This window comes from Pseudopodoces humilis, chromosome 2 (assembly GCF_049639895.1).
Source record: "Pseudopodoces humilis isolate 2021_Gansu_Grassland_sample_001 chromosome 2, ASM4963989v1, whole genome shotgun sequence".
NCBI lineage: Eukaryota > Metazoa > Chordata > Aves > Passeriformes > Paridae > Pseudopodoces > Pseudopodoces humilis.
Window position 1 is genome coordinate 8,054,042 of NC_142201.1, and position 142,763 is coordinate 8,196,804.

General features: G+C 39.5%; 4 protein-coding genes across 5 annotated transcripts; 3 read left to right on the forward strand and 1 right to left on the reverse strand.

The window, feature by feature from the left end:
* Positions 1–221: 221 nt before the first annotated feature.
* OTC (ornithine transcarbamylase) lies at positions 222–28,607 on the reverse strand. The gene is made up of 10 exons (XM_005516723.3): positions 28,531–28,607; positions 24,570–24,708; positions 23,901–23,982; positions 16,315–16,402; positions 10,949–11,102; positions 3,934–4,056; positions 3,192–3,245; positions 2,937–3,086; positions 2,292–2,429; positions 222–345 (listed from the first exon to the last, which is right to left on the reverse strand). The coding sequence occupies exons 1-10, from the start codon at positions 28,605–28,607 to the stop codon at positions 286–288; spliced, it is 1,065 nt and encodes a 354-aa protein (XP_005516780.1). The 3' UTR covers positions 222–285.
* Positions 28,608–31,643: 3,036 nt separating this feature from the next.
* RPGR (retinitis pigmentosa GTPase regulator) lies at positions 31,644–69,237 on the forward strand. The gene is made up of 15 exons (XM_088052050.1): positions 31,644–31,722; positions 33,988–34,113; positions 41,038–41,130; positions 43,676–43,738; positions 45,260–45,418; positions 46,864–47,013; positions 52,128–52,286; positions 59,192–59,347; positions 59,883–60,007; positions 61,120–61,299; positions 62,217–62,382; positions 63,659–63,765; positions 65,490–65,555; positions 66,553–67,515; positions 67,591–69,237. Exons 1-15 carry the CDS (start codon positions 31,683–31,685, stop codon positions 69,010–69,012), a joined length of 3,975 nt encoding a protein of 1,324 aa, XP_087908176.1. The 5' UTR covers positions 31,644–31,682; the 3' UTR covers positions 69,013–69,237.
* Positions 69,238–79,746: 10,509 nt separating this feature from the next.
* Positions 79,747–84,953, forward strand: LOC106628019 (uncharacterized). Its single transcript, XM_088052051.1, has 4 exons — positions 79,747–80,136; positions 80,355–80,394; positions 81,673–81,761; positions 82,734–84,953. Exons 1-4 carry the CDS (start codon positions 79,747–79,749, stop codon positions 82,953–82,955), a joined length of 741 nt encoding a protein of 246 aa, XP_087908177.1. The 3' UTR covers positions 82,956–84,953.
* A 24,367-nt stretch (positions 84,954–109,320) lies between these two features.
* On the forward strand, positions 109,321–130,699 carry SRPX (sushi repeat containing protein X-linked). 2 transcript variants are annotated; one of them, XM_005516722.3, is made up of 10 exons: positions 109,321–109,448; positions 112,665–112,724; positions 118,316–118,507; positions 119,420–119,596; positions 122,580–122,706; positions 124,552–124,673; positions 125,315–125,494; positions 125,920–126,053; positions 127,349–127,470; positions 129,580–130,699. In XM_005516722.3, exons 1-10 carry the CDS (start codon positions 109,379–109,381, stop codon positions 129,758–129,760), a joined length of 1,365 nt encoding a protein of 454 aa, XP_005516779.1. In that variant the 5' UTR covers positions 109,321–109,378; the 3' UTR covers positions 129,761–130,699. The 2 variants fall into 2 exon arrangements, with proteins under 2 accessions (XP_005516779.1, XP_087907500.1); XM_088051374.1 differs by lacking the exon at positions 112,665–112,724 and having other exon boundaries at positions 109,322–109,448.
* Positions 130,700–142,763: the final 12,064 nt, after the last annotated feature.

The window sequence follows — 142,763 nt, forward strand, 5'->3', positions numbered from 1 at the left end:
GCTGGCAGACCCAGCCATTATGGTACAACCTTGGAATGTTTTCCATGATGCTGATCCCTAAAAAGAAGGGCCAGCTTGGAGCATCCAGGTGAAAAGCAGCTTCTGCAATGGTGTTTATAGTCTTGAACATTTTCACGAGTGTAATGCAATATTATACAGATAACTACATGGTTTTATTAAAAAAATCACTCATTGCCTTGGTCCTTTCTGAAGAAGATCTACGTGTTTGCAGACCAGAATATTCTGCTGATGAGGAATATTTTTCTCCTGGCAGGAATCCAAGCATCAAAATGTGGGTTTTTGTAGCTGTGGTGAGTAATCTGTCAGCAGGGAAACCATGACAGCCTAGAGGAGGAAGAGAAGAAAAAGATCCAATCACATTGGAAACAGATACTCCATAAAAATAAATAAAGGGGAAATATTTTCCAGCTCTGAAGCCTTGTGTTGAAAGTTATTATCCTGACAAAAACGGCACACTTAGATTTATTTGCTAGAATTTCTGATGATGAATCAAGCAAGAGCTGAAAATCAGTTAGGATGTTCTGTATTGTAGCTGATAGATTTTCTCAGTGTGGACAAAATATATTAATGGACATCTTAGGAGCAATTCACACAAGCATTTAGATCAAATGCTGAGGCCCTTTTGGCATGTTGTGATGTATTCTCAACTACTTCTAGGAGATGGTGTAGGTACCCAGACATCACATGGGCTGGCTTGTGGATTTCAGCAGTTTCCATTAGCATCAGTGAGAGCCACGCTAGAATATGGGCTCTGAAATTTATCCCAGTTTAGCTAAACTCTCTATAGTGACACATGGGAAAATCCTCACTGAGGTTAAAAGTGTGCCATCCACCCCTCCTGCCCTGCCTTAGGCACAGCTGTGAAATGGGAGAAATGGGACTGTCAGCTAAATAAAATGTGGTGCAGCAGCAGCTCTGCTGTCCCTCCCATGCCTGTGCCCACAACAAACCCCACGCTTGCCTGGCTTTGACAAGGCTTTACCTGGTTCATACTGTGATTTCACAGCAGCAGGGTCTGACTGCACACTGTTATTTTGGCCCAGCACTGGATTTGTGAGGGCTCTCCAGGGGCTGTGATCTTGCTGCCTGTCCTTCCTTTCCCCTCATCACTGCCCAGTGTGACAGGTCACCCCAGGCACACAGAGGTGGCAGAATCACAGCTCTGCAGCCCCTCGGTGCTGCCCTTTCCTGGCTGCACTCAGCCCTGCTTGGATCTACAGCTGAGCAAATAATCTGGTCTTCAGTTTTCTCTCTGTGCTGAAAGTGGTAGAAAATACTATATACACAAGACCCATACATTCATTATTTTTATAGGTTGATAAAATACAAAGATGACATTTTCCTTTCCCCATCAGTCCCCCCCAGAAATGTGCATCTGGAACCCAAAGAAAAGGGCTTCTTTTTAAAAAAAAAATAAAAAGAAAGATAGCAAAATTAAAATAAAAAATCTGAGCATTTTTTTAATTTTAAGGACAAAACTATGAGTAACATAGTATTCAACCCCTTATTTCTTCATTTGGAGCACATCTAGACTTCATCTCAGAACAATGACAATTCCTCTCTCTTTTTCTTTTCAACCCTGAAAGTTTTCACTAGCTTTTGTCAACTTGGTGGAACTAAAGCCAAAAATAAATAATAGGCTACTGAAATCTGGCAGTGATTTTCTGAAATTCTAGGAATGCTGAGAGGGGAGTTATGGTTTATGTTAAATGCCAAGTGTCCTCTCATGGTTCCCATGGATCACACAGTGTTACCCACACCATAACTTTTCAGGATCTTTCAAATCTTTGCTCTTCCAGCATTTTCTCAGGGAAAGTTCCCATTTGTGTCAGCAGCAGCTTTTCCTTAGAGAAAATAACTGGTTTTAAGTGTTTGGTAAACTGTAGTTTCTAAGAACAGATCCTGGGACCCCAGCATTTAACAGGTTTTAATTGAGAAGTTGAATTAATCATTAGAGTAAATCCAGTGATTTAATTACCAAAAAAAAAAAAAAAAGACAGTTTATATTGCAGATTTCACTTAGTGATAAAACCTGGGTCAAGCAACAGCAGATTATCACCAAAATAGATCCCATTTGTGCCCAAAAGCATTTGTGCTAAATGGTGTCTGTGTCAAAATTGTGATGTGCTCTGGGGTAAATTTGAAATATGTGTTTTAACATTCACTATTTATTGTGGAACCAGGTTGAATTCAAGCCTGTTATGTAAGGCAGAACAGAATTGACCCTAACCTCCAAATACTGTTATCTTCTTTGGTTTTTTTTTTCTTACCATAATTGTCCATTTTCTGTTTTCAGCCTCCTGGAAAACCAATGACCGTGGAGAATAAAATACTTCATCATCAACTTCTTCAGGTTTTCTAGGTAAACAATGTAAAAAAGTCCAGTTGGAAGCAGCAGATTTTGCAGTCTGTAGATTAAAAAGCATATAAAATAGAGACGTATGTGAGGACATTAGTAAACTTCTTAAAGTAAAGGGTTAACAAATTTTATATTAACTCCCACTCTTGTTATTTGGATGATGAACTCAGAATTCCACGGACTTTAAAAGATTTCCTCATCTGTTAATAAGATGGGAATATCTCCATGCAAGTCTGTAAGAGTTCAATGTTGACTTCACAGAAGTCAGAAAGTCACTCCAATTTCTCTGACTTTAGAAGGGAAGTGAAGACCTCTCTGCTGTACATGCTCTGGAGCTGGATCTCATTGGGAAGCTCTGAAAGAGGCCGAGTCATGTGGAACGTATGACATAACTCAAACTTTGTTATCTCTGTAAGTGTTTTAAGCTGAGGGAGGTTTGCATGTGGCTTTTCCATGGCCCCACTCAAAAAATCCACAAAATCATGCTGTGTTGATGTTGATCCTTATAAATGCAAACTGTAAAAATGCAAATAAAACCCAAAATCTCAGTTTTTACCTGCATTGTAATCTGATAACCTTGAAAGGCCTTTAGTCTTTCTCTCTTCTCTTCTTCTTGTCCCATGCTTATCCATGTGTCTGTAACTAAGACATTGGCACTGTCTGCAGCTTCCAAAGGGTCTGTTGTGAGAAGTAACTTGGTACCATACTAAAATGAATAAAATAAGGAAGATCACTAAGACAAGGAACTTCATTTATAATGAAAATAAACTCTACTCAAACAATTCTACTAGGCTGTTTCTTAGGCTCCTACCTCTTTGGAGCTCTGTTTGGTTATTTTAGTTATCCTGGGGTCTGGTTCAAAGCCCTGACAAAAGAGATGATAGGTAAGACATCATGGAACATGTATAAGATCTTCACTAATTAATAAGAATGGTTAGAAAAATATTTATTGAACCATTGGCCATGGAAGAAGACTATCTTTCAGAACTGTAAAACTGTAAAACTTGTAAAAACTGTGTTAGTTTTGTTGAAAGTTTATTTTGGAGATAAAGTAGCAGAAAATGTTCTAAAAATATAAGAAAAATGTATTTTGACAGTTACAGAATTAAATGCATATATAACATTTATTTTTTTTGTTCTAAACTGATTTTTAAAAATATTTTTTATTGTATTGAAATGCAACATTCTAAAATGCTGCACCACTAATTTAAACAAAATGAGATGCAACACTTCCACCTATCTGAAACAGGCTTAATATTTTTTGGATGTGGAGAGTGCATTGGATGGCTTGGTAAGGCTTTATCAAATGGAACTGTGATACTCCATGATTTATACTCCTGTCATGTATTCCCATTTGTGATGTTGGACTCGGTAGAATCACTCCTGCTTTGCATCCAAATAACTGGATCAGGATTTTGTACCTTGGCTCTGAAAAGAGGCACTCCAGATAGATGTGGGCACCCCCAGCTGGGGCCCTTGACCAATGCCCGAGTGTTTGAGACAAGCCTGGGTGAAGTTTGCCTTCCTTTCTCCACGGGCTTGTTTCTCCTCACCCTGGGAGTGGCAATCCGCAGGTGCGCTCCCAGCTTTGCGGCGCTCGCCATGAAGGAGTGCAGGACGTTGTTGCCGTCCCCGATCCAGGCGATGGTGAGCCCCTTCAGCCCTCCGTAGTGCTCCTGCCAAAGCAATCACAAGCTCTGGGGTTACATTCCAGAGGAGCTGATGGACAAGAGGGAATGATCAGAAGGGTCTGGCTGCTTTCAAACGCTACCTGCATGGAGCACACCTGGAACTACTGCTCCAACAGGATGGTCACGGAGGGAAAGCCCCCCAAGTCATACAAGAAGGCCACAAGTGCTGCTCCTTCCCCTAGAAAAGGATACATTGGCACATGTGGCACGTGGTGAGGCTCAGGCTGAAAGATTCAGCACCAGACACAAAGTGATTTTAGCATCACTGATGTACAGCTGCTCTTTGGGCTTCATAAATATCAGTGAACGTTAGAAATTATTAATTTATAGACAGTCCTAGTGCCTGGAATAGAACTCCTTCCAGCTTTTCCCCAAACTGTGAAAATATCCCTGTGGAGATTTGCTCTGGCTTGGTTGCCTCTACACGCTGTTCCATGTGGCCATGGCAGTGGCTATGTCCTGGGAGTGCATCTTCACCCCACAGCTGCACAGGACAGCAAAGAGCAACAGTGTGAGAGCAGCTGTGCCACTCATGGCCTGCAGCATTTGTTCTCCATTGTTCAGCCAAAGAGTGCAGGGATTTTTTAAAAAATGTGGATTACCCAAACTTGAAAGAGCATTACAGAATTTACTGTGGTTTTGCCTGATAGCACCCACAGCCCAGCCATGTGCAGTTACTCTGTCCTTCCACCCCAGCAGATAAGGCCTGAGGAGGAACAAGAGTAACAGGAGTTACATATTTCCAGAGCAGGACAATTTGAGGCTCCTTAATGAACCTTGTTTTAAATATGCATGTTTATAGGCACTTAAGCTGATACCAAAACTTTTACAAAGATGTAACCATATTCTCCTATAACCCTGCTCCGTAAAACTCTACCTCTTGAAACAATTTCTGGAGAGCCTTTTATTCTTAGTTCAAATCTGGGCCATGCTACAATTGCATTGTAGTAGCTGGAAGCCAGAGAGTATTTCAACACTTCATGTGACATGATTCAATGCCTGTCAGAGAAGATAAGCATCCACATTGTACTAAGTGGCAACCTTGCAGGCAGTTACAGAAAAGACGCCAAAAGACTGAACAGGAAAAGGGCTGGGACTACCCCCTCCTGTCCTGGCAGCAGCTTCTCCTAAACAAATACTTTGTGAAGCTGTTCCAGAACAAAGTTATTAGCATTTCTTCCAGTGAACACAATTTTGAGTCAAAAATAGTAGTACTTGAAATATTGAATGACATTAAAGTGCTGTAAACAACTAAATCTGATAGAGTCCTAGGCTATTCAGGTTTAAGGGCTAAAACTATGTATTGCAAAAATATCAATTTTTCAGCCAAAATTTGTTAACAGCAGGCCCATTGGCAGAGGTTGGATGCAAGGGCATTTACAGGAGAACAAATCAGAACTTTGTGGACATGGAAGTTATTTCAATATAACCACTCTTCAGGGCTCCAAGAATCTTTCAAAGTCCTTCCACATCTCCTAGCAATGGTGCTCCTAGGAGAAGGCCAAACCAAAGCATTTATTTAAGGTGTTGTTTCCCCTTAGGGATTACTGATAGCTGAGATCAGAACCCACAGCCAGAAACAAGTGAGACAGTCCTGAGTTTTTTTCATCTCACTGTTTAAAAATAGACATCTCAGCCTTAATACTCAAAGCATTGACTAGAGTCATAAATACACTGCTATGTTAAACAACTTCACCTTATTGCCAGCTGCTACTCTGCTTTAAAAGCAGCACAGTGCATACTAAGTGCTGTCCCCTGTTTTCCCAAGCTACAAGCTGTTACAGATAAAATATGGAGAACTGGATGTGTCTGTATAATGATCCCTGATACGCACTGCAAATTGCAAACCACATCTGCAGTGACTACCGTGCAGAGTGGACACAGCTGAACTGATTTTAATGGAGATGTTTTGCTAATGGAAGGAGTCAGAGCAAGGCAGAATCAAGCTGTGTGTGTGCCAGTAGAGCCTGTTTTGTACCCTGAGCTAGGCTTTGTGCTGCCACTGGTGCGCTGCTGCTGCAATTCAAACCTCTTCATCTAAAGCCAGATCACTGTGACTGTGACTGTACTGCTTATAAGCAAACACACACCCTCAGCTTCCAGCAAAGATGAGGTGACTCTGTTGATGAAAACCAGAAAATTTGCAGGTAATACAAAAGCTACAGTCAATGAGACACACTTCCCCTCCTTCCTACTCACTCTTTTATATGTGCTTATGCAATCACTCAGGTGAAATCCTGATAAAAGAGTTTTGCATGATAGTAACACTCTAAATTAATTGAGAGCCTTTACAATACCTGCTGATCACAAGAACCTCTAAAGGTATTTCCCCTTTGCATCCCTCCCCAGTTTTTACAAGTTGTGTTATATTGATGTAGGCTTTACTCCTGCATGGGTGTTCGGCAGTTTCACACTACATTCAGAATATGACTCCTTGTAAAGCCACACACAAAAAAAATAACATATTTGGAAAGTCTAGCACTCTTCTCCCTTATGAAGCCTTTTGGCAAACTAGGAATTGCTGCTGTAGTGCCATAAAACTCGCTGGTTATTCTCATGAAAAATCCCAGCTAAATAAGTAATACCAATTTTACACTCAATTTTTTCACCCTCATGTTGTTTTTACAATGTTTCATTCTGTTCTTATCCATGGCTGTATCAGTGTAGGCAACCCTGGGAAAAAATAAGTATGCTCAGTGATTTGACCCTGCTGTATGTGTGGAGAAGACTGGGTTAACTAATTAGGGACGTTTGTGTCTGCCTCTGCCTGGACTTCCTTCCAGCGAGACTGAAACTCTGACACCATTATAGATTAATTCTGAAATGTTTGACCACAACTGTCATAACAGCCCTCAATTAAAACAAGCTTTTGAATAATGAATCAATAATCTGTCAAATTTTAAAATGGAATGCCAGGGACTAATCAAAGCTTTAGCCCTTTGGGAGACAGTGCAGTCCAGTAAATGAGAAACTGGGCAAACTTGGATCTTCCGGCTTTCAAACTGGGCTTAAGGCAGATGCTGGGCCAGTTATCTTTCTTACTCCCACTCTGCTTTTTTGTCATGGTAGTTGATACAGTATATTTTAGAGGATCAGGACAGATCTTAGTTGGGATTTCTAATTGTTAGAATAATAAAGATGATGACGGTGATGAATATGAAAATTGTGATAATTTCAGGTCTTGGGGTCACACAGCAAGGAGAAGTTGAGAATATACTGCAGCCCTTTTCAAGCTGGGCAACATTATTTGTTATGCTGTTTGAAAAGAAATCACCGATGTATTTCTTATGCCAACCGTTGCTTTCTGAAAAAGAAGATTCCCCCCAGAGCAGTGACATAAAAAGCCAGTGGCATATGGATCCACTCTAATTACCAGTGTGGCCATCCTGCAGTCAGTGACAAGTGAGCTGATTTGGCCAGTGACATTAATATCAATTGAATCAATGTCAATACCCGGGCTGTCTCTGGAATACCAATTGTGTGATGCTGCCCTCCAGCCACGCTGAGCCAAGCAGAAGCTGAGCCACAGCTCCTGCCCAGGACACCCAGAGGCACCGGGTGGATTCAGCACGTGGCTGTTACAGCACAAGCAGGGGAGAAAAGGGGCTCAGTGTGTGCTCACAAACTCTCAGTCTTCAAAATCCCCAAACCCTCAAAGTCAGGTTCTTTACATGTTTGCAACCATTTTGAGTGGGTTATAACTCAAACACACTCCATTCAACACAACCTTTAAGACAGAAGGTAGTGTATATACATGCTAAGAAAAAAGTTTATCTTGGCACAATAGAGGGCATTAACCCTGAGCACAATATTAAAGGACAGAGCCAGCTTAGACTTCAAACATGTGAGGGGATCCAGGTTGCTCAGGAAGAAGGCACTGGGCAGGAGGATTCTGAACCTGAGGAAACTCACCCCAATATTCATAACAGAAGCACACTGCTTTTCCTGAACATTTCCAGGATGAGAATTTGCCCTGAATACAGAATGAGAATTGACAGCCCCGAAAATAAACCAGCTGCATTGTTTGGGGGGATGCAATGGACTATACTAAAATAATGATACTAAAATGCACCTGTGAACAAGGAATCAGAAACTATAAGCAATAAAACATTTTTTCAAAACAAACTGTGCAATTATATAGTTTCAGACTAAAGAGAAAGTACTCCAGGAGGGTTCAAGAAGGCACACAACAAAATTAATAGGATATATAAAATGGAAGAAGAAAAATGTGCTAAGCATGAAGAGGGTCCGAGTGCGTGGATAGCTCCACTGGAAAACAGAGAAGGAAAAAAAAATAAAATAAAAAAAGGTACATTTTGGGTATGTACTGACAGCAGAGAGGAACAGATCCATGCAGGAAAATATTTATGGGTATAGGGAAGAGTCATTTTTTAAAGAGAAATAAGCTGCACAAAATATGTAGTTACATTTAAATATTAGGCTAGCAGTCTGTGCCGCTATTGTAGTTTGCATATATGTATAAATCAAATAAATTGCCTTTGCATTGCTCAGAAAGAGTCTAAATGTTATATATGGACTTTCAACTCACTTAAAGAATCAGTGGTACCATTCCACATCCCTGTATTCATCTTCAAGCAGGCATAAATTTCATGACATCTTGCTGAAAATCCCAGGAGAAGCTTGAATAGGTTAAGTAGCAACTAGGCCCTGTGGCTCACACCTCTTCAAGAGTTAATCTCACTTCTATGGCCTGGCAAAGTCCATTATATGATTAAAACATTGTGTCATTGCATGCCAGTCCAGTCTTCTCCAGCTCACTGTACAGTGTAAAGAGAAAAAAAAGGAGCAGAGGAAGAGGTCAGAAAGGGAGAGTTCAGGCAGTGCCATCACCCACAGGGAGCTGCTGAGAGCTCTCCCCTACCTGCCCCTCTCTCCTGGATAAGAAAGCAGGAATGGAAAGTGAGTCAGCAACCAGCAGTGCAACATGCCCTTGGCATAGCAGGGTGGCCACCCAGCTGCCCTATAAAGATCTCCTGATGAATTTTGGGCTAAGGAACATGCTGTAAAGAGTCAGGGAGAGATGGGCAGATGGAGGAAATAGTGCTCTGCTTATTGGGCTGAGTGTGAAAGTGCTGCAAATTTAAAGAAACTTCCATGTCTGTCTAAAAGCTGAGCTATTCCTTGTGATCTCTGTAAGCGCTCACTTTGTCATGACACCTTTCCACATCAAATACATCTTTTGTTTGAGCACCAGCTGCTATGGACCTGTTTCTTCATCACCAAAGTCATCCTCCCTGGTGCTTGGTGGAGCAAGGACACCCACAGCTGTTGGTGCTGCCCTTGGCATTCAAACCAGGGAAAAGCGCAGCCTGTGGGCTCATATTCACCCGGAGCTTCTACCTACACAGGGATGCAGTGGAGGAGGAGCAGAAGGTGATCAAAGGGGCATGTTCTCATCCTTTGTTTTCCATAGGCTTTGCCCTAAGATCAGAGGAGAAAGAGTTGCATCTCCAGAAGGTGACTGAGAGACTCAGAGGTGACTGAGGTGACTCATTGGTCTCTTCATTAACTGGAGGTGGAGTAGAAGACAACTGTGAGCCTGGCTGCTGGAGCCAGTGGCCGAGACAAAACCACGTTTAGGGGCAGAGATATCCATGGTTGTGTGGGATGTGCGTCACAGATTGTTCCCGAAGAGTGCTGCTCACAAGTGATAAAATGCTAATTAATAAGGTGTTTGCAAGACAGAACACCCCACAAACACAACCAGAAGATTCTCCTGACTTATATTTGCACAGAGTGTTTACAATGAAATGATGACATTCTCATTACAGCTTACTGTTTTATGCAATTTGAACATTGAGCCTAGCTCAATGTGATCTCACAAATCTCCCTTATCCTGAGGTCTGTAAGCATTTCAGTCTCAAGTTCATCGATTTTTGCTGGTCTCTTCACTGTGAATATAAAAAATTTACAAAAAATACTTAAAGTAAGTGATTTTCACCAAACACATGATTCTTTCAGTATTTAAGGTTTAAAGCATGAATAATTTAATATTACTCTCCCTAGATCTCTCCCACACACTGAATGTCCCATAGCAAAGTCCCCAACAGCCAAGAAACATATCTGATTGAATCAGGAAATTATTCTGCCCTACTGTTTTGAAGCAGTGTGGTTTTTATTCATTCAGAAAGTAAACAAGGTCAGAGGAGTTCATCATAGTTGTCAAGCAGCCCTGCATTATAATAATCTTTTTTATAAGCCAGATTCTCAACCAATTGTAAACCCACATAGTCCTTCTGTTCACAGATAAACATCTGGTATTCTGTGTGTAAAATATTATCCTGCTGTCAGATCCACTATTACATTAGATAAAAATAAAAAATATGATCTCTTTTAACTGTTCTGTGATGTGAGCAAAGTTTAAAGTGGTTAAAGTGCCTGAACATTAAGCATTTGTACTGGTAACATTAGCTGGCTTTTCAAAATAAATTTGTTCAACCAATTTCCTAATATATAAATAGTGATTCCTTTTAAGCTGTCCATAGATTAGGGAGGAATCAAGAGCAAACTACTGAGTGTTTTTAAGTTGGTGGAAAAACTTCTGCTGGCTTTGCCTGAGCCAGATTCTCATCTTTGTCTTAATATTTACAGCCCTCTGAACATTCTTTGAATTGCAGACTAATTCCAATGAAGAACTTAATTTTATGCTTCAGTCCCACTACAGCTGATAGGACTACGTAATTGTTTTAAATTAAACAGGTCCTTAATTATATTGCTGGATGAAGATCTTTTTAAACAACAAGTGCCATGTAATTACTACTTTGAAAAACCTGGGGATAAATGGTTTTGAACCTGACTTCCCCAAATACTTCCTAAGAATTAGCAAAAAAAAAAAATAATTGTTTTTTATTTTTACCTGAAGAGTTAGGTAATCAGCTAAAATCTGAAGAGGATGGTATAAATCGGATAATCCATTGATTATTGGGATGGTGGCTTCTTTTGCCATTAGGTCCAGATCATTATGGTTATAAACTCGAGCCAAGATTGCATTTGTCATGCTGGACAGCACCCTAGAGATGGCAGAAAATACTCAAGTCAAACATAATAAATATATGCCTATTGCACTCTTCATAGTGCAATACATAAATATTAATGAGAAATGGTAATGAATCAATATTTTTCAGCTATCTGAATAATTTATCATGCCTGCAGAACAGACTCAAATGTAGTCATTTAACAAGCTGCTAATAAGTAAAAAGTTTCACTTCCTAACACTACTATAGTAAGTAAATGAAAACTGCTGCTCTATTTTATATCCTTTTCTCCTTAGCATTTCATTGTAGATGGAACATCGATACATGTTAAGCTCTCTGAACTAAGATAAGAGATTGTGTGATACTGTAACATTTGAAGAATTTGATAGCCTCAGAAGAGATAAGGTATATGATTTTTTTCAGTCTTGTAGCAAAGAACAAATGTAGCATTGACTGAATATTATAGACTCTGTATGGTAGCCTGACTTCGTGAGGGTCAGCAATACAGATCTGTCTTAGATTACCACAATCGTTTACAGATCTTAATAAACACAGAAACAGAACAGGCTGGGGTTTTTGGCCTGTCTTCTCCTATCTGCACAGCTGTGTATGGACTCACATGGTATCAGCATTCAAGTAATGTCCAAATTACAAACTCAGTACAAGGGAAGGGGTTGCAGGAGCCCCTGTACCACTCGGGCATTAACCTCATTTGCTGAAATGTGAAAGACACAGAGATTAGCATAGTGGATTAGCATAGTATACTCTGAATTTTTTAGATAAATTAAATATGGATTGGAGCTCTTAATTTCTCTGCATTTCTGTGTTTTAATCAAGCCCTGAAGCCTGACTTTGAAGTAGCATTTTGTGTGTTTTCATGTTATCTAAAATAGGACCTTAAAACAAAACAAGGGAGGACTGAATTAGAAATATATGGAAAAAAATCTTTGCTGTATCTGCCTTCCTGATTAGCCATGACAAATTCTTGCATCTCCTCTTGTGGAAATAAGGCTGTTAATACCATCATCAGCAAGGTCTCTGATGAAGTCAGTAACAAGTATTTTCTACTGACTGCAGACATTCCTCACATAAGTAAAGCCCTTATAAAATGTTACAAGATTGCCTATAGAGCTCTCTCTGAAGAAAAGGCTGTCAATAGCAGCTATAGATGAAAAGGAGGAACTGAACAAGGTATTTACTGATTACAAAGAACTGGAACAGTTGCTGTTGCTGCCATTATTTCTTAGCTCACCAATTTCTTTCTCTGGGGGAAACCTGTTCTGTCCTGTGTGCATGGTTCCTTTCGTCAGCCATGTCACTGGTAGACACCCTAAACTAGACACAGCCAGTCCCCATAAGTCAGGGGAAAGGGGCAATCACACTGGGAAATTGTTCATTTTCCTTAGAACTCTTTTTTCATTTAGGATGTCAGGACATCTGATTTCTATTTGACAGAAGCTGATCAAGATATTAAAGAAAATGGTTCCTTCACAGGGTATGCCACTATGGAAAATTCAGTCATAATCACCAGCTAGTGAAAACTGCTGGACTTTCATCTTCAGTCTGTTGAAAATAGATATCAGACTTATTAGACACCTACCAGCAGGACATCAGACAATCCTTCTGCCAGCATTTCTAGATGTCATATTTTAAAGTAGGAAAATCAGCTGTAAACAGGCTTTATTCTTTGTGAAATCAAAATAGAACTAAACAAATAACCCTCACCTGGAGGTCTCTGATTATAGGGCAGTGATTAAGTCTCCAGTAATTGAATCAGTTTAAAGGAAACCATGTAAGGCAGGAATTGCATGGGGAAAAAAAAAGGTCCTGAATAGATGAGTCTTACCAAAGGTGAAGTTTTAGAAGCTGAGGGGATGTAAGTACAAGTTCATCAGGTGACTACATTTAGGGTTCTTATTTTATCAACCACTAAGTCTTTCTCTCTTTTCATTCTTTTGCAAAACCGTGAGACTATGAACTTCAAAATCCCAGAGCCTGGAAATATGTTATATTGGAACACTGAGTACATTGGAACACTGCATATTTTTCTTTTTGAAGTAATTTTTATTTCTACAGAGAAAATCCGATTTTTTTTTTCCCTCAACTGTATCCTCTGAGGAATCCAAAATGAAACACAGAGTATGCCTTTTTGGTATGGCAGACCTCTGAATTTGAAAATGGAGCATTTACATATATTTTGTATAGAATATTGCTATGGAAGGCAGTTTTGCTTTTGTTTTGAAAGCTTATATCCATTCAAAGGCTTTAAATTTTTGATAAAACTACTTCACTTTCACTCATAGTCTCACAGGAACAGGCAGTGGATTTGTTCTCAGCAAAGTAAACCCATTCCCCATAAATGCAGAGATTGATGCTCTAATAATTCCAGTGGACTGGTAAAATCACCCTATGAGTTCTTCAGGGCTGCCACTGAACCTGATGGCCACTGAGCTTTAGTGATGCCCAGTGGAACTGCTCTACAGTGGGAAATACAGACATAGCACTTATATTTAATTTCAGGTAATATATCAGGCATGTTAAACAGCGCTGAAAAGCTTAGAGCTCCTTAATGGGCGGTAACTTTTTGCCACTGTGTCAGCATAAATGTAAATGTCTTGTGAAGCATGGAGGAACTGATTTATGAGCAGGTAATAAGTCACTGAAAATATGTTCACAGCAGCAATGCTTTCAACCCTTACCTGCAGCAGTTCTAATAAAAACTGTGACTTTTATGGATCTGTGCCCCTTTCACTTTAAGTCTCAATCTCAAGTACTTCAAAGGCCTTCAGAGCCCCAGACACATGGCTGTAAATATTTGAAATACCCTCTGGGTCTACTACAGGCATTCTTTTTTTGTTCTTACATTAACTGAATGAGGTTGGGATGTCATCTTTCATTCACAAGAAGCACCAAGGAATTAACACTCCAATTGTTCTTCTGGGTAAACCACTCAGCCTTGATTATGCAGCCAATGGCATTTCTGCTAATGAGAGCAGGTGTGGAGCAGAGCATGTGGGACTCTGTAAGGATTTGGGAAAAGACCTTGGCCACTGTAACTGGTGAGAGCTGTGACTCAGCAGAGGAGCAAAATCCCAGGTAAGAGGGGACTTGTCGTGGAAGAGCAAGCAGTGGCAGAGAAAAGGTGGCTGAAGGTTTGCTTGGGAAGTGGCTATTGTAGGAACTTTACCCACAGAATGGGGATGCCTTCAGAAAGGCTGCAAGATTTTTGCTTGCTTCTATTTATTGCCTTGTTTCTTGTAGTTTATTGTTTGCCTTTTTCCTTTTTTTGCTTGTGCAAACAAAGGCCATTCAGGACGCTGTAAACAAAAGATTTAATGTCCCTTTATTGTCACATTTGGGAAGTAGAAGAAATGAAAACTGGCCTATATTAAGCATGTCTGTGTCAGATTTGCTGTAGGGTTGGTGTCTGAATGGCAGAGAGGCTCCAGGTGACATGGCTGGTGGGACAATGCTTGTAGAGGTTATTGCAGGGAAGTGCTTTGGAAGGGCCCTGGTTTATCCTCCTCCTTCCTGAAGGTTTGGCTGCTGGGGTTTGCAGCCAGCTTTGCAGTAGTGCAGATGAGGGCTGCAAGGTGATCAGAGGGAGGGAGCACCTCGCCTACAAGGAAAGGCTGAGAGAACTGGCATTATTCAGCCTGGAAAAGAAGGCTCCAGACTGACCTAATTGCAGCTTTCCAATACCTGAACAGAGCCTACACAAAAGATGGAGAGGGATGATTTACAGGAGCCTGGAGTGACAGGACAAGGGGGAATGACTTCAAACTGACAGAGAGTAGGTTTGGACTGGATATTAGGAAGATATTTTTTACTGTGAGGGTGGTGAGGTCCTGGCACAGGTTGTCCAGAGAAGCTGTGGATGCCCCATCCCTGGCAGTGTTCAAGGCCAGGCTGTTGGGACTCTGAACAACCTGGGATAGTGAAAAGTATCCCTGTCCATGATGAAGGGGTTGGAACAAGATGATATTTAAAGTCTTTTCCTGCCCAAAACATTCTATGATTCTATAGTTGCAGTTCACTTTGATTCTGGCAGTCATATATCTAGCAGAGTGTGAGAGTTAAGTACTCTCAAACCTCAAGGGACTGAGATTTTTGGATTCTACTATCAACACCCATATGCCTTCCATTTCATCAGTAAAAAAACAAGGAAAGAAAATTTCAAATATTCAAATGTTTGATCTTTTTTTAAAAAAAATTCATTTGATTTCATCACCGAGAACAGCAACACACTTCTCAAACAGTCTCTCCCACTGGCTCAGAGCTGTGGTATTCAGCAGAAGCAATGGAACTCATCTGTCTGATTGCACATTTTGAATTGAGCCTGATGAGCTTGACACTGCATATCTTTCAGCAGAACAAAAAGGACCACTCAGACACTGCTAACCTTCCAACAGCTGGGCCTGACTGCATCGACCTCAGGCTGCAAAAGGGCTGCCTAGAAAGCAAGGTAATGCTAAGAGATGAAGCTTTAATAGTTGGAGTGCTGTGGAAAACTGCAGGAGCACCTGCAAAACATGACCTCATGTTCTGCCAGCTTTCTGCAACATCAGAGGCAGTCCAGTGCAGAAAAGCTCTGAGCTCAGGTCCTCCCTGCCACAGCAGTGGGGACAGGCTGCTAGCCATCCCTGCAGGGGGACTGGGCATGACTGACATCTTCCAGGGGTGTCAGAGAAGGGAGCCACAGCCTCCACAGCAGTCCTGACAGCGGGTACAGCTGGAAAGGAGGGTGCAGGAAATCTGAAACTGGTCCAGTTTTGTGCTACTGAAATAGGGGGATCAGAAAGGCCCTCAGTGCCACCCTGTCACTACTACAGCAGGCTAAGACCAGCAGCTGGCCTAACTAACATAAATTACATCTTTGCTTTTTGATTTTGCTCCAAGGGCAGCAGAACCAGAAGATTTGAGTCTTGCTAGAATATATGTGCTGTCATCTGTGGAATTACATGACTACTGGGGTTCATAAAATTGTTCCATTTGTAAATGTAACCCTAATTAACACTCTATATGCCAAAATAATTCTCAGTGTGGGAAGCGTAGGATAGCTTGAGAGGATGGAATAAAGGTTTACTGAGCTAGAGATTGTGTGAGCTGATCTGTAAATATTTAAGAAATTTGGACTACGTTCTGACATTTTCCAGAAAGAAAATATGAGCTTCCAAAATTCTGCAAGACAGGTGTCAGCTCAATAAATTACCAAATGCAGTGATCAATCAAGTGACATTTTACCAACCTTGCTGTATCTGTGAGACTCTCATTAGTGCCCAGATGTATATCTTGTGTTGTAAGGAAGGAAGGATGTCCTCCAAGGAGAGCAAATCCTACAGTGAGGAAAAATTAAAAAAAAAGAGAAATTTAACATCAGCAACTCATATTTACAGTCAAGATTCAAAATCTTGATACGAAACACATTTACAAAAAGAAAAGCAGAATTCAGCAGGATATGCAAATGTTAAAATGGTTAGCATTTGACACACAACATTTCAAATAAATGTGCTTTGGAATAAACCCACTCAAATGTATGCCTTACTGAAATCCTTAGCCATGAGTTCTGATCTGTGATCACAGGAACAGTCATACAAACTCCAAGGCTACACATTGCCACAAGCATCACTGTTGCTCCCTGTTAAGTGCCAGGTAATCCATTCATCACGCTGCATTTCTGCTTCACGGCACTCTGCGTCCTAGAAGGGCCATCCGAGTCACTGCATCCTTACAGGGATCAACCTTGTCTTTCATGTGAAGTCAGACAGAAAACCCTAGGCTGCCTCATACACTGTAACAAACTTGAATTTGGTCTGAAATGACCAAGTGCCTTAAAAATGATAATGTGAGAGAGAGAAAATTGAAAGCTTTCAGGCCCTCCCAGCATCCCTTTACCCTGCAAGAGTTAGGCATTTCCAAGGTAGTCCAAAGGACTGGATGGATTTGGCATGAAGAATAAAATCCATTCGTGAGCAGGAGAAAGACTTGAGCATCATTGAAGAATATGAAACACTTTGGGGAACTACACAGGTGTCTACAGAGTGTTTTGAATGAAGACATATTACATGTTAAGGGCAATTCTCAGGTTCTCTGCTGCTTTATTTTAATTGTACCACCAATAGAAAGTTATCACAAGCAACCATCCGACAGACAGGCAATAAACATCTTTTCACCAACATCTGAGTCTCTCTGCCTTTGCCTGGTTTAAGTCTGAAGCCTCTTTCTACTGAACCTGAGTGTAAAGTCCCTCATGGCCACACATTGGGAGGATGGGGCCTGATGGGACTGCTTTATGAACAGTCACAGATGGTTTAGCATAAGCCTAGCACGGGACACAGGGTCCCACAGCTGGGGATATACAAAGTGCACGATTTGAACAGGTTTGTATGTGGCCCTGTAAGGCATTTTCTGTGATAAGAACAACTCCCTTTCAGTTCAGAAATGTTCTTCAGGCAGATTCTGCCCTGTCACTCACATTTCTGATGGAGGAAATTTCCAGAGAGTTTTAATATGAAAAAAACAGCCTTGTTGAGACAACACTGTGGGCTGTGAGTCTTTTATTGTGACAAAAATCTAGAAAGAAGCCCATCTTTATATTTATATTGCCAGGAAGAGAAAGGCTGCACATAGCACAGAAAAGTAGAGACCCCCACTTTTTTTGCCAAACTGTGAAGTGTTGGAGATGCTGATGAATTTCATGCTGTTAGAGAAAAAAAAAAAATTAAAAAGAAAGAGGAAAAAAGAGGAAAAAAAAAAGTGGAAAAGGAAATTAAAACTAGAAGAAAAGGTCAAAAGCTGCTCAGGCTGGCTGCATCCATTAGATGGCACTGCTGACAGATTCAGCACTGCAGCTTTAGCACAGTGGTTGTACAGGTCTGTCATACATTACAAACTTTGTCCCACAGCTACTTTTTTAAAGAGGATTAAACCGGGACTGAACACTGAAACCTTTCACAGATAAAACCAACAGGTACAGGCAGCAGGTCTGGGCCCCACAGCTGGGCTCCTTACACAGAGCAACCATTATTAACCACCTTTTCCTGCCAGCAGCAGGGTTGAGGTGGGGTCTTCTGCTTTACATCAGTTCAGACAGCCTCTGGAGTTTAAAATACAATAGATAAAAAACAATACTGGCAAATCATTGTCTTTGGATGCCTCAATTTCCTTAAATGTCAGATTAAAAGTAATGATGCTCCAGGGCCCTGATGAAAGGCAAATTTCTGCTCCCCCAGCCAGTGTCCACTCATTTTATTGAATGGGCTCTTTTTAATTGCTTGTTGTTTTCTTTAAGGATTGCTCCAAATTGCAACAATATTGCAAGTCAGACACTGAAGACTTCTAAGAATGAAGGACCATTTATTCTACTACTGCTTTTTTCACCTCCCCTCTGCAGCTCAGACACAAGCACTGTATTTAGAGGACTGTGTATGCAAACTACACATTACAGCCTGTTTATTAAGTGCAAATTTTTAAGTCAAGACCTCAAGGATGAACTGTTGTTGGCAGTAATTTTTCCTTCCCAAATTCTTATGTATTTTTTTTGAGTCATATATAATTATGTCAGTGATTTACTCCTGCAAGTTCCACACAATACAGCAGCTCTGCATTTTAGGATTCTAAATGCATACATTTTGGTACATGACTCACAATCCAGGCAGGCTCAAATGGACATGTTCTGTTTTCTATAAATGATACCCAGGTAAAAAATGGGAATCTGAACATTTATTCAGAATTGCCAGACGTCAGGCAGCCCAGTCAGAGCTGCCACCTGGAGTCTGTGTACATAGCAGAGCCCTGATGTGTTGGGCTTTCTGCTCATGAACCGGCCATCTGTGCAGGGCTTGGGAACATATTTCCATTGAAAACTTTCCATCTGGAAATACAGGAGCTCTATGCTCTAGCTTTGTATATAGTTGCAGAGACAGAATCGTTTCAGATTCTTTCATCCAGACTACCAGTAGAAAGAAAAAAAATGATGACTTTTGAAGGTATGCAGGCACCAATTCAGCAAATAAACACTGGAGTGCTGTGTTAAACTGGGAGATCTAATCCTCTTTGTTGTCACAACCTGGTCATATCCAAAGCCACATGCTAAATATTTATATGAATCAACAAACTACTAAATTTTCATACTGCAAATCCAGAATAGATTATTGCTTCATGTCCACACTTCTCACTACTGTTAGTTTTCAAAATACATTTTCACACCTCATGCTGTGGCACATTATTGACCCCATTTATTCAGACTCTTTCAGACAGGACATGAGTGAAATCTTCATCCCAGGCTGTCCCTGCTACGTGGGGCAAAGAGGCCAAAAGGAATACTGTAGTTCACAGGTTGGCTACACAGTTCTGGGGCTGTCGCCAGGAGACACACACAGACATCTTCTCAAAAAAAGAAGGATCTTTTTCAGAATTTCAAGACATATGGATTTGCATTTATTAATTTCCTCATTGCCTGCCCAGATGTACAAAATAGAAAGTATTTTTCCATTTAGATTGATAACAAAGAACTCTCCTAGGCAGCAATTACAGAATATTCCTAAAGCAGAAACTAAAAACTGATAAGCAATTTTTAAAAGTTATTTTTAAGGTACCCTTTCAAGTGGAGAGTAAACCAAGAGTGCATTTTGGCCCTCTGTAAAGGGGCCAAGCTAAATAATACTTAGCCACTCCAACAGAAAACAGACCCTGTACCTGTGCCATGTAATACCATCCCCACTACATTAGTTCGTATCCTATGATGCAATTATTTCTGTGACTCTGTGTAGCAGTCTTCAGGCATGGCTATCATGTTCCTCTCACCCCACTGTGTAGGAGGAGTGAGTTGGAAGTAATTCCACTAAAGCCAGTGGCTCTGAACCCCTGTAAGGCTGTTAAGATCTTGTATATTCCAGTGCACAACAAAAGAAGGGAGGCTGAGCTTTCCAGCTGCGCTGCTTTCTCTCCATTTCCAGCCTGTCTGCATTCAGTATTTGTGAAATGGCTGGATTTATTTATGACTCACTCACTAAAACATAACTGCAGCTGTATATTCTAAGAGCAACAGTGACAATCAGAATATTTTACACCAAAGCTATAACAAAAACAGAGCATTCACCTTTGTGCCATGCCTGAGGATGTTCATTTTACAAGTAATGTATGACCATGTGAATAGTTCTGTTTTCAAAAAGTACACAAGATTTTATGCAGAATGGGTATGGGATTCTGACTGTGAAGAGGTGACATTTTCCAGTGTAATAGCAGATATGTCACATTTTCCAATTAAATAGCCAGTGATAGAAATAAATCTACTAGGCTCACAGACTGGATTTACTTTGCCACTACTCTGTGGAAGTTACTTCTAGTTCTGCATTAAACTTACAACATCACTACTCATCTTAGAAATGGTAAAATTATATGGATTTCAGAAATACGCATTAGAACAAGATTAAAGAGGCAATGAGTTATACCTCAAGGAACCATACATTATTCAGTACAGTTGCAATGTCATTAGAATAAAACAGGATGTTGGAAAACCTTAAATATCAACTGATCTATTACAATGAGTCATAAACTAATGTTTTGATAATCTTCAATTGATCTGGACAACTGGGAGAAATGCAAAAATGTCACCCCTAAGTTAAATAAGGGCAAGAAGGAGGACCCAGAGAATACAGACTAAGCTGCCTCACCTTGATCCATGGGAAAGTGATGAAGCAGTTAATCCTGGAAACCATTTCTAGGCACATTAAGGTCAAGAAAATCATCAGGACTAGTTGGCATGGCTTCACCCACAGGAAGTCATGCTTGAGCACCTTGATCAGCCTCTATGATTCTATAACTGGCCTGGTAGATGAGGGGAGGGCGGTGGGTTTTGTCTGCCTGGACTTCATTGTGTCCACTGACAGTGTCTCTCCCATGAGATCCTCCTAGCCAAGCCCTGGATGCCTGGGCTGGATGAGCAGAGTGTGGGATGGGTTCAGAGCTGTCCACATGGCCAGGCCTGAGAGTGGTGACCACGAAGTCCAGTTGGAGACCAGTGACCTGTGGTACCTTAGGGGTCCTTTTTGTCCAGTCCCGTTTAACACCTGTGTTAAGGGCCTCGATGACTGAGTGTGGTTTCAACAAGTCTGCTGAAGACACAAAACTGGGAGGAATGGCTGGTACATCACAGGGTCATGCTGCTGTCCAGAGGGATCCTGGCAGGCTGGAAAAATGGTCTGACAGCAGCCCCATGAAGTTCAGCAAGGAGAGATGTGAAGTCCTGCACCTGAGGAAGAACAGCCCCATGCACAGGGACATGATGGGAGCCTCTCAGCTGGGAAGCAGCTTGGCAGAGAAGGACTTGGGAGTCCTGGTGGACAGCAAATTTAACATGATCCAGCAGTGTGTGTACCTTTCCAGCAAGGGTGGTGAATGGTGTCCTGGACTGCACCAGACAAATGCTGCCAAGAGGTGGAGGGAGGTGAACCTTCCTCTTCATACAGCACTGGTGAGACCAAACCTCAAAGAGTCTGAATTTGGGATCCTCAGTAAGAGAAACATGGACACAGCTGGTATGTCAATGTTAAGAAAGGGTCACAAAGATGGCTGAAGGACTGAAGCATATTTCTGTGAGAAGAAAAGCTGAGAGGGCTGGGACAGCACAGCCTAGAGAACAGAAGGCTCAGGGGGATATTGCTAGTGTATATAAACACCTGAAGGGATGAGGCAAAGACAGAACTAGGTGTTTTTCAGCAGTGCAATGAGAACAAACTGGGAAGATCCCTCTGAATAGGAAATTCTATTTACTGAAAAGCTGAGTGAACAATGGCATAGGTTGCCACAGAAGATTGTGGAATCTTCATCCTTGGAGATATTCAAAAGGCTTCTGGACATGGTCCTGGACAACTGGATCTAGAAGACCCTGCTTGAGCAGGGGATTGGAGAAGATGACCTTCGGAGATTACTTCCAACTTCAACCATTCTGCTTATTTCTTTTTCAATAATGTTGTTCTTTATAGGCACAGGGACAGTAGGAATTCTGAAAAGACTCCCATGGTGTTAATATGTCCCAACAAACTCCTAGACACTGCACAGAGAAGATTTTGTAATCAGTGCTTTCCAAGTCTCTACTCTGTAATGAAATCCACTGATTTAGCTGTTTCTGAGAGTTGCAAAGTTTGCTTAGATTAATCTCATCCCCAGGACCTTGCCCTACAAGTGACCGCTCTCAAGTTATTGAAGGGTCAGCTCTTGGGAATAGCTCTTGCTATTTGAGATGTCTCAGGAACTTTATAAATAAACACTTCAGTGAGTCCACTGCAATTGTCCACTTTCACTACACATTAGAAAATTTGTATTAAATTATCTTGTTTAGCTAAAAGGAACATATGTGGCCCCACATTTGTTTTGAGTTAGAAATTCTGGGAGGGAGTTATTCATATTAAAAAAGCAGCTGAAATGTATAGAATTTTTGTGGACAGAAAGAACTTCAGTCTGCCTTTGAAGCAAAGTCTTAGGCTTAACAGACTTAAGACCAATTAACTGAAGGTGTGAAGTTAATGCAAAGAAGCTAAATTGCATTAAACTCCCTTGTGGAAGCTCTCACTCAGAAATAAATTTGTTTTATTTCACTGAAGCTTAATTCTTTCTTGGATGAATTTATGTGCATTAACTCCCTTCCTTAACTTAATTCATTTGAACTTTCTTGAGCTTCCCCCTTCCGTAAGCCTTCAAAAGCCAAGGACTAAGCAATGTTTCCCTCAGAATACAGAAGAATGAAGGATAAACAGATCCAGAGAATTCATTACCTGGCCATATACCAGGATGGCAGGCAACAAGAAACTGGACTAAAAACTCAGGAATTAAAAGGTGGGTGGTCTTCACAGAGAGGGAATGCACAGTAGTAAGTTCTCATTATCTGAAGAAAACAGAAAGCAGCAAGTCTGATTAAAGAGCAGGATCAGCAGGGAAATGGCTGTGCCAGACAATACCAAGGCAAATTCAGAAATGCTTGAAGTTTACGTATCTGCTTTTTCCTTCCATTATTTTTACCTTCTCTCTTACAGCTTGTAAAGAAATGTAAATACTCAACAGGTTTCCTGTTCCTTCACTAGGGGAAAGTGAGGGATGCTGGGTCAATTTAAATGAGAGAAGAACTTCCTTGATGCATCACCATTTCAGAGTTATTTCTTGCTATGAATGCTGTGAATGTTATGAATGATGAATGATTTATTTCAGCAGTGCCACTGAATTCAGAACAACTACCATGTAAAGAAAGATACCATATGTACATGTTTCAGTGTTGGCAGGACTGTAACCTAAAAGAAAAATGTTCCAGTGCCTGATATTATTAGGCTAATACCCTTGAGTTTTCATCAAGTTATCTTCCCCTGTAGGTAATCATATTAATTTTTTGCCTGAATTTATATAAAGGCATTACTGTGATTTCCAGTCTAAACACATACTTTGAAATGTAACAATGGAAATGCATATTACATTAGGAAAATATTTATTAGAGCTAGCACAAAATTAAATTTGTGATGCTTACTGAAGTAGATGTTAGGAAATGTATATCTTGCCAGTACAACTAGGAGCTTAGACCAGAAATGCTTACTTCTGCCTGTTACTTTATTTCTGATCTACTGTGTTTTGCAAGATTTTGACAAAATTTCAGTGATCAAAGCCATGTGCTTGTGGAATCAATAATGCAAGGTGAAACACAAGTAGCCACCATTCTTTTCTAATTTTTGATTTCAAAGTTTAGGTTTCTCCTGAGTAGCAATTGCTAAATGCACAATTATGCAGTGTTTCTTAGTAGATACTCAATGTATACAATTTCACATGAAGCCTTACTGGGCTCAGACCTACCTGTTTCTGCAGATAATCTTGTTCTTGTGCTTCTCTTCTCAAAAATCATGGCCAAAGATTTGCCTTGCATCAAAGGCAAATACTGAAACATGAAAAATTAAGGCATTTCAATTTTATAATCATTATACAGTTTAAAGTATGAAATACTTGTTGCACATTTTAATTCACCATTAAAAAAGTTGCAAAAGTGGATTTTTTTATCTGTGGTTTTATTCTCCTGCCCTTCAAGAAATTTATTAGCTGTGGAAATGTTAAAGGCAAAGAAGGAATCCTAGGCCCAAAAGCAACTGCATTTTGGCACTCAATTTGAGCCAGCATTAAGGAAAACTCAGATACTAATTTAATCCCATGAAGGGAAGTGTCTTCTGTTTCCTACATTTAGTGCTGCATGTATGCTGTGTGTGGATGGATGAGGTTAGCAGACAACAGGGAGTTAGCTGCACAAACCTGTTTAACCTTTCCACTCACAAAGTCCTCTGAAGTGTTTAAAGAATATCTCTGCAAACTTCACAGGAAGGCTCTTTGATTTGTAGCACATGATTTACAGTACTTAAGAGCTCCTGAGATTTTGTTTAGGACAAGACAGCTGAAAGGCTTTCTCACAATACTCTTCAGAACAGTATTTATTTCAACATCTGAGGGACCTAAATAACAGATAAACCATTTTACCTCTCCTCTGTGCTTTATCCTTTGTTTCAAATCTGATGCCATCCACAGCAAATACTTCAGTTCATCAGCTGTGTAGTTCTGCAGAGTAAGGAGGTCCCGACCTTTCAGATGAGCATTCATTTGCGCTCGTGTCCCATACCTTTGGCAAAAGAGCAAAAAATGTGTGTATTTTGCCATTCAATGCTAAATTGTACATGTGCTAAAGCCAGTGAGCAAGCACCTGAAATCTCTCCCACTCCCCTCACATGACCCAGCTGGATCATCCTGATAGACTGTGTTAATTAGTTTAACTAACTCTTTCTGTCAGACAGACACAGCAAGCCACTGTGCGCTCTATCAATGGCCACTGTAATAATGTTTCAAACTGTATTATAAAATGTAATTAGATATATTTTCTTCTGCCTTCTGAGACGCATACAACTGCATGCTGCCTGTCAAATAAAACCATTCAGAACCTGGTAAAATGACTTCTTGTAGACCCTAAAGCTGCTCTTTCAGGGGACAGAATAACAGAAATGGATATCCGTGCTGTTTCTTCCTCCTCGATGCTTTGTGCATGAGTCGGTGCCACATTCCAGCCCCACTCCCACAAAATGTGGTATTTCTATAATTGTGTATGAAATCTCTTCATTACACTGGGGAACAGGGTATAAAAACCCAACAAAACAGCCTGTACCACACAAAAGACATTCTGGACATGTGGTGTTTATACAGTGTATTCTGTCCTCCATCCAGATTTAGGACTTCAGAATTACATGAAACTGGATGTTGATAATCACCCTCAGAAGTTACATGATGAAATTTCCTCTAGTTTAGATGAGGCATCTTAATAAAAGTCTTGTCCAAGCCAATGTTTCACAGGCAAAAGATTAACAGGGAGTGTGGCAGCTCTGTACTTACTTTTCTCTGGCTCTGTACTTACAGCCTGTCTTAGCACTACACAGCCCACACTGTACTCTTGCTAAGGTTTTGATGGGTATGAGCAAATCATGTATTTTTATTTAAAATCAACCTTTTTAGACTGATCTAATGACATAGAGATCGAAACAGTGTAAAGAAGTGAACTGAGTGCAGCTAATACTTTTCTATTTCCAATTGTATTAGTGTTTTATAGTTCCCTTTAGCTCACCATTGAGACTAGGCTCAGATGCAGCACCTGCTAATTGCCAAGCCCTGAAATCCACAGCCAGGGAAATTTTCCCAGATATCCCCCCATGAGGTTTTGGACACGGTCCCACATGACAGCCTGAGCCCCACACCGCAAAGCCCTGGCTGAACAGGGCACAAACCACTGGCCAGATGGACACCAGGGACTGGTGGCAGAGGTTCCTGCAGCTGCAGGCCAGGGAAGAGGGCTGTCCCTCAGGGCTCTTGTTCCACTTGGATTTAAGCCATTTCAGAACTATCCAAATTCTTTGTTTCTGTCCCATTCCTTTTCAGTAGATTCCACTTTGGTTTTCAGAGTGCCACCTTCTCAGTTCAGTGCTCTTTGTGTCCTCCTTTCTCTTCTGCCTTTCTTTACCTGCTCTGTTTCTTTCCTAGTGTCCATCTGTACCCATGGCAGCTCCAGCCAAAGAGCCTCACCACATCATTTTGCCAAGTTCACATGCTAAATCAGCCCTTGATGAAGTTATGAAGGCTGGTCGTGAGATGTCATTGTAAGATCTTGCTCTGCTTGGGTTTCAGCCCTTTCAGAGCTTCGCTTTAGAGGGCAGAAACATCTTTTCCATGCTGGAAACTGGAATTCCAGACCACTGTAGTGTGTGCCATGGACCACAGAGGGGAATTCTGCCGTGCCTCACAAGGGACCTGTGCAGGTGACAAGGTCCCAAAGCCATGTGGACTCCCAGAGCAGACAGCAAATGTTTGTCTGCTGGACGTTTTCAAGCACATTCCCAGCTCGAAGCAGAGAGAAGAAGAAAACAGAAGCAAGTGTATAGGCATGATCAGGTAGTTTCACACCATGAAAAACAGCCCACGAAGATAAGCTACTGAAATCCACTCTTGAATACTAAGACACTTAGTTTATAATCACGGGATTGGCTTTAATTTTCACTGGTATATTCTGAAGGAAAATAGTTTTATAACTGTGACTTCTTTAATTACTTTAAGTTTTCAGAACAGGGATTTGCTTTTTTAACTTGTTTGTGGGGAAAAAACTAACCTTGTCCTGCTTTAAAATCTATGCAATTGCTTGCTGCTCCCTACTGTCCTTTGCCTCCTTGTTTCCAGAACAGCTTTGGGGCTGCTCCTTGTTTTTCTCATTTCAGCCTGTAATTCCTTCCAGGGATTTAGAGATTATCTAATCTCAATTTGCCAAATAACAGCTTCTGTTCATAGGTCTTGTTTCACCATCTGGCATGACTGAGAATTGGACTGAGAAATATTCACCACTGATTTCTGCACTGGCAGATATTGAAGCACTTACATTGGCTACCTGAAGAGGATTTGGAATTGCTATCCTTAAGTATTTTCAAGACACGGTTAAGCAAAGGCATAGCTGCTCTCATATGATGTTTGAGAAGCTGCAAGAAGAAAGTTGGACTAGAGATCTGCTCCTGGCCCCTTGAAGATTCTGTTTTATTGCTATGACCTCCAAGAAATTTGTTCCCTTCCCTGTTATCCATATCTGAAAGAGGGGCAGAAACGGAAAAAAATTCATTCCAGAGAAGGAGCATGAGACAACATACCAAAGTTAAAATGTAATGGGCAGAAGTGCAAGGTCAAGCAGTTTGGGCTTCTTCCTTTCTGAGCAGGGACAGCATAACTTTGGACTATTAGCACAGACTCACAGACACTAGGATATCCTGAAGTATCAAACACAGTGTGCTTAGCTGGTTATACTCACAGACAGTGGTGATAGCTCATGCCAACATTATGCTATAATGTTAAAAAAACCACCAAAAGTAACAATGCTGTGTGTGGAACTTAACAAATCAGATTTCTTCCTCAGAAAACCAGCTTTACTACAGTTGTTTTCCAAACCTGCTTTTCCATCACCTCTGTTAACTGCAGAAATTTCACGATTGGCTGCAGTAAAAATCCAAAATTTCTAAAAAAGAATTAACATCCAGCCTTTAGGACTCTAAAACTGTAACAAATAAATCATAGAACTTGGAAAACATTTGGTTTTCATATGATGTAATGTAGAAATTATAAACAAAAATTACTGCATATTAGGATTCCTGTGAATGTAAAATTTATGCATATTGTTTTATAGAACTAATCACTTGTTATATAACAAGTGTTAATTCTATTCTTGTTGAAGCTGACCTAAAACCATGAGAAAATATGGAATTAAGTTTCACCTCTAAAATTTCAACCTGATTTTGGAGAAGTGACAAACCTGAGAGGCAGCTTAGTGAAATGCTGTCATATGGGTACTTTCCTGAAATCAGGTGGGACAGGCACAGTTGTGTGGGTGCAGAAAGAACCCAAAGCCAGGTCACAGAGGCAGGTCTGCCTGCTTCACTTTGAATCTCCCATCACATCATGCTTTTCCTGCGTGCCTCCAGGGTATATAGAGACACAAAATAATGAGGCACAGGTTCACCTTGCAGCTTCAAGGAGAGTATTCCCCACCCAAATATATTCCCCAAATATGGCCAGGATATATGTCTAAATGCAGAAAGGTTACCTATACTTTATTCAGATATCTAATGGTTCCAGTACCTGCAGCACACAATGACCTCATGAATAACTATTCCTTCCTGACTTTGCAGCTAAATCTCACAGAACAAATTAATGGTATTCCACAAACACTAGAAATAGATAATACCGCAGTCTCCTGAAGTCCCAGAACTTGCTTCCTGGTGAGGTAAAAGGACACTGAAATTGCAGGGAAACCCCTCACCCAGAGCCTTTCTCTAGAACACTCACTCCTTCACAGGATTCCGCTGCTTTTGACTCCAGCTTTCTGACCAAACACCACACACCAGATAAAATTAAAGGATATGCTCACCAAAAGTGTTGCAGCAGCTGCTTGCTGGTCCCTGCTAGTTTTGAAATGCTGGTGAAATTCCTCCCATTCAACAGCATCTTCTGTTTGCATTAAGACTTCTTTTAACCCACAAATAAAGTTATGAGGAAGGAAGGTGTAGGAAGCAGAGAGTGAGCTGTGCTGCTGTGCAAATGAGGGAAAACCAAGAACCAAGGTATTTGTTTTGGTTGTTCCAGACAGAGCTGGGCCAGCCTGGGGCTGACCCTGAACCTTTTCTTTGGTCAAACCCTACAGATACAGAGATTTCTCCCAGGGCCTATTGCACCACTCACAGTTTGTGTTCTTCTGTGTGGGCTCATCCTGTCATATCATACCTGTGTCAATACTATTTCATAGCTATTTCATGTTAAATATTTGTACAGGAGCACGTGCTGATAGAAAAAAAGAAGACTTGAAGGATCAGCATGAGCAAGGTGGCCCCCCCTAGGGATGGGACTGTGGCCAGGGGGCTCTAGCACAGCCCAGGCAGGGACTGTCAGCCCTGAGCTGAGCCAAAATGAGGCCCATGGGTATGGAGCTGGGCAAGGCATAAAGACTTATTCATGCTTTTGGGGCCCTGACAAAGATGAAGTAGTCTGCATTAAAGAAATCTACATTTTCCTGGGTTTTTAGGGGGTTTTTTTGGTTTGGTTTGGTTTTGGTTTTTTGGGTTTTTTGGTCTGTTTTTTTTTTCGGACCAAGTTTTCAATTATGCTGTGGTAGTGTTAAACAGTGTGAGGCCCAGAAAGTGAAATATTGCAGCCTGCCTACCTCCTTAGGCTAAACTGCTTGCTGATAATCTGAAGTAGGTCAATCGCTAAGAACTAAAGTGATTTCATTAAAGTCTCTACCTTCAAATATAATTGTCAGATAAGATTTTATGCCACCTGCACTGTAGGTGGTTTTGAAATATGACCATTACTTTCTCATTTCCTCCTCCCTGTAAGGAGAGATGCACTAGTGTAAATCAAGGTGATGGCATATCTGTCAGAGAGGGTGATACATTGAAATTACAATGCAAGGAACTTATAATTAAAACAAAAAGAGAAAAAGTTTGACTCCCTGGGAAAGGTAGACGGTGAAAAAGCCGTGCAGGGTGATAGCTCCTGGTGGGAATTGTTCAGGACCCCTCATGCTGAACCAACCCTGAGATGCTTGGGAAATTAATCAGTTGCCAGGGGAAATGTCAAACAGAAGTAAAAATCCAAGAGAAATTAACAGTAAGGGAATGGAAAAGAAGAAAGAAAGAGGAGAAAGAGAAGAAAGAGAAGAAAGAGAAGAAAGAGAAGAAAGAGAAGAAAGAGAAGAAAGAGAAGAAAGAGAAGAAAGAGAAGAAAGAGAAGAAAGAGAAGAGAGAAGAAAGAGAAGAGAAGAAAGAGAAGAAAGAGAAGAAAGAGAAGAAAGAGAGAAGAAAGAGAAGAAAGAGACGAAAGAGAAGAAAGAGAAGAAAGAGAAGAAAGAGAAGAAAGAGAAGAAAGAGAAAAAAGAGAAGAAAGAGAAGAAAAGAAAGAGAAGAAAGCCAGGCCATGGTTCTCCTCTTGGTTGTCCTCTGGCAAATGACTCCCACGACCTTCAAGCCTGGACCCTGGGGGCTGAGCTTGTGTCCATAGTGACATCCAGGAGAAAAGACAGCAGACAAAGCAAATGTGGTCGGGGTACCAAGGCCTCCAGTCTCATCCTGCAGTCTCACAGGGAGGGGACAATGCCAATGCCTCTTTGTCAGGTCACACTTTGTACCGGGCCTGGCTGAGCTGAAGTTCATTTTCCCATAGCAGCCCTCACAGTGCTGGGCTCTGCATTGGTAGCCACAAAGGTATTGATACCACACCAATCTTTTTGGGTACTGCTGAGCAGCGCTGGCATAGCACCAACGTTGTCTCTCCAATTTCCCACCACCCATCAGTAGGTTGGGGGTGGACCAGATCTTGGGAGGGGACACAGCTAGGACAGCTGACCAAAATTAACCAAAGGGATATTTGATATCATGTGAGGCTGGCTCAGAGATAAAAGCTAAGGAAAGGAGGAGGAAGGGGGAGCATTTGTTATTTTACAAAATGTGCCTTCTGGAGCGAAGATGAGGTGCTTAAGTCCTGCTTCCTGGTAATTGGCTGCACATCACTTACTAAGGGGAGGAATAGAAAAAAAAATATTTGTTTTTTTGCTTTGCTTTTGTGTATGCATAAACTGCCTTCTCTCAACCTATGCTTCCTACCTTATTTTCTCTCCTCTGTCCAGCTGAGAAGGGATAGAGATGGATTGGTGGGCACCTGGTGTTCAGTGAATGCCAATCCACCACACCCCTGTACAGAGCCTGCCTGAGCCCCATTCCCACATGGACCAATTTCATGGTAATCTCCTGTGAAAGAAGGAAAGGAGCAGCCAAAATTTACAGATGTCCGTGGTTGAAAAGGAAGGCAAATGCCAGAGGCTCCAAAAAAAATCAAAGTTTTATTAGTAAATTGTACATGTGGCACGTTAACTGGTATAAGTGAGCTCCTTATCTCCTAGTAGCAAGAAAAAGAAAGAAAACCAAAAAGGTCGGAAGAGAGAGAAAAGGAGACCATCGGTCCTGGGTCCAGTATTGATTTGGCCAGCAAGAAGCCCGGGGTCCTCAGGGGCACGACCTGGGCACTGTTGGGGTCAATTTTACAGGGAAACTTTCCCCGGGAGCTCAGGGCCCGGTGCCGCCCCACCGCCGGCCGCCCGGGGAGGGCTGGAGCCACGTCCCTGGAGGTGTTTAAGGAACGACTGGAAGTGACATCGAGTGCCATGGTGGGCTGCCCGTAGGTTGTACCCGGTGATCCCAGAGATCATTTCCAGCGCAGCGATCCGTGCTCCGATCCCGCACCCTCCTCCAGCCCTTTCCCCGGCCAGAGCAGTGATCCGTGCTCCGATCCCGCACCCTCCTCCAGCCCTTTCCCCGGCCAGAGCAGTGATCCGTGCTCCGATCCCGCACCCTCCTCCAGCCCTTTCCCCGGCCAGAGCAGTGATCCGTGCTCCGATCCCGCACCCTCCTCCAGCCCTTTCCCCCCCCGCGCCCTCAGGCCCGGGCCGGGCCCGTTGCCGCCCCCGCCCGCCGCCAGGCGGCGCTGCCCGCGGCCCCGCCCCCCCCCCGCGGCCTCCTCCCGGCCGCCATGGCCGCGCCCGCCGCGGGGACCGAGCTGCCCGTGCCCGGTGAGTGCGGCCGCTCCTCCCGGCACTCGAGGGGAGCGTGCCTCTCTGCCTGTGCCGGCCCCTGCCCGCCTCATCCCGCAGGTCTCCCCCGGCTCCCTCCGGCTGCGGGCCCCGCGCCGGGCCGGTGCCTTGCGGCGTGTGGGGAGGAACGCGTCCGCTGCCGTCAGAGCCCGGACGGGGCAGCCCCGCCAGCGGCCGGGGCAAGGGGCAGCGCCGGGCACTCGCGGGGGAGGGTTAATTCTGAGCATTAATGGTTTGCTTGTGCCGCGGTTTGGCCCACGGTAGTGTTCAAACGTTTGCTCGTTGCTGGGACAACAAACGCCTCGTGTATGTCCTGTGGGATTTAATTTACCGAGTTGATGGGATTGGGTTTCCAAACTGATGGCAGCGCTGAAGCGCAGAATGGGTCAGGCTGGAAGGGACCGCCGCGGGTATTCTGGTCCCACCTTCCTGCTGTAGCAGGGCCATCCCAGGGCACATGGCCCAGGATTGTATCCAGCCGGTTCTGGGATTTGTCCAGTGAGGGAGACTCCACAACACGCGCGGTCACGGCGCAGGAAAGAATTTCTTCCTCTTGTTCAGGTGCAACTTCCTGAGCATCCTTTTCTGCTCGTCGTGTATTTCCCTAACACCGATCGGAGCCTGGCACCCCCTGGGTGTAGGTATACACATTAGTAAGATTCCCTGTAAGCTGTCTCCTCTCGAGGCTGAACAGGCCCAAATCCCCCAGCCTTTCCTCCGAAGAGAAATGTTCCTGTCCCCCGGTCATCCTTGTTGCCCCCTTCCCCCCCGGACCTGCTTTGTGAGCTCCATGTCTCGCTCCTACTGAGGAGCCCAGAACCGGGCACAGTAGTTGTGTCAAGTTGTGAAATGTGGCTTAGTCAAATTAATGAGAAACAAAAGACATTGGGAAAATTATCAGGTTTTTGTATACATTGAATGAAGAACATAAAATGTTTTCATGTTAACCCTTCTGAAGGGAAAATAAATGAACCTGAGAGCTCTCTATGTGCTGAAGAGATCACTAAGAAAATTCAGAAGTGCATGGCTGTCTGGCTGGAGATGAAAACTTAAAACAGAGTTTTCAGATGCTGTTTAGTTTGTCCATAGTTATACATGTGTCTAGGTAAAATAAGGGAAAACTCAACCCTTTCTTTAAAAAGGCTTGAGTTTGTCTGCACAAAGCTTGCTGAGAAAGTGGAAGTGAAAAAACGCAGGTGATAAGTATAATTTATACATGTCTGCTCCATCTGATACATAAAAATAACATCTTTGCAAATAGGGGAGGCTTTTGCATAAAATAATTATTTAAAATAAAAATTAAATATACAGTTTAAGAAAGAACTTTCAGATTCTGGAGCTGGGGTGCATCTTGTTGATGAGATTGTTATCATTGAAAGTAAATGCACTTGGATGTCTCAGTGTAACTTTCAGAAACAGTCTACTGTTATTGTATGTATTTCCTAGCATTTGTTACATGGTAACAAAACTTACAAGGAAAAGGTTTCATTTATTCTTGTTTTTTTTTATTTAAAAAATCTATGTTTATACCGTAGGCTTTGACATTTTAAAATAGGAGGTTTAATTGAGCTTTTGTATCTGAGCTGATACAAAAAAAAAAATAAAAAAAATTGTCTGCAAGGATTTTGACAAATTATTTAACTTGTAAGTTCATTTATTTTTCTGTAGAATTAGTGTTTTCTGTCAAACCACTTGCCTAACCAAAAGCTGAACAAAGAGTTAACATTCTGTGTTTTGAAACAATGTTGCTAACACTTTTGAAAGTGTGAAGAATTGTGAAAAACAGGCAGACTACAAAGCCTGAAAAGCTGCTTGGACTTTATTTTGGGGTGGTTTTGTTTGGATTTTTTAGATCGCAGTTTTATCACTGAATCACAGAATGGTGGGCTTGGAAGAAACTTCTGGAGACCATCTAATGCTACCCCCTTGCTAGAGCAGGTTCACCCAGAGGAGGTTGCACAGGATTGTGTCCAGGCAGGTTTTGAATATCTCCAGAGATGGAGACTCCACAGCTTCTCTGGGCAGCCTGTTCCAGTGCTCTGCCACTCACACAGGAAAGAAGTTCTTCCTCCTGTTTAGGTGAAATGAGAGTTTTGCCAACTCATGGTTTGAAGGCTGAGAGAAGAAGGAAGAGAAAGATAAGAAAATAAAATGTGCCAATTAATTGATAGAACATGTCTGTTTCAAAATATGTGAGGCAAAATTTTCTTTCACTAAAACTGACATTATCTTTTTGTGTTTCAGAATCAGGTGCAGTTTTCACATTTGGGAAAAGCAAATTTGCAGAAGATATTCCTAGCAAGTTCTGGTTCAAAAATGACAAGCCTGTACTTATATCATGTGGAGATGAACATACAGCTATTATTACAGGTCAGTATTATAAACGGAGGATATAGAATCAGAATTGTTTAGGTTGGAAGAGACCTTTAAGATTATGAAGTCAAACCATTAACCCAGAACTGCCAAGTCCATCAGCAAGCCATGTCCCCAAGTGCCACATCTATACATCTTTTAAACACCTCCAGGGATGGTGACTCAGCCACTTCCCTGGGTATCCTGTTCCATGTAGAAATTTTTCCCAATCTCTGGTCTAAACCCTCCCTGTCACAGTTTGAGGCTATTTCCTCACATCCTCTTGCATGTTAACTGGGAGAAGAGGCTGACCCCCACCAGTGTACAACCTCCTTTCAGGAACTTGTAGGGTGATAAGGTCTTCTCTGAGCCCCCTTTTCTCCTACAGCTTCCCTGACAGGACTTGTGCTCCAGACCTTTCTGTGGTCATATTCCAGCCCCTCAATGTCTTTCTTGTAGTGAAGCTGACCTCTATGATAAAAGGTGATATATTTGAAATTTTGAAATAAAAATTTTGAATTAAATTTTGAAAGTTAGGAATCTTACTTGCATCCTGAGATAATACATTAATTCAGGTTGGGGAGAGGAGAGAGGACTGCTGTGGAAACTGTTGGGTGCTTTTGGAGTTAGTGTGAGCTTGCTCAAGGTTTTCACAGGACATGCCCAAGAACTGTCTGGAGGAAGTTTGTAGTAACTGAGTGTATGACAGGATTTAAACTAAGCATAGCTTAACTCAGGCTGAATGTTTCTTGTGAATCTGACAATGTTTAGTATGTTACATATATTGTATCATGGAAGTAACTGCTGAACACCAGGAGTTCACTAGAAATATCCTTGAAACAATAAATACAATTGTGTCTCTCAAATGATGCTTGGAGTTACTGTTAACTGTCAGAGGAAAATAACCCTTGAAAGAGCAGCTCAATAAAGGATTTCAGAAAATCTTACAAAAATCAGAAATAAATGGAAAAGGTGTTCAAAGAAAGTCCAGTGCAATAAAGTAAACATTATTAATGTTTTTTTTATTTTCTTTGAAATGATGGAAACAGTGCTTATTAAAGAATTTGTTCATTTTATTTGATTGGAATTTGAATGAAAGGGACTATACTTCTGTGGTTGAGTATGTGTGATGATTGTATTGACAATCAACTGCTGACATATAATAAGACTTTGTTGTTGAAAAAAATATATGTGTATTTTCAGGACTGTTAAAATTGGAATGTAGTTATTGCTTATCAGTACCCAATTGGTCATTGCTTATTAAATAATTTATTGAGGATTTCTTGCAATGTTTGCAACCAACATTGAAGATGCTGAATTTTTAGAAAGAACTATTCCAGGCAAAATAAAAAAGACTATAGATTTCATGGGCTGCAGAACACCCTGAGGTGAAATTACACGATGAATTTTTCAAGCCTAACTTCACAGAAGAAGAATTATACATTAATAGTTTATTTTGAACAAAGCTTGACACTTTTTCTTGGATTGAACAAATAATATTAAATTACCTGTTGCATTAAATTAATCCGGATATAACCTGGGGCACTGTGGCATTTTCCTTTTGCATTTTCTTTCTACATATAATTTTATATACCCACACCCAGTCTGAAATAACACACTTTCAGTTCTCTGTTTAAACCAGTCAATTTAAATTGCCTCCCAGCATGTTCCTGGGCCAGGCACTGTTAACCCAAATCAGCAACAATCCCCTAATTCCCATATTACTGTAACAGTGACCACTTAGATAAAGCTTTTGAAGAAGTCACAAGAGATTTTCATGCAGCACCATTTCTGTACAATTTCCCCTTCTCTCCATTATTTTAGTATATGCAGCTTGTTTCAAAAGTGTCTCAGTAGCTTGCCTTAGCTGTTGTAGTGGGCAGGTATGTCACCAGGGAGGCTTCTAAATGATCAGATCTTTATTTTCTCAAAGCTTTTGCAGTCAAGGAACTGTAGAAGTATGAGAAAATTACTTCTTTGGTAGAAAAAGGTTTTCTGGATCACTGTAAAGTAAAAGGAAAAGTGTGGGTGAGGTGTGGCTCAACAACAAGCAATGGTAGAGAAACTGCAAGAGTCATACCAAAAAAGTGAAGGAGGGAAAGAAAAAGCTCTTCTCCCTCATTTGTTCTTCACACCAGTGCATGCCCACGTGCACCTCACATTTCTGCAGTTAGATGGAATTGGATGATACAGTGGAATTAAGCCCTTGGGAATGAACCTGAGCTGCAGTAACACCTGGAATAAATGATCCAGAGGCTCATGCTGATAATGAATTTACTGAGGAGGGCACATACCATGTGGGAAACAGGAGCTTCTTCAGGAGATGAACCTGACCTGGAAGAGATAAAAGACAAACATCGCCGAGGAAGGAAAAGTATCTCAAGCAGGTGTGTGTTAATGCATGCTTCATTTTACTTTCAGTCTTTTTACAGGTCACAAAATTTCCCCCTCCTTTTTTTTTTTCCACACCTTGAAAGGGAATGGGAGCTATATTTGTAGGGTATAGTGGGAATATGAAGTAGATTAAAATACAGAAATATATAAATTTCACACTTAACGTGGCTCAGCAATTGTAAGTAAAACAATCACCTGAACAGATACAAATCACTCCTTAATGCTGGATTTGGGCAGGAGAGATAGCTATCACTAGCACCAAATCTTGACTGAATACTAGTGAAGAGAATGTACAAGAGCTGATATTTAGCATTCAAACAAAATATTCAGAACCTTTCAAATATATCTTTCATCTATTCCAACATCAATATTCCCATATGACTCCTATAAAGACAAGGGTAAAGTAAATATAAAATACTCTGTCTTTTGCCTTTCTAGGTCAGGAGTTAAGAGTCAAAAATTTAATTTGCATGCTGTGGCTGCATGTTGGAATTTAAGGGACCAGTGATAGTTACTTGCTGACTTTGAGTTGGCTTGCAGAGCTAGTGGAAGAAATGTTTTCTTCTCCAGGGAGGAAGTTTGCGGTTGAAATTTGTGTTTCTTTATTCTTTTGCTGTCTACCATTGGCATAACCTTGATTAAAATATCCAAGCAGGAATTTTTTTAAGCAGTGATTTTCTTTAGGTCTTTAATGCAGTCATGATCAATATATATTCCAGCATCACTTGTAATATGTTTCATAATGGCTTTTGCCTCATTTCTGTGTTTTTTTGGCCCAAGAATACTGATAGTCCATTCTCTGCATCTTCTATAACGGCTTCTATGAAGGCTTTGGAAAGCAATTAATTCATCCTCATGGGAGCTAGTGTGGAGAAGTATGAATATGCATACTTTTAAGAATCTCCTTCCAATGTCTGTGTATTAAATTTTCTTTCCTACAAAACTCTTAAAGTTAACAGCTGTCTTATTGTTTATTTGCCTTGATTAGAGTGTCCTAGGCAGCTTAACCACATTTAGTCAAAGAGCCTGATCCTGTTCACAAGGGGGAAAATGCTGATGATTGAAGACACTTATTCTGAACTCAGTGCTCTGGAGAGAATTGAAGCCCCCAACACAAGAAGGAAGAAGGAAAGAAAAAAGTATCAATTATAAAAGTAGGAGTGAAAAGAGGTACATATGGAACCACAGGAAGATAGTATACTCCTAATTTCAGGTTTTGTAAGGCATTAAATATTCAAAGAAACCTTGGAATCTCTCCAGATGTTTTGTCACCAGTTTTCTTCTATTCATTCTGCTTACCAGTGGGTCATCAGAACATGGCACAGTATCTAATGCATCAACTGCAAGGGGAGGATGAGAAAGATTAGTACACGTTTGTATTGATGTATATGAGCAAACAACATACTGTGCTGGTTTTGCTTGTGTGATGCCAAATGTCCTAAACATTACTGTTATTGTTGCTCAATAAAGTTTCTGAGAATATCATGACTTGCCTAACAAAACTGATGCCGCTCCTATTTCCCTGGGATGTATTTGACTTCTATATGAATTTTAAATCAACTGTCAATGTAATTTATTCACTAAATAGCTCAAATAAAAATAATTTTAAAAAATAGTTGTGGTGACTTGGCATTTGCTACTCTGTACAAAATACTACCTTTTATGTCTTATTCAGGTACAGTTTCTCAGAAGGATCTTGTAGTAAATATTCAAGGACTGTACATCACTTCCCCATCTTATTTCTCTCCCACACTCATATAATTTAAAAAGAAAAGGGGGGAATATGTAAAACATACCTTTAAACATAGGTAATTAGAGTACTTGGCTGCCTGCTGTAACAAAGCATACAGGATTTCCTCTGGTATTTCCTAGCTGCCCAATGAATGCCTTTAGAAGCACTTCATGAACCAGAAGTGCACATGACTGATGGGGTTGCCAGGAATCACAGCTATGATAGCAACTATTCATGAGAAATGAGGTGGGAGACAATCTCTTGCTGAAGTGTTTCACAAAATCTCTATTGCTACCCATGGAAGTGTCTTGTGGCTTCCTTGGTAGCCCTGAATCGCTGTTGGTGAAACGTCTGCTGGTGTACCTGCCAGTGAACACACACCTGGGAGAAATACTTCAGTTTTGCATCAGGATAAGGGTGGAGACTCCTGTTGGAAGTGTGTTTTCATCACCAAAACAGTCTGAGTAGACATTTTCATTATATCCTGTTGTTCCCCTCCTGCCCAGAGTCATAATCTGATCTGCTGGACCTGTCTTGTGCAGCCATTCTACCTGGCAGATGGCCCCAATCTGGATAACAGCACCAAAGTTGAAGCAAAAACCCAAGAGCAATTTGAATTTACAAAATTTTGCAATTTGACCCTTGCCTATTTGTCTGCTGTTGGATTCAGTGCATCTGTGTGATGGCTAGGATATCAGTATGCAGTTATGAAATTGGGCCTTTTGCATGCAAAATTATATTGGATTTCTTGGCCAGAATCATGTCTCTTCTGAAACTTGATTTGCTGTACAGACCGAGAAACATTGCTTCATTACAGGCATTTGTTTAGGTTTCTCTGCAGTGCCTATTAATTCTCATTCTCTTTCTAAATTAACTGCTTCCCAGATTTTTTATTTGCTGTTATACTCCTAGGAAACCTGAAGTTATAAAAGGCTGTCACTTAGTTGTAAAAGAATGTGAAAAAATTCCTCTCATCTATTAAGCTCCTTGACTTACAAAGCAATGCCTGAGAATTTAAAGACTGATATAAAACCCAGCAGATTATAGGATGAAAAGCATGACCTTGTTTGAATTTTGCATGGATAAAAGAGAATGTGCTTAAATTGAATTAGGGCAGCTTGGCATCATACTCCCACAGAAATACTGCTGTCTTAGGAAAGCAGTTGGAAAGTGTAAAGCAAGGATACAAGGAAGCCATACCACTACAGGATAGATGTCATTTGCTGATAAAAATCCTTTCTGTTATGGTGTGTTTGCTGTCAGGGACAGCTCTGCATGTGTTTGACATGATTACATTATCAAAATTAGGATGGAGATGTAAATGCTGTTAGTAGAACACTGTGAGCATGAACTTGACCTCTGTCTTCCTTCCCTTCCAGCTTTCTTGGAAAGATATAATATTGACACATAGCCCCACGTGCCAAGAATTGTAAAATCTAAAAATTTGATCAGGATTTTAGACACCAGTTAAGCATTGGTGTGTTTTTTATCTTTTTAACTGTGCACTTATATTTAAGAAAATGAATGGATATTTTTATTAGAATAGGATTTTTTGGGGGTAATATTTAAAGCATTGCAATATTGTATTTCAAAGTCTCTGTAAATCACAATCATAACCTTTACTGGCAACAGCCATATTATTTTGGCATTATTATATGAAATTGCTATTATGGATTGTGGTTGTGGCAATTGTAGATGAAGAGGGTGACAAGCTCTATGACCAAATTTTTGTTTAGGATGACAACATGTTGGAGTCCAACACACAAAGCTCTGCAGACCTTCAGAAGTAAACAAAGTCCTTTTAGTTGATGTAAAAAGGTGGAGTTTTGGGGAGAGGATGTTGTTTTGTTGTGGGGTTTTTTGATAAATCAGTTTCTATTTTGCAGATTTCTGTTGGAACAAGGGTTTTATTTTCCAATGGGAACTTTACAGCTTTACAAGATGTGATAGTTTGAAAAAGGAAATTAAATGAGTTCTTTTTAAGGTATTGTCAGTAGTCAGTTTTGGCTAATTTTCATCCCAGATGACAAAATTCTCATCTTCATATACCATCCTCAGAAAAAGCACTGGTTGTTCAGAATTATAACGGTTCATTGTTTGCAATGAACTGCAAGTCTGGTGACACATCATAGGAATTTCTGAAAGGTGATCCTAGCATTGTCCCTGTTCAACATTTGTAACCTAATGTTTGCATTTAGGTTTACAAAACTCTATGACTGCATGGTGGATTTATGCATTCTGTCTTTATATTCAGAACAACAAATTAATACAGTTCATGAAAATTTATCAGAAACAACAATTGATAGAAATGTGTATTTGTAAATAATTTTAAGACATTTTGCAATAGAAGAAATATCCCACCCTAAACAATCAAATAAGCCAAATATTACAAATCTGTACTTGTGTTTATCACAAAGCTGCATTATTCATTTGTGTCTTTGGGGTAAGGGTGCTCAGTCAGATGTGCTGTTCTTTTATAAGGGGGCCAATGAATACTATGGTTTCTGAACTGCAGGGTCTGTCCAAAAGTACATCTTGTTTTCTGAAGCTGTTTTCACAGCTTCATCTGTGCTGTGATTAAAGATGGGGATGTTTCTTCTTCTGGCTGGGGATTTCTTATTTAAACAATGCAGCTACTATTTTTGAACTGTAAAATCACAAGGATAGTTACTCTTTACACTTATATATTGAATTGCCTAAACTTAAACCTTACATTAAAAAGGAAGTAATAAATTCATCGTGAGTGGATGACCATCTTGTCTTGAGTGAGATATTCAAACATGTGAATGGATTCTGTCTATGATTTTTTTTTTCAGGGAAAGGTAAACTATACATGTTTGGCAGTAACGACTGGGGCCAGTTAGGACTAGGATCAAAGAACACTGTCAGCAAACCGACGTGTATTAAAGGTTTGTGTAATTTTTCTTTTTCTTTTTTCTTTTTTTTTAGATTTTATTTTATGAAAGGAGACCCTTGCAAAAAGGTACTTCATAGGATGCAATCCCAAAATAACTGATTCTTTATTCATCCTGTGTGCACATTACTGCACAAGATCGTGAAGGTAGCTTGGAAGGATCCCTTATTGATTTTCCATTACTTCAGATTCTGAGTCCTTTTGCATCTAGATTACTTCAGATACATAGAATCCAGTCATTTTTGAGGGCTCTGACTTCATGTAGTATTTGCCTTTTCTGACAAGCCACATCTTCATTTTTTACTGCAGACAATAATCAGATGCTTGGTCTCTGCATTGTCTATGTGTTAGAAACCAGAGTTCCAATAGCATTGTGTAACCTCTGTGTCACTGCTTTCTTAGCACCTTTGTAAGTGAAAAAAATCTATCAGAAACTTTTCACAAGTACTGCTACATTTTTAACAAGTATAAGAAATGCCCAAGGGGGCATAAATGTTAATACATTTTTATGAGGCAGTAAAATAAATTCCTACGGGTAGGAAAATACGTTTTCATTACACTGTGATCTTCTTGATCTTTCTTAGCTGTTTTTATCTCGTCAAACAAAGCTAAGTCAATACTTTTCCCTATCCCTTTACTTATGTCAAGTCAGATCTATCCCATTACACGTTTCTTTTTACTATTAAATGTTTATCTTCACTCTTTCTGCCAGCAGATCGATCTGTTAGCTTATTGTTAAAAACAAATTATCCTGCTTGTTCAAACTCTGTTCTTCCTGATTTAGTTTATTCTACTGTCCTTTATTTGCTCCTGCCTCCATCTCTCTTCAGATTGAGAATGCATCTGCTCTCATGTACACATCTTCTGTCAGCCATGTGAGAGATTGATTCTTACCTTGGCTCGAATACATTTGGTTTCAAGTTTTGGGTTTGCTGTCGAATTGCAATGGAGAAAAAAAGATGAAGAAAAGATGACAGCAATTCAAACCACACCTGGCATCCGTTGAAAAAGTCACAAGGGGGATGTCTTTTTTCTCTTGGCAGTAAGACAGCAGGAGGAATTCCTGGAGCTTTTCTCACTAGCCTTTGTTCATCCCTTGGCTTTGGGAGTGGGGTTGCAAGGACACTTTCCAGTTTCTGCTTGGAGCCAAATGCTTGTGTCTGCATGTTTTCGGAGAAAATATCTTCTGGGTCTTGGTTAGAGATTAATGAAATTGGTTATGAAAAGTCACCAGCAACATTGTAAATATAACGTGGCTTATAACATACAATTGATTAACCTAAGTGGGAGGAAGTTTAGGGAGCACAGGCTTCAGAAGAGCTGACTAAGATTATCTCTGATGCTGAAGAGTGTTGGGATATAAAGATTGTAGGAAGAAGCCACCATTGGAAATGTTATGGTTCCAGCCTGATGGTAGTGGTAGGTAAGTGTTGGATAGAAGATGCAGGAATCTGAATTTGAAAAAATTAAGTTTGCATCTGTGCGACAGACCTGGGGCAGTTCATGCTTAAGTTGATAGATTTGTTTGGTGACTTGGTAGAAGGGACCTTAATCTGTGTGTTAAAGAGCTGATGAAAGTTGATCTGGAAGGGCTGAAAAAGGGATTGTAAAAGGGATGATTGTTGTTGGCTTTGTTATGGACTAGTGCAGTGGAAAAGCAATTAAAGATTTATTATGTAAAAATAATTCTGGTTTAGAGCATTATATAGGGTATGGGGACATGACTGAGAAGATAATTTGTTGACAATGAACAGTAACTGGAGCAAGGATGGAAAAGTCAGGGAGACATTTTTCCTCTCTATTTCTGAAATGGAGTGCACCTGTCATAAGAGAAGAGGAACCTCTGTATTTTCTCTTTCCCACCAAGATAACTCCTGACTCCCCTCACATACATTCCCAGTCTTTCAAAGTGACCAGACTGCAGAGAAGTGCGTGCCATGGCACTCTCATTGGTGGTAACTCAGCTGAAATTGAGATGGCATGACACATGTAAAAAATGTAGGCACTAGTTCAGGTAGGGCTGCCCTTGGCAATTGAGGTCAGTCATCAGGAAGTGATCACAACAGAGCAGAGCAGAAAAGGGATGTGAGCACAAGAAAGGGAGGTAGGGATGGTAAGAGAAAGGGACAGGATTTCAAAGGTTTACAATAGTAGGAAAAGTCTAAGAGGGAAGTAACAATAGCACTGTTAATGAAAACTGAAGACAGCTTAAATTATTAATTTTACCCTGCAACTTAATATATGCTTTGAGGGGTATCCTGTAAATGGTAAATTCCAGGGACTGTGGCATTGGGATGAAGTAACCATCATCAAGCTGAGTGTTTTAAATTTTTAAGGTCTGACCTATTTTCTTATCTTGGGGGAATACTGATTTGATAAGTCATGTGCTAGATTCAAATGGGCAATGATACTTGAAATAATTCTGTTGGTAAAAATGTGGAAAGAAGAAATCAGAGCTCCCTCTAGAGCATAGAACATTTTGTTGTTGAACTAGCTATCAGCCTGTTTGTAACTTTCTCTCCTCTGGTTTTAATTCTTAGCTTTAAAACCAGAAAAACCAAAACTTGCTGTTTGTGGAAGAAACCACACTTTAGTTTACACAGGTAAGTAACCTCTATTTCATACATATTCAAGATACGTTTCTTCCTTTGCTTTCATGAAAAATTGAATTAATAATCCCAGAAATGTTGAAGAAGGAAAAAAAAAAAGAAAATGGGTCTTCTAAAACTTAGGGATTTGACATCCAGTTATTAGAATTCAGAATTTTTTAGATTTTTTGAATTTATTCTGAGCAAATGCATTTATAAACTAATGTTAGATAGTAGTTTCCTAGTAATAGACATATAGAAAAATTTCTTGCTGGCATTTGAAGTTAACAATTATGAATATTTTCTTTAAGACTTGTAAAGATTTATTGTTATTTTTATATGCATCTGTACTCAAATTTGCCTTTGACAAATAATCTTTACTAGTGTGAAGTTAGATATTTGAATAAATATAACAGAACTGAATGTTTTCAAGTCTTCAAATTTTGTTGCATATTTGGTTATACAAAATAATCTGCTATTTCAATGACAAGTTGCTTTATTAAGCTATAAATAAATAAACTGTAAATTTAAACTTAAATTTGTGGAGATACAGCATACAGAGAATTTATGAAGATTCTTGTCATGCTTCTATGATTTATGTAATGGAATAGCCATCTCTGTGGTTGCAATCCTTTAGCTTTCAGTAATGTTGTAAAGAGGATTGTTTGATTATTAGGAGGTTTATATATGTGGAGACCCTGAACACTGTAAATAAGACTGTTAGAATAAAATGGAACATATTAATAACAATCAAGTATGCAAGGCTGCACAGGGTAAATATTAGTCACCTTTGGTGAACACACTGGCTAGATAATTTGTGGCCATTTATAAATTACATGTCAGTTTATTTATCACATTTCTGTCTGAGTTTGTGGTAATAATAGGCTGTATCTGTTTCTTCATAGATAAGCACTTTAGATGTGAAACATACTAAAATTAAAAATATAAATCTTGAAGTTCTTTAAAGTTGAAGATATCTGTCATCAGCGTTAAATTCAAGATTACCTGGTTAATTAAATTGGAAGTTATTTAAATATTAAAATAAGTAAAATATTTCTAATAAAAAACTAAGTAGAAATATATTTCATTCACAGTACTCAAAATTGTCAAGTCATTAATTTATTTAATTTATATACTAATACAGCTGCATTTTTCTTGTATGTGACATCATGCACCCTTTTCCTCCCACTTTATCTCAAAATATACATTATTTGTGGAAGGAGCTGCTTTTAGCTGCCAGGGCTGCTGGTAGTCATTTTCTCAGAGCTCTTGCAGAACTTCCAATCACATTTATTTTTACATCAGTCTCCAGAATAGTGGGAAATGCAGTCTAAATACGTGTAAGGCCTTTAGGAAGTTCTGCTTCAAGTGTGTGCAGGAAAACCTTGCTAGCTACAACAGAAACTGCTAATTTCAGTTGGAGGGTGTTTCAGGGCAATAGACCCTAACATTTTTGTGATGTTTTTTCCATTGAAAATTAAATTACTTGCTCTGGTTTCTTCTTTCTGTGTATTACCTGTGCTTTTCTGTATGCAGAAAAAGGAAATGTTTATGCTGCTGGAGGTAACAGTGAAGGCCAGTTGGGATTAGGTGACACAGAAGAAAGGACCACATTTCATTTAATTAGCTTTTTTACCACGCAGCACAAGATCAAGCAACTATCAGCTGGATCATACACCTCAGCAGCAGTAACTGGTGAGAACAATTGCTAATAAAATATATTTATGTGTGTCCAAGCTGGTTCCAGGAAGACATTTTATCCAGCATTCTGTCTGAATATGTGGGTGCATTTTCTATCCTCACTATTAGCCACAGTCATTTTTTGACAGGCAATTGTGTATTTTAGCAGTCTGGTAAGGGTTGTGTGTCTCATTAACTTAGAGTTTTTGTGAAAGTTTAGTAGAAATAATTACAGAGGAGGAACAGTATGAATAGCCTCAAAATGGAAAAAAAAAAATCTTCAGTTTATTTCCAGGGAAAGCAGTTACAAAACATGAATCCTATGAAAACTGAGCATCTCTAATTCCACTTGTTACTGCAACTATTGCTGCCCACTGGTACAGGCTGCACAGCTGTGTCATTCCTTACAAATTCTGGGAGAGGTTGGGCTTCCCACCTATTTCTCAGGTGGAAGAATTATACCAATTATATGCCACAACATGCTGAAATCCACACAGTTACAATACTTCCAGTCACTGGGTGGATGGTCCTTTATTACCCTATAATGTAATTTTTCAAGTCTTGCTGTAAAGCAGTTTTTTCTGTACCTGTTCAGGGTAAGTTATTGAGGCTGTAATTTCAGAACTTGAGATAGATGCTAGTCTGCTTGTTTGATTTTTGGGTTTTTTTATGCCAATTGCTGACATTCTCCTGAAATTTTTAGTTTTTTAGGACAATTTTGAATTATTTTAGCTCCTAACACCACCTCAGTAGAACTGTAGGTGGTACTTTTTTATTCACAACTTATTTCCCACAAATAAGAAATATGCATAGAGAAACCTTATCTCTTCTAGAAGAATCTAGAGACTTCTCATGTTGTTCACCACCTTTTTTGGTGTTTTTGTTGTTGTTGTTTTTACTGTTGCCATTGGTCTTTGTTTCAATAGAAGCTGGACTTAATAAACCTCTACTGTTGTAGTTTAAGGAAAGCAAAGTGAAGCTGGTCAATACAACCACCTGTGAGGAGAACTGAAAGATAAGACATGAATTAGTGGAATGCCTTCCAAAGTCAGAGCAGAGAATAAGTTTGGAAGAATGAGAAAGGGGTGACTTGCACCTAGAAATGAGGAGATGCCTCAAATTCACTGTAATATTTTCATACTGACCTAAGGCAATTGAATTGTCTCACTCAGTCTTTCTCTTTCTGAAGGAATGTTTTTTCCATAGTACTCTTTCTGTTGGTATTTATGGCTAACATTGGTTGACATGCAAATGTTCTGGGTCACTTTTGAAAAGCTTAAGGAAAACCCTCTTATTTCCAATTCCTTTTTTGCATTGTGCTAAGCTATCATTTTATACCCTCGAGATCATGACATTCAGTAGTATCATATAAAGAGTTTCTGAAGTACTCTTCAAGAAATGGATTCATTTTTTATTAGTTTTTGTTTTAAATCTATTAACTATCCCTATCTTCATTTTAGAGGATGGGAAGCTCTTTGTGTGGGGTGATAATTCAGAAGGTCAGATTGGCCTGGCCAGTGAAGCCTCTGTCAGTGTCCCCTGTAAAGTGGATATTGGAAAACCTGTTTCCTTTGTATCCTGTGGATATTATCATTCTGCCTTGATTACAGGTAAGAGAATAGAGGTTAGTGGAGACAAAACAGTGGTTTTGAAATAGTTGTTTGAAGCTTGATACCCTATAGTTGTTAAAAACTGCCATGTGATTGAAAGCCTCCTATGTAGTTTTTTATCACACAGAGAAAAAACTTGCAGTTAATTTTATGCATTTGCGCATTGTTGTGCAAAAGTATATTAGAAAGAATGAAATATCAGTTTGTTTTCATAAAGATTATTGCATATATTGTGGATTAAAAGTATGGTTTCAAAACACCAACTTTTTTTGAGGTTATTTGTTTTTATGATCAAATAATAAACTTCATCTTCTCTAGAAATATCAATATTGAACTGAGTTGCTATGTTATGAGAAAAATTTAATCTTGTTCGAAGTAAAAGATTGTTGTCCAAGTTTGTTGTTTGGTCTTAAAATTTATGTTTTGAAGTCAGTTAAACTGACAGTACGTGATACGAGGAGAAGCAATACTACAGTGAGCTGTTGTCTGAGCTCCAAACCAAACCACCTCCCTATTGCTTTCCACCTCTTTCTTCCCAACTCTCCATTGGTTTCCAAAGTGAAGATTCCACTCATCTTTTAATAATTCCAGTATGGATGAATTATCAGCCAGTGTTGATGGCATTATGTATGAGCAGCTATGAATTCCTCTCAGCCATATAGATTTACATTATTAAACTTTACTGTTTGGTCCCCTTAGAGTAATTAAAGATTTCAAAGGATCGATAGTTTTGATTGTAAAGCTTTTAATGGGTACCCAGGAGCTATTCCATCAGATACCTTTCCCAGATTACTTGATAAATGTTACTTTTCCACATACAGTACCTGTATTGCTCTCTGAGAACATGCTATTAACAGAATGAGAGCTTGCAAGAGCTGACAAATATTAATTAGGTGTTATGCTAGTAGTGTGCATCTTTTATTACAGGTGCTTTATTACAGTAAATGAATTCAGTGTCTGGGACTGATCAGGACCTCAGCACCTGTTAGGAAAAGTACAGCTTCCTGGACTCAAAAAAAAATGAAGGGGAAAAAAGATGTTGTAGCAATGTGTGTATCTCTGCCTTCAAGCCAAAAGCTGAAGGTCCAGGAGTGTAGCAGGATATCACAAAAGTTCTCATTAGTAGAAGGGTTGAGGACGAACATCTAAGAGTAAAGAGAGATCAGTGTGTGCCAAGTCCCCTAAGGAAGTGGAAACTTTTAATGGAAGGGGATAAGAAAAAAAGACTTAGGCTTGTACCTGGTTAAGAAAAATGGAGCTTCTTTAAATATTAATAGGAAGAATGAACTGGTTATCACCTATGACAATGAGTTGCTAAACCTGCTACTACTTAAACAGGCCTGAGATGGAAAATCTTAATTTTCAGACTTAATATCTGCAAGTCCTACATGAATTGGGTTCAGTCTGTCACTGAAGCTACTAACACACACGTGACCTTCTTTGTGTGAAGGCATACTTTTTTTATTACTTTCCTTTGGCCCCTTTCCAACAGTTTTCTTTGACTGATACTTCAGCTGCTGTAACAATTTAGTATTGGACATCCAAGTACTTTTGTAGAATTGATTTTTTGTTGCACTACCATCAGTGTGTATCCACACAGTGTTTAAAAATTAACATTAGACATTTATTCTGAATATACCATAGTCAGAGGATGTGTTACCAGTTATTAGAATACTATAGAATTACCACATTTTGATTTTTAGACATCAAATAATACACTGTCTTTAATAGTGTAACATACTTGCAGGATTTAAGACTTGTTATGAAATGCTGTCAGACTGAACTGATGAGCACAGCACCATATGGCTCCCTCCTTAATATGTTTGCTTTTGACATAAGGTGTGCACTGGCTGAAAAACCTGTTGAGAATACAAGCATATCTAACTAAAACTGAAAACTAAAAGGTGGCTCATGAGGACATAGAAAACATAGTGTGGACACAGAGTGCCCTCTCCAGGGCAGGATGTTCATTAATAAGAGAGTATTGAATAAAAAAGTGGTGAAGTATGGATTCCAGGTTGTTTTTTTCTTCTTCTGAATTTTTTATTTCTTTGACGTTGCTGGGTTGTCGAAGATTTTTTAGTAGACTTTTATCTTTAAGGTGTTTAACTGCTATAAAGCCAAGAGCAATGCCTCTTATAGTTCCAAAAGTATGATGATGTCACTCTTCTTCCTTCTGCTTTCTAGGATGCCTTCTTTGCAGACAGTAATTTAACTGCTGAATATGTGTCACCTGTATTCTGCCGTGTACACATGGAATCCACTAATGCCAAAGTGGTTGTAGAATAGAAGAACAGAATAAATCCTGAATATTTTAAATTAAAAAAAAACACTTCAGAAATTTACAGGCAATGGCTAACTCAATTCCATATGCAAATATCCTGGTTTAGGGCAAATTTGGGAGAAAACCTCCAGTGGGGCTCCCCCCGGGAAGCAAACCCATGTGGCCCTTTTCTCCCACCCCCCAACCAGTTCGGGAAGAGAATTCGGTGCTTCTTTTCCACTCACTTTTACTCTTAGATGGAATTTTAAGAATACAAAACCTGTGTCTGGGTTAGGTGGACGAATGGGGATACAATTTAACATCGTAATCAACCCAGGACAGCAAATTAGGAACTAGACTGATTACTCAGTTCATATTTGAAAGATGATTGTTTGCTCCCTTTCCCTCTCCTTTGCATTCACCAAAAAGAAGTTCTTAGTCTGTAGCTTCCAGCTCTCTTTAGGATTTTTTCATAGTGTGTTTTCCTTCCTTTTTGCAGGCTTTGGACATTGTGTGCCCCTATTAGGGTTATGTCTCAAGCAAATCAACAGAGAAATAAACTGCTGGGAAAGTGTAGCAACAATTTTGAGCACATACACAGATCTTCACTTGACTTTCATTTGACTACACACTCAGGAGGGGACAATATTTCAGGAAGCATTAAGCTTGCAGGCATGTACAGCTCATTTGTTCACTGCAGGACATGGAGAGCAGGGAAAGCTGATGTATCTCACCACTGCCCTGGGTTCTGCAGCAGAATTAGATTTTTGGATACAGAAAGGAATTGAATATATTAGACCCCTTCTAGTGTTTCCCCTGCCTGAATTGCAACTGTAATCAACATCAGGATAGATTCTTATTGAGACGATGTCTTTTCATAGTTTTTCAGGTTCTTTGAATTCTTTTTTTTAATGTATTTTGTCATTATTTTTAAGGACTGGTTTAAGAATCATTCATCCCACAAACACATGCTCTGAATTTCACTGTTTGAGAGTTTTAAACAATTTGGTCTTAATAAATATTTATTTTTGTCTTCTTCATTTATTCAAGAAATTCTAGTGTTATCCAATTCTTCTGTCCACTCATTTTTGTCTCACATTTACCACCAGCCAGGTCTCTTATCTACTCTCAAATGCACATTTGCCTTTGAGGGACATTTTCCATTCACTTGTCTATTTTCTTGATCTGCTCCTGTGATTTGAAGTTTTGTGATACAGAAAATGTGCCACATTAGGGAAAATTCAACATGTGAGAATGTGACTCATATGAGAGTAGAAAATTAAATAACCAGGTTTTGTTGTGAACAGAGTGTCCTTAAAATTCAGGTGTACTGTACACAGTACATCATGTCCTCAGCGCACATACTGCACTCAAAATTTATGTGTTTGACTGGGTTCTGTTTATGCTTGATTGCTATTTTTCATAGTCTTTAGACCACTATTTGCCTAAAAGGGATGTGTAATGTATTCAAAAATTGCTTTGGTAAATGGTTTTATCTTTGTTAGCTGGATTATTAAGTGGGAAAAATGTAATGAACTTGATTAGTTTGGGAGGCTTGGCCATTTGAATCTCTAATCCTCTTAATTAGATAGATTGGATTAATTTTTTCAGTGCAATAGTGTTTAAAAAGAACTGCTGGTCTCTTCAAAGAGAGCTGCATAAGTAGTTATCTCCCAAGTGCTTTTGGGGTTTTTAAAATTTGTTTTTTGAAATATATGGCTGATCTAAGAGTATTGAAAAAATACTTACCTTCCGAAAAATAAGGGATTCTTTTTGTTGTTTTTACTTGTTTGTTTGTTTTTTTCTTTCTTTCCACTTAGAATGCTTAATAAAATCTCTTTTTGTCAGCAGAATGTTTTGGTTACAGAAAACCTCACATTGCAGTTGATTTTTATCTTTTTAATTGGGCTACTGTTTTCAAACAGAAATTTGATTCTGATGCAAATACCAGCAAAGCATCAGCCTGTTCAGAGTATTTCTGCACATAGATGTAAGAACAAAATCTGAATTAAAACAGGAAATCAAACTGAACAGAGAAGCCTAAACATGGTCCATAGGTTTGAAATTAAATTAAATACACTTTTTTGCAGCTGATGTAATTTGCTTGTTCTTAAGAAGCACACACAGATTGAAATGACTGAAAAAAAACTCTTAGAAAAGAGGTATAGAAGAATGTCAGAAAGCCTTGAGAAGATAAGGATAAGGGGAGATCTCATTTCTGTGTGTCAGTGTCTGCAGGGAGGGGACAGGGGATGGAGCAGGCTCTGCTCCTGGGACAAGAGGAACAGGCATGACTTGATGGCCAGGAAGTTCCACCTAAACATGAGGAAGAAATTCTTCACTGTGCAGAGATTGAGAACTGGAACTGATTACCCAGAGAGGGTGTGGAGCCTCCCTCACTGGAGATATTCTAGAAATGACTGGACACAATTCTGTGACATGTTCAGGGATGACCCTGCTTGAGCAGGTTGATTTTCCATCAAAATTCCACATAAAATTATTTTCTGTTTCAGTTCAAATTCTTACAAGCAACTTCAGTTGACTTAAATACTGATTACAGAGGGAATTGCCAGGATGTATATGATTTTGTTTTTCCCATAGCTACATTCCTTGCAGGCTAAATATTGTGATAAATATGTGAATTTGGAGGGGACTAAAATCTAGCACCTGTGTGTCCCATCAAAGCAGAGTGCTTTTCACAGTTGTTTGGGCATTATGCAAATATGTTCAGCTCTCCTGTAATGTTCATACACTTTTCTGTCTTTATAATTTGTGTCTGCAGCAGCCTTGACAACCCATCCTTTCTCCAGAGTGTGTGAAGGAAACAATTCTGTGTTTTGTATTTTCACAGGAGATGGTGAGCTCTATACTTTTGGAGAACCTGTGAATGGGAAACTGGGATTATTCCCTGAACAGCTGAAGAACAATAGAGTTCCACAGCCTGTACTGGGAATTACGGAAAAGGTTAATAAGGTTGCTTGTGGTGGAGAACACACTGTGGTGCTGACAGGTATGCAATTTAACTGGCTTTTCTTAAAATGTAATTTAAACTCCATTAACTAAAGAATTTACATCTCACTGAAATACTGGATGCTGATCCTAACTGGAAGAGCATTGTACACCAAGGAGGTAGAAATCCATGTGTCAGGCAGCCAGGGCAGGCCTGTGCTGCACTGCCCATGTCCCTTGGCTACAGGATGAACTTGGCCAGGTGATTTTAACAGAGGGGCTTCCAGGCAGCTCCTGGTTGACACCACTTGCCTGTCCTTGCTTTTATTTGAAACTTTGGCAGCAAGTTCCCATGTGGATTTTTTTTCAGTATAAAATGAGGAATTTTTCAGTATAAATGATGTACAAAGTGTTTTTGGATGTAAGAGCTCAAACTGAGGTAACCTTCCATGGATAGGATCTGCACAGCATCCTGGGGTGCTTTTCAATTCCACATAGCTCAGGATTCCCAGCCTCTGATGGGAGAGAATGTTATTGATCCTGTGTTCTTTTTCTTTATGGTCTTAGTTCCAATAAATAACATTTTAAGAGAACTTTACATAGGCTGAGTGCATTTCTTACTGGAATTGTAATAAACCAGCACCACCTGGTACAACACAGATGATTGATGTTTCTTTCCTCTAAGGAGCTTGAAATTGTTATTGCAGTGAGAGGGAAATTCTAGAGGAAAGCTTCCATTCTATAGTAAATTTAAATGCTCTTGAATATTTAGGAAGGTATGTAGGAAGTCACTTTTCAAGTAGCTTCACTATCTACTGCATGCCTGAATTAATTAAATATCTCTTATTGTGATACAGATTCTGCTTGTGCCTTTGAACAGAATTTTTAGCATAACTATGAAACTAATACATTTGACATATTGTACAGATCAGCAACTACAACTGTTACATATTAGTTTACAGGGTATATATATATATTATATGTAGTACTTGGAAAATGCTGTGTTGCTGAACTGTTAAATAGTTGTCTGCCAGTGGTGACTTAGCTTTTCCAAGGTATATGTGCAAAGCAGTGCCAGCCATTTTTTTCCACAAATTCTATCCTGACCTAGAGTGATGTAGAATCAGGAAAGGTAAGTTCAGCTTTGCTGAAGATAGTTCCAAAAATATCAGCTTCAGCTTGTAATGAATATAGTATGTGCAAAACTGTATGGCCTGTAATTTTTTTTCCTGCCAAAATTAAAAAGCTGTAAAGCCAAGTTGCATGTATAGGTATCAGTCCTTAAATCTGTATTCTGAAGGTTCTCTATTAGTTGTCATATATATTTTTCTTGACAGTCTTGTGATGTGCCTTCAAGGTTATGCAGCCAAACTTTCTAAAATATGAATTGAAAATCCAGCTGAGGGAGATTGTGAGTAATATGATTTGGTGTTGTACTGCAAGCCGTTGGAAGGCTGGGAAGGATTATGTGTAGTGAGTCAAGCTGCAAGATTCTGGGTTGGTTAAAACTCCTTTGGGAAAACTGTGAGGAGGAAATAGCATTAGCCAATTCAGGAAATAATGTAAACATTTGTCTACATTTCAATGCCTTTGTCTCCCTTCTTCCACCAAAATACAGTCTTACCCTGGCAGTATTCTATGTCCCAAAATAAATTTCTTTAGGTGAAATCAGGTAATCGTTATTCGTGAAAAAACTGCCATAAATTTGGGACCAACAAACATATAAATCACAGCATTATTTTATTATTTATAACATGAAGTTTTGTAGAAAGAATTTTATTATCATTACTGATTATTTTTTAACCATAAATCGTTCAACCAATAGATATTTTAACTTAATGGCATTTCATGTGATAAAAAATCATTATAACTAAAGGCTGTTAGAGAGATTTAGAAGAAAGATACAGACCTGGATGCCATCATCATTATAGTGAAATCTGTACAAGAACTAGAACAAAAAGAGGAATATAAATGCCATAGAAAAAATGCAATGAAGAAAATACTGTAATAAGTATGTATGTATGTAATATTTACTTGCTAATGGAAATAAATTCTTTAGTCAAAGATAAATAAGAAATTTAGTACTGGCTGAGCTGGCAGCTGATGGTCAAAGTGTTGAGTGCCAGATGATCTAGTTGAGTCACAAAAAGAGGAACACTATGTCCCCCCCAAAAAATACATTTCCTAAAGATTAATAACTGTGATAAGAGTGAAAAGTCAGATTTTTTAAAATGTAATTCAGCTGTTATTAAATAGGTGACAGATGTGAACTTCTGACTAAGACCATTTGAGTGAAAGAGTAGAGGACAGTAGAAATAGTGTCTCAAATGAAAGATACTTTCAGTAGTCAGAAGTGTTTTCATAGAGAAAATTTTCTGACTCCAAGCAAAATTTGAGGAAAAAGTTGTGAAGAAAGGTAGATATGTATACTAAAAATTTGAAGTGAGTGTGACATACATACATTAATGGTTTTGTATCAGAAACTTCACTTGAAATGAGTCCTAAATTGCATCTTGAGGTGAAGTGGTGTGACCAGAAACTGAGAATTCTGATATTATATCTTTAAAGAGGAGAAGAGACATTTACATTTAATTTACATGAAAATGAGCTTTTAAGCTCATTTTTATAAATTAAGAAAGTAATACAATTTTGAAGAAACTCTGAATTTCAAGTGTCATCCTCCATGAAAATGGGTGCTGCTTGCATTTAGTAACACAATATATACTGATGTGGTTTACATCCTTTCAGGGTCTTTCCAATTTTTAAGGACATGACATTTCAGTCTCAGGAAATGAGAATTGAGTGTGTGACTATTGAATATTCCTCTGCTTCATCTATCTCATTTAACATCATGAAAACACAAGAGAAAATGTCATACGGAAAAAAACTGTTACACATCTTGGCTCATTTCTCGACATCATTTCTACTTAGAGTTTATCAAATTAGAAGAAAGCATAATTCAGTTATCTTACAGAGTACAAGGCCAGTTTCTTCCTGACTCTCCTGTGTGATTAGTATATTCCAAAGCACTTCATTTGATTTCTTTTTTATGACAGTTATCTATTCTAGTGGTAATTTTGTATGGTGAGAACCAGTGTTATCTGGGTTAATTTATCAAGGTACTGTTTTTGGAATCTGTACAACTATCAGAGTAAAAGGTAGAAAGTGTATATTAAAATAATTCTTCAAGTATTTTTTCTCTGAAATTTCAGAATGATAAACTCAAGTATTTTTTCCAGAGAACAAGAATTAAATTGTTGAGAGCAATAATTTAGGGAAAAGCCCAATTTTTAAAAGATTGGTTTTAGAAACATTGTGTGGTATTGGAAACCATCTTCTTTACAAGCTTTATTGTTACCTCTTCCTTTAATATTTACAATTATTCTAGACAATAAACAGAATTACATTTAAAAATTCTATCATGTATAATCTTGATAGCACAAAGCTATTCATTCCATGGCAGTCAGTCAGCCAGTCCAAGAAGATCCTGTCCTCATCCCAGAAAAGTTCTCTCAGAGACTGAAAGAAATGCACTGACTACCCCCAATGCTTGCAAGTGCTTTCTGCTGCAAGTGAAAGCTGTTGGTGTCATCACTTTCAAGTGAAATATGGGACAGCAGCATTCCCAATTTGTGTGCTTTTTTCAATAAGGTGTTTTAAAAGGTAGAAAAATAATAAATGTGGATCTAGAAATGGAAGAAGAAGAAACAGATGATTTGGAGTGGCCTTAATATCTTGCAGGTTTTTTTCAGATGACGACAGATCCTCTGGGAATGATTTTTTCTGTAGTATATATTACTTCCTTTCATTCTCTGAAAAGAAGGAAAGCAAAGATAACTCTTCAAAGGAAAAAGTGAAGCGGGTCCTTGGGAATAGAACATTTGACATAAGAACATTAGTGCATTAGTATGTAAAATGTTGGATTTTTCATCTTCTGTCTCAAGGTCTTTTAAAAAGAAAAGAAAACCAAGGCACCCTTTTGAAAGAGGACAAAAAGGATGTAAAACCTCTACCTTTTTCTGGCAGAACTCGCCATTCATACTATATAGGATTATTAGATTTTTCAAACCATTCTTAAGTCTGTATACTATTTATACAGAAATCCCCAAATCCAGTTACTAACTCTGGTAATACTGAACATTGTGTTGACAGTTGATTTTTTACAGTAACATTTTTCAGCATAAGCTGTTTAAAAATAAAGCTATTGTGAGAATGAATAGTTCATTGGCATAATAGTTAGAGTAGAAGTAATAATAATAATAATAATAAAAATAATGTTCAAGGGAAATGAAGAGCCTGAAATGACAGGAAAAGGGGGAATGGCTTCAAACTGACAGAGAGTAGGTTTAGATTGGATATTAGGAGGAAATTCTTTGCTGTGAGGGTGGTGAGGCTCTGGCACAGATTTCCCAGAGAAGCTGTGGATGCCCCATCCTGGCAGTGTTCAAGGCCAGGCTGTTGGGACTCTGAGCAACCTGGGATGGTGAAAAGTATCCATGTTGCCCATGACGAGAGGTCAGAACCAGATGATCTTTAAGGTCTCTTCCAACCCAAACCATTCTGTGTTCCTATGGTATAAGCTTACCTCTCTGCTTCCTTTTTAGTTCTGTGGACTTTTTAACATCATCTGTAGCCTTAGATACATAGGAGGGAATACATGATTCTGAAAAACATTCTTTGAGCTCGCACAGTTCTGTCAGCAACGACATGTTTTAAAAAATAATACAAAAGCTATATAGGTTTTTGCCTAGAACTATTTTATTGAGAGTGCAAATGGTCATGGAGATTACAAAAGATGCCTGCAAAGATGGAGGATAACACAGTTACAGGGAAATATTCCTGTTCTTCCAAAAAGGGAAATAGGAAGTAAAGAGGCAGCTCTTCCTGTGCTCGAGTGCTGGAGGTCACCTGGAAGAGCAAAACCATTGTCTTCTGTGCAAGCTCTGAAACCATTTCTCTTCATCCTTCAAGGGCCCTCTCACGGGCTGCTGCGGTGTTCAGAATGATGAAATTCACCCCTGTCATTTTATCAATGTGTGTGAAGTTGCTTTTCCAAACACTTCTCTTTTCAGGCATTTATAAAGACAGATTGGGGGAAATACCTCATTTCTACTAAAGGGAGTTATTAGTGAGGTTTGACCTCACTTCTGCACCAGAGTGATGAATCATTTAAGAAAGATGTAAGGTTTTTTTACTTCCTCTACCCTGATAATTCACTAAGAAAGCAAATTTAGGAGTAGCAACATTTAGATGTCCCTGATCTATAAAGGCAGAAGAAGAAATTATTAGTCATATAAAGGCACTCTAACCTGATTTGGGATTGGTCTTTTCCCTCATTTTCAGTAGAAACGCAGGGAAGAAAAAATTCTCTGCATTTTTAAAGTTAACATTTGAGAACATCTCCCTCTCAACACAAATGCAGAAGATGTAGCATGTTTCATGCTAGGATTAAAGGAAAAAACCTCATAGTTCACTCAAAGTAATTATGTTAATCAGATGAAACCATGTTGTTAAAATTTCTGCCGGTTTCCAAAGAATTGTTAAAGACAAATGCAGTACTTCTAAACAGAATTTTTGGAATCAGCCATAATGAGAAAGCAGTTTACTAAAATAAAGATGAGACTTTTTTTTTTTGCTTAGAGAAAGCTCCTGTCTTTCAGGTGTAGTTTCTAGATTCTTATGCAGGAAGTCTAAATATTACAGGAAAATTCTTACTACTTCTTTTACTTTATAAAGCTCTCGAGAAGGTTTTACTTTCTTGCACTAAAATTTCCAGCAGAGGGAGCTTTACTATTACATTTAGTAAAAATACAGATTTACTCAATATTTTTCATCTACAATTTAAAAAAAGTATGAGACCACTGGGCTTTTTTTTTATAGTATGAATTCATGACATCTTAGTATGGAATAATTTATAAGAAATTTATAAGAAACAATTAAAGACTTTCCTAGAAAGAACATTTCCATATGTAATGTTACTATTTCATTACAGTTCCTTTAAAATTGGAAAGTTCTTCTTTTAACTTAACATGGAATATGTTTTGTTAATTCATAATCTTTCCCGTTTTTGAATAATAATTTTTCAAGTGCTTTATGTAGAATTTCTCTCACTTTTCCTTTGTTGCCTACATGCAAAAATAAAAGGGGCAGGAAATGAAATTCTAGGAAACCTTCTTTTTTTCCCAAAAATCTTCTATGTTCAACCATGATCTCATCAAGATTTCCAGGCTTCACTATCTTCCCCTGTTGTGATGGAGTGCCAGGGATGGACACAACAAGAATCTTTATTGCTTTGGAGAAGCTCTTATTCTTTTTCCTGGCACAGACAGTCCATTAAACATACAAAATATAAATGTGGAAAGATGATTATTCTGTCACAAGATAACACAATTATAGTATTCTCTGTATTTATTGCAGGACTGATTTGGTAGCTGAACTGAATATACTGAAATATACTGAAATATATTCTGTTACTGTTCCAGTCTCTTCATACATACAAATTATGAGGTCTTGTCTATTAAATTTAGGGTCATATAATGTTCATGGAGCTAATGAGAAATTAGGATGAGGCTATTGTGAAAATGCATATATATGTATAAATATTGTGGTCTGGAATTGATCACAGTATGTAAATTCCCATTCATTTCTTTTAACCTTGCTTTGTGTACATAAGATCAGTGGATTATTTTACATTTATGCTAGAAAATATATCACACATTGAGCCATTTAAAATTCTTTTCTGTGTATACTTCAGTGCTTCGATTCCTGTTTTTTTTTTATTTTGTTGTACATTAATTGGTAAATGTAATGGATTAATTGGCACATTTTTTAATTGATTAAACTATTTTTATGATGTTTATGTCAGTGGCCTTCCATTTGCCAAACGGAACGTAGGTTATTATATAAAGAAAGAAAGAAAGAAACTTATCAGCATATTTGTTGTTAACTTTGCCTGTATGATTTCAGAGACAGATGTTTATACTTTTGGACTTGGACAATACGGGCAGCTGGGACATGGAACTTTTGTGTTTGAAAGTTCAGTACCGAAGCCTGTGAAACACTTGAGGAGGCATAAAATATGTAACATTGCATGTGGGGAAAATCACACTGCTGTGATAGCAGGTATGGGAGTGCAAAATTCTGGAACCACTTCTAGCAACTCTCTGCTCTACTGTAAAATCTTTCCTTGTACAATGAACACTAGGAGACATATCCATTACTGGTTCTAAGGGTGAAATAAGCCAGTGAGAAAGGTGGGCTCAGCGGGAATTTCTGACTCACAGCCATGCCATGCATAACTCTGGATCTTCTGGGGAATTATAACCTCTTAATTATGCCTTGCTAACAAATATTCCTGTTTAGAAGTCTTTGTTTTTCTGTACAATTTAAATCTTATTATTTTGTTGGGGTGTTTTTTTACAACTTACCTAGACCAACATCTCAGACAAATGAAATAATGAAAAAATGAATATGAATAAGAATATGAAAAAATGCATTAATAACATTCATCTTTGAAGATCTAAAAATAATTGTTCAGGTTTTGCTTTTGGAAGGGAAATATTCCTTACTTTCATGGGCTGTTACTATGTTTGTAATGGTTCTGTCCTGGTTTTGTATTGAATCTTTGCTTTAACATTCTTTTTATTCCCACATGCAGAGAATGGCCTCATGTTTACTTTTGGAGATGGACGACATGGCAAGTTAGGATTTGGAGAACAGAGTTTTACAAATCTGTTTGATCCCACCCTGTGTTACAATTTCTTGAAGTTCACAGTTCTTTTGGTAAAACTTTTCTCCACTCTTTTCAGACACCAAGATATTTATCTTTTTATGAAACACATTAATAAAGAAAGCTGAAATTATTTCTTTCTATAACATTTAAATAGTGGACAACACAAACTGAAGGAAAGAGGAAATTATATAGCTTAGCACAGTGTTCATTTAGTTTAGAATGTCTTTGACTTGGGCTACACATAGATATTGCTCTCTAGGGTTTTATTCAGTACTCTTGTGCCACATTGTTTTGGTCTTTAGAGCTTATAGACTGAATTATTTATTGCTCTTGGGTGGTTGGAAATATTGGGAAATTTATATATTTTCTGTGAATACTAGAAAGCCATCTTTTCAATTTTGGCAATTTTTGTACAGTAGGATATCTTTAATTCTTAAATAAAATTGAGGTGTTAGTTTTTTTAAATCCAAATTGGATAAGAATCCAGGAACACTCTTTTCTTTTGAGAATTGTGGAAGGGAAGTTTTTTCATCTGCTTCCTGAGCTGTGGAAGAAACAAATGTCACAGAATTGTCAGCATCAAAATTGCTCACATGACTCAGGATTGAACAAAACTTGGGACAAAAGTCTATTTTCATTTCTGTTTACTGGAATTACAGGTGAAGGAAGTTTTACTGGAAGCAGTGATTTTTTTTAAACCTTTTAAAAAGTGAAACCTCCAATCTTTATGTAATAATATTTTGTCTACTGGAGGGTATCAAATTTGTTTTGCATTTTGCTGATTTTGTGATAAAACATTTAGGTTTGAGTCATTGAAACTATCAGTATTGTTCTCATTTGACATGTATCAAAATCATTAGCTAAAATCTCCTGAAAATCAGTGGAAATATCTTTGCTATCTTTTGTATCAAAAATTTGATAGACCTATCTTTTGTTCTGTTCAATACAAATGCATTATATTAACTAAGAAGATCACTAGTCATTAATAAACATAATTAAATACTTTTATCTTGCTGGTAATTAGGAACTAAATTTAAAGCCATTTGGGATGTCTTACTTTTACTACATTTTTTCTTATAATCTAAGCCCTTAGAGATAATTGTAACAACAGTGCATCCTTGGTACTTGCAAATGAAGTAATCAGACCTTTTTTGAGCTGTAGGTTGCTTGTGGGGGTTGTCACATGCTGGTTTTTGCTGCTCCAAGACCTAAAGGATCTGAGGTAGTCTTGGAAGATTTATGTGAGCCTCGTTTGACTGCTACTCTCCCTAAAATGAGTGGGGACTTTGTACTAGCAAACACTTTGCAATTATCGGCAGCACGGATACGACGTCGAGAGAGGGTAAGATTTAGAGTTGGCATGCTTCTTTCAGGAAACAAAATCACTTTTAAAGCAGAAGTCACAGCATATACCAAGCAGTTAAATATATCTTCCTAAATTAGGTGTTTCATTTTAAGGTATAATATGAAAAAATATATATTTACCCTGGTCCCAAAAATTGGTGCTGGGCAAAAAAAATAGGAATTGCTCAGATTTTTCTTATTTATTTCTGTGAAATAGATTCAAATTGAGTTTGTAATTTTTTTTGTTCTAAAATGTAGAACATTTTACTAAACTAAAACTAAAATGCAGTTCCTTTGCATTTTTTAAACTGTCTTAGAAATATTTTTCTAAAATATAGTAAAGAACATGCCTCTTTTGCTGTTCCCTTTGTGTTCTTAAATTTATTAAATAATTTCATAATTTATAAAATACCAAAGGAGAATATTAGATGTAGCTACTTAAAATATTATTTTCTGCTCTTTTATCTCCACTACACATTCCATGTGGTTTCCTTAAAAAGCACAATGAATTGGATCATTTCGCTTACATATCTGAGAAGTAACTCTACCAAAACTTGAGTTTATTCTGTAAAAATGTATTGGTGTTGTGGATTAAATACCTTGATGTTATTTGAGAGATTAGTTTTTCATTTTAAATTTAAAAAAAAAAAAAAGTTCTTTTTCGCCTTTGTATTTTAGGATTGCTTGGAATCATTGCATAGAGATGATCTTAAAAATCCCACTGTGCACCTGCCCACTTTCTAATCCTATAAATAATTAAAATTTTAAAGCTATTTGTTTCTGCTTATTAAGTTGCAACACTGTATCCCCAGCTAAAAGCAAATACCACTGATTAGCAGGAGAGAAATTGCTTAAATTTTGTTCTTCTACCCTTCTACCCTTTTCCTCAATCTCTTGTTTTTCACTATTCTAAAGGAAAGGTCACCAGAGCAGTTTGTTCGAATGGCACAAACTCTGCCTCCAATGGGGGAAAGCTCCTTAAAATCCTCATTGCCTGTGACAAGCAACACCAGCCCATTCTGGTTTTCTGCAAAAAGTCATCCTAAAGCTGAATCTGTAAGGGATGGAGACCATGAAAAAGGTGAAGTGTCCCCACATCTTACTGCTGTTTGCTGATAAGAATGGTTTAACTCTCATCATTCATAAACAAATGTTCTGTTTGAACCTGAAAGAAGGTTCTGGTTCAGTCTCAGACATCAGGAGAGTCTTGCAGCATAGAGACATGAAAGCTGAGAAAAGCAGACAAAAATTGCCTCACACTGTTTTTGTTTGCAAAGCAAGTTTAAAGATATAGAGGGGCTTGAGTGAAAGAAAAACAACTTATAAATTATACCTGTGGTTCCTTAAACCTTTAGAAATAAGATTTCATGAAAATACTGTAAGAAAATTAACAGCTTACTTTTCACAAAAAAGAAAGAAGGAATTGTAGACAAAAAAGTTAGGAAAAGTCTTAAAGACATGGGTAAGCCCACAAGGAATTTGGATAAGGAAAGATAAGAAAAGACTCATTCTTACAGGAACTTTCTTCTTCACTTGGAAATGCAAAAGTACTCTTCACTCTTTGTTATCTAAGTTGATAAGAATTTATATTATTCTAGCTAATGGAAAAGTCTGGATAACCATAATGCAGCACTGGACTTTGGCACAGATTGTCTAGAGCAGTTCTGGACATATCTGGGTTTGTGGACATGTGTAATTTCCTGGGGAGAACAATGCTGGAAGTGTCAAATGTAATAGCTCAGATTTACTGGACAGACAAATCTAATTTGAAAATAATCAATTCATAGAATGAAGATGATTGTTTTTAAATCTGCCAGCATGTCCATTATAATTTCTAGTTCCAGGAAAGCAATGCAGTGAAATCTGAATTTCCTTTAGAGTCTTAGGCCTAAGACCTTGTGTTTTGTGCTGTACAAAGTGGTCATGGACCTGATGAGCTCAATGATGTTATGATGCTGCCTTAAACTCCCTGTCTCTCCATCCATTATATAGGTAATGTGCAATGGAGATAACATGACTGCAGCTAATTTGGTCTAATGGTTACCCTACTATTAAAGAGATAATCCAAAAGAATCTTTGTTTCATGTAATATTTAGACTTGAAAGCCTGCAGAAATGGTCAGAGATCTATGATACACTGAGATCAGATTGCTGAGCTACCTCTGTTGTTGATACTGATGAAAGGAGATGGAAGTGGTTTTGCTATGTCTTGGGCTGGGGAAATGAAGAATCTGTGGATTTCAGTTCTATGTTAGTAAAACAGAAATAATGTCTGCTTTATACGAGTGGGGTGTTCTGTTTGCTATACAGTGCTTGTTCCTATGACATTGATTTATTTCCCCTTATTTTACCTTGTAGAAAATAACCATCAAACAGATAAACCTGGTGAAGTCTCTTCAGATCAAGATTCAGATAATGAAAATATTGACAGAAACCTTGGGGATACAACTGACATCCTAAATATGGTAATACATTCCAGTAATGGATTTGTAATTCAGTAATTTTTGTGCAGGGGGAGACAAAGAAGCTAAATCGTGTTTCAGATTCTAATACAGAATTCCTGACTAGCCCAGAACATCATATGTCACACTGAGAGGTACTGACACACTGTAAAATGAACATGCATTTTATATCATCATTACCCAATGCTAAAATATGTTTTAATTTTCCAAGTAATATTGTGATATGAGATTCAAGAAGTCCAAGTAGTGCAATGCCTCCACATGCTTTAGCTCTGGAAAGCAGAAAGAAAAGGTAAAAGATGCTGGAGGCCACATGGTGATCTCTATCTCTGACCTTGCTTTTCTTGATGACTTCCAACAGAGAATTGCAGGAAATGAAGCAGAAGAGCATCTTTTCCTGTTTTGAGAAGAGGTTTTTTAATACAGGTGGATCATATTAAAGGGAAGGCCAAAATCCAGACATTCTGATTATTTGGTGATCCCCCAGCTTGTTCCTACATATTTCTTTTATTTAAAAAATATGTTCACCTTATCACTTGTACAACTTTCCAAAACATTTTGTACTCTTGGCAGAGAGGAGCATGTCCTGGCCTTAATACAGCCACAGTTATGCTAGAGGGATTGAACATCTTACAGGAATTATTTGTTTGCATTGAAAAGTACTTAATAATTTAACAGTCTGTTTATGCATGCCATTTATTTAACATTGTAAAACTTCCTTTTGATTTACAAGAAAAAAGTGAGATCAGATCTAATGCACAGCATAGCCTTCATTAATTTACTGAAGCATTATTTGAGTGTTGCACACTTTCTGTGCTAGACTTCCTTCTCCTTTTCAGTTTTATACCTATCGTGAATCAATTTTAAAACATTTTAAAAAATTTTAAGCATAAATTTGAAAAAAAAGCCCATCAGGCAAACTTGTCAAAGTACAAAACAAATGGTTACTCTTCTTGGATCTGAATGAAAACTGTTACAACACAGGTTTTTTTCAATTTTTCTAGACTGTGGCAACATACATCTTATTGACACATGTGATAAAAGGAGGAAAAAACCTTTTGTGTCATATTGATGATACAAATTATTGGGAGTCTGAAACCAGAACTGTTCATGCTCTCTGTATTAAAATAGAATATAGTGGTTAAACGATGAGTAGTTAACAATCAGCAGCAGACAATATTATTATATTGACATTTAGAATATAGGGCAAGGGACGAGCAAAATTTCGTTATATATTCCCACCTAGTAATATTCTATGTTGCCTTTTTGTTTCTTGCTTTATGTGGAAGAGATAAAGTCATTAGATTCTAAGGAAAAACTCTGCTGTGTAGCGTTTCTTTGAAGATGTTCTTTCAAGGCCGTGGTACAAAATGGGATGTTGAGTTGAAGGTTGTGATGAGAAAGGAGTAAGGTTGTATTTGTAAACTCACAATGAGTGGAAGGTGGATCTCAAACATGCCTGTGGGCTCTAAGAAAGGTCAGGGTAGTGTTCAGTCTCTACAGACAGTTTAGGTGTTGACATTTATTCACCACTCTCTGTATGAGCAGTAAATGATGGAGTGGAAGTGAAATAGATGAGCTGAATGATCACACAGGTTTGTCTCACCCTGACTGCGCAAAAATATTAAAATGTTCATAAAACAGCTTTGTTTAGTAGAATTGGGCTTTGGTGCTACTTTCTGTATTAAATCTATTTATTTTTTTAATAGAGATCTTATTTTTTGCAGACACACGCAATGAAGTTGAATCCTGGTGACTGGTCCTTAAAATTATCACCACTCCAAAAACAGAAGGTACTGTAACTAGTTATATATTTGTATATTGATAGTGATGTTTAAAAAAAATCTGCAATTCTTGCATTGTCCTAGTACTCAGTTATTTTGCTTTGAGTTTTTAAAAAGTCAGGCAAATTTTGAAGACATCCTCTTGCTAGTTTTCTGAATATCCATGACCTAAAATTCTAAGAAGCTGCATGAAGGCAGAGAGAATTGGGGCAGGCACCTAGAACTCCACATATCCAATGCAGTTTAAGATGAGTGTATAATATTTCACCAGTTTAAGGAGCGAGAGATTATCATATACACCTTGTAATTTCAGGTGATAACATATATTTCTACCAATTTGTTGCTAAGAAAATATTTTGGGGCACAGTGTAAATAAAGATTTTATTTACAGATATTCACCATGAAGTATATTTAAAGGAGCAATAATACTGGTCTTAATTATGAAATTAAAGTACTTTGTAATACCTTCCTATTTCACTCTTAAAGTGATCCCAGCTTTTCAGCACTTTTTTATATTTCATTAATATTTTATTTTAGATTTTTAAAGTTTTTATTCATAATTTGTTACATTAGTGTAAAATTTAAAGCAGAAAGACAACAGATTTTCAAACTTCTTAGAAAGGGCATAACAGTGAGCACATCAGAAGATTTCCAAAAGAGGAAGGTGTAAGAGAATGTATTAATTTCCTTCTGCTTGCACAGCCTCATGCATTGCTCCTGCTCTGGTTTATGGGATGTGGTACTGGCAATTCTTAATGAATTTCCTTGGATAGTGAGAAAAGTGTGCACTACACTGATCAATAAGAAGATGTCACATTCTTCTAATATGTGCACTTGTAAATTCATTTTATGTGAAATATTCTACCTTTTATGCTGTCTTTTAATCCCCTCTCACAAATTGTTTCTTTTCTTGTTCAGATGCTTTTGTAACCTTTTTCTTTTGCTGTCATTTGTCTTTAATGCTTTTTTTCTTTCTTTTTAATTTTCTGCTTCTCATGTGGAATAGAAGAACAATAAAAATGTGAAACTGAAAAGAGATGGTAAGGGTGGGCTGGAAAACAAGGATTCTGATTTCACAAAGGAGGGCTCAGTGTCAGAGTCTGTATCTTTACAAAAGCAATCTTCACTTTCAGAGTCACCTGGACAAGATTTAGAAAACAGTAGTGCCTTTATAGGGAAGCCTGTGGCCAGAAAACGTATAAAGAAAGGTGAATCTGAGCATGCACAAAGTGATACTGCTTTGAAAAGTGGTGCTCAAGAAATTACTGATGAAAAAAGTGTATTAGTGAAAACAGAAAAAGAGTGTGTGGAAAATCCTGAATTTTTCAAAGAGGATGGGACATATAATCTTCCCACTGAAAATCAAATTCTGACTGAAAAAATAAATTCTTCCAATAAAAAGCCAAAAGCTGTTAAATCTAAGCAATCCCTTAAAATAGAGGTACTTCCTTCTGCTCCCAGGGATCAGCCCCAGACTGATTCATTAGTTGTACAAGAATACATTCCTGTTAAAAAGCAAGGGAGTCAGAAAACAACAGAAAGTCAAATCAAATTAGAGAATGGTATTGAAAAATCTGACAAGTGCGAAAGAATGAATGTCACAGGAGAAGAAAGTGGTGCAGAACAGAAGGAGCTTAAAAAAACCCATCAGTTTCTGAAACAAATATCTGTAACTTCATCTTCAACTGAGGAAAGTACTAATGATCTCCAAAAATACATACTTAAGGAAGAGGTCCATTATGAACACAGAGTTGTCCAGAGGGCAAGGAGAACAGTGACACATCTGGACTTAGAGAAAGACAGTGAGATTGAGGAGATGAAAGCTACAAACAATGAGAAAAAATGTGTAGAACAGACTGATTTAAAAAGCCTGAATGAGGAGGAAACAAGCTCTGATGCTAAATCTGATGAAGACAGGCCATTAGAAATTAAGAATGAGGAGGAATTTGATCAGGAGGAGGAGAGTGAAGCCAGTGAAAACAATGAAGACTGGCCATTAGAAATTAAGAATGAGGAGGAATCTGATCAGGAGCAGGAGAACGAGGGCAGTGAAAAGGGTGAAAGTGAAAAAGAAAAACTGGATGAAACAATTGACAGTGAAGGTAAACAAGGGGAGGAAGAAGAGAGTGAGGTTAAAAAAGATAGAGATGAAGTTTCAGTAGAAAAAGATGAAGAGGGAAAAGATAATGAGGAAGAAAATGAAGAATCACAGGCTGAAAGAGACAGTGGGAATGAGGGTGCAGAGGAGATTGAAGAGGTCAGCCTGCAAGATGGCAAAGATCAAGGAGATGAGCAAGGCAGGTTGATAGAGGAAGAAGAAATGTTGAGTGAGGGAGAAAAGGAGGATATGGAGGAGAAGTATGAGAAAGAGGAAGGCACTGAAAAAGAAAAAGAGCAGGTCAAAAGTGAGGGAAGAGATGAGAGTGAGGAAGAAGGGGAAGATACAGAGGAAGAGGAAGAAAAAGAGGTAGAAGCAGAAGAGGAAGGAGAAGATGAAAAGGATGAAGAAGAACACAAAGAGAGGGAGAATGTAAAAGACAAAAAGGGTGAAGAGGAGGATTTGGGAGAATCATTGTCAGGGAGGGAAGAAGAGGTATCTGAAGAAGAACAGTATGAGAAAGATGCAAATACAAAAACTAGGGAAGTGGGTGAGGAAGGAATGGAAGAAGAAAAAGATGGGGAGGATGAAGTGGAAGAGGGAACAGAGGATGAGAAAGAGGAAGGAACAGAGGCAGAAGCAGAAGGGGAGGAGGGGGAAGATGATGAAAAGGAAGAAGGGGAGGAAAATGAAGAGGAAGGGGAAGATGAAGAGGGAGAAGGAGAGGAAGAAGATGAGGGAGGAGGGGACGAAGAAGAGACTGTTGGAGAAGATGAGGGAGAACGGGGATTGGGAGAAGAAGATGAGGAAGAAGGAGTAGAAGCAGATGGAGTGGAAGAAGAGGGGGATGAGGAAACAGTAGAGGAAGAAGAGGTAGAGGAGGAAGAAGAGGTAGAAGAGGGAGAAGAGGAAGGGCAGGAAGAAGAAGAAGGGGAAGAGGGGGAAGAAGAGGAAGAGGGTGAAGAGGAAGAAGAAGAAGAGGAAGAGGGGGAAGAAGAAAAAGGAGAAGAGGGCGAGGAGGAAGAAGAAGAAGAGGGAGAGGGGCGAGAAGGTGAAGAGGAAGAGGGGGAAGAAGATGAAGAGGAAGGGAATGTAGGAGAGGAGGAAGAGGATGAGGGAGAAGAAGATGAGGGTGAGGAGGAAGAAGGAGAAGAAGAGGAAAAAGCAGAAGATAAAAAGAAAAACTATAATAGTAAACTTCAAGAAAAGAAAAGCAAACCCAGGAAGCCAGAAAAGATGGGAAGAAGTACTGCTTTACCAAACAGCTCTAAACAAACCACGAAATCCAAACATCGTGTAGCAAATGGTTTACATAATTCAGAACAATTTTGGAACAATGTACTACCTCATTATTTAACACTAAAATAGCAGAGACTACTGGAGATGCATTTTAAGCCTATTCAGGAAAAAGATTTATATTACTTAAACTTTTCAAGTAATCAAAGCATACTATGATGCATATAATGTAAGTGCCAAGTTCTTGAAAAAGATTGAAGAAAATGTTTAGATTTAGGATACTTTTATGAGAGAAATCATACTTTATTGATACAATAATTTTCACAATCATGTTTATCAAGTAGGATATATAAAAAAATTAATTGCTGAGAAGGTAAACTGTGTTTGCCTGTTAATCAAAGCGTAATGTCATGCTGACAAATGAATTATACATTGTAACAGTATAATCTTTGCCTTTGAATCAGCAATACACCAATTATAGTTGCAGGACAGTTTACTTGATAATGTGCCTTACATAAAAGGAGTTTCAGTAAATTAGCAAATGTACCTATTTATTAATTTATTATTAATTTATTCCCCCTACTTTTATGCTGTTCATACACTGGTAAAATGTTCAAGTACTTAAACTAAAAGAAAGGACAAGTTGCCAAATTTACGTGGGTCAGCAGATGGGAGGTAAAGAAATGCAGGCCTGGGTAAGTGATGGCCTAGGACTTTTCAAGGGCCTTAAGGTTGACTTCTTATTTTGGTGTCAGCACACAGTTCTGTGTAAAAAGACACACACAGATCTCAGAATCTGGCGTAGATTACATGAGAGTTCAGGGATAATTTTTTATCATCACACTTGGTGATTAGATAGAACTAAGAATTTGAAATAAACACCTCTAAAACATTTTATATTTGTTTGTACCGTGCAATACACAAAAGACTCTATACCTGCCTACAAAAGACTACATCACATTAGTCCTCTAACTCTGAGCTACTCCAGGAGGGGGAATATATATTGTTGCTGTGTGAAACACATATGTATTCAGGTTCAGAGCCAAAGCTTCTCCTCAGTGAATGAGATTTATGGTTTTCTGTCCTAAAAAAATCCTGTCTGTAATCTCCAAAAAGAGGTAAAAACCAACAAGTCAGATGGAATAGTAAAGAAAGTAGCAAAAAAGTCCGAATTCTATTTGGAAAAGACAAAGTTAACACTTTTAGAGTTTGCTTAAAATACACAAACAAATCTTACAAATTATTTTTATAAGATAATGTATCACTCCTTAAACTATTAGGGACTGAACTGGCAAATGAAGAGATAGGGACTCATCATGTAGTATTGTTACTTGAATGTTATGCCAACAGGTAGTCTGAGAAATTTTTGTAAAAAGAGCTCAGTAGATATTCTCTAGAAGAATAGTTATTTAAAGCCCACTTGAAAATGAGGAGAGAAGAAGAAAGGACTCAAAATGAGTAAATGTCATTCAATAAAAATGTGAATGGAATCAATACATATGTTGAGATTATGCAACATTTTAATATTTTTTTGTAAGATACTGGCATTAAACAATCTTTGACACAACGTCTCCAGAATGTATTTTCTAAAAAGCCTGTAGTAGATCAGTAGTTTGCTAGTAAATCCTAGTTCCAGGTCCAACCTTCCTTCCTCACTCACCCCTTCCATATACTGCATTTAAAGGTAAGATCACTTCAGTCACGTGCTGTGCCTAACTACAGCAAAAAGTTACCCCAGTGACTTTATTTTGTCCCTGTGAAATTTGTTTCAAACTTTGGAATTCTTTGGAACACATTGTCTTGACATCAGCATGTGTCTTTGGAGGAGGGTAAGTATCCTCATATTCTGTTAGAGAATATTTTATCACTTAAATGCCTTTCCCAAGAAATCAGATCTCTCTAACAATGGAGTCATCAGATGTTTTGACAGTGTGCTGTGTCAAACTCAACTCCTCTAAAAACACTTCCCTTTGAAACTAAGTGGAGCTCTGATGTGTTATTTTATCTTTCTTAGGAAAAATTAGGATGTTACTGTAATTAAACTTAGAGTAGTACTGAAAAGTATTTTTATAGGCCTAAAACTGGGTTTCTTGGATATGACATCTACTTCTTTGTGGTTCTAGAATTCATCCTTGGAAGAAAACTGGGCTGTGAAGAATGAAACAACCCTGTTATTTCTAGTGAAAAATATTTCCTAGAGAGAGGGAGAGAGAAAAAAGAGATCATTTTAGAGCAAGAAATTTCCAATTCCACATAGAGATAGCCTTTCATTTACTCTTTGGTTGCAGCATTTAGTGTTAAATCTTAGGCAAAGGAGGCCTATTTGTTGTTTCTCTCTTAACATATGCTGATAGCAGAAAGCTTTCCAAGAGAGTGAAGGAAGCCAATTTATGGGCATCTCCTCTTCTTTGTTTTGTCTGGATGAAAATTCATTGATTTGAGAACTGATTTTATGTAGTTTTGTGGATCATTCCTGTGGTAGGGGAAAAGCAGAGCTTTACTCCAGCACTTCTAAGGGTTTTCCACAGACTCGTTACATAAATTGTGCTCTGTGCCAGCATTTCTGGGCTTTGAGGGGACTTTGGAACTCCGTTAGCATAATGAGTGGAATTTTATTTAGTTTGACTCATTCTGGTTTATAAAGTTTGCTACTAGTGGTTTTGTGAAAATTCAGTATATCCTTGGTATTTATTATAGCACACAAAGAGATTTATATGCAGTACTGAAGAAACATGACAGAAATAGTCCAGAATTAGTTTTTAATAGAAAAAAAAATCCTGCATTAAGGAGAGAAGACAACAGACAATTGCTCAGACCAAAGATCTGTCCATCTTTTTTCTACCAGTGGCTACTGGTCAGTGCCTGGAAAAAAAAAAATAGAATATTAGAGTAGCATAAACATGTGGTGTTACTTTGCTTTGTAATCATTCAGTATAATGAATATATTCAACATTTTCCCTAATTTGTGGTTCAGCAGATACATGTATTGCATTTAACATCCATTTTCTTCACATGAATTTCTTTCAATCAATTTCTAACTTTTTAGCATGTTTTGGAAAATAATTCTTAGATTTCTTTACACATTGTTCGGAGGAGTAACTCCTCTTTTTATTTGCCTCATTTGATGTCTTTGTATTCTTGTACTAGAAAAAGAGCATTTATTCCCTCTTCATTATTTATTCCCTAATGATTGTCATGTGGAAGAACTGTTCAGTTCTGTGGTTTAAGTCTAGCGTTAGTGGTTAATTGATTAATTAATTACAGTTAACCAGCAATCAACCACCTACATGTTTTCAGTCAAGAGCAGCAGTTGACAGCAACACTGGACATCCTTAAAGTGTTAATAAGCACCTGTGAATTTCTAGGCACCCCCTGAAGCTCATCTCAGAAGTTTGAATCCCCTGCACAGTCCCCCAGACAGTCACAGAATTTCAGATGCAGGTATCCAATACCAACACCTCTGGCTCTCAGAGGGGTGGGGTGCAGGTCTGCTGCTGCCTCACAGCTCTGGCTAGAGGGGAGGGTGCCTTGGGATATTCTGTAGCACAGCTCTTCTCTTGTGCCTGCAAAATTTCAGCAGATAAGTTTCTGCATTATAGCTGAACATATCAAACCATTTATTCAGGTAGTAGATCCCTTTGCATAACTGATGCTGAATAACAAAAACGTCCTTCTCCAACCTACAAAAAATGTCCAGGTTTCACTCATTATTTTTTGTTCCAGTTTCTTATCTGGATGAGTACGTGGATATTTTTTAGAATAAGGCCTTTCAGAATTATGCAGGACATGTAGTTTTTGTTTTTATTGCTTTTAGGGCTTTTTCCCCCCTAGTTTTCCTTATCTTTACACATCTATTAATATAAATTTTAGCTTATTTTCTCCCAAGATGACACTACCTTCTAGATCCTATCTCTCATAAAACATTAAGGATCTGTAAAAAGGACAAAAAAGGGCAAAGTAAATGTGAAAGGGTAATTTTTCATCAAATTTCTAATTGTGGAAGTGGCAGTGTTTAGTACTGTGGCATTCTAGGAGCAACTGAGCAAATTCTTTGCTTGTACAAATGGCAAACCCACAGTAAAGTTCTGAGTGTGTTTGGAATCTAGAGTCACTCACTGAGCTGTAACATTCTTATACACTTATTTATGTTTTAATGGAGATAGGAGAGGTTAACTTTTTGCATATTGAAGGAATTTTGGAGAGACAACTTTGGCATCAGAAAATTGCATTGCAGGGAGCAACAGAGGTTTTATTTTTCTATTGCCAAAAGGAGAAGCAAGTACACTTAATCGCTCTTTTTTTTTTAAGGATTTATGATAGTCCTCGTTGCTTTTTTACTTGTCAATCTCACACTATAATAATTTAAACAAATATTAATACCATTATCTCAAACCCCCATGCTTAGTTATAAAAATAATTCTTATTAGGACCCTGAAATGTCTAGTGTAAAAATATTTACCATTGTGGTTTTCTTATTTCTCCATCATTGGAGAATGACTCAGAAATTACTCTTTTGGTCTGTGGTGGGTTGCAGGGCATTCTGCTGGAGTGTCCCAGGTTCAGTGGTATGGATTTAGAGCCTTATAATTTGTCATGACTGCCACCTTCATACAGAGTCTCATTTGTGGTTTGTGTGAAATGTAAAGTATTTGTGCTGTCATATGGCGAGTGTGAGAGAGAGAAACAAAGGTGGCTCTAAAAAAGAATTTTATGTTAAATAAAGACTTTATCTGAACCCTTTTTTTAAGTATATAGACCATAGTAATATTGAAGAGTAATATTTCAAATCCCCTGTGTACTAATGTTAGTACAAGAGCCTGTGCTGTTTGACTGGAAAGTGAACAATAAATACCAGCCTAAAAGGAGCTTGTGAGCCACCCTGGCAGAGCCTGGCTTTCTTACAGGAAGTATAAAATACTTCACTTTCATTCTATCCAGCATCTTTCCAAGGCACAAAACTACTTTCATAATTAGAAATACAGCAGCAGAACTGCTGCAAAATTTAACCTCTTTTACAAGGCACTTCATTATCACCTGTGATAGGGTACAGAAAAGTCAAGCTGTGCTTTAAAGCCAGTCCTGCAGTGGCTGAGGGAGAACTTCCACAAGTGCTGGCATGACGTGGGGAACTATTCCACGGGGAAGCTGGTGGCTCTTGCATTACTGAGTTGGTTGTGCCTTGAAAAATCTATGAAATGAGAATAGGCTTAAAGATCTGTGATGGTTGTGGAAAGACTACCACTTTTACATTAGAGTATTTTTAAATGGGGGCTCTCCCCTGAGACCCAGTCTTGCAGTCTGTGGAGGTTTTAGCAATGGCTCATGGACCAGCTCTTTGAGCAATGTACAGAGTCACAGAATCTCAAAAAACCTTCCTGCCTGCTTTGGTGCTTTAGGAAAAATTTGCCTTTACCAGTGTTTTTATCAAAGCACTGAATAAAAACCAGTATGATTAAGGAAGGATTTTAATGAAAAGTACAGGATTTGGGAGAGACATGCAGTACTCTAAGCTATGTGCACAATAAAAGCAGAAAGAAGTGACTGTCCTCATTCACTTGCAAATATGTGGGAGCTGCATGACAAACTCCAGACACTAAATTTTTTTCTATAAGGATTTGGAAAATATGCACAATCTGCATCCAAGTGTGGGCCAATATTCCCAAGTAGTTTTTTTTCTCTGTGTCTGTTAGCATTAAGAATTCATTTTATACAGCATAATATCTTCCAGAGACACAGTAGGTTTTTCAGATAACACCAACATAATCTGGAGTTGCTCATTATATTTCTTCTGTTTTGGTTAAATACTCAGTAGTTATTTTGGTATGCTATTTCTGAGTGGCTGAATATTAGAAGGCATTTATGTTACTGTGTAAAATACTTCATAAGAGATTATACTTGATGTAAACAGTCTCTAACTTGTTTTATGGTTTTCACAAAACACCTTAAAAATTCTTTCTTGTTCTATAGAAGTTTTTTTTTCTCTTTTCGCTTGGAGATTTATATTTTCTATTTGTTCTCCAAAGAAAGAAAACTTTTATGAGAAGGTAACTGTTTTGTATATGAAAGTTATAGTAGATCTGAGCTATTTCAGATGTTGACTTATCTTGGGGAATAAATAAAAAATATGTTCTGAGTTGCTGGGAGGAGAAACCTTTAGATAACTCTTTTTAAATCTGCAGTGAAAAACTGAAAGTACAAATACTTCTTCAGAATGTAGTTTTAAATTACAATTTTATACTTTGGTAAGTAGTTATTTTTATTTGCAGGGGAATGCAGAGATATGTCTTTCTCCAGATACACCTACAGCAGCAAGCTGGCAAACCGCAGAATAATTCACCAAAGCCAACTGAAACAATCTTTAAGAGAGTGCCCTCAAAAATTACTGGCTACTCTGTGTAATAAATGCCAGTGCGCAGTCTCAGGATGACACCTAAAGCCTTGGTTAATAAATGTAATCCGATGAATCCTCTTAATGCAAAGTATGTGCACTGCCAGCCTGTGACAAATGTGCATGGGTCTGTGGAGACTTACAGGTTGTGTTCAGCTTTTAGTAAATAAAATACGTTGTAGCAAAGTATGGGCCAAAAAAAAACCTTAAGGGAAAATGAGTCTGTTCAGTCAGTCTCTACCAACATCATTTTCAGCTGTGTATTCACTATTTTATCCCAAGGTGATGCCATCCTGTTGGAAGAGCGCTGTTGTGGTAATTAGTCACCACATGCCCAGGGTAATCAGTGTATCACTACGTGGCAACTGCTACTTCAATGTGTTTTCTTCCATCATATTTACAAGAAGCAAAACTATCTTTAAAGTTCAGTTTTTGACATTTAACAATGGAAACTCCCATCTGGCATAAAACTGGTTTCCAGTGGTTTCACTGCACTGTGTGCCTGAAATTACAAGTGCAGCGTTGCCTTAGTTTTCCAGGATACTCACACAGCAGCAGCATTAAGGGAGTGGAACAAGTATCAGTTATCCATGTTAAGTGCTCTTTACACAAAACTGTTATTAGGAAACTAATGTAACCTAGCAGAAGCCTAGGTGTTAACTTTTAGACAAGTTATGGTGGCAGGCTCAGCTTTTTACTGGAAATTCTTCTGAGTGTATTTAGCTGAGCTTTTCTGTTCATGACAATATATAAGGAAAGCTTAGTTTGGCTGCCTTATTGCTTGTAAGTGGAAGGATAAGCTGCTAAATCTCTCATTTGAGTACTCATGTATTTGAATTTTGTCAGTCTTTAAACTGGACAGCTTTCTTTAATAATCATTAAAGTGAAGGATATTTCTCTAAGGCTTAGAGTAGCTGAGCTAATAATTAATAGCTACTAAATGAAAGCCAATTCAAATACCTGATGATAAGTGGCTAACACTGTATGGACTTGAAGGTGTTAAGCTGTCTTTGGAACTGCTTAGTAAGAAACTACATGTATGAATCTCAGCCTTGCTAACACTTTTGTCAGGCAGTATTTCCAGTCTCTTCACATCAGATGCCTTGACACCCTGATCAGTATCAAGAAAATGTTACATGTTTACCCATCCATGTACCTCCAACCCACAAACAGTAACCTGAGTTGTTTGGTTTTGGGGTTTTTGTCACTCACCTGTATGTAAAATCGGGGTTGGTATTGTTACTTTCCTTGCTCTTCTAGTAAAATGTTAACCCAGTGCATTTTCTGAGCATGGGCAGTTCGGGAGTGACATGGATGTGCAGTAGGTTTTTGGAGGGCAGAATGACAGCTAGCATATGATTCTTCTACCTATTGCTCTTCAGTCCTGCATCAAAGCAAGAAGATAGTCTGTAGAATGTGCTTTGTGTTTGTCTTTACTAGTGCTCCAGAAAGGGAGCATTGCTCAGGCTCATATGAAGCAGTATGCCCATTGTCCAACTTCCTTGGACCTAACACCATCTACTCAGAGTCTTCTGCTTCATTCCTGCTTGGTGTTTGTACCATTCATTTATCCTGTAGACATGTGAAAGGGCCATGAGAATGCTTTTGGGTATGTCAAGCTAATGAGCTGGGCAGGCAATGGAGAAATCTGTTCCTTAAATGATTAAAAACTCTGCTAAGCAATTGCTGTTTTATGGCTGCTTGGCAGAACACCACACAGGGACAGACATGTAGCTACCTACCTCATTCTCAACTCTCTTTAATAACCTTCTCTGTGGATTTTTAACAGTTTCCAAGGCAACTGGAAACAGAAACATCTCTGTAAAGCAGAGCTTCCTAGAACTCTCCACTTCAAGTGGTACACATAGCAATTACAGCTTTCTCTTCATCACTGAGTTTTCACCAGATTTTTAAAAGATCTGCAACTAAATTTGTCCCGTCATTGGCTTTGAGATTTTCTTCCCTAAAAATATAAAATGGTGGTGGCAAACATTATTTTGACTTCTTGAGGAGATGTGGAAAGATACCATAAGCCTTCCCTCCTGAAATGCTAATTATGAGCAGCCCATCTGCCAGAGCTGCTTCCATAAGCTAAGCAGTAGGGTCCACAATGAAACAATTACAGAAATACAGAGAAACCTAGTTTGCAGCTGTTGTTTGAGCAAGGTCTACCATGAGATATATCGCACCATGTGAGACAGCAGTACAGAAGAGAGTGAAGTTTTTTCCCTTCTCTTCTGTGGACATAGGACTGCATTTTTATAGAGCATTCAAGAAAGAAATGTCTTTTTTCTCTATTAACCTGCCCATAGAAAAGCCAGCTGCAGCCAGTTTAGCAAAAGACAGTTATACCCACTGAATTATACCCACTAAGGCAATACTTTTGCCAAAACCAGTGCAAGTAAGGTCAGTTGTCCCTATAAACTTGAAAACAGCAAATTTATGTTTAAGAATGTCTAGTTATGAAGGTCTGGATTTATAGGAAAACAAGAATAAATGCATGAAAAAAAAGACAGCTCTACAGAAATTGTGTAGTGTGTTAAATCTGCAAAGTTATATTTTCTAGACTACTGTTCTGCTGTACTGATTTATTAGACTAGAGGTACAAAATGTTTAAGGCTGTTTCATAGTAACAACCACGGTTTTGTCCTTGAAGAAACTGGAAACTCAAGCCTAAATGAAACGGGTTTGAAATATTTCACTTGTATGCTGTCTACTACTTTTGACTTTCTGTGTGTGAGCTTGGCCTAGACAGCTTCTCTGTGTCTCTGCTTTAGAGGTATTGAAGGTATTCTTTCAGCATTATCTTTATATGAAAAAGGAACTTAGGATGAAATAAGAAAGTAAACCCCCTAAAGCATGATAAAAGAGAATAATGAAGAGATTATAGGTTTAGATATAATATATGCATATAGCATATACATATAATACATATATATACACATATATATACTTTAATTAGTAGCCTAGATTCTTAGATTTTTAAATTCTTCAGATATAAGTTTGAGTGGTCAGGTGATTCATCCTTTAAGGTAAAAGCATATCTGTAATATGACATTCTCAGATCACTCCCTACCACTGGTAAAATCTCCAAAACACGCCTATTAATGGGCAAGCAGAAGTAAAAAAAAGTAATAAAAGTAAAAGTAATAAAACTGTGCTATCAGAGTTATGATGTAAAATGTGCTATTTTAGGAATTGAACAGATGAGGTGACAGCCAGAGGCACCTGTGAAAAGCTGCAGTAATTAAAAAGGGGTCAGTCTGGGAAGTTGTTCAGTTAAACAGGTGGCTTCCTTGGAGTAAAAGGAGTGTCTCTCTCCTCCATCTTTTTTATTTTGGATGAGGAGCATGGCTCAGTTGCTGAAATAATTTCATCTAGTGTGATTTTAGGTGCTGTAGGCTGTCGGCTGGGGTACAGAATGATGCAGGTCTCCATAGGTCCCCTGTCAGGATGTCTCAGATTCCTGGATATGTGAGTTGGGCTTAGCAAAGGAGTTCTACCAAAGGTCTGTGTTTCAGCTTCTAGAAACATTCACTGGTGGTCTCCGCCTCACCAGCAATTTACCTTCTAATGGCCATGAGAACAGCTGGGAGAAAACAGACAAAAATCCAAAGGAGTAAGAGAGAATAGGGAAAACCTTAACAAAAGATAGGAGACAACATTTGGAACAAGGTGTAGGAAGGAGTTCATTGTGAGACTCATTACCAGACTTTCAAAAGTGTGCAGATGCTTCCCAGCAGTTACCACCGTGACATTGGCTCCAGGGGAACAGAAATGTTCTCCTTCTGGGAGAACAGGGATGTGCCTTCACTTGATTTGACCTTGGAAACCCTTGGTTTAGGCCCTTATATTTCTGCAATGAGAAGGAGAATGTTTCTTATTTAAATATTGTATTTTATGCTGTTATAAGTACATACTGGCATAATAATGACAGTCTGATTGAAGGAAGTTCATTTTTCTACACATTTTACAAAAATAACATTTGTTCTTTTAAATATTTATTTCATAATGTCCTTGGCCATTTTATTTTTACTATATTGGAGTTTTATCTTAGGCTGAAAATAACTTAAATTCAAATTATAATGTCTTTATTGAGTCACATGAGTCAAAGAATTGTATTTGACATTTCTTCATTAATTCTCTTGAGAAACAGATTTGAATTTTTTTTTTCAGTTTTGGAATTACTATGGCTTGTGTCAATTATATAATGTGTCAAACATTTAAAAGAGATATTTTCTTTCCAAAAAGAAGTTGTTTTCATTGCTTTTCCTTTAAGGAGGCACATGTTGGCAAAACATAAGTCAGCTGCACTCCTAATGTTCTCTGGAGGTCAGTTTTAAAAAAATATATTAAAATTAGCATACTTTGATTGAGGTCTCCTTGTCTATTCTATTCTTATTCTATCTACTCCTTAGAACATTCCCTTTTGAGTTTTCTCATTCTTAGTCAAATGTGTGATGATGAACTGGTGTTGGATGATGATCATGATCATTGTACAGCCTGAGTTTCAAAATTATGTTTTGGCAATTCTGTCCAAGGAACAAAACTTGTCTGGAGATGAAGAAATAGATGATGATGATGATGAGGAAGAAGAAACAGAAGAAGAAGAAGAAAAAGAAGAAGAAGAAGAAAAAGAAGAAGAAACAGAAGAAGAAGAAGAAGAAACAGAAGAAGAAGAAGAAAAAGAAGAAGAAGAAGAAGAAAAAGAAGAAGAAACAGTAGAAGTAAAAGGAAAAGAAGAAACAGAAGGAGATAAAGCAAAAGAAGGAACAGAGAAAGAAGAGGAAAAAAAAGGAAAAGAAAAGGATCGTAAACCACCTGAGGGAGAGACAAGCAGTAGTAGTAGCACTTTGGAATCTGGAGAGGTAAAGGCCTATTAAGTTACTGATCTCTAAAAGAATTTGGTTCTATAACTAACTTCAGTTTGATATGTGTGTAGCTATCCTATAAATGCAAAGTAGTTGTTTGGGGTGGCTTTGGTAGCGGGAGAAGCACATGTAGGTATTAAGTTAAGCATCTTTTTTTTAAACAATTCTGAAAGAGGTTTTTGGTTTGTTTGTTTTGTTTTGTTTTTTGTCTGTAGACAGAGGAAACTACTCAGAAAGAGCCCATCGTTCAGCAGGGTAAGAATACAACTCCTAAGAATCGGACATTCTAAAGACAGATAAAAGTTTTGTAAACAATATTATAAAAATACTGGACAACACAGTTCTTGTTCATAGTTAGTAAAGCAGTTGTTGAGAGGTAATGAACTTTGAGTGGCAAACCCCCATTATTAATTGTTAATGATTTGAAAGAAATAAATACTTTTCCCAGTTACGTTCTGGAGGAAGTCCACAAGAAGGACTTTGTCTTAGCAAGACTGCATCCTGCTAAGAGCAGTCCTGGCTGTGCAGTGCCAAAGTCATTGTAATTTTATTATCTCTCAGGCAACTTCTTTAGGTACCCTGTGCCCCACTTCAGTCAAAAAGCTTCTCAGAATTCTTCCCCCATCTTTTTCAGCTGACATTTCCTCATTCCATTCATAAAGAGATTATTTTAGGTGAAATGTGATAATTGTTGAACACTGCTCAGGATCATGAAGGTGTAAGTAAAGAATCTCCTTGCAGTTTTGATGGCAGTTTATGAGAATGTATACCCTTAGAAAAGCTGGAGAACATGAAGTTGGGTGCCCTATATGTGTAGGACTTCTTTTATTTTAGAAATTTTGCAATAATCTAGAATGGTTCTCTTGAAAAAAAATAACAAGTGTGGTATAAAACAGACCACAGCCGTTATAATGAAGAAGCTATGCCATTTATTTTCAATATTATAATGAAAATAACTTGTGCAGAAGGGATGCTTAAATATTTTTCCATTACCCAGATGATCTGGAAGTTTTGATATTAAGTTTGAAATTGATATGATTCATACAGGGAGTATAGGAAAATTTAAACACAGAAACATCAACTGAGATGGAAAATCTTTCCTTTCCCAGAATTGAATTTATTCTATGGAATAAAATTCATGCTGAACTGTAACTCCTGCCCTAAAAGACAGCTTTACCAATTAGAATATACTTGCAAGTAAGTGTGCAAGACATTGTCTCCTGTCAGCAAGAGGAAACTGTGAGTGTCAAGTAAAAATATTTTATATATTGTCACTGCCATTAGTGTTCTGTTCTTAAGAATTGAGCATCTGGAGAGTAATATCAGGACATTACATGGAGAGATTAAAAGATAAAAATAGTCTATTCAGGCTGGGCATCAAGTTTTACTGAATATTCTGATTGATTTTAAGTTTTATTTAGTGACCTTTACTTCAAAAATAATCTGAAGAGAAATTTTTTCTGCCTTTCTGTGATATTTTTCTGATTCACATAAATCAGAAGAAAGTTAATATAAACGTTTGTATTATTGTAGAGGAGGAAAGCACTGACAATCACACTGTGAAGAATTCGTCAGAGAACACTGATGACCAAAAAAATGGAGGAACTGTGGGGAGAATAAAGGTTTGTGGCCTGATGGTTCTTTCTAGCTTTGCCAGTGACCAAGAAGCCAGTGGGCAGTTACCAAAGCAAACACATCAACTGGCATGAACTGCATAATTAAACTGCTGAGAAACCTATTCCTTCTGTTTAAGACTTGATTTTATTTTTTGGTAAAATAACTTGAAGTTGTCAAAATAATAGAAATTAGTTAAAACCCTTTATGACCTCTTCATGGACGGCATGTCCCTGAAAGAGAGATTGTTTATCACATCACGTACTGGTGAGGTGAAAACTTAGGACTTCATTCCTATGGGACATTATCTATAAAGATTTCCCCCCCATTTGTCTCTGAAAGCAGCATCTGAGCTCATTGATCATGCATTTATTTGCAACATGCACTGATTTTGTGATCATAGATATCTCTCTAGATAGGTGTATGAGCATGTTGAGGAGTACCTGATATGGAATTTCTTACAGGTTTTAGGATCCAGAGGCTTCTGCAGAGGCTGCTGAGTTTCCTCCTGAGTTGACCAAAGACCCTAAGCATCAGTTAACTGACACGTGTGTGGTCTCACTGAGCACAAGCACTGTCACTAATGGCAGTACACATCTTTATCAGGAGCATAGTAAGCACTTACTGCTCTGGGGCTTTATTTTTGGACCTTGCCTCAGGCTCTTATTTGAAAGAAACCCAAATAAATGCACCACTTACAGCATTTTGTACAAACTGTACAATGTGTAATTTGACAAAATGCAACCACTTTAACTTTTCTGATTTCCATGTGCTATTTTACAACATTTCAAATATTGCAAATGTTTCTGGTTAATATTTTTTAGTCATTTTGTTTGGAAAAAAAAATCATTTTACCAAGGAGAAATCTGCCAACCTCGTTTAATTTTGGTATATACAAAGGGGTTTGTGGTTTTTTTTTTTTTAATCTTGAATTTCACTGCTGTTTCTGTCATATTCTTTACCTGTTTTTTTCACTTCAGTTTTCCCTGTTTAAGAGAAAACCACTGACAAGCCAGAAGACTGAATGTAGTGGAAAGGAAGACAGCCTTGAAAAGCCATTGCAGAGTGAAGAAAAAGAAAAGGAAGATTTATCTGGTGAAGACAGTAAGGATGAAAATCAGAATCATACACCAGAGAATTCCAGTGAAACTGCAACTAACCAGAACAGAAGGGTGAAAGTTAATACATGTGTATTGCTGTAACACTGTTACAATATATGAGAATGTGACAGTCTTAAAGCACATAAGTACAATTTTTACTTGAAAACATTTCAAGTTATGACTTGAGATGTTGATGGCTGCTTTTGTTTTTATTGATTTGATTGCTGTAATTTTAAATAGGCAGATGATTTTTTTGGTATTTATTGGTAATTTTAATAGTTCAAAATGATGTGCTTATCAGCACTTCGCTGGAGTTTGGTGGCCTTACCTGTTGATGTTCTAAAGCAAAATATGGGTTTTTTTAAATGTGAAAATTGAATACAGGAATTTTATGGGTTTTTGCTAAATAAGTTTATTGTTTCTGTCTACGGAGTACCACTTCCAGCATGATACTCTTGCAAAATTATAATATTTGATGTAAGATATTATTTGGTTTAACAACCTAGTTAAGAATATTGAAGGTACTCACTTACTTGGAAGTATACATGTTTCTTTCTGTTTTGACATAGAAAAAATAGCAGTAAAACTTTCAAGTTAACTTGTAGGCCATTATTGAAGAAGTTACTTGAGTATGTGCCTAATTTCATGCATGGCACCAGACCCAGTGGAAACAGTGTAAGTATAGAAATACCCTGCCAAACTGTGACAGGGAGAAAGCTTTTATTTCTGAGAGGTGCTGAAAACCTTTGCTCCTGCTGAAATTGGCAGAAGCTGATGGGCCTCTCCTCACTGAATCAGACCCAGTAAAAACTGGACACTCTCACTCTTGCTTCACTTGGATTCTAATCATGTATTCTCTGAACATTCACACCTTAATGAGTCTCCAGTGAAGCTTTTCTTATAGGAAAATAATGCAGCCAGAGGTACTGTGACTTCAGTATGACAAACTGATCTTTATGGGATAAATATTCATGTTTTTCTCAGGCAGAGTCACTTTTCTTCAGATGGCCACTTAGCAGGAGGAGCCAGAAATCAGTACAAATGACTGGTTAACACCACTGTAGCATTAAGAAGCAGGAATTCTTTATTCAGCAGATGCTCAAGGGGATATCTCCTCCAAAATAATGTGCAGGCTGAGTACAAAAAAAGCTCCTGTTTATATATTATATTTCACATACATAGTCATTGATTTTCCCATGGCAAGCATTCACGTGATAAATAATTTCCGTGAAATCATTAATATCTTTTCCCTTCCCTTTACATGCATTCTTCTGTCCTGGAGGTCTCTTTGCTGGTCCCTGGTGGTTGGTGACCCCAAGTCATCCCTGACCACACAGTGAACTGGTAAAAGGTGGGACAACTGGGCTGGTCGCTTTCCAGTTCTTCCTTCATTTTTTGCTAGTTTCAAAGTTGCTTAATTTTTATATAATAGGTCAGAAGTGTCCAGAGTTGATTTCATCCAGAGTTGGTTCACCTGAATGCTTTGTCCTTGTAAGTATAGCAGGTGCCCAGATTCTTTCACAGGGCCTCCTCTGCTATCATAATCATCATACTAAAAAGCTGGATGCTTGGGTCATTCTTTGCCAGAGTTAATTAGGATCCATTTGTGTCTTTTGTTTTCCTTTGGGCTACTCCTCGGTTCTGCAGTGAACCTTACATGAGGGGGTTTTCTCCTCCATTATATTTATCTATTTTCTTATTTTTCTGAATGCCACATGTTCTACTTGGATACTGTTAAGAAGAGTGAAGTGGAAAAGGAGAAATAAAGTAAATGGCTCTCTCATTAATTTAAATAAGTTTCATTATTTTTTTAAGGGGAGATCAGTGAGAAATTTTTACTGTAAGGACAATTTCTTTTTTTAAAGGTGAACAAATCTAGTGAGAAATAGTACTTTAAAATGGGAATCACCCTCTAATCTAACACTACAGAAGTTTATGTAATGGACTGTAAACTGCTGTATGTCTGATCAGTTTCAGGGATAGGTACATTTATCTTGTTCACACACTATGCTCAACAAGAAGCAGGAACATATTAACCCATTCCAATGTCTTTTTTACATGTCTTCATTTTTAATAAAAAAGATTAAACAAATAAAACAATTTACATGTGTACGTGTATTAACTTATAGGGTGTTTTAACAAGTTCACAAGGTTTATGACAAAAATTAGAAGACTTTTTATTACTGAAATATTTTCATGAACTGATGAGTAGCAAAAAAATCTAGAAACATTTATAGTACATCTTTCTCTGTTTTCTTCTTACTTTCCCAAAGATTAAGTGTATCAGCTTAAGCTGATATTTTTCATTTTCATAGTCCTGCCATACAACTGAGATTGTGCTTTAGAACTGTTTGGTTTCTAAAATTTCACCACTGAACCTATCACTAGGTGGAGTTTGTGCTCTTTGAAGGTGTAACCAGCCCCTAGAGCCAGAAATTCTCCTTCTCATGGCCCCTGAAAGAAGTTAAAGATACTCATTCTGTATCATATTTTCTGTTTCCAAATTCTCAGAAAACTTTATGTTTTCTGGCATATTGCTTTTGGCATTAAAGTACTCTGGTACCTTGGTGTATTTATATAGTGCATTTTGAAAGTTCTATACTGTGTGTACTTGTAAAAATATAAAGATAAAAAAAATACAATTACTCATTTATTTCTAGGTATACAGTGTTCAAGTTCTGATAAATAAATGGAAGCCTAGATATATATGTTTGATTTAAATTGAAATGCTGTTAGTGTGCCTTGCATAGACAGATATACATGTATGTGCACTGAGACATACATGTGTGTATTTATAGACAGACATATGTACAGACGTGTGTATGTGTGCACGTGGATGATCAAATGTGTGCCTGACCTCCTGAAATTTCAGTTTAATCCATATATTTACACATGCAATTTTACTGATTTCCATTTATGCAGCTGCTGTTCCTATGCAAGTTTGTGGTGATTGAAATTTATAAAGGAGAGGACATGCTGTTTAGACACTATTTTATACACCCAAAGTTAATAATCATAGTCATAATTAACTTTGTGCAACTTTTTCCTTTTTCTTCCAGGTATTACTTGTACAATATGCAAAATACATCCAGTCTTTGTCCCTGAGGAATATTTTAAGTCATGCTGTTGACATTAGGGTAGTTGAAGTAAACTGAATTCATATCATGATGCTAAACCACTGTAAGTCCTGATAATCAAGAATACAGAAGCTAATCCTGCATGACTGTTGAGAGACTAAGTATGGGTTCACTTAAAATGTACTCAAACTACTTTAGCTCTTTAAAATATAAATATACCATCTCTAAATTCCCTCACAGTGCTTTTAGGAGCTATTTATACTACTTTTAGGAGTTATTTATACTACTCACTATGTAGAGGAGTTACAACATTTTCACTCTCTGTTATGTCTAAATTCCTTTAAGGACCTAAACAATGTTTTCATTAAGTGTAATGAGACCACCATCAGCAGCGAGAATTGGAGATATAAATGTTTTGGTAGTAATTCTGCTTTGCTCAGTATCTCATAGTGATGAGCTCTAAAGTTAACACCTATTTGCCTTTCAAGACTGTTTTGGAATTACATTTTATTCATGCTATGTAATTAACACTTTCTTTTTCAGGACCAGATTGTAATGACTCAGCAAAAGCCTCGTAAAATCTAAATCTGGCTAACCTGTAGTTATTTGTACACAAAGAAGTCTTTTTTTTTCCAAGACCATTTTCATTTAATGTCAAAACTGTTTAGACACAGCTGTTTCCAATCACACTCATCAAAAACTGAAGAGATATTAACAGTTAGAATTTTAAGGGATGTTAGGAGCATCAAAAAAAAAAAAAAAAAAGTTTGTTCTTTGGTATATCTGTTAAACATGAGATCATGTTTAATCTGCTGATTTACCACATACTGATGCATTAGTCAGTATCTAACTGGGAATGCAGTATTGTCTTCCCCACAGAATTTTCTGTTTTGCTGGCTGCCCAAGACACACCAACCCTGCCAGATGGAATGGAAAAAGGCAACTGGTGTTCTCCAAGACTTGCTACGCGTGTACTCCATGGGTGTGCCTGACCCAGACTTTCAGGGTGAAGTTTTCCACAGCAAGGGTTTTGGCAGTGGAGAGACTGAGGGAATCCAAATTTGACCCTCACCATGTCCTTTGTGCCATTGCTGGGAGGAAGGGCATGAGGCCACCTTTAACTGAGAAAAGCCCAGGAGATTTCTTCCGATCACTGGCATAGGGAGCAGGAAAGTGCTCAGGGATGGGACACACAGCCAGAGGCTGCTGCCCTGCAGAACATTTCATTTCCCTAAAATACACTATTTTTACAGTCAGGGCAGTATCTTATATTTTTGACAAGGAGTGTCCCATTGAGGTTTAGGTGTGACCTAGGAAAGAAAGTTATTGGGATATAACTTAAGTTTATTATTTCACACAAGAAACTATGTGATCATCATCTCTGTTATTTAAGCTTCCAGAACAAGAATTTCAATTGATGTACCTCTTACCAACATTTTCAGCCAATGCTGTCCTCTCATAAGCTGGCCTCTACTGTTTCTTTCCATTCATTTAAGGAAAAGCAGCTTTCTGTTAGCAAACATTAATATATCACTTAAAAATGCAAAATGAGCCCAGTGCCTCTGACAGACATGCGCAGGGTAGATGCCTTTTGAAAACTGCAAGTGTTGCTGCCATTAAGCATCATGAGAATGTAATAATCAGCTCCAAGAATTCTAGGAATTATACAGAAGAAATGCATTATTCTGATTATTATATTTTAAGACTGCCTATTTCTGCAGATATTTACAAGAGCAATTCTAAGTATCAGAGTATTTGCATTCAGCCAGGCAATTCACCAGGCTAAAATTATGTGGTTTGGATTGGGGCCCTATTTGTCATTCTCTTATGATTAACTAGACCTTATTCAGGGATTTCAAAACTTCATTACACACAGATAGATTGTTTAGGTATTGTTTTTATTTCCTTACCATTCTTTTACTATTTGGAGAAAAATTACCAGATTGTTAAACATTTTTACAATTTAATTAATTTCACCTCTCCATCAAAAGCTGTATTTTTATTATCACTGTAACTGCAGTTGTTACAGCTACTCTGGCACAGCACAATAAAATTATACTTCTGCTATTAAAAAAGCAGAAAAGAAAAATTATGTTTTTATATTAACTTTTTGACATAACAAGAATTTTTTTTAAGTCTCCAAGAGCACTTAACTTTGCTTTTGGCTTTATTTTTCTGTTCAACCAAGACATTTTCACACATTTTAGTCCTCTAGTATTGCTTAATTTCAGTCTTGAAAATTTTCTTTTACCTCTGAACAGTCAAAACCTGAATTTTCCATGAAAAGCAGACTGGTTAATTCTTCTGTAATACTAGGAGTGCCAGGAACTCCAACTAACCCCAAGCTTAAATAGTTTGGAATTTTTTCTATGAAACTTAAAAGCTGAACTGGGAGAAAAGAAAAAATGGACTGTGCCTTCAAATTCGATATATGTGACATTTGTTTAATTCAGTTTCACATGCTTCCTCCTATTAAAAGGTCCCTTAAGAAAACTACAAAAATCTAATTTTTTATTAGGAATTCAATTTTTTTTTTTTAAGTTGTCTTGAATTTGCCTTTCAAGCCCCAGTCTTTTGGATGATTTCACACTGCTGTCATTCTGACAGACGTGAAGAATGGGTGTTACGCTGCACAGAGAAACTCAGAGAAACACGGAGCAAACTGGAGTCTGGATGAATGGACTCAGCACTGGCAGTTTTCCAAGGCTTATTTCAAACAGGCCATGAAGGATGCATTCCCACTGCTACTTATGCTCGGATTTGTGTCTAAATTTGAGTTGTAAATTGCAGACTGTCTTAGCCCTTAAATCTCTTGCCTTTTTCGGGGCAGTTAGGATGTTCCAGGAGCTGGATGTCAGGGGAAAAGCAGCGTCTCACAGTGCCCACTGCAAGAACCCTGTGCAGCGGACAGGCAAGACAAAGTAAAAATCGTGCAAACTCCTGTCGTTATGTTGCTTGAGCAGATGGAATTGCACATGCACAATCAGGAGCTACAGGAAAGCAGGCTGAGGTCCCACTGATTCCAGGGAATCAAACGGGATTCTTGCCTGTACCAACTCGGACACCACAGCTGCAGTCACCCATGGCACCTACTACTGACACCTTCTCTCACACTGAGGAGACAACCCAGCAGGGAGGATTTGTCACCACAATCACCACATTTCTGCACTGTGGCCATGCAGCTTGAAATGGCTCAAAAAGGCTGCCCAGGATCTCTCTCATAGGCCCTACTCATAGGCTGTGACCTATGGGTAGGGTGGTGTCGGGACAGCTGGTGGAGAAGCTGCAGCTGCATTCACACTTCTGCTGGCAGTGGCTTCTTGTAGAATGCTCTCATACCAATACAGACCTCAACTCACAGAAATACCTAAATGAAGGCCACTGTTTTGGAAATGGGCTTCTACAAGGACAATACAAGAGATGCCTGATCTGCTTCAGGTACCTTTATTGTTCCAGTACATTGGAATGCTGAGCACAGAAAAACTACAGCAATTATCATTATCAGATTAAAGCACTGCTTTTCCTGATGTTCTTCTTTAAACAGAGTAAAAATCTCTTTACGTGTGGAAATCAAAGAATTCCTTAGGCTGTTAAACTGAAGTTGCTCTGATGAAACTGCCATTTGTTACCATATTTCTTTTTCATTTTTTTGGCAGAAAAGTTCAAAGCAGATCATTGAGCCCAAGCTCAATGCCCAAGTACTGTACTTAGGCAGAGCAACTTGGAGAAGAGTTTGTGCTCAGGTCCCAGTGCCCACCCAACTCTACTAGGTATTTTACTCCAGAGGAGCTCTAGCCTGGCCTCGGGGATTCAGGAGGTGCACTCACTACTGTGCACATCTCAGTCTCAGACAGCAAATTAGGGGATCCAGGTGGGGAGGTAACCAGAGGCACTCCTGAGCCAAAGGAAAAGTCAGAGTGGAAAAAAATGCTTTGGAGAAAGCTCCCAAACACAGCACCCACACAGATTTTTCATTTTAATTACCAACAAGATCACATTTTTCTTAGGCCACTTTGGTATAGCCAGCCTCAAAGTGTGACAGAATTGTCACCCTCTTCTGTTTCCAGACTAACATTTCCCCGTGAGATGACTCTCCTTCCTCTGCAATTCTGTGTCCCTTATTTCTAAAGAAGTATTCCCTTCCTGAATAGATGGTATTTCCCTATTTGTCCGGGAAACAGCGCAGAATGTGGGAGGGACCCTCAAAACTCCCTGGGCTCGCTCCCCTGTACTACCCCAGTACACAAACTGGCAGGGGCTAGGGCTTTTCCCACACCTTTGCCAGTTTAGGTCGTACATTAAATACTCATGGTAGAAGTGCAAAAAGAAAGAAACCCCAAATCTACCTGTAGTTAAGCTGCAGGGTAGACAGATGTGAAATCAAAAGGATGCTCTGCCTGAAGCCTCTGCCTCTGTAGGCTTGGAGTGTCCAGGGAATTTGCTTTCATGTGAAAGGCAGGGAAAAAAGCCTCCAGTCTTTGTGGTTATGGAACGAAGCCTTAAAATGTAACTCCACAACACCCCGGCAGCTCAAAAAGTTAATGAGAAATGTGATGACTTTGTTTTCTTACTCTCATGACTTAGGGCAGGCACTGCAGGATGGGATGGGACAGGAGCCGGCAGCATGACACTTCTCCAGAGATGTCCCACCGTGCCAGAAAAGTTACCGGAGGGAGCACGAGGGGCTCATCTTCCCTATCCCAGATAAGGGACCCTCGGTCACCAGGAGCCTCCCTGCCTCGGTGCCTGCCCTGGCGGGACGGATGGAAGGACGTGGGTGACAGACACACTGACAGACAGTCCGGGCCAGCTCGGTGCCCTGGCTGAGCCCCGGGCTCATGGCACCGAGCCGGGACCCCACACCTGGGCTGCATCAACAGCAGCGCGGGCAGCAGGTCCAGAGAGGGGATCCTGCCCCTCTGCTCTGCTGAGACCCCACCTTGAATAGTGCATCCAGTTCTGGGGACACCAGCAGAGGAAAGTGTTGGAGCGAGTCCAGCGGAGGCGGTGGGGGTGGAACGAGGCGATCTTTGCGGAGCCTTCGAACACAAACCATTCTGATTCCTTGGTTCTGTGACCCTCTCCGGGCCAGGGCGGGCCTGGAGGGCAGCGGGCAGCAGGAGCCCCTCGGGAGGGACAACACCCGGCACAAGCCACAGCGGAGCTCCCGCAGGTCCCACACGCCCGAGCGCCTTCCCGGGAGGCGAGGCGGGGCCGGCAGCGGGAGGAGGAGACTCGGCCGGGTGCCGCTCGGAGAATTGTCCCCGTCTCATTCCTCCTCTGCCTGCTGCTGCTGGTGCTGCTGTCCCTTCGCAGCGCCGGGCCGGGCGGGGCCGCCGTGTGGAGCATGGGGAGCTGCTGGCTGCTCCTCGCCGCGCTGCTCGCCCTGGGCGCCCGGGCCAGCCTGGAGTACGAGGGTGAGGAAGGGGCGGCGGGGCCGGGGAGCGGGGCCGGGCCGGGGGCGGCGGGAGCGCCGCGCTGGCCGCGGCAGCCTGAGGGGCCGGGGGCCCGTCCTGCTCGCTCGCTGCCGGCCGCAGCGCTTTGTGTCTCGCTCTGTGTTTGGTCCAGCCCTGGATGAAGCCAGTTTCTGGCTCTGGCCGGGTTATTACCGGAGTGGGTGCGAGTAAAGCTTCCAGCCGTGCCGGGTTTAATCGCTGCCGAGTGCGGGGCGTTCTCACACGGGGTGTCACGTCTGCACCTCCGTGCCGCCACCTTGGCACTCGGAGAGAGGAGGTGACACCCGCTCAAAGCTGTTGAAGGAGAAGAGGGGCTCCGTGTTGTCCCTGAGTGTCGAGTGTAAGTCCGATGGGCCAGCCGTGCCTCTTCAACCGCAGCACTTTGGAGCCTTTCAGCAGTGTTTGGTGCCCGGGTGAGAGACTGCAAGCAGCAAGGTAATCTCAGTTTTCAGTGTGAAAAATGAATGGGTGAATCTGCCTGGCTTTTTTAGGCACCTAATAAATAAAAAAAATAATGCGTGCTGATGCTATTTCACTTCTAATTATTTGCATTTCCTGTAGCAAAATTTGAAATGAGCTTAAATTTAGGTTCCATTTCCAAGCAGAGGGAAATGGGTATGTGGGTTCTGCCTGTTCTAAAGCAGCTGTGTCTTGTCTGGTTAAACACTTCTGATTTAGCAGACATTGCAAGCAAAGCCGGTGTAAACTGGCATGCCCTGGTGGTGGTTTAACAGGTGTAGTCCATGAGAATTTGTGGTCAGAACAAGCGGGTATTGCTTCAAACTGAGGTGACTTTCTGAGTTGAAAGGGAAGGGTGGCAGTGAACAGGTGAGAAAGGTGTCTAATACAACTTGCTGCAATGTGTTGGGATACCCGTTTTTTGTTTCCTGAAGCTATCCCTACTTAATATGTACTTCTGTCCATGGAGGGGTGTAAAATGGCATAATGGTGGTATTTGTGAGCTGACGTTTAGCTTTCCTTATTTTCATTGGCGGGTTCTAGGTGGCTTCTTTCCAAGATGAAAGATGTTGGAACACAAGTTTATGCACTTTCTTTACCAAATGCTAAGGTATTGGACACATCATTTGCTAAATCAACAAAGACAACACAAGTTCCTGTCCTGGCATTTCTCTGAGGATTATTGTACTGCCAAATTATCTTTATTTTCTTAAGAAGATGAGTGAATGTTTTAGTTTGTGGTTCATGTGAATGTTAGTCCTCAAGTAGCTTCCAGAGGATGCTAATATCCTATCCTCTGTTTTCCTAGAAGGCCAAATGTAACCTCTCTAATCTCAAAAGTTTAATTTTTGCTTGTAATCTTCAAGTTGGCTGCACAAAAGCCTGCTTGTTTCATCTTTCACTCATTTGGAAGTCCAATTTCCTTCTTATGCTTAGTGTCAAAGGCTCCAAAGACCTTAAATCATCAGCAGCTGTAATTGTAAACCCTAATATTAAGTTAATGTTTCATGTTACTTTTCTTCTGTTTGTTTTTAGCAGAGAAATGTGGTACTCTTTCAGACCATATTCCCAGTATGAAATGTAGTAAAACTGTTTATAGGTATTTTCTCTAATGGTACTGTGTTGGTATGCAACCATGCACATTAGGTACAGAATGCCATTAAGTAAACTAAAATAGACTTTTTTAAAAAAAAATAAATCTCTACAGCACGTGTGTTTGGGGCCCTCTTGATTATACAGGCACAGATTTATTGAACCCCTACCAAAATGTTGACAGTGGATTACTCTGTAGACAGAGCCAAGCAGTCTGTTTTGGTTCCATGCAAAATGCTTGTATTCAATAGTAGATTGTTCTTTAAACATCAGGAATAGTCTAATCAGCTCTTAAAGTCATAATTTGGTAACACTGAAGTTTTTGGTGCAGGACATTAGTGCTCCACAATTCCAAAGACTATGTTAAACACCACACTAAATAGGTGTAATTTTCATGCCCTAAGAATTCTGTTATCAATTTTTTGATGGCAGATGAGTAGAAATCAAGCCAGTATTCCACTTGTGAAGATGTAATTGAACTAATTATCTTCTCAGCATAAAGAAGAAAACTAAAAAAGTCCAAATAATTAAAATTCTTACAATACTTAAAGGCTTTTGAAGCAGCAGATGTTTTAACTGTAACAGTATTTTCAGATTTTGAAAGGATGCTGTGGTATTCTCACGTTGGTTCATTCAAAGCTAATGAGGCACTGACAAAATCTCTTTGGTGGCACTACTCAGAGGAAAGTCTGTCTTCTCTTCAAGAACACTTTAGAGACACACCTTTTAGAAGTTAAAGCAAGCATAAAACATTTACCCTAAGGACTGAAAAGGGAGATGTGATCTTGGAGCTCTTCAGTGACTTTCTGTGGTGTTGGGGAGGGTACAGCTGTCCATGTGTACATATATACATATGGAGATCACTTGTTCAGTGTTCGAGGGATGTGAAGGTGAAATCAAGTGGCACTGTATGATATAAGCTTGTGATACTTTTCTCTTACACTTTTGGTAGATGAAAAGAAAAGCTTATTTATGATAGAATGAATGGGAGCTGTGCATTGGAACAAGGTACTGGTGTGAAGGGGCCATGAACCTTGAGAGAGACGTCACTAAAATCACTTGAAAACCATGTAATATTATGGAACTATTTTCAAAAGCTGTGTGAGATTTAATTCAAAGAGAACAATATATACACAAGTGTCATATTATATTTATAACCTATGTATATTAGGTATATGTGGATTAAATATGAGTAGATGGAAGTCAGGTTGTGGAAAGGGTAGTTCTTCTCAAAGCTGTGTGCTAGATCTGTGACTGACACTTCTGAGTGCTTCAGCCCTTCAGAGAGAGGCAGTCCTTGCCCAGTAGAGTTTATACTATAGACAGACAGGATAGGAGAAAAAAACAGAAGGAAGAAAGTATTTAAGATTGCTTAAAGTCAAATGGCAGGCTTTAAAAAAATCTGGCATCACAATAAATGGATTCCTACTCGTAGCTCTTCTCCATCGGACCAAGCTGCAGAATGGTCAGGAAGCAATCTCCAAGGGCCCTGAGCAGCTGGTGCTCTGCAGTGCCAAGGGTGGAGCCTGTTGTATCAGCTGAGGGTTCTTTTGTTGTGTTTCTCTTTCAAACACAGTTTGCTGGCTGCCTTGTCAATTCTGGGTGACAATTTGTATGTACAGGCTCCACATGTGCAGCTGCAGGCGCTCATGACCTGTGGTGGGCACAGACCTGGGCGTGTTGTATGCTGGCCAGATACAGCACACAACCCAGCATGGGAATGAATGCTCTGAGGAAAGGTGTCCCTGTCCACAGCAGGGGGCTTGGAACTAGATCAGCTTTAAGACCTCTTCCAATCCAGGCCATTCTGTGATGCTCTGAATGCAAGTAGATAAGTGTGTTTTAAGGCATGGCTTCATACACAGTTAAAGAGGCTGGCTCTGTCTAAACAAGCTCCAGTTATCTGGATAGTTGCATATGAATAAGACTTCCAGCTACAGAGAAGCCTAATAGAAATTACATTCTCAGGTGACCTCAGGCATAACAGGTATGTCATGTTAATATCAATCAATAATGTTAACTCATCTCCTGACACTGCTTTCATATATTCCTGTGTGAAGTGGACTGTTTTCATGAGCTGTAGTAATTCCCTTCTGAAAACTCCTTGTGGCATTATAAGCATTACCAAAGCAGTACATTTCCTCCTGAGTGGTCCTTAAATAATCAGGTCATTGCATCCTGTCTGCTCAGCCTGCTCTCTTCAGCAGCACCTGGGGGCTTCACTGCAACTGAAATCTCTGGGGTGAGATCACATAGAGAGTGAAATTAAGGATATTTCAATGAACTGTCCTTTTTCTCACAGTGAAACACACCTTGCCAGAAAGAACAGACAAACTAACTACATTTAATGCCTTGGGTAGCTAAGTCTGGGCAAGCATTGGATGTGGTCCAGGATGTGCCGTAGAACCATCAATGACAGTTTTTTTCATGCCTGAAAATTGGTGTGTCACTTATCTTCTTGGTCCACTGCAGCAGTAAGTGCTGGCATGACAAAAGCTTGCCAAACATCTACACTGTAAAAAACAGAGTGTTTATAAAATCTTGCACTTGAAATAGCCATGTGTGAGGTTCTTTCTGTGCAAAGTATGAATGTGCTTATAATTTGGTTTATCAAAAACATTGATTCTATAAGTAATGTAGAAATGTTGATTTGTGTTTTACTTTTGTCTCCTTGTCTGACAGTTGAAATGAGTAGTTAGAAATGAACATCACTGAAATACAGTTTTATTCTCTCACTCTAGAGCTATGAACAGAATGGGTATTGATTGGTCAAATTTGTGGCTGATGAAGGTGCAGGGAGCAAGATTTGGCAAGTTCTTGTGTTGGCATTCAGTTTGAATAAGCCACTGGTTTGAAAATTGACACTCCATACACATTTTACATGGCAAGCTGCTTGGACTCACTTTGCAGTTTGGAGATGGGCATGGGCTTAAGCCCACGCTGAGCTGTTTTGATGTTTGTTGATAAACAGGAGTATCTTTGGTGGGAGAGACTGCTCCCAAGGCACAGATCCCCAGTCCAGCATTGTGATTGTTTGGAGTGGAAAACAGTGAAGAGGCAACCAAAACCTGTCCCTCCCTCCCTGCACCCCTGTCACACTACTCATTTTTTGTTCAAAAAGCATATCAGTAGTCTAATACTTCATGAACTTCTATTATGTAGTGCATTTAATACAGACTCTAATTTAATATTGTCAGTCTTTCCTGGTACTTACGTGAAACTTCTGAAACTGTGTTTTTTCACTAACTGGGGTAACAAGTTACATGTTCCTCTAAATACTTGGCTAATTTTTCGGCTTCCAAAATGGCTGTGTTTTGATTGTTTTGAGTTTTTTTTCTTTGAATTTGCTTTTTCAAGGTATGTGAAAAATTACAATGCATTTGTTTCACCCATTTCACAAGGCATTCACTTAATTTTTTTTAACACAGTAAATGAACATCTCAGCATAGAAGACATGGCTGGCTGGCTGGCACTTCTCTGCCACTGTTTGTAACTATTGATTGTATCTAAAGGGCACTGGTAAGTTTGTTCAAACTGAAAATTTGTGCTGCAATACATTAAAAATGGCTCCAAATGGTGGGTTTTAAGTTTAACTATCTTGATCTTTTCTGTAACTTGAAATAGCCACTTAAGATATCTGCCTGAGTTTGAAACCACTTTGAGTTGTCATTTGGCACATCTTCACAGGAACAGAGAAAGGATTTTTGTATTTCTTGAGAGATCCAAGGAAAAAATTAGGTTTCCCCAAGTTAATACATATTTGCAAGCACAGCTTTGCTAATATTTTCCATTGATTTGCCTGAACAATCTTGATGAGATTTTGTTGTGCCCGAGGAAATAAATGGTATGTATACAACACAGAAATGTGAAAGGAGTAGTTACACAGTGAGTAAATCTCTTATCAAATGCAGCATCAGGATAAGAAATCCTTCCCCATCCCACCTTTACCTCTAAATGATGTTTCTTGGCAGCTGCAGGAATTCTTCCTGAGAGAAATATCTGAAATTACACTTCTTCCTTTCTCTGAAGATGGAGGGAGAATGCATTTGGCATGGGAGCACGTTAAGAGCCTGCTAGTAGCTTGCAAAAGTGAGTCTGTCCTAACATCCTGATGCTGGACTACTGTTCAAATGAATTTTTTCTGCTGAAAGACTTATTTGGAGAAAAAGTGTTGCTCGTGAGTTTTGGCTTGTTTCCTAAACACAGAATACTGAACTGGCTGGCTGGCCCTTATCAGCCCTTTTGATTTTATTTTTAGTATCGGTTTTGTCCTTTTCCTCTATCACTTAGCAGATGCTACCTTGAAACAGCAGCTACTTTGCCTTCCTTCACCCTGTCATTCTTCTCAGCAGTAGCTCTTAAATATTTTCCTCCAGGAAACATTAGGCAGCTGTGGCCTGTTGCTGATCCTGTGGACTCCGTGTTCTCCCCATGGCTGTCCTGGGCCTCCTCCTACCCATGCCTATTGCCTCATTCCTGGCCTACAAGACCTTGGGCAGGATCCTTTGCCTCAGTCTCTGTTCAGGTGCAGGGACCAGGTCTGGACCCTGGCCAGGGCTCCCAGACATGTCTGCAGTGTGGGGGAGATTTCCAAAATAGCTTTCTCCAAACCTATTTTGCACTGCTGGAAACATTCCCTCTTCTCTAAACTGGGCAGCAGTTTTCAGCTCTTTGCTACTCTCCTGCTTGTGTATTTTAACTTAGCCCCTGGACTCTGAAGTGGGCTGCCCAGCTGTCCTGCCTTTCCCCTGGATGAGCATCGCTGGCTCACTGGGTGTGAGGTAACACGCTGGTTTCCATGGGATCACAAGCCTCTGGAGAGAGGGAAGCCTGCTAGTGAGCCAAATCACATGATGCACTTCAAGTTTCCTTGGATGTTCTCCTGTGCCCTCTTGTGCTATTTGATGTGAAATAAGCACTGAGGGTGGGACCCATCTTGCTGCTCTGGATGGTGCTGTCTCTTCCAGCCTTCTGCACGTCTTCACTGCCTTTGGTTTGGCTGTCAAGTATTGGCTCTGTCTTTGGGAAGAGCTGGCAGAATGCAGGGAAAATTACAGGCTGGGAGAGGAAAGCACCTCCAGCCATGTCAGAGTGCTGAGCCTCTGCCAGCCTGTGCAGCTCAAGCTAGGGGTGGCTGGACATACTTGGAAAAGGTTTTTGCTATTTGAGCAGGTGGAGTTTGTCTAACTTCATACCTTTTTGCTTGCTCAGTGAAAATATGCCTTCAGCTAAGGACAGATGGCATCTGTGGGGTTCAGGTGGGCTGCTCTAAAAGACCAAGTTTTGCTGCCTGATGCATAGACCTGAAAAACAAAGGATGCTTGAAGTTTTGCATGTTTTGTGTTGCTCTCGTGGGACACTAGCAGGTCATTATGAGCTGTTTTTGAAGAGAGAGAGGAAGATCCACATTTGAAACATGCTTTATATCATAAAGATTCTTGATTGCATTCATTTGAAACTGGTGAGTGAATATGTCCATATGGGTGTACACATCTTTGAATTGTATAGTCTTTGATTTGTGATGTGCAGCTGTGTCCTTCAGGGAGACACAGAAGAAACTTCTGCAGCTTTGCAGTAAGATATATAACATTACGTTTTATGTTAGTGCTATCACTTGCTTCACATCTTGCAGTAGATAAAAATATGCATGTGTGAGAGTACTGCACATGTGCAGACTGTATGATTTAGAACGTTTATAAGTTAATCTTGTTTTGAAGATTCTGAAATTACTGTGGTGTTGATATGGAAGGAAACCCTTTCTTTCCTGTTGTGTACAATTTAAAATTTGTCACAACTCTGAATAGACATATTTCCTTATAATTTGAGCAGCGTGATTGAAGACATCTGCATTTTTTTCTTTTTTGCTTCTTGCCCTCCTCTTGTTATTTTGAGGAAATGCCATTGTTACGTAGGGTGCTGGATTTAGATGTGTTGCACATACATTCACTAAGAATAACATTGCAGTTTGGAAGCAGTGCTTTATTCAGGCTTCTGCAGCTATGCCTTGTGCTACATGGTTTACCCAAAGCCTACACTTAACCAGTGTGGGCTGGCAACATGAGTTACTCCGCAAAGTCTGTCTCCTTTTAGGCTGTGTCAGGAGAGTTTTAACCTGCCAGGGTCTGTGGTCCATCCTGGTGTCCCTCAGAGGTCTTTTGTCAGGCCAGATGGGGGAAGATGCTGCCTCCAGCTCCTGCCTCAGTTAAATTGTGAGCCTGTGACCATTAGTTTTCTTTGGAGTTGTCAACTTCAGTGCAATGCACTCAAATATGATTACTCATTTCAAGTCTGCCTGTCTTGAGTCCATCCATTGTGGCTTTCTAGTTATACTGTGTGATTTGTTAGTAAAAGAGCCCAAAATTAACATGCCTCTGTACAGCTATTCCTGAAGATTAAAATTGTGTTGGCTTGCAGACATTCCCTGTTCTAAACTGCAGGGACAGATACCAGAAACACTACACCTGGTGCTGAGTTACAGCTGTAGTGAAATATGTAAATAAGAAAACCATCCCAACAAATAATTTAAAGGTCTTTCCCATACTTTGGGAGAAGGGAGTGGATGTGGGTGCCCTGTGCTGAAAGCAGATACCTTTCCTATTATTCTAGTAAGAATAAAAATGGATGACCTGCTGAAGGTGTTTCTTGTGAAGGCATCTGGCTGGTAGTTTGTTTCAGCTTTGCAGCACTGATTTATTTTTTATCCCATTAAGACAGCTGGTTGGCCTTTGTCTGCATCTCCTTTGTAATGTGGTTTGTCCAGAGAGCTTTGACTGAAAACATCCATTCAGCTGCAGTTATTGCCATTGCACATGCAGTGCACCCTATTGAGTGCCACTGTGTGTGTGTATGTAGTTATGGAAATGCTACAGGTGGCTTTTGTGTCTCTTGGGAGCTTAAAGGGGGTGACCTGGACCTGGTTGTGGCTCTGGGCATTCCTGTGTGCTCTTCTGGCTTGTCTTTCCATTGCTCTCCTTACTGCTTCTGGATGTGCATCTGTTTCAGTTGGTTTTGGGAATCATATTTTGAGTTTCTTGTTGGTACTTGACATTTACTATAATGAGGTAGGAAATACATGTTTGGGAGGAACAGGAGATAACCATAACTGTAAACTTGCTTTTACTTAGAGTTTAGGGAAATTTCCAGTCAAATACATTGAATCCTGAGTGGTTCTGTAATAAAGGAAGGCAGCATTTGTAGGAACACCAGCAGTGCTGTTGGTGTATCACTGATGCCTCCTTGTTTCACCAGCACCCTGGAAGCTTGCAGTGTTTGACAGTCTGGCAGCTTGTCATGGTTTTGGAAATTGGAACACCTGAATTGTGTTTTGCCTCTGTTTTTAGGAGAAATGTTTCTGATTGGGGATTCTGTACCTCTCTCCAACTGATGTCAAAACCAAGAATATTAAACTGTACCTTTAGATGTCTTCAAGGCATTTCAGACCTTTTGGATACCAGTAACAGACAAGTGCTGTAGCCCTTTAAGTTCTTTTGTTTTAATCGTATCCAAACCCATTCTTTTGCAATATTTTTGTCTGCCATATTGTAGGCAAACTGTAAATATGTTATACTTAACATATAACATGTTATGTTATACTTAACATGTTAACATACTTAATACTTATAAAATCACTCGGACATCTTAGCAGTAATATGCATTAAAAGCCATAAATATGTTGTGTATAATAAAAGGCAACCTTTAACTCATCAGAAGGATAATACTGATTTATAGCTCATTTCCTTATTGGAAGAGTAAATTGGTTTGCCAAAAGAGATCAGTCCAAAGGAATTGAAAGTAAGTCTTCCATCTGAGTTAGAGAGTATGTCCCTATTTGTCAGACCATCACAAGGAGTACGGGGTTAGATTTATTTGCAGTGGGTGAATATTGTCTCTAAAGCACAGTCCTGGTCTCTGTTTACTCTCCTGCCATTGACAAGCTTCTCTTACTGCACAAAGACCACGAGAAGGCATCACAGGGAACAGAAGAAAATCAAGTTTGTAGTATGTGACACGTGAGAATAAACTAAAGCATTAATAATGGATTTTGTGGTGTAGATGGTGCTCGGGAAGCCATGCTCTCCAAAATGTTCTTAGCTTTGTATGAAGGCAGCATGGTGAGTGGAACTGACAAATGGCTACAGAAGTGAACAAAGGGAAAACAAAAGTGAGACCCAATGACTGCAAAGATGAGTACTTTATTTAAAGTTTAGGTGGCAAGCCCTGTGCACCAGTTCCATTCAACAAACTTCTTGTCCTCCTCCCAAGCCCTTTTCAGAGCTGATGCAGCAACTCATGTTTTGTATTACAAACACTTCTTTTAAAACTGTGCTATTCAATTCCTAGTCACCTCTCATTTCCAATGTGGAAAGAGCTGTGAGGAATCCCTGCCATTGCATAGAGGTACTTTCTGAGGGTGTTTGAGCAGGGGAGGGGAAAGCTTGGCCGGCACCACTGTGCACAGCAACTCACAAGTTCAGACAGGACTGCAGCTCTTTTGGGCTTTAACTACTCAGCCACCTGCAATGAGAGTGCTCCAGCCCTGTAAGAGGCTCCTGAAAAATTCTGACAGCTGGAGCAAGCTCACATCAGGCAGCTGGCTGACGGACTGCTCCTGCTGTCAGCTCCTTGCCAAGGCAGAGAGTGGGTTGTTGAGGGATGATTAAAACATGCCGTACTATATCCCCTTTTTCCCAGAAAATGCTTCCTCTTCCCAGAGCAAGCTGGGTTACTGTCAGGTGTTGCTGGAGGTTACCCTTGACCTTTTTTCTTACTGGCAAATGTTAATTTTGTCTCAGGTTGCCACTGAATCCTTACAAATAAGAGCGTGTGACTGCAGAAGGGTAGAGTGGCAAGAGGCAAGTGACAGGGGAGCTGCCATGCGCAGCTTGTCTGACCCTTTGCCTTCTGCCAGGACTTCCTGCCAAGCATAACATCCCATTTTCCTCAATGTAATGAGGCCAGTACAGGTCTGTGATAATAACAGCAAGGGAGTGATTCTGATTGTCTTTTGCACCCAAGACACACCACACTGTGGAACTGACTGTACAGTATGTTTCTTAATTTTTTTGTGTGTTATAGTAAAATTTCGTAAGAGGGGAAACTTTAAATCATGGAAAGGAATCAGCTCAGAAGCACTGCCGAGGCTGTCTCAAATGTTTCTTTAAAATCTAATCAGCATTATTTTATGCTGGCTCTTTGAAAGAACTTTTGACTCTACCTTAGGATATGATTAACATTGATTATTTTAAACAAAAGGAGCAAACTACTCCTCATAAATTGGTTTATACAACTTCTGTGCTTTTGGCTATATTAAATACTGTTTGTTGTGAGGTTGTTTTTAATACTGTTCTTTCCAAGTAGAAGTAGTCCTGGAACCCTTAAAGTCCCTATTTTCTTGAAAGAAGGGTGCTCGCTGCCAGCTGAGGGTTTATAGTATTTGTGTGTTGCTTCTGACACTCTGTGACTTTACTTACTAAAGAGCAAGAGGAGATCACTGTCAGTAACATCACATTTTTCCACTCCCTTCTGTTTTCTAGGAACTTGTCAGAGAGTTTGCCATGGATTACAGGCAGCTCCTGATACTAGTTTTCAAGTGTTGTGGTAATGTCTGACACTTGAAGCTGAGATTTTTTCACAGGGAGCCTTTCTTTTAGTCTGCTCAAAAAATCTGAAAGACCTTTTTAAAATGGCAGAGCTTCAGAAATAATGTCTCTCCAGGATAAAAAACCCCAGTGCATCTGGGGTATTAAAAGTTAGAAACTGAGATGTGCCAGTTTCCAGTGTCAGTATTAAAAGGAAAAAAAGAAATAAATTTCTTCCGTCTGCCACCAATTCAGAATAGATCAGGATTAGTTTTCAATCTCCTCTTTTGGAAAGTTATCCAAAATCTGCAACTTGTCATTAGAGAGACTTTTAGCTTAAAATGTCTTTATTTAATTAAACAGTTACTAGTAGTTCTACCTCTTTTCCGTCCCTTGTTGGCCTTCTATAGATGACTTCCTGTTCTGTGTTTTCAGTGTGCTCCTAAAATGTAGGCCTACATTAAAGACTATAAATTTCTTAATATAAGGGGGAAAAAAACCGTATTGAAGTATGTTCACAGGAATTATTTCTCTTCTTTCCACTCAAAGTCACTCCCTTCTTCCCAGAAGTGAGAGTCCCTTACTTCTGAGGGCAGTGATGATGTGTGTGGTACAAAATAACAACTAAGACATGCCCACGCTGCTCCGGGCTCTGACACCTCACAGCCACTGCAGAAAACAGCCTTTGCAGAGACTCTGGTAGTTCATCAGTCACAGAGTGCAAATTCTGCTGCATAAAATACTCTTCCATATCCACAGACAACCCCATAGCTGCTGTACCTGGTGAAGGCTTAGCCAGAGTAGAGGCGTAACAGAAAGCATGGACACATCCACATGTGTTCAGGATAACAAATATATTTTGCAGTATGCAGCTAAATAGCTGTGTATTGTGTAGATGTAATGCAGCACTTACCTTCCTTAAAACTATCGATTAAAGGATGTACATTTTGTTTAGCTGAATTGATTTGCATTTTAGTGTTCATGACACTTTTCATCCTTTCTCTGGTAATAGCCTGTGACAGTTTCTTATCATAAAGAGAGATGGTGCCACTAAATTTTTTAGTGTTATTGAGGAGTGCCTTAAGCAAAAATCAGACTTTGAATTTCTCACAGCCTGAACAAAGGAAACATTTTTCTCTGGTCTCCTCCCTGTTAGTCTCCAGCCGGCATAACTAGGTGCATTTCCATATGATCAGTGACTTCTTTTGTTTGCCTGTCTTTTCAGTTTTTATTTTCTTTTGCTGTATTTCACTTTATTGAAAGATCCTTATTCAGGTGGAGCCCTTTTTAAGGGAGGAAAGAGGCTTTTGGACCTTCTCTTGGCAGCTAAAAAGTAATGGAAGCTAACTTCTTTTTCCTCCGCTCCTTGTTATTTAAAACTTTGGGCAATGAGCCAAAACAAACAAAAAACAACTCACTGGGTTGAAAATCAGTATCACTTGAGGGCACTATTCATATATGTAATGTTCAGATTTTTCCCTTTGAGTCCAGCTCCCAGCTTGAGCCCATCTTGATGAATGTTTGTGGCACCTTGTGGCTCATACAACTCAGCAACCAAGGGAGCATGGCTTATGTGGGAAATATGGATCAACAAAGGAGATGACTGATAATTTTCTTGAAGTTGTACCAATGTTAACTGCAAAGTGTATCTTTGTGAAAAACGAGGTTCACATAATTTTTATAGAATTTAAAAGTTTAATAAAAAAGACAATTAGGAGAAAAAAATAAAATAAGGTATACAGATACGGCCGGGTGTCTCTGCATTCAGCCAAGAGAGCACACCTTACTGACAAAGGATTGTCCCTTAAAAACAGAATCCTACTACATATCCATAATTCTCATGCATATTCATACATTCTTCTTAGGATATTTGGTGGTGTTCTGTTTAGTTTTCTCTTGCCCCCTTCCCAATAGATCAATCTTCTTGGCACGATCGAGATTTACATTCCCTGATACCAGAAATGCAATAAATTCCTCCCCCCAGAGTTCTGGTCACTGCTGTCTTCGTCTGGATAAGACAGTTTACAAATGCAGGAGTTCTCTAGCTGTTTTTTTTTTTCTCAGTCTTCAGGTTATACAAACAAAAGCAGTTTTTATTTTAATATTATGCCATAGCCTAACATATATGTATTATACTACTATTTCTAAGTTTCATCAATAACAGAAATAAAGAAAACTATATTAATACAACAAAATTTCCCATTCTTATACACATAACATTCATTTTAATATTTGTGAAAAGCCAACAATATAATATGCATCTATAGCAATCTTTATTGAGCTTCCTTTTTTCCCCACACAGTAATCAACGCTTTATTTCAGTAGCAGAAGCCTTTCATTCATACATTTAACTTTTTTTGGTATACATTCACTTTAATTTTCTGTTGAAAATCCAATATGTAGATGTATGTACATTTGATACTTGAAATTAAATTAAATCCTCACTTCCTGTTGAATCACCCAAAATGTCACATCACAAGAGCAATTCAGGGCAAACCAGGATTTCCAGAATTAGGATTCTGGAATTTTCTTTAGAATTCCCACAAGTGGTGTTCTGGAAATGCCTCATTTTTTTCACTGAATATAAGGACACCATTTTAATAAAGATAATTTATTTTTTATTTTTTTTTCTCTCTCCGCAGATTCAAGTGAATAGTACTTAAAAAAACAACCTTTGACCATTTAAGTGTGTAAACTGCAAGCACCATTTGAACATACTGCTCATTCTAACACTAAACACATGATTACAGTGAAAGCAAATTAATTTCTAATGGGGCAAGGTATCCAGCAGCAGCCTGGGACTGCACTAAGGTTCCTGGATCATATGAATGTGTTGGCAAAGGGGTTTGCAGCTTCCTTTTATGTCTGCCGGCTTTCCCTTGACTGCAGCTGTGTTCTGCCTGCATTGAGTCAGAGCCACTTCCACTTTTTATAGCCAGTCTAGAGTGGGAAAAATAAACCAAAATCAGTAGTGGAAAGTGTTTTGCTTTGGTTTTTCTGTATCTAAGATACCTACATGTGTCCATAAAAGGAAGCAGGGTTCAGTTGCATTTTAGAGCTTTCTGTACTAGCATTAACTTCTGTGTCCATGCAGTTTCCATCCCACTGATTTTTCTGATAGTAAACTGCATGGGCATGGCTACCTGCTTCTGGAAATGGAACTTCATTGAAGGGAAGGAAACTCCTTGTGCCAGGAGTAGTGTTTTGTTTCATAGTATTTGCCAACACATGAAACAAGTTTTATTTTGTTAGCTGCTTTCTATGCAAAGCAATAGCTGTCTCACATGTGTTGGAGTCTGAGATACAGATTGTGTGCCCTTGTTTCTGATACTTAGTTATAAGATCTAGAAAAACACTGAATTTCATATAATATGAAATTCATGAGCATGTTTTCATGGTGAAACACGAAAACAAATGTTAAAGTTAGATAGAAAAGCTAAAAGAGTAAGTGTGTAGATTAGAAAGTTTTTTTAAATCACTGGGTGAAAAAGTTAGTTTAGAGAACAGGAGACAAGATGGAGGATTTAGGGTGTTGTCCCTTGTCCCTTCTTCTTTCTTCTTCATGTTCTTCTCCTAAAGGTTTTTAGGTAATAGTAAGTGATTGGATAGAAAATGCCACAGTGCATCACAGAGGTGATGGGTCATTGGGTCATTAAGAAAAATAATATACGTGTCTACTGTTAATTGGGTAAAAATAGGTATAAAGATAAAAGAACTGCGTATATTGGGGCCATTTTGTGCATCAGACACGAAGTGTGCCACAAAGCCTTGTTTGTACCATCAGAAGAAAGAAGTGTACCAGATTGCAAGGATTAACCTTGTGTAACCAGCCTGAAGAGACCTGTTAAGTTTTGTGATCACCTGTTAATAAACACGAGAAACAAGATTCTAACGAGCTCGGGAGTTTTCTTCGAATCATAAGAACTGAGATAAGCAGGGCTCCCCAGGAGGGAGGATCCCAAAAGAATTCAGTCCAAAGGAGGCTGAGAAATCAAAGAATAAAAAGAAAAATACAGAAGAGATGAAACAGAGAAACATAAAAAGGACTTTTTAGAGAAAAGTTACAACATGTAATTTATATATTTGGAAACACCTGCATGTCTTGGTGTCAGCTGCAATGTTTCTTCATAGTCACATTGGGTCACAGATGGCAAGGGAGGCAAAAAGAGGTTATCTTTTGGGAAAAGAACCCATGCCTGCATTTTCCTAATCCAATTCATGATTTCTGTGTAATTGTGTGGTTTTACTTCACAAAGCATAAGATGCTGCTGGCATGCAAACTTCAGGCATCTCTGACCTTTTTTGAGCTTGATAATTCAGAAGTTTTCTGTTCTGCATTTCAGTTGTGCTTTGATTGTGACTTTGAAAGAGGTGTTCTTTGATGGGATCTTGTATGAGGCATCTCTCTTGAAGCAAGTTAAAACCTGTGTGCTAAAACACGGTGATTGCATCTTAATCAATACTGAGACACAGTGAATTAATCTGTGTACAGCCCTGAGGGGTTGGTGTAGGATTACTTTCTGTGCCTGGAAGACTGTACACCTGCAAGGAATAGAAGCACAACAGTGGACTGGAGCTTGTGGCTGTGCATGGAAACTCAAATCTGTGCTATACACCTGTGTATTTATATATATATGAGCAGGGAAATCCCTAAACATCTCTGGAAGTTAATAATTTGGGCTAATAAAATGCACATAGGGCTATTAACTTGGTTGCCATTCAGGAACATGCCATGATTTTCTTGATATCTTCTGCTTCTCAGTTGCACAACTATTGCTGAATACAAAATGGTTGTGTTTCAATGCTATAAGGTCCATTCCAACCCAAACCATTCTATGATTGTAGGATTTCTATAACAGCAAAAACAATATATATATATATATACACACATACATACATTTTTATATATATTATTTTATATTTTATATATTTATATATTTATATATATATATGTATTTATATATATATATATATATATTAAACTTCACAGACCAGATGCAGCAAAACACCTAACTGTGCAGGCAGTTTTTGAACAAATACTGAGATTCCACCAAAGCAGATGGTTTTTAAACATGTACTTTGCAGACCTCCGGGGTGTAATGTTCAGCCAGTAAAGAATGAGATGAAAAACCCAGATTTCCAGTTTTAGTACCGTCATAAAAATGAGCGCAAATATTTTTACACACAAAATGTGAACATTGTGACCAGTTTGTGCCTTTTCTGCCCCATCATGTGCTTCTTCTGGACTTCTGAGGGCCTAAGAGTGACCTTAGCCCTGACATACTGCAAGAGGCTCTTCAGTTTGCTGCAGCAGAGTTAAGGTTTTCACCTTAATTCACATATTTGATATGGCACATATTTGATATGCTTACAGGTACTGTGGAATGTAGAACTCTGAGGCAAAACATTGGAGGGACTAAATCCAGATGTTGCAGACTTACTGGTGGAAAGTGGTCATTCTCTCCTAACACATGCTTAAACTGATGAACTTCTTGAAAATGGGAGGAATTCTCAAGCATTTTTGATTTGAAGGATAGGTTAAATATGAAAGGAGCTTTCGCTTTCCTCCCAGTATTAAGAGTAGCCAGTGCTCACAGACTACATAAGATGTTGCCTGAATTAATTTAATTCATGTTGTTTTGGTGTGCTCAAGACACAGTGTCATTATAGTTGTGAGGTGGCTTTTGGTTTGTTTTTTGTTTTTCATTTGCTCTCTTCTTTTTGTTATTCTATGAAATCTGCCATGCAGCTGAAATTGGCTATTATTGCTGTATTTTTAGGGTTTTTTTCTGTTCTCCATTTCCCAGCAGCATTAAAAAAGTTGGAAATGTGGTGATCTTTGCACTATAGGCTGGGGGCAGAGTGGCTGAACACGGACCAGGTGTGCCCAGGGGGCCAAGGAGGCCAAAGGCACCTGGTCTGTGTCACCAATGGTGTGGCCAACAAGACCAGGACAGTGACCATCCCCCTGTGCTGGGCACTGGTGAGGCCACACCAGTGGTGACACTTGCTGGGTCCAGTTCTGGACCCTGTAATTCAGGAAGGACATTGAGGGGCTGGAGCATTTCCAGAGAAGGGGAACTGAGCTGGGAAGGGCCTGGAGCACAAATGCTGTGAGGAGAGGATGAGGGTTTAGCCTGGAATAAAGGAGCTCAGTGGGCACCTACTCTCTACAACTCCCTCAAAGGAGGGTGTAGCAAAATGAGGGTTGATCTCTTCCACCAGGCAACAAGCAATAGGATGAGGACGTGGTTTTAAGCTGCACCAGGGCAGGGACATTGGGAAGAATTTGTATTCACAGAAAGGGTGATGACACAAAGGAATGGGCAGTTCAGGGAGGTGGAGGAGTCACTCTCCTTGTAGATATTTAAGACTGGACGTGGCACTTTGTGTCATGTTATAGTTGACATGGTGGTGATGGGTTAGACTCGATGATCTCAGATGTTTTTTCCAGCCTAGCTGATTCTGTGATCTAGGGGAAGACATGTGGACAGACACGCTGTCCCGGCCCGCTCGGTGCCCTGGCTGAGGTAGGGCCGGCGCAGCAGCTCCGGGCTCACGGACCAAGCGGGGACCCCTCACCGGACCGGGCACCACCGGCGATTCCCGGAGGGCAGCGGGCAGCAGGAGCCCCTCGGGAGGGACAACACCCGGCACAGGCCACGGGGGAGACCCCGCCGGTCCCACACGCCCGAGCGCCTTCCCGGGAGGCGAGGCGGGGCCGGCAGCGGGAGGAGGAGACTCGGCCGGGTGCCGCTCGGAGAATTGTCCCCGTCCCATTCCTCCTCTGCCTGCTGCTGCTGGTGCTGTTGGTGCTGCTGTCCCTTCGCAGCGCCGGGCCGGGCGGGGCCGCCGTGTGGAGCATGGGGAGCTGCTGGCTGCTCCTCGCCGCGCTGCTCGCCCTGGGCGCCCGGGCCAGCCTGGAGTACGAGGGTGAGGAAGGGGCGGCGGGGCCGGGGAGCGGGGCCGGGCCGGGGGCCGCTGCACTGAGTTCTAGCATAGAAATGACAGCACCGGGCTCTGCTTTCCCCACGAGTCATGTTCACCGCTGTTTTCCCTGCCAGAACTTTGCAGTGTCATAAGGCCATGCTTTCTCAGAATCTTCCTTCAAGGTCCTTATCAAGAATCCATTAGTTTAGCAGCATAAAAAATACACTAAGGTAGACAGAGTGACTTTCTTCAGACAGACGCACTTTCTTCAAGTGCTCTTTGGGGTAAGGTCAGTTTACAGAAGCAGAAGATATGGGCTCATACCCCAAAAATGATTGTTGTAAAATGGCTTTCCAAAATGTCTCTTTTTAATACTAAGCCATGTCTCTAAGAGCCACATCTTGGTATCTTCTAAATACCTGCAGGGATGCTGACTCAACCACTTCCCTGGGCAGCCTGTTCCAATGCTCTTGACAACCCCTTCAGTGAAGAAAATTTTACTAATAGCTGTTTTAAACTACCCCTGGCCCAGCCTGAGCCTCTTTCCTCTCTCTCATCCTGTTGGTTATTACCTGGAAGAAGAGACATGCCTCACTTGGCTACAGCATCTTTTCAGGGAGTTAGAGAGAGCGATGAGCCTCCTTTTCTCCAGGACTAACCCAGCTCCCTCAGCAATTCCTTATAGGATTTGTGTTCCAGAACTTGACCTGTTTCAGGGCAGTAAACTGAAAAGTTTCAGGTCGGTTTAATGTGTTATGCTGTTGTCTATAGCTTACTTTAAATTAAATTCAAAAGAGGTAAATCTTACGTCAGTCCTGGGAAAGCAAGTGTGCATAGCTCTTCTGCCTCTTTTGTGTCACATTCCTTCTTTTTGTCATACAAAGGATTTATAGCACAATAGTATGTGAAGTGTTGTTCATGTGTATGCAGTGCCTGGCTTGGCACTATGTTCTTGTGCCCTGATCTTGATGTCAGACCTGTACAGGTGAACCTTTGCAATAGGGACAGAACTTTATTTTGTGAATGAAGAAATATTTTTTTTTCCAGACATACACAGAATTATGTAAATCCATAGATTAATCTTAAAATTAAAGTGTTATTTCATGCATTTCGCTTGACATCTGCCAGAACAAAGTCCACACCTGTTTTTGGCAGGAACCTACGTCGGATTTCAACACAACAATGCTTTGTCCTTACATGACTTGACTTTGAATGTGTGTGAAGCAGAAACAGTTTGATTTGTGGCTGAGAAAATGGAGATGAAGTGGCGACCTCTCCTGTGGCTCCCCAAGCCAAGCCTGTTGTGGTTATTAAGAAAACACTGATTGTTAGGGAAGAGACCTGACTCACTTCTCATTTTGAGGTAGAAAATGACCTGGAAATGGGAGATGTCGAGCTCCATCAAGAGCCTTGTTTCAGAGCAAAAGTAATGAATAAACTCTTTAAGGCCAGTTTTTCTTAGAAAACTTTCAAAAGTACTTAGTTGTTTCTTGTCTAAGGGAAGGCATTTGCTTAAGAGCTCACATAATTCTACAATTCACCAATTTTAAACGCTAAAGTCACTTCACACTAAAATTTGGACAATTATTAGTGAAAACACTAAGGTAACAGCTTTATAACCCACAAAGAGAGTAATTAGCTAAGAAAATTCCGATTTCTGGCAGAAAAATTGATGCTTAGAGAGGTATTCATTTACATATCAAGGTCTTCCTGAAGCCTTCAGGATCACAGCTTGCTCTTTTTGCTATGCAATCAGATTTCAAGTGCAAAAAAGTTTGGTTTTATGTTCAGAAGTCTCTCAAATGTCAGTCTTTAGGTATCAAAATTGAACCTCAACAATAAATATAAAAAATCCAGAGAAATTATACTAAGTGATAAAAAAGACTTTGTTGTGTATAAGTCCCTCAGTTTCAGAGGAGAAGTTGTTTGGAAATTCACTTCTTCAGGTCCCAGCTCAAACTAGTGGAGGGATTCCCAGAGATCCAGTGTTGAGGAAGATACTTCGATAGAGCAGCTGCAGATGCATGGGCTGGGTTTTCTTGAGTCTGGTAAAGTAAGAAATCAAGTTTCATCATTTTCTGGGCAGATATTTTGAGTTTTTTAATAAGAAACGGAGTCTGTTGACAGAAATAAAACTCTTGGCTTTGATTTTTGCTCAAGAGTTGCATGCTTTGCACGTGGAATCAGTAGCTTTTTGAGGTGCCTGAATTAAATAATTTTGTCAAACTTTAAGCAGCAGCTTGTACAGACCATAGTCTCAGAAGTCAAAAAAAGGTGATGAAATTACACCAAATGCTTGAGATACCACGTGAGCAGCTCCTGTGGTAGCTGCCTATTGCATGCAAAGTTTTTAAAAGGATATTTCAAAGGGGGAATTTGTATGAACCCTTCTTTGTAGAAAACATTTATCTAGAATTTAAACTAGACTTCATGCTCTGAAGTTGCTAATTTTAAATAAGTGTTGTTTAGGGAATTTTGAAGACTTTCTTCCCAACGGCTTTGTTTTATTGATGGATTATTTGAGGAGTAGTGCTCCAGCTGGTTTCTGGCTTTTAGAAAGCAGCTTTCACCTTTATTTTAAGTTTTCAGCCATTGCATAGGGTTTTAAAAGTATGGAGCTTTGTTGTCTCGTTATTTGAGCAATGCCAGAAGAATGCTTGAAACCAAACTGTCATTTTGATTTGAGTGTAACTTGTATTTGCAGGTCATGCAGCTCTGTGTCTTGTTCTTGGTGTGAGGATCTTACAGATCATTAAGGATGGTTGTACTTGCATTATTTACATGTTACTTCTGCTGTTTGGCCTGATGGCTGTTAACAGCCATTGACACTATGGAACCACTTTATAGTGAAACCTCTGATGAGGCCCTTCACCTGTACCTGCTCTGCTCTCTCTGCTCAGTAGATCACCTACATGGTAGGTGGGCTCTCCGTGACAGAGGAGCTGTGACTTGGCACCTGACACTTAACATTGCACAACATTGCTCTGGGAGCACCAAGCGAAATTTACTATTTCACTTCATTATCAAATCAATTTGCCCCTTGCAAATTCACTATAAAGTGGGTCTGCTATGACTCTGAGCTTCAGAGAAGCCCATGCTGATGACATTGCATAGATTATTGCATCCTAATCTTGCATGTCTTTTCTCAAAGCTTTCTTTAATTTTTAGTTTATATTTCCTTTCTTGCTGTAGTTTTTTTTCTCTTATTTTGTATTGTAGGATCGGGATATTCACTCCTTGAAGATGATGAGGATGTTTATGCACGCAGTAGATACAAAGGTGAATGCTTTGCTTATGTGCTAAGGAGGATCAACTGCTTGCTGACAGAAAGCTTCATTCTTTTTTCTTTTTGTGGATTATACAATCTTGGTGATCCAGCTCCATGTTTTTTCTCATGGATATTTAGATCAAGATTTAATTTCTGCTGTTTTTAACAATGGAAATTAGACCAATTATTGATCACAGCTCTTTCATGTACCTGAGTAAGTAACTTTTACATTGCCTTTGCTCCTGGGAGATCAGATTGTTGAATTATGAAAATCAGGAAGAGCTTCTCTTTCTTATCCATACATGCTAACACAACCATCAATGATAAGCTGAGTCAAAACCTGGGCTTACAGATGGTAATGTATAGAAGTACATGCAAGAGAACTTGATTTTCATTGCTTTTTTCTTTCCGTAAAATTGCTTGCATTTCAGATGTAAACCTGCTATCTGAAGTGCCAAGTGAAGTGTGTCTAACAAATGCATGTGTGCATTCCAAAACCAAATTATGTAGCTGGATGAGTGAATGGATGGGCATATTTAAAAAGCAAATTCAGATTTTCTTCCCTATTCTGGAAGACTTTGCCATTCAGCATGAGTGAGAAGTTTTTTGCTACTACCAGTAAATATTCCGTTTGCTTTGTCCATTTTCTAAAAAGTCTGCTTTTGTCTTAATATCACTCTTCTCTGCCAAAAGTCTTCCCTCAGAAGCCTAGACATTAAAGAAAGGTATCACTTCATGTAATTTAAGTGGTTACTGTGTATCTTTTTAGTAAATTAATCTATACACATACTAGAGTTGTCACCATTTTGATTACTTGAAAATACTGGTCATTGGTGTCTTGTACATTATTGATTCTCTGCAAAGAATCAATGGGCCATATGAGAGGTAAGTCATAAAATAATTCAGACATTTATGAATAGCCAAGGAGAAAGCACAGCTTTTATGGCTCTGTTGCTGTTTTCATAAATGTCTCATCTTCCTTCCAGTAAAATACTCAAGTATAAAATTTTGATTTCAAACACAAGTAATTCTCTAAATCTTTATTTAGGATAAGTCATTTTTCTTTGCCTTTTAACATGTAATCCTTTGCAGACACATAGAAAATGAACTCAGAGATCGTGAAGATAAATCAATGCCAGTTCATGCGAGGGCAGGCAAGTAGTTAAAATGTGGATTCTGTGCAAATTCCTTTTGTATAGTGATCCAAAATGGATTATACTCATGTCAGCCAAAATGTCACCAGGGTAAGTGAAACAGAATGACTCGTTCACACAGATATTAAAAACTGCCCCAAGTTTGGAAGCACTACTGCCAAATGTTGAGGAACAGACAATGAATGTAAGAGTATAAAGCATTGGAACAGAAAAGGCTGATTCTTGATTAGCATACTTCTTTATGTTGGTTTTGGGGGGAAGGGGATGGAGAAAGACAGCAAGGAAAAACGGGCTGTGTAGCAGACTTCAGAGCTTCTCCTCAGATGTGCAGTCCAGCATTTTGGGTGTGGCCCATTTCTTAGTAAATAAAACTTACCAATAACAGGAACTGAATTGATTTTAGTAATTGATGTTCACATATAAAAGCAACATTTTTTTTTTTTCTTTGTACACATGTGCAAGGCAGCACACAGATTCATTCTCTTTGACATCTGCAAACAGAACATTGCAGTTTACTGGGAGGAGTGAAAATCAGTGTCCTACTAAACCCTCTTTTCTTCATCTGGATGTTTTCCCACTTGCTCAGCTTTCCAGAGAAACATGGCCAAGATTTTCTGTGCCTACAGCATTTTTAAGGAGATTTTCCCCTCCTTCCTGGTGAACCATCAGCTCTGTTGGCTGGTGTAGCAGCAAGCAGCAGTACAGCTGGTCACTTTGTGTGCTGTTTGTGAAGGGCTGAGCTGAGGCTGGTTTTTAAATAGTACCAAGGGGCTGGGAGAGATGATGCTTTAGAAAGTGCTTTCCTTGCTGCTACTTGGCATCTCTGGTCATATTTCATGAGGAAAGGTTTCCTGAATACAGCAGTTCCTGTGTTCATCACAGCTCCAGTGCCGCTGCTCTGGTGATCCTCATTCCTAATATTTCTCAGATACTGTAATGATCAAGCAGTATCCATTGCTCTAAAGGCAACATTGGGGCTTCAACCATTTCTCTTTGCTGCCTGTTTTCCAGGGGTTTCAAACATGGAATTGAGTTTCTGGAATGTTTTACTACTAAGTGAAAATTCAGGCTATTGTGTTGCTGGGATATTGCGGGAGTTTTCAGTTGTTTTTTGTGCTGAGGTGCAAACTTTCTGTTAAACCAAAAAGCACTATATAGGTCTTGGTATCTAAAAACTCAAATTTCAGTTGGTTGAACAGAGTCTGATATAGATGCTGAAGTTTCAGAAAAGGTGTCTGGGAAACCTCTAGCTTTTATAATCCCCAAAGCCTTCAGGAACATGGCTGATCCTGCCCTCAGGCAGGGAACAGCTTGTGTAACCCCTTGAGGCCTCACACAAACCTAATATTCCACAAGTGCTCTATGTAGCTGCTTAGCCTTTGAAAACCAATATGTGCCTTCACTTAAACAAACTTTGATCTGAAACTTTGTTGTATTGTTTGATGTGCTTTTCAAGTTTCAAGCAGGGTTTGTTTTCCAGCAGTATCACTTGGTTTAGCTTACAATATTTGTAAATGGCTTGTAAACCCTGCCTCACCCACTTTCTTCTAATCACAATCAGTTCTAGAGTAAGCATTATAATGTTTTAAATCAAACAGATGTTCCTCCTAAGGTTTACAAGTTATCTGCATCCAAAAGCATGCTTGCTTTTGTTTTTCTTTCTGGCAGAATCATTTGGTCTGTTGTAAGATGCATTTTGCCCCTGTATAGGAGCTTGCTTGCTTTCTTTCTGTAAGCCACTGTAGCTGCAACAACATTACAGGAAAGGGTTTTACTTTTCCAGTGCTGTGTTTGTGCATTAAACTGCATTTTTTAGCTGTTAGCTACCTGTTTGTTTTTAATATACATCTATATATATATATGGGTAGCTGTTAAGTGTGTTTGTAAAACCACAGAAACTTGCAGAAAAACTGGCAATTTGCAGCACCTGAAACAGCTTCTTTGCCCTCTTTATTTTATTTTTATTAGCCTCTTGATCATGTTGCAAAGCATATTTTTCTTAACATCCATAGAAAGGAAGTCAGAAATGTGCATTTGGAGTTTATACATGTAAAATACCCAAGGCATGAATGTCTTGAACTGATTTGCTGAAGGATTACATAATTGGCTGGGGTGACAGCTCAGCCCAAATGAATTTTCATTCACCCAGTCCTCCTCTTGCAGACAGTGTTGTCTTAGGAACTTCAGGTTTAACCCCTTCTGCAGAAAAACTGAGGCTTAGTTCTTAGTTAAGGAGGTCTTACAAGCTTGGGTGTGTAAATAAACTGAAATTTAAGGTCAGGGCATGGGAAGAACAAGTGGGACAGAAAAGCTGGAGAGTTTGGGCATCTGACCACTGAAGCAGAGATTATGGGAAAGCTCAGGAGTAGGAGGATTTTTCCAGTAGGTGGATGAGACAGAGGCTGTGAATCCAAGATGTGTGGCTTCCCCCAGAAAGTGGTAGGAGGTAGTGCCTGAGACTGTACCAGCAGCCCTGGGGTAGCAGTTAAGGAGACAGAACTGGGTGTTGGCATCACTCATTTTTCCAGCAGTTGACTTCTGTTCCTGTGAGCTCACGCTCCTCATCTCTTGTCTCAGTTTTAATTTGATGCACAACAAACATGAAAAATGGGAGCTACTGTGATACAGTCCCTCAACAAAATGGCCCAAGCCAGTGGATGTGGGGATTTTTTAAATGGTGTTTTGGGACCTGTGGGATAGAGATTAGGGTGAAGGACGGGAAACAGTTCTAAAAAAATCAAACCCCCAAACCAAAACCCACTTTCCACCAAAGCACTTCGCATAATTGTAAGCTAAATAGCAGAGGATGTATTTGACATTCAGAAACAGACTTATAGGTGGGAAGAAACAGAGCTGGGATGATTGTGTGGCTGAGCCAAAAAGCTGAACTGTACTCTACTCTTAACCTGAGGGGTTCTGTTAGACTGGCCTGTTTGTTGCTCAGTGTGTTTGGTGACACTGGGAATAATTTTACCTACACATCTTTGTAAAGGGTTTTTACTTGTATTGGTGAAAGACAAAAATAAGCATATCACAGTACAACTGCTTCAGAAATGGACTAGTCTAGAGGAAATGCGCCCTTGCAAAAGAGCAAAGATTGATAATTAGTTTCTGATTGTAGTCTGCAGATGCTATTTGTGTTCACTTAGGACCAGCACTGCAAAATAGATATGTAAAGTGTAGTTTCCATTGGGAAAGTGTAGCTATGTCCTAGAGACATAGCACATTGAATATAAATATCCCATGTATGAGAAATGCTGTACTGATTGTTGTTTATTTATGTATGGAGCTGATCCAACTAGTGTAGGAAAATGTACCTAATAACTATGGGAATTGAGCTAGAAGTGAACATCTGCCAAACATGATCTAGAATTTTTTTTTTAATGTTGTTGTGACTTTGTAAGTGTGAAGGCTAAAATTCATGTGTTTTGTTTGTTTAGGGTTTCCATCATGCAAAATTCAAATGTTTTTTCATGCCCCTCCCTCATATCACACATTGTCACACAGGATTTCAGGATTTGTCATCTTTCCCTTTTTGCTTTGCAATCCTTCCCTTCCTTCCTCCCTCTCTCCTCTCCTCTCCTAATACATGCTTTTCAAATCTTGGATCTGAGAAAGGGGCAGGCTTAGTCACTGCTTGTGTAGGAAACTCCTATTGAGGAGCTGCCCGTTTTCTGTGTGCACCCTGTTGGTAAAGCTGCACAAAAGGATGTGAAACTTTGGCTAGGAAGGGAAGTCTCTATTTGATACTGTTCTCATCAGCACCACAGGGTGGTGGTAAATCCTCACAAGCTGGGGGTACCCATATCCTGAATATTTTACAGTGTAGCCCTGACCAGTTAATAAAGTTTCAGTTTGAGCAGGTTCAGTGTGACATATTGGCAATATGATTTATGTAAGTGGTATCTTCTAACTGTGGGAGAGCTTGAACCATCACTGAGTTTTGCAAGGCACAGATTACTATGGAAGCAGAACTTTTTTTGATGAGCACTAAGCTAAATGTGGAAAGCTGACAACTGCAGCTAGACCAAGATGTTCCTAATGCTAACTTCTCTTATCAAAGAGCAATTAGATGTGCCTGCTTGAAAACAAGAGGGGAAAATGGCCCAGTTGCCATCAAACTGCCCACATGGTGGTACACTTATCCCATGGACAAAGAGTGTAGTAAAACCCCATCTGCCCTCTCAACCCCTCCAATATAATGGCTACAATCTTTAATGTTTGTCATAAAAAAAAAAGAGCTTCCAGTCCTTAAAGGGCTGACCTCCTCATGGGTAAGTGCAGCTCTGCAGTGTTCTTCACTTTAAAGATTGGTGGTTTTGGAAATGAGAGGGATTTTTTCTTTTTTTTCCTCTGTAACTGTGATTAAGCAAAGTGATTTTATATGTGTCTGAACTTCTACATTTTTCTAATTGCTGTGTGTGGGGTTTTTTTCTTCTCTGTGCCAGAAACACCGTGGTGCTCCCCCATTAAAGTGAAACATGGTTATGCAAACTGCAGGACACCTCAAGGGGAATATTACAAGAATGTGCTGGGCACAAGATGTGATATTCGCTGTCAGAAAGGCTACGAACTGCATGGCCCTCACCAGCTCATTTGTCAGTCAAGCAAACGCTGGTCTGGGAAGGTGCTGTGCAAACGTAAGTGGTTGCAAAATCTGTGTGTGTGTGTGTGACTTGTGCTCCAGGTTCAGACAATAAATTCTCAGTTACCATTGAAACTGATCTTTGGATTGTTTTTTGTTTTTTTATTTTAAAGGTTGGCAGTATGTTTGGAGATGTAGATTAGTTTGTTGTTGAGGATCTCACAGGGGTACGTGACATGATAGGCATCTCAGTGGTACAAAAACTCTTGGCAGATAGGGAGTATTTTATCAATGTGAGATTTTGATTTGTGGGATTAGTTTTATGACAGAACCATGAAGCTGTTTTAAAATATTGCCCATCTTAGACTTTCTAAGTTGACACAATTTGTACCAGTGTCTAAATGGGCTCTTACAGCAAAACATTTTCTGAGAAAAGAGGAATTGGTACTTGTCATCCCTTTTCTCATAAATATTGTATCAGGCCACTAATGCTTATGTAGTGTTATGTAGTGTACTCTGCTGTCTTGCAGAGTAAAATAAGCAAGTACCGTAAGCAGCAAAGAAAAGAGGCTAAGTTAGCACTAAAACTTTTTTATTCCAAAAATGCAAAGTAGTTGTTCCATAGGGTTTCAAGTCCCAGTTGTTGCCTAGGATTACAAGTCCCAGTAAAAGTAATACTAAGATTTAAGTTGTGGTAATACTGCATAGTTTGGAAAGGTCCCTTCAAATCTTGTGTGCACACAGTTCCTATATGCAAATAGTGAGATCTGCTGTTAGCAGACTGTTTAATAAGGTTGTATTTTGAAATGCAGCTAATGAGAACAATGTAGAAAATCCTCACATGGAACAAGACTTTCTCCCACTTGTAGTTTGCCAGCCATGTCTTTATTTCTCTGTAGTACCCTACATGCGCATTACTTTAGAGGGAGGGTATGAAGTTCCCATAAGTCCTTGTTTCCTTTTCCAGAAAAGCGTTGCCCTACCCTGTCCATGCCAACCAACGGGGGCTTCAAGTGTTTGGATGGTGCCTACTTTGGCTCGAGGTGTGAGTACTACTGCTCCCCAGGGTACCAGCTGAAGGGGGACCGCATCGTCACCTGCATGGATAACAAAGTCTGGAGCGGCCGGCCAGCCGCCTGTGTCGGTGAGTGGGTGTTTGGTCTGCATCCTGAGGTACCTGCCAGTGCCTAAGTCCTGCACACATAAATTCCAAAAGGCCTTTTTATCCAGTTCATGGGGAGAAAAAGCGACTGTCCCTCTTAAGGAAGCAGAGAACAGTTTTCCAAGGGTGCGAGGTTCTGTCACTCAGTGCTTTCAGTCCAGAGTGAGTATCCAAGCATTACCTCTTTAATAGAGATGAGCCTGGTGTAAATGGCCAGCACTTTACAATGCTTGTAATGGCCTTTGGCGATTCCTGAGTGACTCCTGGGTAGCCTGTGATTACTGTGCTGCTCTTCCAGCATGTTCTCTATGCTGGAGTCGGTCACTCTCTCTTCTGTTTAATGAGTAAAAACAGGTTTGAAAGTAAGCCTGTTGTCTGAACTGTTTTTCTTCCTTGGGATCATGGTCCTTAAATATATCCAGAGAATTATATCCAGGATTGTAGTTACCAGCATGGTTGCAGTGAGCTAATTTAAATTTCAGCCTAGTTCACTCTAGTTATGCCAACGATTTTCATTACATAGTCAGTGGTCTCCTGGGAACCTTGGCTGGAAGAAGTATTCCTATATATGTAAATCTGAAGAGAGAGGAACAAATATTGAGATTTAACTTTCCTGACTACTAATGTAATTTCAGCACATAGCAAAGTCTCAGCCTGCTGCCCTTGTTTCTGGGAAGCCTCTGATAAAAGCTTCGGCAGCCACCCACAAAAGAAAATATTTTTTGGCCATCTGAAATGGCTACTAGTAATTTAAGGCATGTGGGTGGTAGAGTGTTTGCTCTTAGTGTCTTAGTATGATAACTTGGTTTTCCTCAGAATGCCTGTGTCTCAGTCTTGGTTTGGAGCCTCCCCACGGTGGCCTGATGTTCATAAAATATTTTTCAGGTTTCCTGTTATTTGGTGTTGTACAAATGTAGAAATGAGCTGCTTAGGTCTAGACTGTTTGTGGTGTCTCTTTGTTTGCAAAAACAAGTTTTGTCCTTCTCAGTGGTGTGGGCAGAGGAAGAAAAACATTTTAAGTTTGGAAATGATAAAATATTGTCCTCTGTATTTCCTGGCACTTTCAGAAGCTCATCTGTTTGCAGAGATGGTGTGCTTGTTACAAAGGATGCTGTATTGCAAAGTAAGCAAGTACCTTAAGCAGCAAAGAAAAGAGGCTGTTAGCACTAACACTTCCCTTTTATTCCAGAAATGCAGAGTAGTTGTAGTTGTTGTAGGGTTTCAAATCGTTGCCTAGGATTACAAGTCCCAAGTAACTCAGTAAAAGTAATATTAAAATTTGAGTTGTGGTAATAATGCATAGTTTGGAAAGGTTCCTTCAAATCTTGTGTGCACAGAGTTCCTATATACAAATAGTGAAATCTGCTGTTTGCATTAATAAGGTTGTATTTTGACCTCTTGATAGGCAGGACAGAGATTTTTTTTGTGACCAGATATCACAGGCATAATTCTAACAGTATAATGAGGTTTGAAAATGAACACTTGTTCCTTAGTGTAATTCAGAAGTTACAGAAGTGTAGCCTGTGCAGTGGCCAGGAGAGGACTGGCTGAACAACCCACTTGCAGCTGAGGAGTGAAATTGAGGGGAGCAGTGAGATACAAAGGCAAAAAGGCTTCTTGAATTCTTAACTTTGATATACAAACAATTGCACTGTGTACAGTAGGGATGCTACTTGTGATCAGAGGCATGGGCTGGTAAACTACATGTCATGGAACTATCCTGGGGATTCCACAGTTTTTGGCATTGAGTATGGCTAAAATTACCATCAGAGCTGAACTTAAAGTGCTCTTGAAAACAAGGGGCTTTCCTCTACCCTTTTATACTGCAGTTGCACTGCGTAGCATTTTTGCACTAAATTATGTGGGCTTCGCAGAGCAGCAGTGAAGATCCATGTAGGAAAGGCTATCAGTAGTCAAACATGTATTCATTTAAAGGAGGGAAAAAAAGATACATGTATATTTTAATTAGATATGTTCTACAAGTGACTTACAGAAGTCCTTATAGTCAGTGAGTATTCTGTCATAACAAAGCAGACTGTCTCCTGTCCCCACCCTGTAAGAGGAGGGATACCCCTCATGTTGCTGAAATAATTTTGATTAAAAGAAAAACCAATGTACAGCTGGTTTTGGTTATCAGTTAGCTAAAATGCCAATACTCACTTGAATAATATTTCCATTATATCTTTAATGCACTGTAACATGTATTGAAATAGATACTTTCCTCTAGAAGATTAAGAAATGTCGCTGTCTTTTCTTCTGGAAAGATTGCCTTTTCCTGCTGACTGTATAACAGAGGTTGTTTTAAATGGCTGTTACCAAACTAAATCATCCTTTTGTCACATCCAGAGGCTGTATTGATAGGATGCTTGTCCTAGTAGTGCTGGCTACTGATGTAAGACATTATTGTAGGAGTTACTAGGAAAAAATCAAATGCAGCATTGATTCGCCACAAAATGGTAATTACCAGTCTTCTGTTTCTCATTTTGCCATTACTGCAGGAAAAATAATCAGCATGTTAAGAGTAACATGCAAAGTTACCGTGCAGAGACAGATTGATGTTCAGTGTGCTTTAAAAATGGTCTTAATCACTTTAACTACTGCACAGATGGACAAAGAAAAGAATGCAGATAAACAGAGCATCCAGGCTCCTTGGCTGTGATCTTGGACATCCCTCCTTGGAGTTCAAAGCCATTCATTTGTCAACTTTACTTTTTAACTGAACTATGTACAGAAATTTACAGTAACTACTTTTAGTTGGGCTTTCTGCACTGCAAAGGGCTGATCATTGTCGGCTCTTCTTAAAAAAATGTGAGAAGTAGAGGCTCTGTGTAACTTGGTTGGGATGAATCCAGGGCTGAGGAGGCCAGCTGCAGGTGGACCCTGACACCAGGGAAGAAGCTCTGAAGAAAATGCACAGCTCTAGCAGATGCTCCAGTGCCCTTTTCTGTGACATTCATTTCAACAGATACTGAACCTCCGAGGATCCAGTGCCCGAGCGTGAAGGAGAAAACCGCAGAGCCCAACAAGTTGACAGCCAGAGTGTTCTGGGACACCCCGGAGGGGCGAGACACTGCTGACGGGATTCTGACAGAGTAGGTGAAAATCTCTATGTGTTTGCATCCTCTCCTTCTTACTCCTTTGTTAGCAATTCAGCAGGCCAGGTACCCTTTTCCCTTCATTCATCCAAGATGCTTTTTTATAGCTGTCACATACCGCTGCTCTATGAGTTGCATGTTTCACTGGAAAAGCTGGCAATTTGGAGGTGAGTTGTTCAGGAGCTGGTTACCCAGTTGTGGTTATTTAGAGCTGGTGGAATAAACCACAGCAGCATTTTGACTGCACCTGTGAAGTTTTCCAGAGCTTCTTTGCGAGTCTCATAATTAACAAGTTTTCTTACACCAAGTTACCTTTTGTACATAACAATGAAAACAGAGTAGTGCATTGGAGGTAACAGAAGAGGTAAATTTGACTGACTTAAAAAAAAAACCAAGGTGTATCACAAAATAATGTCTGCAACCATCTTTAGGTTTCTTCATAAAATAGTGCTGGCCACTGATGTCCCAGGATTCTGCAGTTACCCTTAAACTAACAGTTCTTGTTTGTAGCCTTGATGGATTTAAACACTGTATCTAGACATAACACTTCAAAATTTCTTTGTCAGTTTCTATGGTTTCATAGTCCCATTTTCCAGAAGAACAGGGTGTAATTCTGGTGGTACTACTGTCTCTGATTTTCCCATTTTTATCATGTGGGATTTAGGTCAATCTGTCTGGATTATTGTAATGGTGGGAGCATGGAAAATCAGTTTCTATCAGTAAGCAAGTTACATCATTACATTAGTGGACCAGTTAAGCTTAGAAGCTCAAAGTTGTTAAGCTTGAAGATGTTTACAGTTTCATGTGAGTACAAAAAAACTAATGAAAGACAATGGTATTGCCCTTTTATTGCTGTAATTTAATCATTTCATAAAGAATTCATTACATAATTAAAAGCTTAATTGCCATTAAGGTTCTGATGTAACAATTTGGTTACAATTAATAACATCAAAATTTATACATGGTAAAGTAAAAACTTGAAAATGTCAGGATGAAGAAATTCTGAAGTCTTTTTGGCAAAGGAAGGTCTGATGATAGGCAAAAAAATGGGGAATATGCCATGCAGACTTTGTCATATGAGTAACTTTTGTCCGCTCAAAAGAGCCAAGCTCTTGATTCAGTGAAAGCTTTTCCATAAGTCACATCTCTATAAAATATTGCTTAACTGTGCTGTTTATATTATAGAGTCTGCAGTGCTTTTCTTAAATGCACAGTCCTTCAGTTTCAGGAGTACAAAAGATTTTCCATTACATGGAAACCTGTTTGGTTGCATACTCTCTGCTTCTATACTGAGATTGTTTTATTCATCTGAATTCTCCCACCTTGTTTGCAGGGCAGAGGCAAATTCCAGGTGAAAATGCTGTTGCAGATCACCATACCCTAATGCTGTGACACTGAATCTCACTTTCTGTTCCATTTCTGTACATATTAACAGTCACAAATGCCAATCATAGGAGCAGTTCAGAGCAGACAGATGGGAATACATCCCCACTGTAAGAGGCTGGAAGTTTTCTTTTTTAATGTTGACTTCTTATGAAAGGAGAAGGAAGCTTGAGTTCCTCTGAGCATGATGGGCTTGGCTACTCCATGCATTGTTTTATAGGAAGGGGGCAGACCCTGCCCATTCTAACCCCCTTGTCACAGCAGGGTGGGCTGTAGGTAGCAAATTTAAATACTCTGGTTGCTGGTGCCCAGCTTCTTCCTTCTCAAGTCTTCTGTTCTGCAGGCAGCAAGACAGTCCTAGCATTGCACAAATATCCCTCTGCAGGCTTTTACAGCATTGTGAGTGAATAAATACTGGTGAATTTATGAATGTCTGCCCTGTTTTATCTCTTGGTTTAGTGTTATTTTGAAAGGCCTGCCACCAGGGTCACATTTTCCAGAAGGCGACCACAAAATCCACTATACTGTGTACGACAGAGCTGAAAACAAAGGCACCTGCAAATTTCTTGTTAAAGTCAGAGGTAAGGATGATGTTTTACCCTGTAAATACAGACACTGATTTGCACCTGGCTTAGTAGCCAATTTGAAAATGTCCTCATTTCTGTATTTATGTGCATATGTCTCTGTATATAAACACCTATGATGATGCTGAAAGAGAGAACAGAGTCTTGCTGAAGGCCCTGGGGGCCAGGTCTGCAGCATTCCTGCACATTCAGGAAGAGCTGCTTTGATCAGCCCTGCCTCCAGCTGCACACCCCTTCTGCCAGCTTCTCCATGATGCATAGCCTGTGAGCTGCTGAAATGAGAAGGTGAAGGCATTTTTTTCAGCTGAGGCTCATGTATCAAGCAGGGCTGCCCTTTCACAGGTTAACCTCTGGAGCTGAATATACAGAAGTGACCCATAATTTTCAGCTTCAGCCCTTTGTGCTCCATGACCTTTTGTTACATGTATACACCTACACAGGTTTCATTTTATGTAAAAGTGAGGGGTGGGGGAGTTCAGGTTGATTGTTTGGGGGTTTTAAGTGCATGACTAATAAAACAGAAAGCAAACAGAAAAATGTCTTCAATACTGGTATTCCACTGACCTGTGCTACCTTAGTAACAAATGGTGATTCCTGCTGTGTCTTTCATTTTGTTGTTTTTTTTCTCTTGCTCAAAGTCAGGCGCTGTGTGAAGTTAAATGCCCCAGATAATGGCTACATCAAATGCTCAGGTGATGGAAATAACTATGGTGCTACCTGTGAGTTCTCCTGCATTGGTGGCTATGAGCTGCAAGGAAGCCCAGCCCGAGTCTGCCAATACAATTTGGGGTGGTCAGGAGTGGAGCCAACCTGTGCACGTAAGTGAGTATTTCACCACTCCACCAGGAGGAATCCAGCACAATGGTTCTTAGGGCAGTGAGAATTTGGGAAGGGGGTGTGTAGTGGAATACAGCTGCAGTGTCCCAGAGGTAGGAGACTTAACATCATCTTTGTCTCCCTTCCCAGTCTGCACTTAATGGCTAAAGCCTTTGCCACCTTTGACTGCTCTTTCCTAGAGTTTTTTTAGTTCAAAGCTTTCTACAAAATGTCACATTCTGGAGTCGTTCCATTGTGCAAGCTGGAACAGTCTGCAGTAAAATTGTTGGCTTCAATGAGGCCAGAATTTCACCCAGATCTTCATTATTATTATTTCTTGTTCTTGTGTTTCTACTGTCTAACTCTGCCTCTAGAAATGGATCTGTTTTCAGTATGCTTCAGAACTTTTGTTTTAATTTTATTCCAGCTATGAATATTAATGTGAATGTTAGGACTGCAGCTGCACTTCTGGATCAATTTTATGAGAAGCGGAGACTGCTAATTATTTCAACTCCTACTGCAGCTACCTTCTTCTACAGGATGCAGCTGGGGATGCTGCAGGTAAAACACATTTGAAGGGGATGTGCAACTATTTTTTTTCTTTAAAGACCCAAGAAGACAAGCTCCACTGTTTAAAATAAATCCACAAACTTCAGCTGCTATATTGTAGCCACTGTAAGATCTGGCTCAAGCAGTCATAGTTCCAGATTAATCCTTTTCACAGGGGTTTGAGTTGAGATATCCCCCAGTCACTAACTCAGCTCCATTCTGGATTGTGCTGCCTCTGACCAGTCACTGAATCCCAGGCAGTTCTGGCCCTTCCATCCTCCCCAAATTTATTTAACTCATGCTCAATAATAATTCCCTTTCTCAGCTGCTAAAGAAGTTTAAAAAAAACCCAAACCCAACCCTCCAGCTCTTTAGCAGCTCATGCAGACCAGGCTTACAGAATTTGCAACTACAGTGCAAGGGAGTAAAAAGTGCACCAGCAAACAAAGGATCAGAGACACAGCACAGAAATCATCCATAGTGTTTGAGATGACACTAGGGTGTTTTGTTCCAAAAAACCCAAAACACCTGGTACTTTTCCTTATGTGTTGTAAGTGTGATGCCCTTGTTGGCTTTTTGCTAGACTTATGGATAGATCTCCAAAATATATGTGTGTCCTCAGGGAAGGGAAGGAAAGTAATTAGTCCTGTATTCTTTCGCAGCTACAAGCTATCTCAGTTTTTTTGTCTCACCAGTTGTAACAAAATTCAGTATAAATAGTTACTGAGATATGAATGTGATGATGTTTTTAACTGCTGGCTTATGTTACGGTAGTATGTAAGGAAAAAAACAAGAAGAAAGAAGAAAAAGAAGAAGCTCCTTTTCCCTATTAGATAAACTTGGCAAGAAAATTCAATATATTGATCAAACTGAATTTAATGGCTATAGTACATTTTCCGCTTCTTGACAGTAAGCAAATGAGTTGGCATGGAAGAAAACTTTCTGCTGTCAACTTCTGTTTCATATAATTTGCTTTGATTACCAAATTAGATTATTGGTACAATGCTTTAGACCCTGGCATCTTTTCTTATAACTAGGGAAAAGCTGATTTTTTTCCTAGGTGGTCCCTGTGTGTTGGTTTTCTTAGAGTGTTTGAGAATCTGTTACTTAACCTCCCCTGCAGTCATAAAGCTTTAGTTCTCTGCCACGAGAATTTAAATGTTTGCAAAGTATGCTCTCAAATCAGTTGAAAACATGTAAATAACTTCAGAAGAGGGGACTCTGTGAACACTTGCTTCACACTCAAAACATCCCCCTGTTCTCTCAGGGATAACCAACACCCCTCTTTCTCCTCTTAACCCTTGCAGCCGGCACAGTGTGGGTTAGACCTGCGACACGTCACCGTGGTGGAGTTGGTTGGTGTCTTCCCAGCACTGATAGGAAGAATAGGAGTGAAGCTGCTGCCCCCATCACTTGCCCTGCAGCTCAGGTAAAGGAAGCTCTCACTGCTGTTGTGTTTGCACCTTATCCTACAAGCTGCATTGTTGTGATCCCTGCATCTTACTCTCCAAATACACGTATTCTACTGGAATGTACACAGCTAGACACTGGAAAGTAGATATTGGTGAGCACACTTGAGGATTTATTTACTCTCTGTGTAATAGCTACAGCAAATTAAAACACAACAGCAAATTTATTTAATTATATATTTAATATGACTCTGTTCATAAACGTATAAGTTTGTATTTTTGGGTGCTGCCACTGAAAACACTTCAGTGTTTTTACTGTCTGTATTCGTATTGGAGTTGCTTTGCAAGGACAGCCCCAAATGGCAGAGACAGCCCATCCTCTGCACCAGTGCTCTTGGTGGTTGTGGCCAGGCCTAAAGGGGAGGCAGTGAAAGGGGAAGCTCTTTGAAGTCCCACATGTTGGAGTGGGATGGGCAGTATTTCAAAGTGGAAATTATCTCAGCTTCACCAGCCTGACTGCAGCATCAGCAGTTTTGCTGAGGTGCCTAAACTGTTTTGACTTGGGTTTAGACTGGCAGAGGATTGGTTTTCACTTGAAAAGGAGACTTCAAATGCCAGCATTTCCTAAGGACTGGAACTGAAAAAAAGCCAAAAGGGATGGCCTCATGGGCAGGAAAATAAAGAGCTGTTTAGAAAAAAGTCAAGGAGCATTTTAGGCAACATAATCTTTGATATGCATGAGGAAAAGGAGTAAGTTTTAATTGGAGACAATGAAAATTGCTGACATAGCAGAGAGGGGATTTTTTTTAAAATTATTAAAAAAACCCTGTTCTCAATAAAAGAAAAAGGAAAGAAAAAAAAAACCACTTCCTTTTTTGAATAAAGATACTTTTACTAAAGTTGAAATTATTTTCTTGTGGCTCTGTAGAAAATAATAAGCTCTCTTAACACCTCATTCCCTGATGTCCTGCAACCTTTAATGAGGCTGCATTTCAGAAATTGGTATGCCCTGCCCTGCACTCAGTGAAAGTTAGTTTTCCATTGATTCTTTTCTTTGTTGCTGCTTAGTGTGTGAATTATAGTTCTCCAGTTCTGCAAGGTGCTCAAATCAATATGAAATGCACTCTTAAGAATAAAGGTGTTCAGAATTGACATTTCAGTAAGCTAATGAGCACAGGTACCCCAGTTAAAACTTCAGAAAGCACAGAAGATTAACATTTGGATTTTTAGGAGCATTTTTTCTTAGATGATATATGGCACAAGGTGAATGTGGTTTTCTATCACCATTGCTTAGCTTTAATCTTTATTTTAGTTTTAATGGCCAAGCTTCCTAATGGCAACAAGACTATGCTTAGAGCACTCAGACTTGTTAGGAGGCTGAGGAAGGCCAATTTTGGTGCTTCACACCTTTCCAAAATGCCCCAGACTCTTCTTCATGGCAGCTTTCTCTCATTCTCTCATGGCTGCCCGAATTTATTTACCCCACACTAATAATGTTGACTGAATTCATATCTAAGGATCTTCTAATACATTACTCCTTCAAGCAAAAGATGAAAAGAGGACTACAGATAAACTTTTGTTACTTACTCAGCTTTTGCTACTTGAGGAGTTCAAATGACCACTTCCTCCACTTCGGAAGAAGGACTACTCTGTGATTAGCAGTGGCTTTTGTTCCTCTACAATTTGAGTCACAGATGATTATTACTTTTAGGTAACAGTGAAAGCAGACTCCAAGAATTTTGTCCTGCTTTTTCTTACTGTGATTTTTATACCATGGAAAGCCAAGAAATGGAAGCCAAGAAAGGGAATAGTCTTCCTTGTAACTCAGGCTTCATCACAAGGGTTTTCTTTAGGTAATGTTCACACTACCTTTTTTGTCTAACCTGGTTTCACTCTTGTGACAGCAGTGGGTAATGGCAGAGAACAGAGCTGGGTGCAGTCACCTTGACACTCCCCTTATGTGAAGGCAGGAGCTGCAGCACAGGCAGGCACCTCCTCTTTATCTGGCTCATTGTTAATGCTTAAACCATCTGGACTCTGTGTAGCCCCTGTGAGCATCCCCACCTTCCTCTGCTCAGACTCAAGAGGCTGGTGCTGCCCTTCAACAAAATCAGTTCCTTACTTTGCAGGCTGCTGCTGAGGATCCCCCACTACAATTTCAACATCGTGGTGATGGACAAGCACGGCATGGACAAGGAACGCTACCCTTTCCCAGCAACACCTGCTGAGCTCTTTGCCCTTATTGACAAATTCCCCTTGAGAAAAGATGAGATGAAACTGCAAGCAGAAATTGGTCAGTCATGTCCCTAATTCAGCATTCCAGGGCCTGCAGTTGTTGGTGAATTTTTTTTTAATCGACATAATTCTCCCCTTGGTGCTAAACAAAACATGGCGTTCTTAATCACTGATGTGAATGTTTGTGTGTATTAGTAAATCTGTCCAGCCATGTAGCTGCTCTGCATAGAAGAGTGCACAATGCTCTTTTGTGCTTTCAGTCTTCTTTAAATCATGGAGTGGCCTGGGTTGGAAGTGACTTTAAATATCGAGTTCCAACCCTGCTGCTATGGACAGGGACATCTTGCACTATCCCAGGTTGCTCAGAGCCCCATCCAGCCTGGCCTTGAACACTGCCAGGGATGGGGCATCCACAGCTTCTCTGGGAAACCTGTGCCAGGGCCTCACCACCTGCACAGTGAAGAGTTTTTCCCTAATATCTAATCTGAACCTGTTCTCTTTACAAGTTGAAGCCATTCCCTCTTGTCTATCACTCCAGACTCTTGTTAAAAATCCCTCTCCATCTTTCCTGTAGGCTCTGTTCAGGGACTGGAAGGCCAAAATTAGGTCATCCCTAAGCCTTCTCTTTTCCAGGCTGAACAGTCCCCATTCTCTCAGCCTTTCCTCGCAGGAGAGGTGCTCTATCCCTCTGATCACCTCGGTGGCCTTCTCTGGACTTGCTCTGACAGGTTGATGTCCTTTCTCCTTCTGGGGACCCCACAGCTGGATGAATGTGAATGTAGGATTTACTACCTAATGGAATTTCTTGTACAGAGAGTGAAGAACTGTGGCATGTTTCTGGGAGTTTATTTTGGATGTTTCATTCAGTGTAAAATTGGGGTTTCTTTCTTACTGTTTATAATTCTTTTTATTAATAAAATATTGTTTTGTGTAAAAATATTTTATATATTAGTAAAGGTCTATCTGCACAAACTAGTCTTTGAAATAAGTCGTGATATTAAAGGCTAAAGTCCTTGAAACCTTCCTGCAGAAGAGAGAGTAAAGCAAAACAATATCCTTGTGTATAAGAGAAAGAATGTAAACCTGTGTGCATTAGCCAATAGTCGCTTGCTTAGCCTGCGGACCCTGTAGAACCCTATATAAGTGTGCTAAAGATAGAAATAAACGGCGTTCACTGATACTTCTGTGAAGGGTGGTGAATAGCTGGCGGTCTCTCAATATTTGGCACTTTGAGCGGGACACCCTGCTGGCAGGGGGGCTTCGGTGGGTCCACGCACGGTGGGACGGAGCCTTGGCCCGAGGTTGGTGGAGCGGATCTGAGCGCGGATAGACGCTGCCTTGGATCGGTACCGGATAGGCAGCCCGCGGAAAAAGGTGGGTGAGTCGCTGGGGGAGTCCGAAGGCGGAGGAGTAAGAGAGGGGTCGCTACCCTCCCCCAACCATGGACACAGGGAAAATGGATGTGGAGTCTGCGGCAGCTAAAAAACTGCTTCTTTCTATTCTCGTTAAACGAGGCGAAGCAGCCCGGGAAAAGGACCTGGATATGCTCATTATATGGACTAATAATCACAGGCATTTAGCAGTGCCCTCACTGCTCTTTACAGTAGAGGTATGGACGGATTTAAGGGCTCTGATCTGGGAAACGGCAATCACGGAAATAATAATTAGTTAAGAGAACTTTACTGTAGAAGACAAAGTTAAGTTAGAGCATATATTAGCTATTTGCTTGTTTTCTCCACAATTTTAATAAGGTAATTCCAATGCGAGTCCTTTTATTATATAAAACATATAACTGCGTATATACCAAATTGGATTTTAGTTTAAGAATTGGACTTGATGTTTCTGAAAAGTGCTACAAAAGCTGAATGGCAGCTTGCCAAATCCTGTGTTGTGTTTTTGCTCTAGAAAAACTGCACTTTAAAATCCTAACCAATTTAAGCATATACTAGGCAAATTTGTATTATGAGTAAGTATTTTTAGTAACACTTGCAGTTATTTTGAGTTATTCCCAAAGCTAGATGACATAAAATTGTGATGTATTTGTTACATTTTTATAATCTTTATAGTGAATCCATATTACTGTTATATTGTGTTTAAAAGGTATATAGCAAACTTTTAGTTGCCTTTTTGTAGTAACAGAATAAGATTAAGTTATGTTTTTATTTAATATAGATTAAATGTTAATAGAATCAAGAATAGTCAAGATTTATTATGTTTAGACTTGAATGTTTTTAAGTTAAGTTTTATAACTTAGATATTCTTTTAAGGTTAAGTTTTGTTATTTCCTTTTGTTATAATTAATTTTTATTAGGTTTAAATATTGTTTAATTTAAATTGTTTTATGTTTTATTGGAGACACTTGTCCAAACTGCAAAGTATAGTTATTTTCCTAGAGAAATGAAGATAGCTACTACTGAAACAGCTGTGACAGAACGCTGATGAACATCTGCTTGTGGATAGAAGTGAATGCAGTCTGTGACACCCTTGACTTCATCGGGAGTTCTATTGAGTTGTTGCAATCTCTGCAGTTTTTGTTTGTTATAGCTTTCTTATTTTTCAGTGTTTCCAGAATTTTAGGAAGATGTACCATTGCTGAGGATCAGCTGCCATGGGAGAGGCTTCAGATTAAACCAACTGCTGCATGGTTTAATTGGTCCAGTACCTAAGGCTTCTGATCATTTGCTTTGTCCAAATGCATTTTAACAGTTTGCTCTGCTGTAAACATCTCCTAGCTGCTACTATTGAGAACCTTGTTTTAGAAATGAGTTAAGAGGCATCTTTCCAGTTTAAAGCCTAGGCCCTGGCCAAGCCTTGACTTTACCTGGATGAAATGTTTGCCAACAGATCCAGATGTTTTCTGTACCAAATCAGTATTTGAGTCACTTTTTGACTCAGCAATTTGACCCTATTAATATGACAGCTGGATCAATTTTGAAGTGAGCTTGGAGAATCATTCCCGGAGGTGGTTATCAATCCTTCACTGATTTTTTTTGGTTGTTGTTTCTGTTTGTTTGCAGACTATGGGATGCTGGTGCAGTGTTTTAGTAATTAATAGTAGTTTTATATTACATATGTTATTAATAATGCTTATAATTTGATTGATTTTTAATTGCCATAGATTCTTATTCATTGTGTATATGGTTTTGTGTTAATGTTGATGTGTATGACAGAAGTACATCTCATTTTTATTTTTTTAAAAAAACGGGGGAAATTGATGCCCTAAAAGCATTTAATTAGTGTAATTCATTAACTTCAAGGGGAGAAGTGTCTGTGTTTTGTTGGCAGGTTCAAAAAGGTCACCTGTCCATCTGACCAGACTGTCTGCCTCTGAACACAGGAGATCCAGTGAACAGAGATGTCATCACACAGCCTTGGTACTCCTGACATGGATCAGAAGTGGACCTGTCAGGACACAGTTGTGTCTGAACACTGCACAGACAGTTGCCAACAGAAATTTTATGTTGTTATTATGATGTTGTGTCTCTACCAATTTTTTCAATTATCTTCTGTTTTAGGATTTAGGAGGATGTGAAGAACAACCTGAACATCGAAGCCCTCAGTCACTGATCAGCTGCCAGCTGACATCACGGGAGCAGTGAACGTTCCAAGACTGAATTGTGTTAAATCAGTCTGTTTGTGAGAGAAATTCTGTAGAAGATCTAAGAAAAGTGTAGAGACTCCATCTAATTGTATATAAAGCAAATTGTAGTTGAGTGTTTACCCTTTCAGCAAATTGCTTTCAACAATTATTCTACATATATACCAGAGCACGTGTGTTAAAAGTAGTTAGATAATAGTTTAAGATAAAGAGTTTAGCCTGTGTAGTAATTGTTATGTTAGTATAAAGTATAAGTATTCCCCCTTCAAGAGCTAGTGTAAATACCTTTGAAAGTTCATTTAACATGAATGCCTTAATTGTGAGTCTACAGGCATAGTGTCATTTGCATGGAACAAACTGTCTGTAGTAATTGTGCTGTGTATAGTCCTGACCAACTGTCTGCTAACTAACATCCAAAAGCGACAGAACATATGGGTCACTCTGGCACATTTGATAGGCCAAAAGTCAATGTGTTTGAGCCTAGCCACACCTGGAGATCCTTTTTGCACCTGTCTCATAGGAGTCCCTGAATGGGATCCTCCAGCATTTAAAGGTTTAGTTAGTAACAAGACTCGACTGAATTGATTGGCAATGTTGCAAGAGTGCAATCGCACTGTTGGCTTCACATTAAGACAACTTGAAGCCTGTTGGCAAGGGAAAATTATCGAAGTTCTCAATGTTACCATAGAGCCCCCAGAAGAATTAAATTTGTTAGGTTCTACCAATACCTCAGGTGGATGAATAATGTCTGAACCCCCAACAAAAGCCATTCCAACAAAGTAATGCAGCACTGGGCTGCAGTCAACCCTATAGCTGATCTTGTTACTACCATGGAAAGTAAAGCCTTTATTCGCGGTGCAGTCTCACAGGACAATTACCAAAGCGATTACCTAGTTCCATATTTCTAATCTGTGGAGATAGGGCATGGAATGAGATTCCTGCTAGTCCACATAGAAGACCCTGCTATCTTGGGAAACTTACTTTGTTTCCATCCAAGCTTACACCAAGTGCTGAATGTAGCTGATAAAATAAAAAACATCAAACAGTCAAAGTGAAGCCTGAATGAATTAAAGCTTAGCAACTCTAAAAAGTCTCGCTTGTTAGACTAACAAAGAATTGAACTTAACATCCACAATGTTAAGTGAACTTTCAGCCGATGTGAGTAGTGTACGTCATGCAGTATTACAAAATCCAGCTGCAATTGACTTTTTGGTCTTAGCACAAGGACATGGTTGTGAGGAGTTTGAAGGCATGTGCTGCTTGAATCTTACTGATCATTCAGTCTCCATCCATAAGCAACTACAACAGCTGCAGGATGGGTTACATGCCCTTAGAGAAAGAAGATAGTGACCCCATTGGAAGTTGGTTCACCAGCTGGGGCATCACTGGATGGTTGAGGTCTCTTGTGCTAGAAGGGGGACGGACTTTACTTACAGTGTTAATTGGGATGACAGCTTTAAGTTGTATATTATCTTCTCTTCATAAAAGTATAGAATGAGTCACATCCAAAGCCTGGTCTGTGCAAAAAGAGAAAGGGGGAATTGTTGACATATTTTATATATTAGTAAAGGCCTGTCTGGACAAAACAGTCTTTGAAATAAGTTGTGATATTAAAGGCTAAAGTCCTTGAAACCTTCCTGCAGGAGAAAGAGTAAAACAAAACAATATCCTTGTGTACAGGAGAAAAAATGTAAACCCATTTACATTAGCCAATAGTAACTTGCTTAGCCCATGGACCCTGTAGAACCCTATATAAGTGCACTAAAGATAGAAATAAACATCGTTCACGTTTACTTCTGTGAGGGGTTGTGGATAGCTGGTGGTCTCTCAATAGTTTTGCAAACAGATAGTTGTCTAAAATTCCTCTTGGGGTTAAAGTTGGTCAGTTGATAAAAAGTTTGTTGACAGTATCTTTCTGCAAACCATTATAAAAGGCATTAGCCTCACATTGAAAGTGTACAAGGAACCCACTGGTACCTTTTAGTTCCACTGAAAAAGTGTCAATCACAGACAAAAAGCATAAGCCAAAGGCAACACTAGCATTGATTTTCAGCAGCAGCAAGGAGAAAATTGGTGATAGCAGGAGCGTGGAAGTCATTGCCACAGGGAATATGATGAAGGAGCAGTGATGAGTGTAGAGGATGGGCAGTAATTACTAAGGCCCGTGTATTGCAGTTCTTAATAGGAACATATGCTCTTACCTGCTACACTTCTGCTTCTGGCTTTTAATGTCCAGCAGCCTTGGAGCAGCAGACTTTTTTTCTCCCTCTTCACCTTGGAGACAGACCAGGCTGTTGATTTGATGACAGGGAAATGTTACTCCAGGGAAACGTCATCAAGGATTTGTCACTTCCAGAGCTGTGAAAATACTTGTTTGCAAGTCATCACTTTGAAATTAACAAAAAAAGGTCCCTGTTAAATAAAAAAATACCAGGAGGTAATCAAAACAGGAAAAAAAATCATTCTTTTATTACAGCCCACAGTCTTGAAAATCCACTGCAAGACTACACATCATGCACGAAGAATACTTCTCAGAGGAGTGAAAACTGTGAGTTACAGTTTGGATGCCTGTTCACAGGGTATGATGTGTAATTGACTGTCCGGACTAGCACTCCAGCATCTGTGCTATTCATTCTTGCTCCTCAAGAACACAGTCTTTTTTCGGCCAAATGCTTGCTTGACTTTGACCATAAAGGTAGAGTTTTAAATTTTACACTGGTGTCAGCAGAAGAACAGTTTTATCAGCATCTTTAAAGCAATCCTTACCAGAATTTGGTCTCCCTTCTGAAATGGCAAAAAAAAAAAAACAACAAAGGAAAGAAAATTCTTTTAAAAAGATCAGTCCTGCAAGTGAATTAATGAGGGAGTGGATGTGAAGAGAGGTAAGTCACCCTTGACACTGGCTAGCAAAAGCTAGTTTGTGGGCTGAAGCATGACAGCGCCAAGGAGGAGCTATGTGGAGGTATGCTATGTCTTCTGAACAGGATGATCTGCTTCCCAGTGTTAGGAGAGTGTTGTTGAACACTCAAAAGCAGCTATGAAAGCATGGCTTGGCCCTGCAGTGCTGGTGCCAAAGGCCAAGATCAAGATACACCCTGAACTCTGCAGGTGATGGTGCCAAGTTTGCCAGGATGAGCAAATGAGGGGCAAGGAAGCCCTGGGTTTTCTGGGTGTTGCTGTTAGGAATAATGGGTGAGGGCAGGATTAGTGACAAAAGTCACAGAAATACCATTTGTCTTCCAGACCTGACCAAACAAACTGAACCCACTGTAAAGGAACAAGGAGGATAAGGGCCCGTGGGGTGGTGGACACAGCTGTACCCCAGGCTGCCTTCCCTCTGCTGCCTAACAGCACTCGGTGGCTAAGGAAATCAGGGCTGGGCACACCAAGGACATGGACCTGTGGAAGGAAACCAGAGAAAAGCCACTGAGGTGGTCAAAGGGCTGGAGAACCTCTCCTATAGAGACAGGCTGAGAGCAGTGGGGCTGTTGAGCCTGGGGAGGAGAGGGCTCCAGGGAGCAGCTTAAAGGGGCTGCAAGAGAGCTGGAGAGGGATTTTCAGAAGGGCATGCAGTGATAGAAAAGACCTGAAGCTGAAGGAGGACAGGTTTACTTTAGGTGTTAGGAAGAAATTCTGAGGGTGATGAGGGCCAAGAATCTGGAGGTGTTCAGGGCCAGGTTGGATGGGGCTCTCTGGGGCTTGTGTAGTGGAAGATTCCCTGCCCACAGGAGGGAGATTGGAACAAGTCCTTTCCAACCCAAGCCATTCTGTAATTCTGTGCCTGTGGAACAGAGGGAGCCCAAGGACACATCCATCCACAGACTGTTGTGGCCCCAGTTCTCTGGTTCAGGTTCTACAGCATGCACATGCTTAGAGCATGAATCACAGGTGGACAGGGTTTTTTTCTGCTCACTTTTCTCACTAAAAAAGGAGAGCAACTGATTTCCAATGATTTAAAATCTATTACAAAAATAAAAGTCTTGGATGAGTCTGATTTCTCTCCTGTATTGCTGCAATTCCAATCTGCTGCTGCTCCATTTTGATTTAGGTACGTAGTCAGTGCATCCACTCACCTTTCATGACTGGATGAACAGGAGCAGGGCTTTACAATCGCTACAATCAGGGAAGTGATTGCAATCACTAGGCTGTTACAGGAAATTGAATTAAGTGGAGGAGAGTGCATGAGTGATTGGATTACTAGTTATATTCTGCCCAGAACATTTATTAAAATCCTGTGATTAAGAAAAGCTGTTCTTGATTAGTAATACAAGGTTTCTGGCATTTTCTGTTGTATGTTTTTGTGGGGAGCAGTGAAAAATATGTGCCATCTCTGTTTTGGAGTCAAATCAGCCTGCATGTATGGTATGCAGAGATTTGGTAGAATGGCCTTTTGGGAGTGTTTGAACAAGGGATTTAGTGTTTCTGGCTTTAGCCCAGCATTTATATATGCAAATATATTCCAGTAACTCATTCTGTACACTTCTGGTCACAGAAAAACAACACTGCATAAGCAAGGTTCAATATCTATCCCTGTGCACTTTTTTATTAAAGGTTTCACAGAAAATTCTCCTCCTTCAAACTTAAACTGTCTGGAGTCTCTTTTGTACTACCAGCACAGCTCTTCTTGGCATAGCTCTAATCCTATCACTGTTGTTAAAATGCAAATCTGATTGAAAACATGAATATTAGACCTGCCATCAGTCTTATCCTTTCCATCCCACCTCCAGGCTGTTCATGGCAGGAGATGTGACACATCACAGTGTGCAGACACAGTCATGGGCTGGAGGTTCCTACATAAATCGGGAGGTTCTGACTATGAACCAGAAGACTTCAGGTAGTTCAGATGAGAAAAGAATTATTGTTCCTGACATGCAGCACCTTTTACAAACAAAACTACTGAGATAAATTGTGGGAGGCAGCAGTTTCTCAGCAAAAAACTATTTGTAAAGGGCCTGATTTTCCCCAGATTCTACCTGATAATCCACCTAATAGATGAGAAAAACCCCTGCTGTTACACACCTCATCTAGCCAGAGGAGAGACAAAATTTGAAGTTGCACATCCCTATTCTTGAAGTTTAAAGCCTTTTGGGACAGTGTTGTGTTTTAATGAAAACACCAATGAAGCTTTACAGCTCTGCACTAAACAACCAGAACATGGGACTTCATTACAGCTCAGTACTTACATAAGGGCATGAGTCAGACTGCATCACATAATTAATGAAAATGCAGAGGCTAAAGAGTAACCTGGAGTATATTTAAATACTCTTACGATCACAACCCACTTTTTAAATTGAGGTGGGGGAATAATAGAGCTCAGGCTGTGCAATCTCAGTGCCTGATCACTCCCAGCCACTCACCACAGTCTGTTCCTGCTGTACATCCACAGGAAGCAAAAAGGGCTTCACGCCGTCAGGCACTGGCACAGCTCCTCTTGCCCATGTAGCTGCTGCCCATTTCTCTCTCCCCATTTGTGGCTGGAGGATATTCTTATGGTAGCTTGGTGAAGGGAACAGTGGGAAACCAGCTGCAGATGTTGGAAGGAGAGAGCATCAAGGCTGCCTGGGCTAGAGGAGCCAGTGGGGACATGGGCAGCTGAGGAGAGCACATACATTTTTTCCTCTGGCCTCTTTCAAGCAGTAACCCAACTGCTGCATGCTCTGTGAAACACAGAGGGAACAAATGGGAATGCCAGTGTCCATACAGAATGTGCTAGTGCATATCTAGTTACCAACGTGTCTCCCATTGCCACCCATGCAGACAGAAAGTAACCAAAACCTGAATTTCAATAATTAGGATGGCCCATACTTCAAATTTACCAGGAGAATTTGTTGTCTACCACCTCAAAGAGAAGGGGAGGAGGAACTACAGTTCAGTTGTACAGGAGTGACAGAGGTGTCTTCCAGACCCTCAAGCAAGTCCTTGAGTACAGCCCTGAGCAAAGGTACAGAGAGCAGAGAAACAGCAGGAGGGCTCTTCCCTTACCTGCAGCTGTCTTCCAGTTTTTTGGGTGTCTGACCTGCCCATAAAGGCCAAAACCAGCACAGGGATGAGCTAGACAAGAGTGGAGTGAGGGCAAAAGACCCTGTGCCCAAACCACACCGAGAGACCACTGAGCCCTGCTGACCTGCTCTCCTCTTAACCCAGGCACAGGACCTGAGCCAGGCTTCCAGACTGTCCAAAGTGAGCAGAGGCAGCACAAGCCCAGAGCCCAGGAGCAGGGTTTGCCTCCTTTCTCACTGGCAAGGCACAGCAAGACACAAAAGCCCAGGAAACTGGAGAACCACATGTAAGAGAGCCCCAAGCTCTGAGGTGAGTTAAAGTGAACATGACTCTGCTGAAAATATAAGTTGAGAGGTCAAATGCTTGTTGATTTTCCTTATAATAATAAAAAAAAAATAAATCAGGGCCAGAAATGACAGAAAATATGCAATTTGAACATACCTGGATTTTCAGGTGGGCAGGACCTTGAACTAGGGAAGAGGCAGGAGATTCAGAGGTGGAGGGGAGGACCTGGTGAACAGGCAGAGTTAATATACATGTAAAATAATTTCATAGCAAGGAGGAAGAGCACACTGTATTTCCCTTTTTCCTTAGAATTGCATATTTAAAAGAAATGAGATTTAATGTTTATGAAATAAAAAATAGCTTAGTTTCTACACTTTAAGTGCTTTTAAGACAAAAAAAAAAGAGATAGACACCATCAGTGTAGTCCCACCTCTGAAGACATGCCAGGCCCCTTGCATTAGTCATCAAGTGATGTCTTTACCTCAGTGAGATAATATGGGATATTTCTGGGAGACATAGTTTCCAGTAGTTCATTTTAGGAGAGACAAAGACACAGCAACGTTTCAGTATTTTAATTTAAAAGACATAACAGAAATCTTGACAACATCTGCAAATGTCTTACCAGCCATCTTTGTCCACAAAACAATGTACAATGCACAGTACAAAAATGTTCTCAGCAGAAAACATTGCTTTGTCTCAATTTGGGCAGAGCTTAACATACTGCAGTGCCATTTACTGCTACTACTGTTCATGTCCACCAGAATAATTAAACAAATTGCTAGCAACAGATTTTAAGCAGAACAAAGGCAGCACAAGGGATATGTGACATTCTCTAATTGCTGCAACAAATGAATATGCTTGGCTTTAGGCAAACCTCCATAATTAAAACTATTCTGAAAAATATACAGAGAGCTGTCAGGAACAGTAGCACACAGCCATGTAAATATTATTGCCACAAAGTAGAATTGTTAAAATAAATAATCTAAATAAAAGGTCAAGATGCAGCCAGGGCAAGTTTCAAAAGCAACCTAAAAAGTCACCTAAATAGCAAGCTGAGATTCAGTTTCCAGTGTCAATATACACGGTATAATTAACACTGTATTTATTATCAATTATTAAACAGCATTTGCATACATGAAATCATCAGGGAGGAAATTCACGGGCACAGTGGTCAGGTTCTGTTAGCGTGCTTCTCAGCATCTCCTGCTGAGCTATGGTAAAGGGCATCACTGCAAATAAAAGTCTGCATCCTGTTCTGGAATTCACCATCATTTCTCTAGGGTTCTCAAATGTTAACTTTACTGGGAGTAGAAAACTAAAAACTAGTTTTTAAGTTTTAAACTAAAAATTACATGGGTCAGCTCTCAGAAGATACTTGTTTCTGTCATGGTGGCAAAGTGCTGAAAATCAGTACTGTGTGTTAGCAAAGGAAAATTTCAGTCTTAACCTCATATAGAAGAAAACAAGTGGGGCTGTCCCATCACCTCTGCATGCTGCCTCCTCCCAGATACTGGGGATCAATGTCCAGGGAGAGCCTCCTGCTCAGGGCTGCTGAAACAAAGGGAAGAGAGAACCTTGCAAAGATTCAGGTACAACTCTTATTGTCTTGTGTGAGCCCACAAACTAGACAGCTGTGGAAACAGGACTCTGATCTTTTCTCCAAAGCTGTAAGAGACCCAGCAGCTTTTCTCCTCATTGATGCTACAGAGCAAATTGCAAACTTTACATTCCTGAATCTGGGTGATGTGCAGAGCCATCAAGAAGTGAAAATTAAGCCAGACTAAAATGAAACTCTGCTGTAATTTCTCTTTATCAACTGGGACCAGTGGATGTTCAAAGGCTGCTCTGCTGTTCTAGCTGAGTTGATATTTTGCAGAATACAACTTAGAATAATTGCATTTAGCAGGGATTAATCAGTCAGGAAAAGAAAAATCAAAAATTAATATATAAAAATGCTTCAATCATGCTGCCTCAGCATAATCTGCATTGGAAGAGGCATAGAAGAAAAAGCTTCCAGTCTAATGTACCATGATCAAAACATGCTCACCATCCCAATTTCTCTCTCAAACCATTACAGCTGGAAAAGAAGGATGAAAATGGGGCATCTGAAAAGCATCCAGGGAGAGCAGTGGCACTTGAATTAGCATTGGAAGATGGCAACAGCAGCCCTCAGTCTTTACAGCTTTCCTCTCATCTCACCCAAGTGTAACATGGTGGAAGTAGAGGAGGCAGGAAGGACATTTCAAGCCTATTTTACCCTGGTTTTGTTATCTCAACATGGATGCAGGTTTAGAAGCCTGAAGTCCCTTCCCCCACCTCCATACAGCTGATAGAGAAAACCAGCAGAGAGCAGGGCTGGCTACCAAAATCTGTTGGCAAGGCTTGGAAAGCCCTCGGCATCAGCTCTTTTTGATAGTAATTGGTGCTGTCTATAGATGTGCTTACTGGCCCAACTTGACCTTTTACAGCAAAAGTTGCATTTTTATTCTTCTTTAATAGGTTGAACCCTTAAAGTTTAATCACAAACCTTGCTACAAAAATATGCAGCAGAGTAAAATGTATTTTATAACACATTTTCTACCATAGAGCAGATTTTTTCTCCACTGATGCACCTTCAGTTGTTCAGGTCTTTGTAGAAAAAAATTAATGAAACATCAGCTCTGCTGTATCTGTTTACTCAGAGCAGGAGTTTTATGAATCAATGTTAAAATTGTGGCTATTTCATCCTAAAAATTAAGTTTGAATAAACCATTCATGCACCTTCAATACCATAAACACAGATAGAAAAGGAAGGCTTTGGTCTAATTCCTGGCTTTGTCTTTTTTTGTTCAGCCTGGTAACACTCAGTACATGATGACACACAATTATGGAAAAATAATTCAAATATCCGGGAAACAAGAAATCACATCTGCAGTTAATCATCTTGTTCCTTTTTCCAAACCATAAACCACCTTTACAGAAGAAGAGAACAAAGAGACATAATTAAATGTGACATTTTCCATAAATCAGATGATTCCTACAAATGAGCTGATAACATCAGAGAACAGCAAATGGCTCCAGTGTTTATCTGGTGCTCATCATCTCCCTGAGGCTCTGGTGAGTGTGACACCATGCTGCAGAACTGTCCCTGCTAACCCAGGAGGTCATTTCACTGTTCTGCCCCAAACCCCACCAATGGCAAACACCACCACCTCG

Coding starts and splice junctions, on each gene's coding strand:
- OTC (XM_005516723.3), bottom strand. CDS start 28,607: ATGCTGTTGAATGGGAGGAATTTCACCAGCATTTCAAAACTAGCAGGG. Junction 24,709..28,530: donor CAGCTGCTGCAACACTTTTG/GTGAGCATATCC, acceptor CTTTTGCCAAAG/GTATGGGACACGAGCGCAAA. Junction 3,246..3,933: donor TGCGGATTGCCACTCCCAGG/GTGAGGAGAAAC, acceptor CTCTTTTGTCAG/GGCTTTGAACCAGACCCCAG.
- RPGR (XM_088052050.1), top strand. CDS start 31,683: ATGGCCGCGCCCGCCGCGGGGACCGAGCTGCCCGTGCCCG. Junction 45,419..46,863: donor CACCTCAGCAGCAGTAACTG/GTGAGAACAATT, acceptor TCTTCATTTTAG/AGGATGGGAAGCTCTTTGTG. Junction 62,383..63,658: donor GGATGGAGACCATGAAAAAG/GTGAAGTGTCCC, acceptor TTTACCTTGTAG/AAAATAACCATCAAACAGAT.
- LOC106628019 (XM_088052051.1), top strand. CDS start 79,747: ATGATGATCATGATCATTGTACAGCCTGAGTTTCAAAATTATGTTTTG. Junction 80,137..80,354: donor GCACTTTGGAATCTGGAGAG/GTAAAGGCCTAT, acceptor TTTTGTCTGTAG/ACAGAGGAAACTACTCAGAA. Junction 81,762..82,733: donor GAACTGTGGGGAGAATAAAG/GTTTGTGGCCTG, acceptor TTTTCACTTCAG/TTTTCCCTGTTTAAGAGAAA.
- SRPX (XM_005516722.3), top strand. CDS start 109,379: ATGGGGAGCTGCTGGCTGCTCCTCGCCGCGCTGCTCGCCCTGGGCGCC. Junction 126,054..127,348: donor TGCAGCTGGGGATGCTGCAG/GTAAAACACATT, acceptor TAACCCTTGCAG/CCGGCACAGTGTGGGTTAGA. Junction 127,471..129,579: donor TCACTTGCCCTGCAGCTCAG/GTAAAGGAAGCT, acceptor CTTACTTTGCAG/GCTGCTGCTGAGGATCCCCC.